This window comes from Astatotilapia calliptera, chromosome 20 (genome assembly GCF_964374335.1).
Source record: "Astatotilapia calliptera chromosome 20, fAstCal68.1, whole genome shotgun sequence".
In the NCBI taxonomy this organism is placed as follows: Eukaryota; Metazoa; Chordata; class Actinopteri; order Cichliformes; family Cichlidae; genus Astatotilapia; species Astatotilapia calliptera.
The window spans coordinates 12,005,411-12,149,589 of record NC_137441.1 but is presented as its reverse complement, the minus strand read 5'-3'; the positions used below and the strand labels follow the sequence as shown (position 1 = coordinate 12,149,589).

At 38.9% G+C, this 144,179-nt stretch overlaps 2 protein-coding genes and 1 long non-coding RNA gene across 3 annotated transcripts; 1 reads left to right on the top strand and 2 right to left on the bottom strand.

The window, feature by feature from the left end:
* Positions 1-83,628: 83,628 nt before the first annotated feature.
* On the bottom strand, positions 83,629-115,882 carry LOC145423189 (uncharacterized). Its single transcript, XR_013904305.1, has 4 exons — positions 115,780-115,882; positions 114,445-114,556; positions 114,274-114,324; positions 83,629-84,462 (listed from the first exon to the last, which is right to left on the bottom strand). It is a non-coding gene; the product is annotated as an uncharacterized LOC145423189 (long non-coding RNA).
* Positions 115,883-122,378: 6,496 nt separating this feature from the next.
* Positions 122,379-126,373, bottom strand: kcnk15 (potassium channel, subfamily K, member 15). The gene is made up of 2 exons (XM_080294973.1): positions 124,925-126,373; positions 122,379-124,679 (listed from the first exon to the last, which is right to left on the bottom strand). Exons 1-2 carry the CDS (start codon positions 125,214-125,216, stop codon positions 123,679-123,681), a joined length of 1,293 nt encoding a protein of 430 aa, XP_080151099.1. The 5' UTR covers positions 125,217-126,373; the 3' UTR covers positions 122,379-123,678.
* A 6,712-nt stretch (positions 126,374-133,085) lies between these two features.
* Positions 133,086-139,594, top strand: ogfr (opioid growth factor receptor). Its single transcript, XM_080295613.1, has 7 exons — positions 133,086-133,391; positions 133,914-133,979; positions 134,068-134,149; positions 134,249-134,327; positions 136,833-136,899; positions 137,864-138,012; positions 138,102-139,594. The coding sequence occupies exons 1-7, from the start codon at positions 133,266-133,268 to the stop codon at positions 139,207-139,209; spliced, it is 1,677 nt and encodes a 558-aa protein (XP_080151739.1). The 5' UTR covers positions 133,086-133,265; the 3' UTR covers positions 139,210-139,594.
* The last annotated feature ends 4,585 nt before the right edge of the window (positions 139,595-144,179 follow it).

Here is a 144,179-nt window from a genome sequence, read left to right as displayed (position 1 = left end):
TAGGATTTTTTCCCTTTTTGGTATGGTAAAACACTTAGCATGTGTGAATCATTCAAGCATAAAAAAAGCAACCTACCTCAAAGAGTGACCCATCCGGTCTTCACATATTGGAAATCTTAGCAAAACAATTTCAAATTGTATTTTAGGCACTGTTATAAGCAGTGTGTCACAAAAACATATCATTTGTTCCAATTTCTTTGGTTGAATCTGTCTGCCTAAGCACAGTTTTTTTTTTTTTAAAAATAGATTTTTGCTCCAACAAAGTAGTTCCCAAAAAGCTACTAGCCAAAATTTGGCATATCTTGGCATATTGTGTAGTGTTCTTGAAAAAATTGGGGAAACTAAACAAGTGGAGGATGAAAGAAGAAGTGGCAGGCAGAGAAAAAAGAGATGGATGGATGCAGCAGATGAAAAGAAAAAAGAATCGTTGATAAACCTACCACAAAAAGTAAGGAAGTTGTGTGTAATCAGTCATTTCTTTGTTGTAACTATTCTTCTTGGCAATAACTCTTATACCACTGGAATGCCTGTTTATTTCCCCTTTAGTGGAGCCACATTTGTAAGGACTATGCATTTGTGGACTGAGCAGTTGAGCATGTAGTTACGCCCATTAAAGATTTTCTCTGCCTGTGACAAAAAGCTTGGTATTGTTTTGGGGATAATGGACACAACCAAATACTCAACTCTGCTGCTCAATCCACAACTACATTTTCTATACAAATGTGTAACGATTTAAGGGGAAATAAACAGGCTTCCCAACAACATAAGATTTTTGCTAAGAAGCATTGTTGCAACAATGAAATCATTTACCAAACATACATTTCCATTATTTACATACAGAGGAGGTCAAAAGAGAGATACGTTGCTTCTGCAGCCATCGATAAAACACTGTAGAAGCTCTGTCATGGTTTGGTTTTTCAAAATTGATGGAATTATAAACTAAGGAAAGTGCTGTTGGATTTTGATCCACCGTGTAATACCATCTAGAAAGCATCTGATTGGCAATGGCTTCATTTTTCAGCATGACAATGATCCCAAACACAGTATCAGCTCAGTAAAAGCATACCTAGAAAGACAGACAATGGAACACTATTAGTCATTAGAATTAGACTCTGCAGAGCTTGCACCTCAACATTATTGTAGCAGTGTGAAATCATCTTCATAGAGAACAGAAGAAAAGGCTGCCAACATAAAAAATAGAACTATAATGTCCTTCAGCAAGCCTGGAAAGCTATTCCTGAAGACTACTTAAAGAAATGACAAGAAAGCTTGCCTCAGAGAATTCAGGCTATGTTGACGAATAAAGGTGGTCAAATATTGATATGTTGAAATATTGACTTGCATGCTTGTTAGAACCATACAAACTCTGTTCTGCCTTATATTCTGCATTTCCATGTATGTTTTCCCACTTTTCAGTAAATCGCTACATCTATTTCTGATTTTCCTAGTCAAATATAAATAAATGAGAGGTTGCTCAGAAGTTTTGAACAGCACTGTTGCCTATGTATTTTTCATTATTAGATATTGCTAACTTAACAAATACATTTAAATAAGAGATATGACTTACCATGACTTACCGTTTCTATAAAACCTGCAAACTGCTTCTCAAAGTTTTTCATCTTTATTAAATTAATTGAAAACAGACAAAGCTGCCATTATGTTACTGTCATTCTTGCAGTGAATGTTTAACATCATGTACTATTCAACTAAGCTAATGTCTGAGAAATCAATTGCTGTATGCTCTCTCACACATGCCCAGATATTAAAGTTTCAGAGCCCCGTGAATTAATGTTTAATCCTGGAAGTGTTATGCAGGAAGAGCAATATGTTTCTTGTCCTCCCCTAGGCTAGTTGGCAGCCATGAAGCTCAGTGTAGCTTGAGTCAGAGCCTGTTTACCGGAGGGGGAAATGAGGGAGGAAGTGGAAAAAAAATCACAACAACACAGACGTCAAATGTCTTCTACGATAAGTTTTGTTACCTCGAAGGCAGATTATATCCTGAGACAGTGGCTTCTAAAAATATTTGTAACGCCTTTGGGTTTACTGTCTTGGAAGTTACATACAGTAAGTTAGACGTACCTGCAAACGTATACTCAAGCTTTCTTTCAGCCAAAAAAGGAATGAAGGCTGAATGGATTCAGTATTAGGTATTTTAATATTAGGAGTTTGCCAGACTTTTAAATCCTCTGAGTTTACTGATGTGTCTGCCGTCTTGACACAAGGTTTCTCAGTTAGAAAACAGTTGGTCCAATGAGCACTACAGCACAAATAAAAATCAGACAATCAGCACCATGGCTGGGATTAATGCCATTGTCAAGCTGTGCGCCACCGCAGGGATGTTTTAAATGGCCGGTGCTTGCTTGTTTTCAGCACTTAGAAGCACTACTAGTGAAAGACAAATGGAGAAACCTGGGCAACTGTTTTTAGTTGAGTCCACTCTCCCAGCAAAACCAGTACACTGGCACGACTTCGCACAAGTCTCAACTTAAAATAACATTAGATGCTAGCAGATATGTGATATTTCTTAGCCAGTTGGCTAGAAAGAATTCAAATCTCCTTCTCCATGAAAATCAGTTAAGCGTGAGGGCAGTCAGACTAAAGATGGAAACAGAGTGTAACGAGTTGACAATTCTATCTGATATCAGGCTATGTTAGGATGATATGCTCCACTAGACTCACTGAGACTGATTAGATCTGACATGCACAGACAAAGACAAACTGACAGAGACTGATGTCAAGCAAAGTACAATAACAAAGACAGGTAGGACAAAATGACAAAGGCGGGGTTCTAGAGCAGTTGAATGAAGTTGGGCTTTCAAACTCTATTTTCTTTTCTTTATGTTTCCTTTCTGTTTTTATTCCTCTGGATTTCTCCACCTTCATTTCCTGCAAGGTTAGCATGACCTCAAAAGCCAGAGGAGGGTGATTATTCCAGGTTAAAGTAAACCTTTAGCCAAAGAAAACAACGAGGGAATTCTTGTACTTTCAGAAATATAACCTCCAAATGCACATGTTCCAAAGTACCTACAGATATAAATATATCGATAAACAAAAGAAAAATACTGCAAACGAAATGCTCCAGGTGCTCATGAGTCCTCTAGAGAATTAGTGACATTACTATATGTGTGTGGGGGTTTCTGTTTTTTTCTGTTGTTTTTAAAAATATATATATATTGTTGGAGCCAAACTGTTTTAGGTTATGAATACCAGTCATGGTTGATTACGCAGAAATACCATCTCTACAGTAAAGCATGGTGGTGGCAGAATCATGTTGTGGGGATGTTTTTTCATTATCAGGAATTGGGAGACTAGTCAGGGTTGAGGGAAAGATAAATCAGACATCCCTGATTAGGATCTGCTCCAGAGCTCTCTGGATCTCAGACTGGAGCTTAGGTTCATCTTCCAACAGGATAATTGATTGATTGATTGATAATACTTTATTAATCCAGAGGGAAATTGTTTTAAAGGCTGCCAGACGATCTGGCGCCATATGACGTTAAGCACAATGCCAAGATAACTAAGAAGAGGCATCAAGATTACTCGTGAATGTCTCTCAGTGGCCTTGCCTGAGCCCAGAGTTGAAGCTGATTGAACATCTCTGGAGAGATCTAAAAATGGCTGTGCAGTGATGCTACCCATCCAACCTGAGAGGTTCTGCAAAGCAGAATGGAGAAACTAGCCAAAAGTAGGTGTGCCAAGATTTTAGAGGTTTACTCAAAAAGATATGAGGCTGTAATTGCTGCTAAAGGTGCTGTAGCAAAGTAGGGCGCTATATTTTGAGCTATATTTGGGCAATATGGGGTACTGTGAGTAGAATTTTGAAGTGAAAAATGAATTTAATCCATTTTTGAATAACAAAATGTGGAACAGGTGAAGCGCTGTGAATACTTTGTGGATGTACTGTAAGAATACAGGGAGTGCAGAATTATTAGGCAAATTAGTATTTTGTCCACATCATCCTCTTCATGTTGTCTTACTCCAAGCTGTATAGGCTCGAAAGCCTACTACCAATTAAGCATATTAGGTGATGTATCTCTGTAATGAGAAGGGGTGTGGTCTAATGACATCAACACCCTATATCAGGTGTGCATAATTATTAGGCAACGTCCTTTCCTTTGGCAAAATGGGTCAAAAGAAGGACTTGACAGGCTCAGAAAAGTCAAAAATAGTGAGATATCTTGCAGAGGGATGCAGCAGTCTCAAAATTGCAAAGCTTCTGAAGCGTGATCATCGAACAATCAAGCGTTTCATTCAAAATAGTCAACAGGGTCGCAAGAAGCGTGTGGAAAAACCAAGGCGCCAAATAACTGCCCATGAACTGAGAAAAGTCAAGCGTGCAGCTGCCAAGATGCCACTTGCCACCAGTTTGGCCATATTTCAGAGCTGCAACATCACTGGAGTGCCCAAAAGCACAAGGTGTGCAATACTCAGAGACATGGCCAAGGTAAGAAAGGCTGAAAGACGACCACCACTGAACAAGACACACAAGCTGAAACATCAAGACTGGGCCAAGAAATGTCTCAAGACTGGTTTTTCTAAGGTTTTATGGACTGATGAAATGAGAGTGAGTCTTGATGGGCCAGATGGATGGGCCCGTGGCTGGATTGGTAAAGGGCAGAGAGCTCCAGTCCGACTCAGACAAGGTGGAGGTGGAGTACTGGTTTGGGCTGGTATCATCAAAGATGAGCTTGTGGGGCCTTTTTGGGTTGAGGATGGAGTCAAGCTCAACTCCCAGTCCTACTGCCAGTTTCTGGAAGACACCTTCTTCAAGCAGTGGTACAGGAAGAAGTCTGCATCCTTCAAGAAAAACATGATTTTCATGCAGGACAATGCTCCATCACACGCGTCCAAGTACTCCACAGCGTGGCTGGCAAGAAAGGGTATAAAAGAAGAAAAACTAATGACATGGCCTCCTTGTTCACCTGATCTGAACCCCATTGAGAACCTGTGGTCCATCATCAAATGTGAGATTTACAAGGAGGGAAAACAGTACACCTCTCTGAACAGTGTCTGGGAGGCTGTGGTTGCTGCTGCACGCAATGTTGATGGTGAACAGATCAAAACACTGACAGAATCCATGGATGGCAGGCTTTTGAGTGTCCTTGCAAAGAAAGGTGGCTATATTGGTCGCTGATTTGTTTTTGTTTTGTTTTTGAATGTCAGAAATGTATATTTGTGAATGTGGAGATGTTATATTGGTGTCACTGGTAAAAATAAATAATTGAAATGGGTATATATTTGTTTTTTGTTAAGTTGCCTAATAATTGTGCACAGTAATAGTCACCTGCACACACAGATATCCCCCTAAAATAGCTAAAACTAAAAACAAACTAAAAACTACTTCCAAAAACATTCAGCTTTGATATTAATGAGTTTTTTGGGTTCATTGAGAACATGGTTGTTGTTCAATAATAAAATTATTCCTCAAAAATACAACATGCCTAATAATTCTGCACTCCCTGTATGTTGTCTACTTCTTTGAATCATGTAAGGCTCGCAAAGTGGTCCACCATCTATACTGAAATCCAGTGCCAGGTGAGCACAGCTGGGCTCAACGATGCCAAGCTCTCCATCTTTGTCTCCCCCTGCTCTCCCTTTGCCCCAACACTCACACAGACTGGCCTGCCCCCTCTTGCCATCAGATGTCACTGAAGATGCATTTTAATCAGAATCTCAGTGATGGATTCTTTCCAAAAAGATAGATATATCAAGCAGGAGAGAGAGAAGCCTTAACTTTGGTAAACTTTTCTTTCAGTCAGTTATTGTTTTTGTAATATTTTCTCTCTCTTGTATCTCAAAAAGTAGAGGAGGATCAGCTTCCTCTGCCTCAGTGGACAAGAAGCCTCTCACAGATACCAAGACCCACTGTACAAGTTTATCACATGTTTTTACATTTCTTTTATTTTCCCTTGTTGTGTATAATATCTACTTCTACTTTGTTGTGGTTATGTTTAAGGATGGATTCTATCAAGGTTAAGTTTAGGGAATGGTCTTGGTTCCAGGGGCTGTGCCAAAAAAACAAGTGGTATGGGAAGAGTTTACTATTGATTAACAAAATCAAAACATCTACCTTTTCCAAACACCACTTAAGAACTTACGTCTCAGCATGTGAATTCATGTCTTCGTGAGAAAAATTAAATAGATAAAGCATAGTATTGCAATATTGCCAGTATTGTGATATTACATTAAATGGAATCAACTGAAAAACCATCCAGCACTGGACCCCCCAGGGCTGGAGGGGGGTTGCACACTCACGACCACTTTAGACTGCAAAGCGACTGAAAATAATTACTGCCTAATTTATAAATGCGGGCAGATTGTGAACATGTTGCCATCAGTCTGAATGAGTCTTTGTCAATGAGCACAACTTGAGGGGACTTGACTCAGCTGGCTGCCAGCTGGCTGTATTCTGGTTATTTTCCTATAGAACATGAAAGTTGCTATGTGCAAATATAATATATTATACAAATATAATGTGAATTGCTCTGTGCATAGGCAAGAACACTTATGTGATTTGTTGCAGCTAATTTTTCTATTATCTGAAACAGATTGCATGTAATTGCCAATTTGACCACATTCAATTGCAGACTGATATTTGGACTGTCTCCTCTTTTGTTTTGTTAATGGGCAAGCCAATCCAACAAAACTTCATATCATCACAGCAATTATTAGAATCTACAAAAACATTTATTACAAATCCAAATTCTATTGATTTTCCTATATATACTATATACTACTATATACTATAAAGTTCATTTCATCATCCTCGACATTAAGTAGCGTAGGAAGAATTTGAACAAGCACTACAGTTCTGGCTTTTGCTGGCCAGTATACTACTGGCATTATTCAGAGAAGTGTACGTCTTTCTTGCAGAAGAGGTTCGTGACAGAATTTAGTTGATCATATATTCCGATAAAATTCGCAAACTATGAGCCAGACAGACTTTTAAAACTATGCCAACTATTCAAAATCAGAACAATTATGGAAAATGCTACAGCCAAACAGGATGACTGGAACTGAGGCAATTCCCAGACTGCAATGTCAACTCAAACCCTTGATCCCTGTAGCTACAGGGATGTAAAAGATGGATTTGGAACAAGGAAATATTGATTTGGCTCCACTTCCCCTGTTGGTAGCTCAGGATTAAAGAAATAAGCCAACGTGGACACTCTGACCACTTGACAAACTTCAAAACCTATGAATTTGTATGTGTCCCCATTAAAATACATATTGGTTAATGTGTGATTCATGTATGTAAATGTGCAAGTATGTGTACAACAATATTTTTGTCAGCTGGTCATTAAACATTAAATCTTTTTGATGGTGCTTTCAACCCCTCACATGCAGGTCCTATGTGTTTACGTGGCACAGTCAGTGTAAGCGCCTCACTTGCAGACACCTCTCTGTTGAGTTGAGCCTGGCAACGCGTGCGCTCCCTCTGTCTCAGACCACCTCTCTGTTCAGCTAGAGTGCTCTTTGTATAAAAGACACCCCTCTGTGTCCCTGGAATGGTTCTTATTTACAGTCCATCTCTTGTTTTTTTGGTTTTTTTGTCATACTTTTTTCTTCCTGAATCTAATTTTCTCTTTGCAGTCAATTTTGGTATTCCCAAGAAAACATTAAACAATGGAATTGAAATGACATGATTTATTTTTTATTGAAATCCAATCAAGCTTTTAATGAGTTCTTGTTCTCTATTTCATTGCCATTTTTCACCACTTTTGCCACTATCCATTGGTACAGATCCCAGGTTTAAAAAAATAATTTCAAACATTGAGGGTGTACTTTTAAAGTTCCCAATCTGTTTGACCTCAGACTGCTATTTATAACACACAATACCTCATTCCTACAGCCTGACAGAGATTTAGACTAAGAATTTCCCTGTTAAAATCAGTACTTCACAAGCGATATTGAGAGCCTTTAAGAGGATTACATCAATGATGCACCATTTCGTTAAAGAGTGTAACATTAGGGTTACTCTATTAAAGATAGTGCTTAAAATGTGTTAGCCAGGCTTTTTGTCCTGCTTCCCCTTGATTAAATTAAGAACAAAATCAGTGAAAGAAAAGTGTGCGTTTCTCCTTGCAGTGTGAAGAATAGGTGTGGAGATGTGATTTAGAAACATGGCTGTCAGATTACTGTCTCCAGCTGTGGAGGAGAAGAGGCCATGCATCTGCTGGGTTTTCTCCTGAGGCTTATTGTCATACTGCACAGTAAACGGCTGTGTGCTGTCGCACAGCAGGGCCACGGAGGTCAGGACATGTGGTCTCTTCTTAAAGGTAGGGAAAGTACACCATAGTCCAGGCGTATTTTGTGTTCTGGCTCCCTTTCCACCTGGATAACCTCAACTCACCAGCCTTAGGGTTTCAAGAACAATCCTGAGAGGTTGCAGCAGACTTTAGCATGGCAACAGACATAGCTACCCAAACTCCGAGGACTACAGTAGCTAAATAAAAGTAACATTCATCTAAAAGTTGCCACTATCCAACTGTTATCTTGAAATCAGGAAACAAGGAAAGCTTATGCAATCTTGCATCTATCATTCAAATCTTCTCTTGTTTGAAAATTTGAAGAGATGGCAGTCAAATTAATGAGCCGTTTTATCGTTTGCCACCTTTCGTTGGTCTTGCTCGGGAGTTAATAAAACTGTCAATAATAAAAATCCGTCTCAGCGTGGAGGAAATTTATTTCTCTGTTTATTACATGGTTATTTTCCATGTGTTATAGCTCAATTTTTATATACAGTCATATAAGAAAAGAGTCCAGAAATGTGGATGTCTGTGAAACAATCACTGTGTTAAAGCAATAATGGCGCATTGGAGTTATGCTCTCACCCACTACCTCTTACACACACACAAACTCACACACATGCACATCCCCCCCATCTCTTCCCAGCATTACCTACACTCTCCACCATCTGTGCCACATCTCGCTCTGGGCAGGTCTGCAGCACCTTTCTGTCTCATTTGCCATTTCCCTGTTTGCCTCCCTACAGTTTTCCTCTCCATCTCCTTCACACTTGTGTTCAATTTTTGGATCAGCATCAGGACATTAACCATTAAGAGGTTACAAACGGGTTTATATTAAGTTGCCTTTGGCTAAACAGACCTCTCAGAGTGTCTTTAGATCATCTTTTCAATTAGATACAACAGATTAATACTTATCTCTCTGTCCAAGCTACATTGCGTGTGTGAGGGGGAGAATTTTGCCAAATTAACACATTTTTTACAGTGTGTTGTTGTTAAATGGATTGTGTTTCTGGTGTTCGCTCAAAGGACATAATGGAACAACTCGCAATTGATGGATGTTACTGCAGAAAATGAATATGAATGCATTACATCAGCAATATTTTTCCCCAGTCGTTATTAATTCTAGATTTAGTTTGGCAAATAGATTTGTTTTTTTGGATTGATGCCCAAGTACTGTATCATGAAGGATTCATTATTCAAAAATAAAACTGAAACTAGGGCATTCCTGTTGTAAACTGTTTGAGATAAATAATGCTGAATGGTTTCAAAAAACCTTTTCATCTTCACTTTACATTAATTTTTTGTTTGTTTGTTTTTTGGCACAAGGGGGGGTTGTTTATTTTTTCTTTACTACAAAAGGAGTTCAAGACTGTATCTTATAGCAGCTCATTTTATTGCTATGGATTTCATAGTATATCTCAAATGTGTCCGATTCAAAAATGCAAAAAAAGGGAAGCTCTATAATGTCTATGTGATAGTCAGAGAGCCCTTTGAGAAGGAAATCTGTGGTTTGCTTCACCCAAACAACAGATGCTGTATATAAATTATGTACAAAAGTCATTAGAAAATAATTTCCTGAATTGTGAATTTATGGAGAAATCCGTTTTTTGTGATGAAAAGCCTTTGAAGAGAGCGTCTCTCTCGCTCTCTTTCTCTCTTCTGCTCTGGTTAAAACATTAATATGCTTTAACCAGAGCAAATACCTGAGTATTCAAGTTCAAGAAAACAATTTTTATTAACTTTTTTTCATTTCATGCTCCTCAGTCGCTGTCCCTCTAAGAAGGCTAAGTCTTTGGTGTTTGTTGATGGTAACATGCTCTGCATTTCTGATTATATTTCAAAGTTGATGACTGAAGACACGATTCTCATCTTGACTGATGTCGTATAATTGGGCTCGGTATCTGCTGTTAGTGTCTGATGAAAGATCTCCTCTTATCCACAGCTGGTCTGCTACCTTTGATGGCACTTGGTTTAATCTTTGTGGCGCATTTCCAAAACCGATTTTAAAGTTTTTATATACAGATGAAGCACCACGAGATGCGAAATGGATTTGTTTTTATTTGTTCGACGGTACACACTTCTAACTGACAAACAAGTTTGTAGCTTAGAGTTGAACAATGATTTGTGTGGGCAGGTAACTCTGGAGAGGTCAAGTGAGTCTAATGTCTTCAGACAGCTGAAGATGCAGTTTCTTCATTAAGACAGCTCGTGTCAGCATGATTCTGGCTCCATGTGGTGGGCAAATAATTAAAGAGAGGCCCAAGAAAAACGTCAAAGGGACGGACGGGTTACCTCTTCTGATGACCTTATCTCATCCAGGCAGCAAATTTTAATCACAGAGTTAAAAACTTACAGCATAATGAGGGGAAGTGCATGGTTGTCCATCACACCTGTCCATTACGGGTGAATTACAATCAGCTGTCCTATCGCTTATAGGAAGCAGGTATAGATAGATTTATATCCCTACTAATTAAAATAGGCATTTTTCCCCAAGTGGGAAAACAGTTGAGCCAATAAGAAAAGTGCACAGCAACAAAAAAAATAAAATAAATAAAATTCCAAGGCATAAATTTTTGTCTGTCTCACTCCTCAGTGACTTCTCCCAGCAACCTCTTAGACAATCAAGCATTTAGTGTAAATAAAATTGCATAGCAAAGTTTTTTTTTCACCAAAAAATAGAAAAAGTTGGAATCTTGTTTGACATCTTTATTTTTTGCCTGAATTTTCAGTTTTAGTGAATGTTTTAATAAACATAGGTGCACGGTGTACTTTTTGAAACTGTTTGAGGCGACGTTTTGAATGTGTGCTTAAAAAAAGAACTTTAACATCTATGATGTAACCTTTATATAATCATTAGTCATTTTAACTACGTTAGTGACCGAAATTGAACACTAATCTCTTCAATCTCTTCATTTAAAATCTTAAATTATAAATTAAGAGACTGAGAATCTTAATTTATAATTTAAGATTCCCAGTCTCTCATCTTTGTTTTTTCCTCTTGGAGGCACAGGAGATATGTTTTAATATAAAACAAAAGGTTTTTTAAAGGTGTTTTAACATATCACACTTGAATCCCCATTTTACATAGCACCAGGGGTACCAGTCCTCTTAAAATACACACATGCTCTCAGAAAAATAAGTTAGTAAAGGAAAAGTATAGGACTTAGGTGACTGAAGTTCAAATCTGTGACTATCTTTCCACCTTTACCCATATCTCTGGAATCCCCTGATAACAGGGAAGTGAACGACCCCCATTTTACAGCATCACAGAGTTTAATGTCTAACTTGTGGTTTATCCAGTGACAAATGGTCAAGCTAGGTTTGATGTTTTCACACTGAAGTGTGGCCGCTCCTTTGCATCAGCTCATCATAGTAACTGCATCAGTTGCAATGCAAACAAGCCATGGTTGCCCTGTATATCAAGGCCTTCTAGCAAGATGATGCATTTAGCAACCCCAGTGCATGACTGTAATTTATCAAGTTGAAATAAGAGGGTGCTCATCTCACCTTCCGAATTCTGATGTCGATTGTCAAGCGTGTGTTTGACCATGACATTCGGTATAATAATAGTTCTAGAGTTTTTTTGTTTTTTGAGACTTGTAAATACGAAAAATATGATTTTCTCATGGTTTTAAACATTTTATCTACTTAGTGGTAAGTGGTTTTAATGCTGAACCACCTTATTCATGATAGGTAACTGAAAAGCTGTGGATGGATCAAGGTGGATTTGAAAAAGGACCAGGATCATCCCACTGATGTGTCATCAATTCTATTGTCACAGAAACATAAGTGCCAACATCAAAAATCCATTTCTGTTCACTGTCTCAAGTTGCAGTGCTCAAAAGTCCCTTAGTGTGCTGCACTGGAGTGGATAGAAAGAGAGAGCATATTTCTCCTATATTGGCTTCCCTTCATTGGCTCCCTGTTAAATCTAGAATTGAATTCAAAATCCTGCATTCAAGGTCTTAAATAATCAGGCCCCATCTTATCTTAATGACCTTGTAGTACCATATCACCCTATTAGAGCACTTCGCTCTCACACTGCAGGCTTACTTGTTGTTCCTAGAGTATTTAAAAGTAGAATGGGAGGGAGAGCCTTCAGTTTTCAGGTCCCTCTTCCATGGAACCAGCTTCCAGTTTGGATTCGAGAGACAGACACTATCTCTACTTTTAAGATTAGGCTTAAAACTTTCCTTTTTGATAAAGCATATAGTAAAGGCTGGATTAGGTGACCCTGAATCCTCCCTTAGTTATGCTGCAATAGGTGTAGGGTGCTGGGAGATTCCCATGATGCACTGAGTATTTCTTCTTCAGTCACCTTTCTCACTCACAATAGACTTCTCTGCACTGAATCGTATTTGTTATTAATCTCTGGCTCTCTCTTTGGCAGATGGCCGCCCCTCCCTGAGCCTGGTTCTGCTGGAGGTTTCTTCCTATTAAAAGGGAGTTTTTCCTTCCCACTGTCGCCAAGTGCTTGGGAGTCATATAATTGTTGCCTTTTTCTCTGCATGTATTATTGTAGGGTCTACCTTACAATATAAAGTGCTTTGAGATGACTGTTGTTGTGATTTGGCGCTGTATAAATAAAATTGAATTGATTTTGTCCTTACCAGGGATAAAAATGACTCCCCCCATCCTAGTCCAATCCCGCAGCAAGTTTCACTAACCACATCCCTTTACCGAGCCTCATGTCAAAAGAAACCTCTTTACTGTAAACCTTTAACAACAGGTGATTTTATTTTTTGACTGCCCATTTTGCTGTGATTGGCATGCTTTGGCTTACATTCTGGAACATTATGTAAAAAATAAAATGCATTTAAGAGAATAAAGATACTGCAACAAAGAAAACTGCACTGAATGTCTCGAAATGTACCTTTTTGTAAAAAAAATTCATGCATTTCATTGGGTGAGCGAGCATCCTTACATCTGGAGGAGGTTTGTTTAGACATTTGTTGCATCTGACGTTGCTAGCCGCCGTTGTCATCTTCTGGTTAAATGATGCGTGAAAGTGAATATCCATCTTCCGTGATCAAAAGCGTTATGTGATGACAGTACGACACATGCATTATAAACAACCTGGTTGGTTGTGGAAGTGAAAATACCAGACTGGGCTCTGTCCCTCAAAGAGAGGAGTACACAACTGCCATTATGTTCAATAACAACATTTTAAAAGCTCTTCTATATCCATTTGTCCAAACCATCAAGCATTTCAAACACCCACCACTGTTTTCCCTTAAAAATAAACCTAAACTTGCATTGTAACCCCTGGACTCACTTGTGAGACCCACGCAAGCAATTAAAAAAAAATCTGTGAAATCTTGCTCAGTAGTTTGATTCAAGAATAAATGGCCCGCTGTGTAAAGGTAGGGGAGCATTATGTGATGTAACAAGCTTATTTGTGAAAACACAAGGGAGAATCAGAGGAGGGTTTACAGCATTAAAGTGCACAGCAAGAAATCACTCAGCCTACGTGAATAAGCCTCCAGGCGGTCAACTCAGCTGATGGGGAAGAAATACCACTGCCATTAAAGCCCTCTCAACACCTGTGTGGATTTCTTAAATTGAAACTGTCCGACTTTGGAGAGTGAAAGAGCAGTGGGGGAACGTGAAGCTGCCGTACAGACAAATGCCAAGTAAAAGGTGGGATGAAGAGGAGAGAGATGGACAGAGCAGCCAACAAGAAGTGAGAGAAAAACAGCGAAATGTCCACTCCTGCTTCCTGTGATTACAGTGCTATTATTTAAATGTCAGTGCCTGTCTGTCCATATGTCAGTCTCGTACAGGGGAAATTTATGTGAGCTCTGAACAATGTGTTAATGTCATCTTTATTTCTATTAATTTAAATGGGAGAAAAGCGTGTGCAAGACAGAGAGAGAGAGCATGTGCGCGCATGTGTATTTTATTAGAGAGAAAGGGGAAGAGAAATGGAGAGCAGAAAGAGGGAGAGAGAAAGCTAGCACTCTTGTCTCAGTCCCTCTGTTGATGCACATGGAACAAGGTTAATTACTTTTCTGACCTTCTCCGGAAGCTTAAAGAAATATTCCAGCCATAGCCTGAATAGATAGCACCTCTAGAGATGCTGAGTCAATGGCCAAACAGTGAAAAATGAAACACCGCTGAATCTTTTAAGTGTAACCTTATTTACCTTCACCATTACTTATCAAATGTTTCAATAAAACTGCCTGCATCACTGATTTAATGTCACAGACAGAGCGGGATTGCATGTTTTCTACCTGTAGCTGCTCGCTAACATTGATTTAAAAAATTTTTTTTTTAATGTATGCAAAGCATTCAACTTTTTTACACATGTGAGATATGCTTAAGTGGATTATTCTGGATATAAAACATCAGTCTACAAGGCTGCAAAAACACTTAACCTTATGCATATGAAATATGTCCATAAATACTGTACTTACTGTACAGGGCTGTTTCAAGACACCAAACATAAACCATGAAATAAATGTGATTAGAATTTTTATTTAATTTGTTTTAGTTTTTTATTTTTAATTCTTATATCTGCTTAGGTTTTCTGTACCCTGCAGTGCGCTTTCTATTATGTATGACTTCCAAAACCCTACTGAAAAGAAAAAGCATTAGTAAAAACCTTATTTAGATTCACATCAGAGTTGCAAGGTTAAGCTAGATTTTTAATCTAAAAATGAAAATAATCACTACAATCATTTTACTACAAGCAGTTTTCAGAGAAGTGACCAATTCTACCAATGTTTTAAAAGTACATCAGAGTATAGTATCAAGTCAGTTCAACCTCTTGGATATTGATCTGGTTGATTAGGTAGCAGAGGGGGTTGTTAATCAGTTTTATCTGTTGATAAAAATTAACAGCAGGTGTACTAGAGGGGCAACAATGAGGCTATCTCCAGTATGGAGGAGATTCCAGTAGACAGGCAGGTACTCTAGGAGAGATGGGCAGTGTTGTAGAACAGCGGTCCCCAACCTTTTTTGCGCCACGGTTTATGCCCAACAATATTTTCACGGACCGGCCTTTAAGGTGTCGCGGATAAATACAACAAAATAAAACTAGTAAAGATACCGGAAAAAAGAAAATTGACTCATAACACACCTGTAAAGACCCAGGAAAACCGAGTAAACGATAAAAACGATAACAAAATAACGCTGAAAACCGATACAAACCCTGAAAACTATACATTTCACACCTGAGCCTCAACTCTCGCGGCCCGGTACCAAACGACTCACGGACCGGTACCGGTCCGAGGCCCGGGGGTTGGGGACCGCTGTTGTAGAATGTCCTTAAACCATCAGCAGGACTGGTATCTGCTGTTTCGTGTAAGAAAGAACAGGAAGGGCACCACAAGAGCTAAAAAATGACCACTGTGATTGTCCCTAACCAAACAATCGAAAACAGACCTTATAAGGGTGACCTGCATGCCCAACATCCTCTAGTAGGCCTGTGCTCACTGTCCAGCATTGTGGAGCCTGATTCGCATTTGCTATAGAATACCAGAATTGGTAAGTCCACCACTGGCTCTCTATGGTTTTGACAGATGAGAGCAGATTCACCCTGAGCACAAGTGACAGATGTGAAAGTGTCTGGAGAAGCCGTGAAGACTGTTAATGTTGCCTGTAACATTTTTCGGCATGAGTGGTTGGGTGGTGGGTGTGTGATGGTCTGGGGAGGCATATTCAGGACATCAAAGACCTCTACAGGCATGGACCCGCTGTCAGACCCTACGCCGGTGCTGTGGTCCTGAGTTCTTCACGTACAACAATGCCTTGCCTCAATTGGCAAGAGTATGTAAGTAGTTTCTGGAGGATAAAGGAATTGATACCACTGACTGCCCCCACGCTCCCCTGACCTAAATCCAGTATCACATCTTATGTTTGGGTTTTCCAGGTTCCACCTCAAACTGTCTAGGAGCTCAGTGATAATCTGGGGATTTCCTTCCACATCCAGATCTAGGATCCTCCAGGACACCGTCCATTGTCTCATTAAAGGAGCATGACCCGATGTTGTCAGGCATGTATAGAAGCACGTGGGCATCTTAAAAACTACTGAGTATCATTTTTTCCCTCTTTTGCCCTCTGTAGTTTGACCATTTTCATTTTCAGACCTAAAGAAACTGTCTACAATGGATGAATGGTATCTGAAAGTTATGCCCTTTCCAGAAATCCAGCAAAGACCTGACACAGGACCCGCGATATGAGTCTGGCGCTTCCATCTACTGTTTGCTAAAGCCTCATCAAAAATGGTCTCAGTGGAAGGGTGGTGTCAGGAAGCCATTCTTAAGGAAGGGAAACAGGGAGAAAAGGTTGAGATATGCCGAATGACACTAGAACTAGACTGAAAATCAGTGCCAGCAGGTCTTATGGAGAGATGAATCCAAGTTTGAAATTTTTGGTTAAAATCCACATAGAGGAAGTAAGGAGAGCTGCCTTATTCACTCTCTTCTTCTTCTCCTCCTGTATAACACAGTGGAGGCTCTGTCCTGGTTTGCGGCTGCATTTCAACAGTGTCACAAGGATCTTGTCAAAACTGATGGAATTTTTAATGCAGAATTGAACCACCAGATTTTTAAACACATATCAGGAAAGCATCTGATTGGTTTAATCTTCAGCACAATAATGATCCCAATTTATTGAAACGTGTTTTCATACGTTTCAATAAATTACTGCATTAAATTCTCCTTTTCGTAGCAAAATATGAGACTTTTGCACAATACTAAGCGAACGAGAGCTACAAACAGGATTCTGAACTGCACAATAGCATATACATGTTAGTAGGGCCATTCCTACTTTAACAGAAATACCATAATCACGACTCCATTCCCAACTTAAAATAGAAACCTAACTCAGTAGCACAATTACAGCCCTGAATGCAAGCTTCATTTACATTTAAACTTATAATAGTTGGCACCATACTTTCCTTAAAAGAATGTTCTTGGCTGTCAGATAGAAGAGAATAATTTTGCACCCAGTTCATTTTACTTGCCCTTACAGAAATAACAGTTTTATAGCCTGCAGCACTTTAAGCTTTAAAATGTAATGTAAGGCAGATAGTGGCTGCTCTTGATGAGCAGCTGTGTTATCGTTTCTGCATGTCTAAAACTTGTATAAAAGCTGTTAAATAGGGCTATATTCGGTGCATAAATGGGATCACACCATCCATACATCCATTAAAGTCAGTAATACTGTCAGTGTGTCTCACAGTGGCTTCCATTGTCAGGCTGTTTGATATGCATTCATCTGTCTTCCCGGCTGATCTGTGTTGGCAGCCACCCTCAATCTCCCCAAGCTCAATTTGATCTCCAGGATAAACAAACTCACAACAATTAAAAGAGATATGAGGGTTGACAAAATAATTAACATGGGGCCAGTGTGACTCTAGGGGGGAGGGGTGGGGGATAGCGTGCAGTCAACAAAAACAAATAAACAAATAATAATTTGGGTGGCTGAGCAATGAACATATTAATTGTGCGTACAGCTGAAAACCTTGGAGAAAATAATAATCTCAGAAATAGATGACTACAATCTTCTTGCTTCCTCCCCAAACACACATATCTTGTAAAAATAAACAGCGATTCCCAGTTCATTCACTTATTCACTTATCTCCCACAATAAAACAGAGATAGTGACTGTTCAGTTAAAACAACCAATCTCAGTAGTCTGGTCTTTAGTTCATAGCATGCAGAGATTATCATTGCTGAAGGCATCTCTTGATTTAGAAGTCAAGCCGACGGCTACAGATTCCTCAGGTGAACACAGTACGCGCCGGCTTTGAAACGTCACTTATTTGCCTCAAATTGCTTCAGGCTTTGAATAACAATGATAATCCTGACTGGTGGAGGGTTTTTTTTAAAGCACAAATCTTCTGCGATTAATTATAATAGTCATAAGTGTTAAAAGCAGGCCAGCATTGCCCTTAAAATGCTAATATTTTTCAGCTCTAATGGTAACATGTATATTAACATCAGATGTTACCATTAAATAAAAGAGAAGATATCATCTTGCACAATGGTTGTACTATTAGATGTACACGCAAACATACTTAGATACTCAATTATTTCCCACTGAGACTAAAGCTGGCTATTTATCTGTGTTACCCAGAGGTGAGAGTCAATGGGGGGCAGCTTTTAGCAGCTGCATGTGTAAGTGCCATGCTGTCCTTCTGCAGCATCTGGGTAAAAGCACTGAAGAGAAATTGAGGGTGCAATCACTCTGCCTATTATGGAGGAGACATGCTGCTGGTTATCATTAGGAGGTCAAGAAAATAACCCTAGACTCTCAGACAAATTTCATATTCACACAAATGGACCGCATATTGTGTAGGTTGCAAAACACATACATAAATTTAGATTTTCAAGTGCATGTGTGTACATCACACTGACAATTTAAGGCAGCACTAATCAATATTTCTGTAGTATCAAGGGGTCAACTCGTGATGTATAATGTGAAAGTCAATGATAATAGACAGGCATACAGAATATAATACACATTTAAAGAATGTGTGCAGATGCTGTGGACTCGTATAACGTAATTTCTTCAATATGCTGATTATAACAGTGTAAAATTCACAGAACTGGGGATGAAGCCTGAATTTTAATTAAAATTGTTATTACATTTTTTATATTTATGAAAGTTTATATGTACAGAAATAACATTTATGTGAATATTATGATGATCCTACAATTCATTCAAAAATTATTACAGTTAAAAATCATAAATGAACAAAAAATAAATGGCAATGGCAGCGGTCTAAACAGACTTCTGACTTCACAATCAACACCTACATTTCTTTTCTCTCGTGTCATTTTAGTTACTAACCACAGACCATGGTTATAAGTGATAGTTGACATCTAGAATACAGCATCATCATTCCTGCAGATGCTTCTTTAATCTGTCTGTGAATGTCGAGAAAACTGATTAAAGGAATCATTAAGAAGGTTCAGTACAAAGAGATAATATGCACACATTATATAATAAAGTCACGGTGCAGAAAAATACTCATAAAACTCAAGAGTAAGATTACAAGTACAGGGTTGAATAGAAAATGTGGGAAAATATGCCAGCTGTAGGAAAAATTGCCGTAAAAGGATATTTAAACACAAATAAACAGTTATAGAATTTGCTTAGCGAACTTGCACAACCTGTATAATCAGATCATCTGAAAACTACTTACTACTGGGATTTTCTTTTTTGTCCACTCCTCAGATTGAAAGTGAGTATAGTGCTTCTGGGAACGTTTGGCTCATTATATAACTCTCTTGCTACTCTGTTTCCTACCAGACTTGCCTGGGTCTCGATAGTGTAGCAGTGATTAGTCGATTAGTCTCCCCTCTTATCTCCAGGAATGTAAGAATTGCTCATGGAAGTGGTTCCCTGTAGCGCCCAGCCTGCTACTCATCTGGCTCTGTCCATGGTCTTGATTTTCTCTGTGCGAGCCTGCTGGCTGTTGTGTTATACCCTCACACACACAGAACACAAACATACTCTTACTATATCACTCTCATAGACCAACAGGATAACAACACAGCCCTTGGGACAAGGACTGAATAGCCTTTCCTTGTGCTGATAAAGAGAAAATGCCGGGCTGATTATGAGGAGCAGTGATTATCGCCTATAAAATAAAAAACACTGATCCCTCAGAGCACAAAGCTTCACATCATTATCAATAGCACAGATTAAACTCCAAAGTGCCCACTAACTCCTGACTCTTTCATTTCAAAGTTTATAGCACAGCCAGCAAAGGTTTGCCATCCCTTGTCTCAGCCTCTATAAAGTTAGTTTGCGGTGTCTTTAAGCAGAAACAAAAGATTAGTGTTTAAATTTTTCTCCATGTTTACAATGCACAGTGCCCTTGTACACAGCAGGGCACTGTGCACATCTCTTTCATATCCCATAAAGAAACAAGCACTGCAAACATTAAATACTTGCAGGAAGCTGAAACCAAGCATCACAGTGGTTCTAATACTCACACAGTGCCTTTGCTAACTCTGCCACTCTGTATATATTTTTTTCTTTCTTTAATTACTGGAAAAAGTTATGATAAAAAGTTCACCGTTACTGTAAATAAATGGTGTGGTTATATTTAAAAATGATTAATAATAATAAATACACATTTTATTGGTGAGAATTAAACTTCCGAATGCATTTTTGCATATTCACTTTAAATCCACATATACACATGTGGGTTTTTTTATGGATCAGTAGAGGTTACCGTGACATGTGCGTGCTTGTGTGCACATAACACTTAGGTCCTGAGGTCCTCCTGACAGAGTCTGGAGCTTTTCACACTGCTGTTGTCTGGGAGCTGAGTTGCCACCCCTTGTCTGTGCTCAACCTTCCCCCTCATCCCCTGAGGGTGTCAGCCCCAGCTGGAGCACCGGAGATCAGACTAAGGCACGAGAAATGCCCCTGAGGAGCTGTGAGGTGGGCGAGGGTTCAGCTGGGGCAAACACTGCTAAGTACCCTGGGATGGTTCCAATCCGACAGGTTGGGTCAGGGGAGGAAACGAGGTGAGGAATCCGTGCGTGTTTGGAGAACAGGCTGTAGGAAGCCTTGTAGTAGCATGTCATTCCAATGTAGGTCATCTATGAGTGACCAGATGGAAGTATACTGATGTGTTTTTGGGATAAATGCACCATGTTTACGCGGATATTCCCGCAAATCTAAGAATAAATGATTACACTACATACTTCCTCAGCTGATCAGCATTAGTAGTGTGTTTGTAAGAGCTGTCAGAAAAAGTACAAACGTGAAAATGAAGTGACCGAGACAAAGACAGATCCCTGTGTGCAGCAACACAGCAGGGAATGAATCTGGTCAAAATTTCAAAGTGTGAATATTTTCTTACCATCCCATTACCTTAAGGTAATGTAAGTACGATTGAAATAAAGTACCATCAGTACAGATTTTATTTCCCCAAATTTACACTTTGATCTCTAAACACTCTGCTCCCACAAATGAGATGAAACTATTCAATTTCACACATTTTAACTGCTCACTATTGACTTGCTCATGAAGAAACCTTATTTGTGGGAACAGGCCAAGTACGAAAACTTGAGCACACTGTGTAATTGAAAACATGACAAGATTAATTTAAATCTCTTCATCAGCCAATATTTTGTAAACAAGTTTGTGATAGGCTGCAGTTATAAACGAATACTTCTAATTCGTATTCTGAAAACTTACCTCTCGTTTCTAGAAAACACAATGCACTGAAGATGATGCATTCAATCATATGTGAAGCTTGCAGCCAGTAAAGCTTTTCAATAATACATTATGCCATTGGTTGTCAGTGGATTTGCAGTGGCTACAGGAGCTACATTGCTGTATAAGATGGCTTAGTTTGTGACAGAGTTCCTGTAGATATTAAAGATATTGTGCTTCTGCTCACATGAAAGCAGGCATTGAGCAGACTGTGTTAATTTGATTTATAGTTTTCCTTTGCTGCCAGTATGCCTGCCAATGTTTGTTTACTCAAACATAGACTTAAGATGGTAAACTCATGCTAATTTTCAGATCAGTGATTTCATAGGTACATACTGTAGGTTTATCCCGTGATAGTCAAATTGGTCCACTACACTGACTGCTCACAGGAAGATGTTTTAGTAGCTGTAACTATCCAGCTAATTAAATTACCTTCATGAGTTGGTTAAAATAGTATCTCCTCCTTTACTTTTAAAGGTTTCTTTAAGATTTTTTTTTTAAAAGCCTGTGCTAAAAGACTGAAGCAGCCACACAAAAAGAAAAGACTGGTGATCAATTTGGAAGTCACAGAAGCACCACTTTGTTTCTATGTTCAGTGTACAGCTGATATTTAAATGCCATAAGTTATAACTAGTCAAGTTATACAGATAGTAATTTTAATGCATGTTAATATGAACATTGAAGCAATGTGGAACAAAATCCCACCAACATTAAAAAAGGAGCTTGAGTGTCCTTCAAGAAGCCTGGAGAAGGATTTTAAAGAGGTAAGAGTGAAAACAGAGTTCAGGTTTTGTAGGTAGTCATAACAAATATTGACTTTTAAGCTTGTTAAAATTTTGCTTTGTATGTGTCACGGTCCTGGGTCTCCTAACCCAGCGTTTTTTAGTTCTTTGTGATGTTTGTATTATTGTAAGTTATTCTATGGTTTCTAGTTTCGATCCCTTGCCCTTCATGTTTCTCTGTGTCCCCTCTGTTCTGTGTAAGTCTGTGTCTGCATGTTTGAGTTCCCCTCTGTGTCTTTTGGTTCTTAGAGTCCTCTGCCTTATGGGTTATGTCTCTGTGTTTGTGTCTAGTTGCTGTCTCCACTGTGTCAAGTTCGCGTCTCTGTGTGATCCTTCCTGTTTTACTTTGAAGGTCCGTGTCTTATGTGAATGTGTCCTGCTTTGCTTGTCTCGTCAGTCCTGATTTCTCCCAGCTGTGCCCTCCTTCCGTGTCTCATTCCCCTCGTTACTCCCCAGTGTATTTAAACCCTGTGTTTCTCTCAGTCAGTGTTGTGTTGTCCCTCATGCTGTGTGGATCTCCCTGTGTTCTTAGTTTGTTGTTTCTTAGTTTAGTTTGTCCTACCAGCAAATAAAGCTGTGATTTTTGAGTTCATCCCCTGAGTCTGTGAGTCTTGCATTTTGGGTCCAACTTCTGCCTGCCGCATAGCGATTCATGACAGTATGTTGTATTTCCATGTATGTTACCACGTTTCTATAAATCCTTTTTTTCCATTTTCCTTGAGAAATATTTATTTTTTAAAAATCACGTGTAGGCTAAGACTTTTTCACAGTGCAGTAAATTGAAATTGATCAGAAGGTTACACAAAATGTCTCCACTCATTATAGCTGTCAGATGACTTGAATAAAAGCAATCACCACGACCCATGTTATTCCATGCTTTATACTAGTTTTATACTTGTTCGGTCTAGTGCAATCATGTGCTGAGCAACCGTTCCAGTCCCAGCTGGTTATTTGTGTTGCTTAAAAGTTGGATTTTTAGTGACACTGTACCAAATAGAGTCACGGGCACACCGCAGCAATCTGTGTTTGTCTGCCGCAGTCAGAAGTGCCAGGCTCTGGAGGTTATTTTTGAAAGTAAAAGAAATGCAGCTTTGTTTGACTTCTTTTGAGTCACATTACCTTGTCAACCTGCAGTCAGTTGAGAGCTTTGTAATGGTGTTGTCATGTTGTGACAACTGAAGCTGTCCTACTTCTATGAATTCAACTTTTAAAAGCATTTATGAAGTTCTTTTGATTCCCTTAAACTTTTTGCCATTTGATACAAAGTGTGTGTTTTGTCCAAAACGTGTCAGTGCAGAAATACACTTATGGAATTATATATAAAAAACAGGGATAGCTGCCTAAAAACAGGTATGAAATTAGGCCATTTATCAGAAACCGCTAAGGAAGAGTTCCACTGTGGTTTCGGTCTCCAGTGGGGCGAACTGCAGAGTCTGTCAGTGTCCTACCTATATAAATCATTTGCTGTATAACAAAACACAGAGAGGCGAACAAAGACTGACTGATTAAAACTTGTAGCAGGATTTCCACCCTCCTTTTGAACGTGTTGGTGGAGAGCAGGTGAGGCGAAGAAAAACACAAAGCGCTTGACAATTTTTCCTCTCTTTTTTGTTGTAATTGTATTCACAATTATAGCAAAACAACCTGAATTGCTTTGCACATATTATCTTCTCCAACAACAATACGCCACATCATTTTTGACTTCTCTGATTCATGTGTTGATTTACTTTGTTCTTTCTTTGCCATTCGAAATCACTGCTATTCTGTTTAACACAGACACTCTGACCTAGCAACTACTCTAGAATACAACAGGGACATTATAAAAGTAATTTCCATCTTACCTTCAGGCAGTCATTTAGCATGAATTAAAATTACATAAGTCTGCAAAAGACAGAAAGATGTTTAAACAGTTTTGCTACATTTTTTTGATACATCTGTGTTAGAGAAAATGATCTACTTTTGCAGCATGTGGCATTTAAAAGCTACACTTCAGGTATTAGCTGTAGCTCATGGTCAAGGTAGCCATTTGTTTTACTTGAGTCTTTTAATCTGTTCCTTCTTAATTTTGTCCTTCCATCTTTTTTCATACCATCATGCCCTCCTTCATCTCTTCCTCACTCTGTTGTTGGGACTGCTATCCCTCTTCTTGCACGTCTACATTGCTAATTGTAAGGGATAGTTACTAGTCGTTGCTGGTACTGTACTACTGTTGACAGTGCAGCTGCTAACATGTCGGCTCATTTGACACTTTTTCCTGCACCTATTTCTAGTTTCTTTTTCTTCTTCTCTCTTAGCGTTTCGATTCCATCTCCACCAGGGAAGGTAGTGAGCATTTGTGAGAGATTTGATTGGGAAATCCAGTGTCAGCAACGGTGCAGATGTTAAGTTGTGGTAGCGGTACCACCTGGTCATCTAGCTAGTAAGATGACCAGAACGGCAAGAGGAACGTCAATAAATGGAGTAACAGTTTTTAGGCAGTAATTTCAAAGACAACTTTTTAAACAGATACAGGTACGCTATCTGTTTCTGCACAGTTTGCCACAAATTTGTCTATGAGTTAAAAGTACAGTTGCTGCATTTCCAGGGAGAGGAAAACATGGAGAAAGATGTAAGAAGGAGAGGAAAGGAAAACGGAGTGAGAGATTATTTTCAAAGGCAAGGACTGTTACGCAAGTGTAATTTTATAGAATGGAAATTTAAATCTTACATCTAAAGTTCACATTCATTTTAAAGTTTTGAAATTAGACATTTTGCTGAATCATGTTTCTTTTTCTTTTTTTGTGAAATGTCTAACAAAACAAGTTGACATATACAGATTTTTTTTTGCAGTTTAGTGAAGGTTATGGTTAGTTTGCAGTATTGTGGTAAAGTTAACACTGAAGTACTGTGATGGACTTGTTACATCCAGAATACTGTTACTATGTTACATCAAGGGTAGCAAATTTATCATTAATTTGAGGTGATAGCTTTAGTGTATAGTGTTGAATTCACTTGGGTAAGTCCACTTGGGTAAAAAAAAACAGTGAATACCAGCACAAATCAGCTGATCACAGCCTGTACACAAAAGAAAAATCTGCTAGAGCTCACAAACAAATTATTATGTGGCATATTTCTAAGTAACTATTTTCCCCATGCTACACTGATACCAGATGCAATGGTTCACCTGTCACTTTAAACCCTGATAACAGGTATTATAACACCAGTTATCAAGTTTCTCTGTTAAGTCCAGCTTCTTGCTTGAGGCTCTTTACACACTCATATAAAAAGGGGCGTTTTATGCGTGCCACCTACTCCAATCCCAGATATTATCAGATGACGATAGAATGTGGATAAAGAACATGAATAATATAACACTAAAATGTAAGACTGCTGCAAATAACATGAGAGATTAATCCAGCAGAAAATCATTAATCTTGTGATGTAGCGCAGAGTCCTAAAACAAACATTTTAATTCAAGTTAATTATTTTTAACACTGAGTGCGTGCTTAGTGCCGCTGCTGTTTATTTTTGTGATGGCTGCACATTAGCGCTCTGAAACCTTAAGCTCGATACATTTAAACATTCAAGGTTGGTGTCCAATAAACTATTACACTAATAAAGGGGACTGCAAATAATTTCAATTCATTAGCAGATCAAAGTGAAATTAACTGAACAGGTATTCTCGGTGTGTTTATTCTTTTAGTATCTGCAATTTCAGCTGTGTAAAAAAGACTTTTCAGCATATTAGAATAAAGCATAAACACATTTATACAGTTTGCATTCTGCATCAGCTGAATACATACAGTGTGATGTAGTTTACACTGCTGTAGCTTTACAGCTGGGCTTCCTCTGTGATCTTAATAAGTTATAGCTTAAAAATTTGCACATATATTCCCTCAGCAGACAATCTCTTTTGCACTTAAACCATGTTTTAAATTAAAAGAATGGTGAAAATATAGCATTTCTAGGCCATTTTAAACTAAAATTCTAACCAGCTCTCAAAGTGTGTTTAGCATAAGTTACTGTGATGATTTACCAAGTAGAAAGGAGAGCTACTTCTGTGACACAGAAGAGACTTCATGGTCAGCATAGCTCGCTACCCGATTGATCTTGCATTGTGGTACACCCTTCTGTTTTTTTTTTTTTTTACTGTGTCTTTTTTCTCCATCCATCCATTCACTTCCGCTCATCCTTTTCAGGGTCGCTGGAGCCTATCCTAGCTTTCATAAGGCAAGAGGCAGGGTACACCCTGGCAGGTCTAACACACACAGAGACAGACAACCATTTGCGCTCACAATCACTCCCACATTCACACCAATTGGCAGTTTAGATTAATCAATTAACCTATCTCCACAAACTGCATGTCTTTGGACAGTGGGAGGAAGCCAGAGTACGTGGAGGGAGCCCACGCAAACACAGGGAGAACATGCAAACTCCACGCAGAAAGACCCCGGCCTGATGGTGGAATTGAACTGAGGACCTTCTTGCTGTGCGGCAACAGTGCTAACCACAGTGCTACCCGTGTTTTCTCTTGCAGTTTTTATTTTTTGTAGCAGTGTTAGTTCTCCATGTTTCTTTCACTGAGTGCCTTATATGTTTTTTCTTTCTGTGTTTAGTATTTCACTCAAAGACAAAGTTAATGAACACTTGTTGTGCTGTATTCTGTTTACTTCCTGTTTTACTTCATAGGCTAGTTTTATGTTGTATAGCTCTCTAATTTTATTAGTTTTATTTTCTGACCTTGTTCTTTCTTCATGATTGTAAGCCTCGTGTTGTCTAGTGTTTTTCTGGTCCTCTCTTTGTCATTTTTTAAGATGCCTGTTAATTCTCCCCTTTCTTCCACCTGGTTCTCTGACCTTTGTTACTCTTCTTGTTTATTTCTGGATTTCTGTTCTGCTATGATTTTGGACTCGGCCTTTGTTGATTTTTGGTTTGCCTGAGTGTGCTAATGCAAAATAAATGTAAGATTAATCTAAAAAAACAGGAGATAATAATAAAATACCATGCTGCTTCCTTTGACAAGTTACATGCACAGCAGGATATCATATCAAAACAATTATGCAACATTTTCATTAAATACCAGTAATATCGTTTAATAAATGCTATTAATCAATATTGCAGAAACTATAAAATTTAGTTCAGTATTATTGACTAATAAGGAGAATGTCTGTTGAGATAATGGTTGCAGGCACTACTGTACTACAGTGTCTTTCTTCTGCATAGATTGCCAATTAATCTGATTCAGTCTTGGTATTTTCCCGTGCTGTCTTAATGAGCACTTTGATTCACTGGGAAGAAGCTTCCTCTTTCTGTAGTAATCACTTTTTAGGTATCAGGAAAAAAATGTATGCCGTTACTGTTCTTTCGGAACATTCTCTCTCTAGATGTGACATTATGTCAGGCGATTGATGCTTTCAAACGTCAAGCGGGTCCTCACCTCCTCTTCCCACAATGACACAGAACAGAGCACTTAGCCCAGGGACATGCAGCCATCACAAGTTGACCTTGTAGCAGCCAACCGCAGCGCCTCCGAGGGACAGTCCTTGAAAGGGAGTCAGCCCTTCTCTAACCTACCGCCCCCCAGATGCTCTTTCAGACTCACAAGGCTGTTCCCCTTGCAAGAACCTGTGACAGTGCTAAAAGTCAGGCCCTGACTGGGGGTCATCGTGAGTAGGAGTCTAAAATACATTTTTAAAACATCTCAGTGTTAGGAAAAGAAACCACGTTACTGCACAGTGACTAACTGGTTAAGATAGCTGGACTATAGTGAAGTTGAACACTTTCTCAACTGCAGTAAAACTGTTGTGTTATTTTGGTTTGCTTGTTAAGTGTATGCGCTCCATTGATTGTTTTTCAGAATCCAAAAGCCCAAATTTGTGTTGGGTCAGTCTTTTTGTTGGTGTGCTGGTGCCTTTTTAGACTTTCTACTACTCCACATGTGTGAAAGTATGATGCACATGTGCTTTAGCTTAAGTCTTAATCTCCTTTCCTGTCTTTACTGTTAGCCTGGCTCATTGCATTATGTTCATAATAATGCAATGTGTGGATGGAGTGATTAGCAGTTCTGTTATTATTTGGCAGTACTGGTATTGTTTGAAGTGGATTTTCTTTCATTATTATTATTGCTTACACTAGTTATGCCTTTAAGCCCAATCATTACATGCCATATTAACAAAAATTAAGAGCATGAACAAGACCATCTTACATTTGGAAATAACTAATTAGCATTACAACAAGCACAAGAAAAGAAAAACAAAACAACTGTAAGCTCCATAATTTAGTATCATCACTGTAACATAATTGACAGTTAAAATATATATATATTTATATATAAATGCTCTACTTGTAAAATTAACTCATTTTAAATGATGAGGAAAGTTTGATCCGTTAATAGTTTCCCTTATCTTGTTATACATGTTGTTTCGGTTCTATAATAAAAAGGAGCTACGATGATATAAACAGCCTATATGTTTATATAGGCTATGAATTTAAAAATGTTGGAAAATCTGCATGACCGTTCCATGAAACGGCGCTCGCTAAGGAGGCATTTATGTATATTAACCCTGTAAAGTAGCCTTTTTAAATTCATGAGAATCAGCAAGTTTACCCTCCCTTTCCTTCCCACCCCGACCCAATCCGAACTCTCTGCTCAACAAATAATTTCATCCCATCCTTCACTAGCCCTACAGATTCACTTTCAGTTCAGTACTTGAAATTGAAAAGTTTCCCACTCCTCTACCAACTTTCTGTTTATGTACCTGTATTATAGATAATGTGCCTTTGGAAAGATTGGAAGTAAGTCTTATCATAAGTGGAAAATTTCACAGTCTACAAGTACTCCTATAATCAACCTTTTTACAGACATTTCCACTTTCTTTTATTTATTTATTTATTTTTGTAATGCTCTTACAGTAGTCCTGGCTATAGCAGTCTTCCAAATATAGTTAGCCAGTGGGTGTGTGATACTGTATGCTTTATTGCTGATGCTGACTTCTTGCCATGGTCATTTTTGTTTCTGGACAAGAAATAATGAGACACAACAACAACAAAAACAAACATACATATTGTCCTGGCATCTCCATTGACTTTAACAATGAGCACTGCCAGAGGCTGTTTCTCTTGCAGCTAATTACAGTTGTGTGACATCCGTGTAGGCAGTGGAGTTGCTAATGCTAAGAGACCTAGGGTGCTGTTTTCTTTCCCAGCGGAGTGATGTGCTAATGATACAAGCAAACAAACACTCAAGCAAAGGACAACTTTTCAAGAGGACTCAAGGTCGCATATATGAATAATGCATGGCACCCAACAATCAAGCCATGCAAAACATAACACGCTAAGTGGATATTGTGTAGGAGAGCTCAGGCTCTGTGCGTTTTCAGCAGTAGTCCAGGTGCTGTGGAAGGAGCAAATAAAACCTGAAGCTTTCCAGGGAAGGTATGAGCTTTTATGTATGTTTTTGTGTGTATTGTAAATGTGTCTGTTTTGAGACAGGCTTTGTTGACCTTCAGGGAACAGCTGTTGGTCTCAGCATTTATTCAGTTATGGCACATGACGGCATATAGAGCAACACGGTACAAACACATGAGAATAAAAGAAGGTGGGAATGGGAATGCAAGATATAAAATGTTTATGAGAGAAAGAAATGCTGCCTTAGAAAACTCATAATGAAAGTCAAGATTTTAGCCTTCTGAACATGTATTAAATGCTCTTCTTTTCTATTTTTATGTTAGTACAAGATATATGATGAGCCAAACTTAAGGGTTATATACATGAATTGTATCGCTAAGCCGGATAAAATTACCACCTCCACAAAAATGATGATTGCATTGACCAGATTGGACCCTCTATGCCAACAATAAAAAAATAAATACAGTTTTAAAAAGTAACTAATAGTCAGAATAAGTCCAGAATATCAAGGCTCTTACATGTAGTGCTCTGGTACGGGCTATTCCCTGTGTGGAGAAGTCATTCAAGCTGCAGGTGGATGCCAGTCACCTAAGGGGAGGGGCCATATTGATGGGGTCTGTCAGTCGAGGGTCGGATAAGCCAGTAAGTTTAACAAAACATCAGCTTAACTAATCTGTAATAATAATAAATAAAGTATGAATCATCACTGGCAAGGAAGGTTCGGCTAATTATTTGATGTTTATGTGGGTTCAGTAGTTGTTTTAATTGAGTGTTTATTTATGTTCTGTTGTCACTGCTCCTGTTGGCTTTCAGCTGCTGGGATGGCAGGCTGTCTTTGTCTGTAGATGTAGATGTAGACAGAAGACAAAACACATACAGGAAGTACTGTAATGCTATATTGCTCATACATACCAAACAGACAAGCAATCTGGCAATTGGAAACAAGGTTTATCATAGCAGCACATTACTGGCTGTTCAATAACGTAGTCATGTCGTAGGCTCACGTGATGAAAGTGCACAAGTTCAGTGTGTCTGCTGTTGCTCCTCTGTTTTTGGTGCTCTGCTCTTTATTTTTGCTTTACCTGTGTCTCCTCCTCCCCCTCTTGCACATGGAAGTTGGTGACAGCTGGTACGTGCAACAACTGTATGTGTTAATTAGTCTATATGATTTGAGATGACAGTTTTTATTTTTAATGCTTACATCTTAAGATCCCCAATGGCTGTGGGGTTTTTTCATCCATTCTTTGAGTTTATGTATCCTAGTACCTGTAAGAATGTCAATCTCTGTGTTCCTGGACCTTCTGATGAAATAATAATAATTAAAATAATAAATGAATAAGCATTTGGTTTTATTCCTCTGCTAAATCCACCTGATTTTGACTGACACTGTTCCTCGTTTCAATACGAGAAGAAAATTATGAGTAATTTGGGCTTGCAGATTCAGAGTAAGGGGAAATATATTCAATTTTTGAATGCACTTGAAGAGAATCACTTTTTTGAAACCCAAAATTGCTAAATTCTGCAAAGTCTTCCCTTCTATTTTTGAAGAATCAAAGGTCATAATAAAACTTGAAAATGAAAAGTGAAACTTTTTTTCTCTTTCTGTCCTTTTTTTTCTCACTTTTTCTTTTTACCTCTCCCATTAAAATGATCACAAGTCCTCAAATTTATTTAGCAGGTTTTCAGGGCATTCAAGCACCAACGCTGGGAATTAATTCATTAGCTACACCCACCTCAAGCTCCTACAGACTACAATAATAATATATAATATGTGTGTGTGTATAATAATAATACACACACACACAGTCCCTAGACTGTGAGACGTGTATCTATAGCTATTATGAGAAACACAAACACATTCTAAGGCTGAAAATACAGAAACTGCTATTTTGTGTTTAGACTTTAAAAGGCCTCAGAAAAAGTGCTGCGCAACAGTGCACTGGCTTATTTACTGCAATTATCTTCAATTGTAGCAAACAGTCGATTCTATTCGGAAACTTTTCCATTTCATGTAACAATGGAAATTAAATTGTCATATTTAAGTTTTCTTTTTTAAAAGTATGTTTTTCTAATACACACTGATTCACTTTCAGGTACACTGTAAGCAAGTGAAAACACGAGGGAAGCATAGACACAGCACACAGTGTACCAAAAGTCCTTGAATATAGATTAGCAGGTAATAGAATTGCCATTCATGTCCTCATTATTTAGGGGGTTGGTGAGAAGGAATGTTTTACAGTCACTGCGCAGGTGGTTTATGGGCTGAAGGTGCAGAGCATCTGTTTAAACTGCATCAAGAATCAGGCACCATGTTGTGTCAGACTCAATTGCTTTTCATTTTCACCATGAAAACATTCATCTGGACTATTATAACAGGCAGATCAATATGGGTAAATAAAGACCATGTGATATAATTCCATTCAGCCTCTGATTATCCCTCACACAAGCAGAACCCATGGTATTTCCAGAATGCACCTGTTCAACACATCTCTGTTCTGAAAAAGAAAAATGATTTAATCTTTACTTAAATTAAGCTTTGTGTCTTTTCCACATGAGTGGATGTGAACATACATCCTGCCTGTGAATGCAAACAGTGCAGTGTACATTTGTGTGTCGGTGCAGTGTTTCACACAACACAGCAGCCTCTGCACTGAGAGCGTAATGAGATTTCTGGTTCTGCTAATCACTTCTTCTGCTTCTTCTTCTTTTTTTTCATCCCATTGTCAACACAGGGAAACACACACTCGCACAAATCTGTGTTTAAGAACAGATCAAAAGTGTCTGTAATCTCTGGCTTAGGATGCAGATCTTGGGAAAAACTGGTGTGCTTTTTCATGTGAGATGCACTCATTTCCCAAGTTAATTATTGCTGCTCCTAAAACAATGAAAAGCCTTAAGCAAGCGTGCAAGAGCGAAAGAAGAATTCGATGCTGCAGGACATTTGAGTTGAGTAACTTTAGGTAAAAAAAAAAAAAAAATTAATAAATAAAAGTACTCCAATTAAATAAGTTTGAATTTGGAACAACTCCATTGTTTCTAAGAGCATAAACTGTGTTAATCCTGCAAAAAAAAAGAAAGAAAAGAAGAGAAAAGAAAATGTTTCAAGATGTACAGTAGGAGCATGACACATTTTTCTTTGTTTTGCATTGGTGCTGTTGTACAGTGCATTTTGGATTAACTGAGAGGTTGGGAAAATGTGTTACCATCCCAAATCACAAAATATGTACTGCCCCAATCCTATATACACGTTTTCCTCTCTGATGCCGCTATCAGCCACACAATATGCCTTCAAAAATTGCTATGAATCACTGTCCAAAATTACATCCGTCATTTTAAACAACATATGTTTCAGTCAAAGAAGCTAGCTTTGTTTACATGAAAACTCCCCATTTTCAGTAACTTGTCCAAATACCGTGGGTCTCTTTAAATCAGAAAACTATGCATAAAAGGAACTGCAGCAGATTGCAGTGGACCATGAACACCATGAAATGGAATAAGAACAGGAGTGCTTTTCATTTCAAATGCTATGTACACACACACAACAATATGTCACTGTCTTACAGGAACCCGTGCAGCTGTTTAAATTAAAAACTTTTGTAGATCTCAAGCAGACTCTGTTTGATTTTCATGTCAGGTAAAATGTTTGCTGCAGAACCTCATGAATCAACATCAGCTCAGTGAAGCATTTAAAGGATAAGTGTGAGGAAATGAATATGTAGATCAGTTATGATTGCACATCTATAACTTGAAATTTGTTACTGCTCAAAGGATGGAATAAAGAGAACCCTCTGAGTTATGAGTCTAATTGAAATTCTAATTATTTTTATGAATAGGCGAAGAATTTAACTACAGAAGCGTATGCATGCGAGGCTCGGGGTTGATAGTGTTAATGTGCGTCGCAGTGTTTCTGAATGAGGCTTTTCATCATGATGGAATAACACCTTTTGCAGAGCCAGTACCAATACCAGCATCTGATTTTGAGTTATACATCCAAAGAAAAAAATAACACTCCATATATTCATTGTTACAATCACACTACATTGTGTGGGTGCGCACTGAATAGTAAAAGCAAAACAATGCATGAGGAAAAAAGATGAAAGCTTTGACAAGTTTCTGAAACTGTTTTAGTTTTTCCTCTTTCCTCTCTTGTTTTTCCTCTGCTGTATTTTTTCAGGAGAACATGAGATTCAGCAAACAACTGCTGTCAGCAAACAAAGCAAACAAATTACACAGTCAGTCCTCATTGTAACATAGCGGTGATGGATGATGATGTGCCCTGAAAACACTGTAAGAAATACTCTCGGTTAGTCTGTGCTGTTCTTGCAAACTATTTTTAAGTTGCTCCCGCTCGAAACAAGCTGCAGACTATTTATCAAATGTCACACATGGCGTTATATTCCATCTTACATGTTGTTCGTTATCTGGAAAGAGATGACTTGTCACAGAGGAGTCCAATTAATAATTAAAACAGTATTTTTTCCTATGTCTATAAAGCGAAGGGCATCTTTTGATGGATGTACTTAAAATGTAGCCAGTGTTCAGATAATTAGCTCCTACTTCAGTCAGAAAAATCCAATTAAGCAAATCTATAACTCCTGGTCAGTGCAGTTTCCCACTTTCTTCTTCATCAATAGCAATAGAAAGGATTGTAAGGTATGTGTAATCCAAATGGTTCCTTTAGATAAAGAGAGAATTAAATTAAACCGTTTGTGAAATATGTTCATTAAGGATTAAAACCCTTTGGCATCCTCAGTCAATAGAAGCCCCGACAATAACCTCAGCCATATGTTTCCAAACAGACATCTGTACTCAGAGTCCACGGCGTCTGATTTCATGTGTTTGGATTACCCGGCATTAAACATCAGTGTCCCCTAAATGCCACTGTTTGTTGCCTCTGAAGTGTCTCAATTACCGCTGATGCTATCGGAGCCTAAGTGGGCCCACACAGCGTAGGTTGCGGGGCATTTGTTAAGTGGGCCTTTGTCGTCGAGTTTCAGGGTTAATGTGAAGTGTGAGCTAATCCACTGGCCACTCAATAGCTTTAACAGCGCATGAAATCTCTTTTGTTAGTAAACCCTGTGCTTCAGGGCATATCTGAAATTGATCACTGTTCCCTCTCCCTTTCTCTCGTCACGGGGCTTTGGTGAAGGAGTATCGACAGACGTCCCTCTTGAGGGGAAAGAGAAGCGGGACTGATAGAGGGTGCTGAATTAATAAAGGTAGGGTGGGAACAGAGCAAAGACTCTCTGATGTATCTATCCATCTATCTATCTATCTATCTATCTATCTATCTATCTATCTAATAACCAGCATTAAACATGAATGAGCTTGATTCAATAAATAGATTTCAAACTTTCTGGCATTCTACATTAGCATTATTATTATTAATACATTCATTTTGGAAGATAGTTTGGGAGACAGGTTAAAAAAATAATGAATTCAGCAGAAGCTAAGATCCCGCAGGTCTTGCTTTCAGTATGGCACTAATGCATCAGCTCATCATGCAGCCTGATAGCATCTTTCATTAGACTCGTGTTTCTCTCACTGGTTGGGCATGACGCCATTGCAGGTGTGACATGGATGATCGAGGGGAAAATACTGAGCGAAAATAAGATTTTTGTAGGTACAAAAGAAAGAAAGAAAATCTAAAAAAGAATCAAATATGTATCAGCACATGGTATTGTGCTATTTCCCAAAAATTACATTTGGACCCCTTTTTATAGTTGGGAAGGGAAGCATGCCAGAAGAAATTTGGAAACTACTGCATTAGAACGTCCCTAATATGACAAATGTCCACTTATTTGAAACTTTCTGCAACCAATTTCTATGACGCCCATTTTTTAAAAATGAGCTGTCTCCAAATTCAAGTCAGTACATCACTGGGAATATTTCCCTACAATTTAGATCTCATTCAGAGCCACAAAAAGGGCCCTTTACAGCTATAACAGCAGTGGCTCATGACAGCAAATATTCTTCCAACATGCTGCTGGTTAAAAAAGGAAAAGTATTATGCATTCAACAGATTTACAAATAAACTGACCTTAATGTGTAAAATTGGGGGGGAAATAATGGACACTTTAAATTAACACCATAATACTCACTGCTCTACTTAACATCTCATTAAGATTTTATTGGAAGAACACAGTTAGTGTCGGTACAAAGTATCTTTTATTTTATCCAAAACAGCCGAGTATTATACGCATGTACCCTACGGTCAGAGCAAATAACGAAACAAATATTCACATGTTTCATGCTGCTAACATGTGCAGGAGCTTGTTTTCATATAAGTGAATGACAATGAACATTTTAGTTGCTTTTGCTAAAGCAGTTTTATCCGACTGCTTAGGAAGTCAACACTTCTTAAATGATTCTGAGCATATGTAGAGTTCAGCAGCAGTATGCAGTGTTTTTTAACCTTTCCTTGAATAATAAGTGTAGAAGGGGGCTTTTTTCTCTTAAAATAGCAGCAAAAGTATGAGAGTGAAGCGGTGGGTTTTGTATTGTCTGTTTTTTCTATTGGGAGGTCACTCTTCCTATCATGATGTTTAGATTGTAAAAGGATAGAGACTGAACAAGGAGAACTAACTGGAGGTGTTTTACATCCACTTATTTAAACTCTCCAGCTGGAGAGCAATTGACAAACTGTATCAAAAACCAAAATAACAAATGGAAAGCTGTATATTTCCAACCCAGTACAGCAAAACATTAATGGCTCTGTTTAGGACATTTAGAAGGCTGAACTATTGATTTGTTTTTCCAGCGGTATAGTGCTTCCATCAAGCCAGAAATGAAGCAAGAAAAAGTTGAACCAAAATCTGTATATTGTGCACCACATTAAAAGGCCTATTTTGTTCCCAGATCACAGCTTTTATTTTTTTCCTCCCTTTTTTCCTTCTCATATCCTATTTGATATTTTTCCAGTGTCCACGGAGGCAAATCCAACAGATGTTCCCATGGTCGGTGGAGTGAAACAAGCAAACGCTCATTTGATTGTTTTTCTTATTTTTTTGGCATCAATCAAGACTTTTCATGCCCTCTGTTTGAAGGAGCACCATGGGAAAACTTTTCTCTCCTAAAGTGATAGGAGGAAAATTAAAGTTCTAGTGCTGTCATGCATTCCCCTTCTATGTGTTCAACCTCTCAGAAACCTGAGCGAAAAAGTCAAAAATATGTGAGCTGTGAAAATCCGTGTGACTGACGGCTGATGGCTCTACATCAGATTTTTAAATCTGCAGCATTTCTGGGTGTGTGCATCTGTCCTCTCATCTCCAATTGGCCATTTTTCTGAGTATGATCAATAAGCATCAGAGTCTTTAGCTGGAGCCACACTCCACGCCCGCCCCCACCATATCTCTACACTGCTCCCCTCCATACAGCATCTTCTGATCAGCGGCATCCTCTGAGCTGCTGGTATATGTGGGGGGAGCAGCTGCATGGCTCTGTGACACATGACAAGTGCTTCAGCTCTGATCCGTTTTCTGTAAAGAATCATTAGCTGCAGAAAACGCAGCTGTGTCGCACAGGTTCACAGCTCAATCGCTACAATCTCTCTCCCTCGCTGGATTCTTCCTCAGAATGGGAGGAGACAGAAACTTCTCCCTTCACTGTCTGCTCTCTCACATTTTCCATTACCAGTTTATTTATTTCATTCTTTAATGAGCTGACCTTAACGAGCGCTGACAGCATGTCTGGCGTCTGGGCCTCCTCATCACTGTCACCGCGACGACCTCCTCCCAAGTGACAAACTTGTGTCTAAATGGGGATGTGAGAGGATGCTGGGCTATGTTTAACTACCAGGGCACCTACAGAGGCAGTCTTATCTAAGAAACTGGCTTCACATTTTTAATACCTCTCAATTGTTCTTTTTTTTTTTTCCCTGGTGGTTGATTGTGGAGAGATTTGGGGTATGAGATGCAAGCTATGTTGTCAAGCTGTCGGTATCGCTGCTTGACACACACTTGGAAGTTGGGTGCGTGCAATGGGGAGGGAGCTCTGTGAAGTTCTAAACAATTGCACTGTTCTAGTTCCCCGTGTCATCTATCCTGTGGTTTATAAAAGACAGCATGACCTGCCTCGGCTTCCTCTGAAAGACGCAGGACTTGATGTGCATAGCTCCACCTTGTACACAGTCAATAACCATTTAAAAATGCACACTGAAGAAAACTATTTTAATTTTGTAAGTGGAGAGGAATTGTCAAAATAGATGCCTGCAAATTCTCAAGCCTCCACATCTCACTGTGCGCTAACAGACGAGGATGATATGGCTGCGGACTAGTGATTGACTGTACCTGTCAGAGTTACCTTACAGCAGAGGAATAATGATGCCTCCTGGTAGAATTAAACTGATGAAACCATTAATTCTGTAAACACAAATTGCACTGAACTTTTCAAATCCCCAACAAACTACGATGGCAAACACTAATGAACAATTTATCTCAGTGAATTCATTTGTTTCTCATTAGTCAGCACTGCAGCCGGTGTTTGGGTTTTGCATGTGTATTGTGTGAATCCCTCTCCTGAGTACTTACAGAAACTGGCCACATTTTCTTCCTATGCTTTTATCAGCAGTTCTGTTTGCTGAAGTGTGAGTGCTGCTCAACACAGTCTCCGAATAACTAAGAAGGACCATGTTGCAGGAATATGAATATTTTGTCAGATCTTGTCTTTACCGCAGAAGCATATTTTAATGTTTAAAATTTGCATTTAAAACATTAACAACAGCATTAATAGATCATAGGAAAAGCTGCAAAATTAGATTTTTATCTGCAATATATTTTTAAAAAGACAATCGATGTGCAGAAAGGCACACTTTATATCTGTCATAGATTTATATGTATATCTATATATATATAGATAGATATACATAGGTCACATACACTATATTTTATACACTGTTTATGTTTATTTTGCCAAAGTGTGTTTTAAATTATGGTGGCCTGTTAGAAAGAATTGTTTGGCATATTTAGGTACACAATGCTACCAGGTTGGGCTCTCTTTTGTCTTCAGATATTCTTCATGTTATATATGCAACAAGGTCCTTGAAATATTCCTCAGAGATTTTAGTCCATGCTGACATGATAGCGTGACACAGTTTGCTGCAGATTTGTCAGCTGCACATCCACATCCATATCCACTCCATCTCAAAGTACATTGGACTGAATCTGGTCCATTTATGTACAGTCAACTTATTGTTGTGTTCAAGAAACCAGTTTGAGATGACATGAGCTGTCTGATATTACGTGTTGTCATGCTTGAAGCATTCAGTGGTCATAAAAGCACGGAAATGGAGATGGTCAGCAAGAGTATTTAGATGTTCAGTTGTTATTAAGGAGCTCAAAGCGTGCCAAGAAAATATCTCCCACACCATTATACCATCAGCAGCCTGATCCATTGATATAAATCAGGATGGATTTATGATCTAATGTTGTTTATGTCAAATTGTGCCAAATTCTTCTGCATATCTTGGTTGTAATGTGCTTATTTGCATTACTGTTGCCTTCCTATCCACTTGAAGCAGTCAGGCCCTCCTCCTCTGACCTTTGGCATCAAAAAGGCAATGTCACCCACAGAAATGCCACAGTAATTATATTAATTATTCATAATTTATTTGTTTGTTTTTATTGTATTAATTTTTAACCCTCCTCTAACCACATTTCCACTGGATGGCAAATATGGCAGACATTTCAGATAGCAAAAAATCCAAAAAAAAACCCAGACAAATCCAATTTATTCCCTTGATTTTTTTATTTTATCCTATTGTATTTTGTGTGTGTGTGTGTGTGTGTGTGTGTGTGTGTGTGTGTGTGTGTGTGTGTGTGTGTGTGTGTGTGTGTGTGTGTGTGTGTGTGTAAAGCAAAAAGCATAGGAACACAAAGTTGGAAAGTTTGCAGAACTTTATATAAAGGGCTATTTATTAGATGCGCTAAGTGACTGGATAAAGATTTGAGGGTTTGTTATCAACACTGAAATTTCCAGGTTGCAGTAAAGTATCTCCTCCAAAACATAATTGGAATCTAAAAAAATTATGTTATGTCCTTCCAAGTAGCCCTCTTTTAGTTTAATGAGAGGTTTGTACACTCTTCTCTCCCTTGGCACGCTCAACAAGCCCAAGCAGTTGTCTTCTGATTATTGGCCTCCCTCAGTATTAGTTTCTTTGTAACAATGTGATCGTGAAGGCCTGAATCAACTCAGTTTCTTGTGAGCAGCTGATGCTGAGATGCGCCTTCCACTTGAACTCTGGGAAGCACTGATATAGTAATAAGAGGTGTCATTAATTGGTGATTTCTGAGGCTGGTAACTTCAGTGAACTTATCCTCTGCAGCAAATGGAACTTATGGTGTATCTTTCATGGGGTTAATTTCGTGGTCCACGCAAGAGCCAGCTTCACCAGAAAGTTAGATTTTTTTTGCAAAAGCTTTTTTCATTTTATTTCAAATGACATTTTTTTCTAATGCTTTCTCTATTGGTCTACAATGTAGAAAATTGTAAAAGCAAAGACTATTTGATTGAAACAAATTCCAAACACACACACAGCATCCCTGTCTTTTAACAAGTCTTCCTTTTAATATGATCATTGTCCTGCAGAAATTTTCCTGCAGAGGTTTTGAAGTGAGTTTTGAAGCGCACAATGCACCTGTATTGTTCTATATTCACCCTGTTGCTTCTGTCAGCAGTGAAATTATTAATAAATGTCAATGTGTCAGTTCCACTGGCAGCCTTATATGTCCAAGCCATAACAGAACCAGCACCATGTTTGACAGATGAAGTCTTATGCTGTTCCTTTTTTCCCCTCCACATCAGTTTGATGGAGGCTGATTCTTGTTTCACCAGTCAATGGATCTTTCTTCCACGGCTCAGCTTCTTTTTTTTTTCTTTTTTTGGGGGGGAATTGCAACCTAATGTTTAGGTTATCAAGTTTAGTCTGTGGTGAATTCTGTAGATAATGAGACCTGTACTATGAAGCTTGATTTGGGGATTTTGTAGTAGATTCAACATTAACCATCTGTTTTCAGTCTCACATAGATGTTTTACTTCGCACCATTTTTTTTATCATGTACTCTTGAAATTGCATGTCTTTTTTCTAATATAATGATATCTGAGGGATTCTGTGTGTAGTGAAACCTTTTTTACACAGACAGAAAAGGGAGGTCCATTTGAGGTCAAACTGGACTGCATGTGGACTGCAATGTAAAAGAAGTCTGGCATCCTCAGTCTATAGTTTTTAAAGCTTGTCAACACCTGTGGTCTGAAGTGCATGAATGAAAGATAACGAATGAGGGAACTTTGTTTCCTTAAATGTTTTTTTTAAAGGTTAAAAATCGACATTTTTCGATACAAAAAAAATGTTCATGCCTTTTTAATTTGTCATTTATTAAAATTATAAATATATATTGTAACTCAAAAGTACAGTTTTTAAATTTAATGTTGCTGAAACAACAAAGTAATAAAAAATAAATCTATCTGATCAAGAAATCACTCATCTTTGGAAAAGAGAGTTTATTACAGAGAAATGTCTCTTTCCAAAATAAAAGCTATACTATCCGCTTCTTCTGGGCTATATTCTCAGCAGCATATTAAACATATCAGGTCCCCATAAGGAGAATCATGTGCTAACGGCTGTCTAAATGACTCGGGTAAAGTTTGTAGCATGCGTGCTTGCTGTTTTTGTCTGCTTCCACTTGTCTTTGCACTAGGATGATGTCGGCATAAATGTGCAGTCATATTCGTTGTGTTCCCACTAGTGCTGTCAGCGTTAATCTGAAATGACGTTAACGCCACAACACGGCAAATCTCCGTTAACGAGCTACCGCGGATCGCCCCGTGCGTGGGGCTGGACGGCCAACACGTTAACGAGCTAACTGTGCTAACGCAGTAGTTCCCACCCATGTAATTGAGCATTGCGTGGCACATCCAACATACTGTTTTACTTCAGTCCATGACGCGCTTACCTTCAGGGTCATACGTCACATGAAAACCAAAATAATTCCAAACGCCAGATCTGAATGAGGGTGGGGGAGGTTCAATTTGCCATCTATCTATTTACCTATCTATCTACACACACACACACACATATATATATATATATATATATATATATATATATATGGTGTGATGAGCTGCAGGACCAAAAAATTGAGCAGAAGATGAAATGACTACTGCAAACATGTTTGCTTTTACATCTGCACTAATCAGCAAACTTCCTCCCTTCTAATTCCCTGCCATTGTGGCCACAGCAGTTTTATTAAGCAACTTGCAACAAAATACATTTGCTTCTTAATGATATGCCAGGACAGTGCACTGAAGAATAACCAAAGTGAGAAGGGGACATTTGGAATGGCTTACCCCAATAATATTTTGGACTAAGTTTCTTATGGCACCGGATTAATATAGAAAGAGGAAGCGGTTTTATTCGGTGGGGAATTATTAAAGATTAATTCAAATTCAAACAAAAGTAATTGCACAGATAGAGACAATAAGTAAATAAATCATCTAAAAATGGCTAGTACCCGTAAGAGCATTAAAGCTTTGGTGCATCCATGAATATCCAAGATAACAGACTTATTTGCCAAAGTCATAGTCAGTGTCCAGCTGTAATCACACAATTCATGGGTGTTATCCGCAAAACCATTAAGATATTAGAGCATTTCCATTTTTCCCAATGCTTTGGCATAAATTCTCAAGACACTTTTTAAAGCTTTTGAGTCCATTCTTTCATCAAAAACTGTAGTTGAACATGCTAAAGCCAATAACTTCAAATACTAGGTGGACTTTGTCATTCCCAGCAAAACAGAAAGTTCCTCTGATGATGATGGTGTGAGCAAGGCGGTCAAATTGTTTGGATAGTTTCAGAGAATCACAGTCGATTCTACAAGCGTCTCCTTTATCCTCTAATTTTTAGTCTTGTCCTACAGTGTATCTTTAGACTGACATTGACTGCTTGTTGTAGCAGGCTATTATTTCTTTTTTGAGGATAACTCACCGCTGTTGTGTATGAAAGTAAACACTCATCAGGCCGTGATTATTATTATTTTTTTTTTTTAATCAATTCAATTCAATTTTATTTATATAGCGCCAAATCACAACAAAAGTCGCCTCAAGGAGCTTCATAGATACAGAGAAAAACCCAACAATCATATGACCCCCTATGAGCAAGCACTTTGGCCACAGTGGGAAGGAAAAACTCCCTTTTAACAGGAAGAAACCTCCGGCAGAACCAGGCTCAGGGAGGGGCGGGGCCATCTGCTGCGACCGGTTGGGGTGAGAGAAGGAAGACAGGATAAAAGACATGCTGTGGAAGAGAGACAGAGGTTAATAACAGATATGATTCAATGCAGAGAGGTCTGTTAATACATAGTGAGTGAGAAAGGTGACTGCAAAGGAAAAACTCAATGCATCATGGGAATCCCCTGGCAGCCTACGTCTATTGCAGCATAACTAAGGGAGGATTCAGGGTCACCTGGTCCAGCCCTAACTATATGCTTTAGCTAAAAGGAACGTTTTAAGCCTAATCTTAAAAGTAGAGATAGTGTCTGTCTCCCGAATTCAAACTGGAAGCTGGTTCCACAGAAGAGGGGCCTGAAAACTGAAGGCTCTCCCTCCCATTCTACTTTTAAATACTCTAGGAACAACAAGTAAGCCTGCAGAGCGAGAGCGAAGTGCTCTAATAGGGTGATATGGTACTACAAGGTCATTAAGATAAGATGGGGCCTGATTATTTAAGACCTTGTATGTGAGGAGCAGGATTTTGACTTCAATTCTGGATTAAACAGGAAGCCAATGAAGGGAAGCCAAAACAGGAGAAATATGCTCTCTCTCTTTCTAGTCCCTGCAGGACTCTTGCTGCAGCATTTTGGATTAACTGAAGGCTTTTCAGTGAGTTTTTTGGACATCCTGATAATAATGAATTACAGTAGTCCAGCCTGGAAGTAATAAATGCATGAACTAGTTTTTCAGCGTCACTCTGAGACAGGATATTTCTAATTTTAGAGATGTTGCGCAAATGGAAGAACGCAGTCTTACATATTTGTTTAATATGTGCGTTGAAGGACATGTCCTGGTCAAAAATGACTCCAAGGTTCCTCACAGCGTTACTGGAGGCCAAGGTAATGCCATCCAGGGTAAGAATCTGGTTAGATACCATATTTCTAAGCTTTTCAGGGCCGAGTACAATAACCTCAGTTTTATCTGAATTAAGAAGCAGAAAGTTAGTGGCCATCCAGGTCTTTATGTATAATCAAGGTTATACATTTTGTAAAGCAGAGCAGCACCCTGATGCATCTAATCTGTGGGCCTTTTTCTTTTTCGTTCAGTAGTCACAGAGTAAAATACAAATTTATGCAATACTGCACGGAACCAAAAAAAAAGCAGACTAATAAAGAAAGCATTTGCTGTGGAATGAAAACTGAGGTCCACTAAGTACAATCGTTTACTACAGTAACACAATGGTGCTGGAGACACTGAACGTCTTGTTTCTCTTGCTTGTTTAGCTACAAATTCTCAGACACTTAAAATCTAATGCATGTTCCTCAGTGCTCACAAACTGAATGCACTGTTTTGCAAGTGTCGACCTACACAAGGATCCTACGCAATGATATAATGAATAATCAATATTTTGAAGAGTAATCTATTTAGCTGAGAGAACGCGTAACCTATTTTCAACACATATAAAGAAAACATACACAACCAATAACCATTTACAACTTAGGCATTGTGTGTGTGTGTGTGTGTGTGTGTGTGTGTGTGTGTGTGTGTGTGTGTGTGTGTGTGTGTGTGTGTGTGTGTGTGTGTGTGTGTGTGTGTGTGTGTGTGTGTGTGTTCAAATGAGCTTTTTGTGTCAGGGTTACAATTAGGCAATGGTTAGGTTTTATTCTAAGGGTTAGGCATTCATTTTTGATGGTTCGGATAAGCATCTAGGGAAAGTATTATGTTAGGTAGATCAGTGTTTCCCAGCCACTGAAATGATCATATGTGCTGTGGAAGATTATCTGGTTCCACCTGATTAGTACACTGGTTGCTATGCCTGGTGCGCGGGGAAAAATTATCAGCATGCTTTCTGTTTTGTTTGGTGGTGTGCCATGTGATTTTTCTAATGTCAAATATGTGCAGTGGTTCCAAAAAGTTGGGAAACACTGAATTAGATGTCCTCACTAACAACAAGGCTCTAGAAAAAGCCAATACAGTCTCAAATTTTCAGTTCATCCATGGCACCAACAGCTGAGCTCACCAAAAGCCTCCAGCATGAAAAAATAAACACAGCAGAAAAGGCAGTGTGAAAAGAAAAGAAACAGTTACAGCATAGTATATAGTAACATCTCTAAGGTATATAGACAGCATCGCCTCGACTCTATGCGCTCAGAAGTAAAAATCACGTAGCATGGCATTAAAGATGTATGGGTGCCATGGGTACCATCTTGGAGTTTGAAATTTAGCATTCAGACAAGAGATTGATATCACACTTACTGTTGGAAGCTCAAAGGAAATGTGCTTATTTTTCAAAATGTTTACCTATGTGATGTATACAAAAAGAAAGACGAGTGTATAGGGTGAAGCAATAATGCTTTTTCTTGTTTTTTTCTAACCACTGCACAGATAACATGGATCTGTTTATGTCGTCCTTCATATTAAACTTTCATATTCCATTTCATATTTCACAGTCAGAACAAGACTATTTTCCACAAAATGAGAGGAGGTGTTTCTCTTGAGAAAATGCAACTCCTCAGTTACTCATCAACTTGGGCCTGTTGCCTGTTGTACTTCATATATTAATTAGAAGCCAAAGTGAAACCGTGTGGTATTTTTCACTCTGTCAGATCAATATGCTGCATTTAAATATACACCTCAATATGTTCTATAATTCAAACAGTGCAGAAAACAAAAGGGTCTGCATTATTCATTTGTTAATATTACAACACACATTACGTGGAGGGGGAAAAAAAAACCTCACTATGCAAGTAAATGCACATATGGCAGAATTACAGCAGGCTCCCTTTCCTCTTTGATTCTCCATATTCTGCCAGTTTGTTTTTGGAGAAACTGGAAATGAAGCAGAGTGAGGTACTTATTTTCTTTTTCTAGCAGCACATTTGTGTTCCACTTGCAAAAATGTGCTGGTCTTGTGAAGAGGCATTCAGCTATTGTCACTTCCCCAGCTGCCATATATAGAGCTCAGTGTGACACAGTCTTACTGTACAGTCGGCACAATTTCAATCCTGTGCAACCCTGAGAATTAAAATAAAAAATTAAATACTGAATATGTAAAGTTGAGCTATGAAAGGCTGACAATATGGAAAGAATGTGAAACTTATTCACTCTTTAATGTCGTTTGATCAATATTCCGAAGGAAGACACAGAATAGCATCACGTGATCTGGCAAATGGCAGGAATCAGTCCCGGCTTATCTTCACACTGCTCGTTGTTACATTAATGAGATCAAGGTGCAGAGCAAAAAGTTTGTGTTTATTTAAAACGCTTTGTCTTTACTCTCATCTCAGGACTTTCCTGTTGAAAGGGTAAAACGAATGTTCTTAAACAAAGGCGATGTACCTTGCAGTGTGTCCACAGAGGGATTTTAATCTTGAGATTTATAACTGTGACAAGGTAGCAAGAAGCATGAGTCAGTCTTAACTTGGCCTCATCTCCCACTCAGCTCTCAAGGTCAAAATTAATTGAATCAGAGTGGGAGTCTATGGGACAAGTTGCCTTGCCGCTTGTGTTAAACTACAACACAGTTTTCTGTATAAGCCTGTGTTGCTAGCTAGTTCCCAATTACTTTTTAGGGGAGATATCAAGAAGCAATACACTGGATTTAAGGACTAAATTAGATGTAAGGGCAAACAAAGAATCTTCTGGGTCTCAATAATTGACAGATCATTCATTATAGGCACTGAACTAAGCTTAGGTATTCACTTGAATGCTCAAGAAATCTCCTAAATGACAAAGCATTTGACAGCTCACTTGTAGTCATTGCACTGCTGTAGAGCAGAGGAAAATTACAGTGACACACATATACAAAAACACACCGAGACCCTTAAATCTCTAATCAGAACATCCATTCTTGCTTTATTACACCAGAGATTCTCTAACAGTTTAGCCTGAGGGCCACTCATGGAAACTGACAAGAAGACCAGGGGCCAGTTAATATAATTGTCTGTTTTGGCTGTCAACCTTTCAACATTTTACTGTAATCACTGCTTTCAAAAAGGCAGCGAATGTCAGCTCCGGGTGTGATGCTGACAAAAATCCAAGAAATCATACACATACCATTCCTGCTACCATAGCAGCAGCATTTTTTTTTCAAGTGATTTATGTTTCACTGTGTAAGAGAAAGTAAAATGCAAGACACCATAATATTCATAATTTAAGGAAATGAAACAGCAATGTATTCAGATTTCAGCCCAGTATAATTTTAATTTTACAATCGTCCCCAAATACTTTCGCACTTCGCCATTAAGGTTAAAAATGTCAGTGTTTTACATTTGCTCGACAACAAACAACTCTTTCTGTCAAAAGTTGTTTGTAGTCTGCATGATTGCAAGATTTTGCATTAAAATATGCTTTTACTTGATGCATTAAAGCAGATACAGTGTTTTTAGCATCTGCACAAGGTGCACAAAGATACACTGAAGGTCAAATAAACAGTAATAGTATTATATCAGTTACAGCCACTTAACATTAGATGACAAGCTGGCATTACATGACTAGTGACGTATACAACTTGCTTCGGTAACACCAGTTAAAACATAATATTGGTGACAAACAAAAAATATGGCAGCCGCATGTTATACAGTAAAAAATTGCGCATAATAGGGAGAAATTTGCATTGAAATCTACACTTTTGCACAGATTATTTTGAGTTTATTTAGAAAGAAACATTTTAAACTGTCAAAATAGCTAGTTAGTTGGGTTTTTTTGTTTTTGTTTTTATTCCTGCACCTACCCAAACACCTTAACTGTGTTACTAATCATATATCACATTTGTTCAACCTATTAGATTCTACTTACCCACACAAACAAAAAGGATTTCTAACTTTTTCTTTTTGGACATTTTCTTGAATAAAGATTTTGTTTCACTTTTTTGTCTTTAAGTTTCCACTACATGAAAAAGAACAAGAAAAAGGGGGAACAAAATAAAAACAGTATCAACATATCAAGTTTTCTCTGAAGGTGGTATCCAGCCGACAAGCTGTGTGTAAGACATGGATGGACAGGCACATGCTGGGAAACTCTAAAGGCTTCCGTTGTGAAGCATGCTGTGTGCTTTGTCCCTCTGCAGAGAGTCCCATTGTTTGCCCTTGATACAAACAGATCAGCGTGAGACTCCTGGGATTATATTTTGATAAAGAAAAGACATATAGCAAGAACTGTCTGAGACAGATTCTCTTAATCCTAACCTTTGGCACTTCTTTCGCTTCTATGAGTCTATACTAGCATGGAAAAAGTACGTCCAGCACACGTAAAAAGTAGTGAAAAGTGGTCTTGTGCTGGTTTGATAATGCTCTGTGCTGTGAATTCACATACGGTACAAATAAATTCACATCTAGTGATTAGAGTGGCCATGGACGCTATTTGATGTGATCTTGAGTGGTGATAAAAGCGTACTTGGAATTGTTTGGCAGGATGTATTGCGACATTATCATCAACAGTTGCTTGTGTAAAATAGCCCAATAATCCTTGGCCGTTATTGGACCGGTGTAATTATCAGATCTAATGACTCCCAGGAGATCAGTGCTCATATCATTACAGTACAGGCCATCATGTGAAATAGCTGGCAACAGCCAAAATGGGTTGAAGGCTCTATTTAGCATTCTCTTAAGGTAAGTCTGCTCTCATTAGACTATACTACTTTGCACCATTGCTGCAGGGTTAAGGTTTTGTAGTTGCATTTCTGAATGGCAGCTCGGCACTTAAATTATATCTTTAACACTAGGAAGGCCCAGAGCCCAGCCATTTGGCTTTTCTACCTTTAAAACCCGGAGAGCAGCCAAATGGCTGGTAGGCTTTTAGCTAAGCTTTAGCTTCAGGCAAGTGGAAGCTAAATTGGCTAGTCATTCATATGTAAATTGGGTTGTTACCTGGGAATTCTGGAGGGAGGGGAGTGGGGGTGTGTGGATGAGGGGGTGGGGGAGCTGCTAAAAGCGGTGAGCTTCCTTTTGTTTCATCTTGATGCATTCTCAATCATCCAGGGAAACAAATCTCCAAAAGTCACCAACTTGGAGTGTTTCAGTTTGCCATCTTAGGGAGAAATCAACACACATGGGTGTATGTCCTTTGTTGCTGAGATTTATTGATAAAAACAGTACAAAAAATCAACCATTTGTACACATTTTTACAAATAATTATAAAAAGTGAGTGAGTACATTTCAACATTTTCAGCAATCACTCACAATCCTGGCACTGCCATGGTATCTGTAGTCTGCATTTACCACATGTGTATCTGTTGCAGTGAACACATCGCACAGTGGCATGATTGTTCTTGCAATTGTGTTTGACCTGACACATGGCTCTTTTTCCAGGGCTCGGTGTGGAGGGTTGTGTCAAAGGCAACTGTTCTTTTCTTGCCTTCTTCGCAGCTACATGAGAGTGAGCTAACTCCCTTGCAAGCTCCACCAGGAAGTCCACCCGTCTTTCCTTCGTCCCGGAGCATGCTTGATACAGCACATGTGCATTCAGTGCTGCCATGTCAATCATGTTATAAAACACGGCAACTGGCCAGCGCCGTGTTCCTCTGCGGACAGTGTACTCCCGAACCATCTGGTCCATCACATCCACGCCACACTTTGTTTTGTTGTAAAGGGTGACAGTGTTTGGCTTCCTTTTGGTAGTGTTATCAGTCTGAACCACGCCGTGCATGCTGCTAAGAATATAGACTGTCTTCTTCCGTTTGGCCGCATACGCCGTCAGCGTGGCAGCAGAGGTTGAAGGAATGGAGAGTTTAAATGTTAGTTGTAAACAGCTATATCATATAATAACTGCAGCTGTAGCTGTGATCAGACATCCCCCTGCAGGCCCTGAAGCTGAGCTCTGAGGTCCTCACAAACCTGCTGGAGCCAGCTTCCATCCTGGGGAGCACGTTTTTGTGTTTCAGCGCGGGGCGAGGCACAAAACCCAGATGGTCCAGATGGACCAGATGGTTCGGGAGTACACTGTCCGCAGAGGAACACGGCGCTGGCCAGTTGCCGTGTTTTATAACATGATTGACATGGCAGCACTGAATGCACATGTGCTGTATCAAGCATGCTCCGGGACGAAGGAAAGACGGGTGGACTTCCTGGTGGAGCTTGCAAGGGAGTTAGCTCACTCTCATGTAGCTGCGAAGAAGGCAAGAAAAGAACAGTTGCCTTTGACACAACCCTCCACACCGAGCCCTGGAAAAAGAGCCATGTGTCAGGTCAAACACAATTGCAAGAACAATCATGCCACTGTGCGATGTGTTCACTGCAACAGATACACATGTGGTAAATGCAGACTACAGATACCATGGCAGTGCCAGGATTGTGAGTGATTGCTGAAAATGTTGAAATGTACTCACTCACTTTTTATAATTATTTGTAAAAATGTGTACAAATGGTTGATTTTTTGTACTGTTTTTATCAATAAATCTCAGCAACAAAGGACATACACCCATGTGTGTTGATTTCTCCCTAAGATGGCAAACTGAAACACTCCAAGTTGGTGACTTTTGGAGATTTGTTTCCCTGGATGATTGAGAATGCATCAAGATGAAACAAAAGGAAGCTCACCGCTTTTAGCAGCTCCCCCACCCCCTCATCCACACACCCCCACTCCCCTCCCTCCAGAATTCCCAGGTAACAACCCAATTTACATATGAATGACTAGCCAATTTAGCTTCCACTTGCCTGAAGCTAAAGCTTAGCTAAAAGCCTACCAGCCATTTGGCTGGTGGCGGGTTTTAAAGGTAGAAAGGTAGAAGCCTGGGACTGCCAGTGTTAATGTGACACTATGTGATTTTCACTAAGTTCCCAACAAGTCTACATTTGACATCTGCAAAGTAATAGTAAACACTCGAATGTCTTATAACCACTAAAAGCTGTAGCATTAGGTCTGTTGAGTGTGTTCAGGGGTTTGTTTGATTGCCCAATATTTCAACTTTCTATTTGTAAAAGGAAGATTGTTTTATTAATTCTTTGAAGTGACACATATTCTTACCTTCAAAAATAAATATTGATATTCTTGGGGCAGGTAAGTGCTTCAAATAAATCACAATCCTAAACAATAATACCATCATGATATCCTACAGTTAAATGTAAAGTCATTCCGATTAGTTTAGCCTAGACAGTGGAGCTATATTATCTGAAGGTTAAAAAAAAATCTACCTACCAATATGCCCAAAGCTTGCTTTTGAATACAGCGTTTTTAAAAACATGTGTACTCAGTTCTTTTTTGTGGGTTAGAAGCTGAGTTGTTTCTTGGGTAGGAGACGTGATTTCCTGAAAATGTTGTTGCTGTGAGGCAGGACGAGCAACAAAAAAGAGATGAAATGCTCTAATTAGTAAGCTTTGTGCATTCAAAGCACAAAGACAGAATAGAGAAAACAGGAAAGTTTCCACACTGTTTAAACTCTGAAGTGCTTCTTCCAATTTGGTAACTTCAACCCAAAACGTCACACTAGGCCCAGCAGCTTAAAATAGATTTGTGTGGGGTTTTGTGTTTGTTTGTTTGTTCTTCCATTTCTCTTTTTCTTTATTACTTTAGAACAGAGCCAGACAGTTTTCTTCTGCTTTCAGTCTTTATGCTTCGCTTAGCCACCCAGCTGCTCATTGTAGCTTTATATTAAACAGACAGCTATGAGAGTGACATTGATCTTCTAATCTGACTCACAGCAAGAGAGCGAATAAATGTATTTTCTGGAATGTCAAATTTTTGCTTTATTACTGTGTCCATGAGATCTTGATATATGTAACCGTGGTTTAACAACTAAATATCAAATTCTCTCTTCAGTTTATTTTCCAGGTTGTTTTTTTTTTACTGATGTTCCCTGACTATATGGATTTACTATTTGGCCACGTTACTTACTTATAGTGAAAGCTGTTATACTACAAGCTTTAAACCTCATTGGTGGTAAAGTTATCTCATGACTCTGCAGATGTTTGACAAACTTTAAGTAACTATAGCTCCCATAATCTTGAAATTAATCACCAAAAACCAAAGCATAAGCCCATGAAGCAGATTGTAGAAATCTTACCCTGTAACTTATCCTGCAGTTGTATAAGAGATGTTTTTCACCGAGTTTGGGCTTTCCTTTGCGCTGTGTGACTAGCCTCCGTCACAGTCTGTTGCTCTGTGTCTTGCAATTAAATCAAGCTCATCCTCGTTTACCGTGGGCAATTCAGGGTAAGGATGAAAATCAAACTCATCCTGCTGCTATGCCAACTGCACTCACACATCTAGCCTCAAAACCTGGAACACGCTCCTTCAGAGTTCCCCAGTCTGTTAGCATGACAATAGTGCAGTCAAATCTCTCAGCACAAGAAACAAGCAGCCACTAACAAAACCGGGGTTTCATGAGACCTTCAGTTCACTGAGTCGGGTTTCAGAAACATCAAGCTCAGCCCCAGAGTCTCAAAATATCTGTCCTAAAGCCCCAAACTCATCACAAGGAGACGATAAGAGGTTTTACTCTGCACCTACTGGCCTAAGATCTTACTGGCTTACTGGCTCTTGGATCTATGATTATGATTCAGAAAGTGACATCACACCAATACTGATACCAGTCCCTGTGCCGCTACACTTTATTTTATTTATTCATACATCTAAATTGCTGCCATATTGATGCTATTTTCTCCCCTCATGTGGCCTCCAGTGGAAGCTAAAGTCACGCTTTTAATTTTCCAAACCAAGAAACATACGTTCTCTACAGGTATTTGTTGAAGGGAGCATGATAGCCACAGCTTTTTCTTTCTTTATACAAGTAGAACATGAATATTGGGTTGTTATAAGATCTGTATGCAAATCAAGTAAATATTAATTTTGGCTCATAATTTATTTTCCACAAAAACGACTCCCTTGGCATATCTAAAGTGAACATTTGTTACAGAGTATACTTGCTTTGTTAGTGTAAGTTGCAGGATCCATCTGGCAGTGCTGGAGGAATTAGTCACAGACAGAAGAACTGGGGATCAGTGGAGAGGATGTAGGCAACCTGAAGAGCTCACTGAAGCAATAGTTTGACATTTTGGGACATTTTTGAAAGCTGCTGATGTTTCCATATAAGCAAGTATAATGACAGATCAGATTAACTGAGTGGAACTGAAATGCAGTTTTGTTTTTTGTTTGTTTGCTCTCTTGCCAAATGTTATAACTGTGGGGAAAATATGGAACTACCGTGAAAAGACGATTTTTCTAAACATTGCAAAACCCCAAAGTGGTGCTCCTTTTAAGAAACAGTCCATCACATTGATCTTTTTCTTTTAGTATGACTGAAAAAATTGACAGCAAACAACATTGTATAATATTCACCATGTGTTTTACGCACCTGTTCCCACAGCTTTTTTCCTCAATTTATTTATAACTAACTTCTCTATCCGGTCATAGTGATTCTTCATCAAGTTGTGCGACATGCAATGATTTACCAAATACAATTCGAGGAATATTCTTCTAGGACATTATTATGCCAGAATATGATATAAACCAAAGAAATCTGTGCTGTAATGAGAGCTATAAACCTCTTTATCTCCACAACAGTGGCCATAAATCCCAAGAACTTGCTGTTTTTCCATGCAGTTGGGTTTTAAATTTAAAATTAAATGGGGAACGAGCCAATGGGTGGATGAGATGACAGAAACTGCAGACACTTAACTCTTTGGCATAGACATCACTAACAATCTGCCAGATATCAGTAATTAATTACCATGAGCAAGTGGCATGATTTTATCAGTGATGGAAAAAATGGAATTAGAATGGGTTTATCAACTTCCATTAATGCATTGTCAGGAACTTCTAATGGGCTGGTGATTATATTATTATTTTTTATTTGGATGGATCGATGGTGCATTCAGTGGCTTAAAAATGCAAAAAAAAAAAAAAAAAGATCCCCAAAAACTGTTAACTAACTATTGGTGTAGGATAAAAATCATTCAGCTTGGCTGACAAAATCAATTTTGCTGTCTTTTTCTAAAACTATCACAGTTGGGTTCTTTGAAAAAATGCTAATGACTTCTCCATTAAAAGCATGAATGTTATTATCTTTATAATTATTTCTTATTCTTGAAACATTAGAGTTGACCTTAACACTTTCCCTTGTTTTTTACTGAAATCCATTAGGTAATTAACATCAATTTTCAGGCACAATTTGGGAAAAGGTACTAATTTATATCAAAATGTCTCTCTAATGTTCCCTTTATTTCTTCTGTTTAGTACCCTGAGAGTTTATAAACAAATAAATTCTTAGAATAATTCAGAAAGGAGGAGAATAATTAACCACCAGGAGATTCAAGCTGAATACATAATATTGGCTGATATATACCACTGTAAAACAGAGCAATTCAGAAAAAGGTTTTTGTGTCAGAGATGCAATTTTATTTTTAAAATCTACTCCACTCTCAAACAAAACCTATACAGTAGCCACATACTATTAATATCTCACATTCATTTTCACATAGTGTACATTTTAACCCCTGAAGGAATTTGCAAATGAAAAAACATACATTTTTCTTTAGTGATGTCAGAAATAGAAATTGCTTTTCAAGCTGTCTTAAGATCTAAACTTGATTTGTTTATCAGTTTCAGTTTATTCTTCTGAGTGCCAAAAACCTTCAACTTCCTATCTGCTGTGATGTGTTTACAAAGCACATAATGCTCCTTTGGATGACTTGTGCTGTATCTCCAGTAATTGTGTATGGGGGGAACACAAATAGCCCTCTCTGTGCTCTGTGCATCTTCAAACTGAATCTTAAAGCTCAAATCGAGATGGGATGCATATGGCGTGCTTGCATACTTATTACCTTGAAGGTTTAACTTGATAATAGTCATCTATTTCCATCTATAGCAAACCACTGGGGTGAGAAAGCTCCCCCATACTGACATCTGCTGCAGTTATCACTCACGCAAAAGCATGAAAAACTGAATTATTTAGAGGGATATGAGAAATCTTCTCATGGATTCATTTTATTGTGTTAGCCATCGACGGTCAGCAATCTGTGACAAAAGTCTGTAAATATATGAGCCAATCCGGTTTTATGAGTCAGATTTATTCTCCGATAGGGCGACTTTCATCAAAATGTCAATGTCAAGAGACCCTGACAGTGCCAAGTATTCAGTGGGATTTATTGTTCTGTAAAGTTTTTCTATGCTTTCTTTTATAACTTGAGATCATCGCAAACACTTACGTGTCATGACTCATTCTCTGTAAGATGCTATAAGAGAGTAGCTTATTTGAAACAAAATACACAAAACTTGTCAAGTACTCTATACTGGATCTACAATAAGCAAATTAAAAACTATTGCAATCTGCTATGATCTCTATATGCATGAACGTGCCTTCAGAGCATTTATTGTGACTACAGAACACTACCTCACCCTCCCTGAGCTGTATGTACTGTGCATTCTGTCTTGTGGTGGCAATGGGTCACCTTGCAGGTGCAGCTGAGGTATTAAGAGATTAGGGGCAGCAGCTCACCCTGTGGAAGGTTTGGGTCTGCAGTGTGTAGCTGCCTGCCTGGACCATAATTGGCTCTGGTGGCAGTGAGTGCCCTGCCGTTACTGAGCTGAGTGGTGGTCATGGGTCAGCCCCTAACAGCTCCTTGCTGTCATCCTTCCTGTCAGCCTGAAGGTCAGTGCCGTAGGCCAGCATGGCAGGAAGACCGGGTCTCAGCCACTTACCACGTCGCGTGGACAGGTGTACCGCAGCGAGACAGAAAGGTTCAAGGTGGAGGAGAAAAGCCGTAGGAATGAAGTTGAAAAGTTTATGTTTATGGTCGTACGCTGCTTCGAACCTCGCCAACCTCCATCTAAGTTCTTCAAGTCCACAACTGCTGTCTAGCCTGACCGATGTGTTTTTAGGTTAGTATTGCAAAGCTATTACTGCCAACTAACTTTATGGATCTGAGAGCTGAGAGGGAGAGCTCACTATGAACCGAGCTGCAGCACACTGATGGATGTGGACAGAAATGAGAACCAGGAGACTTAACAATTAAAACACAGAGAGAAAAATGTGACTAAATCCATGATAGAGCTTGAGCCTGGGGCTAGGACAGAAGAAGGAGAAGAGGGAGAAAAAAGAAAACTCAGATCAGATGATTCACAGTTTTCTGTGCAAGAGACCTCTGTGTAATAACACAGAAACAGAACTTGGAAGAACAAAACAGAGAGAAAGTGAGAAACAGCGCTCTGGGGTGGAAAAGCTTTCCCAAAAGGACAGCACATCACAAAATGCTGCTGAATAAAATTGTGCATCTAATAAGGAAAAGTAATTAAATTTTCCTCTAAGACTTCTTGTGTCACAGACAAAATTCATCCTGCTGTTCTCTACTCCAGAAAGAGGTGCGCAGTGAAGCTAGAAGGCTTGAATAAGATCTAGTTTTTTCGTTTTGCCTTTTTTGTTTAAGATGAAGCCTTTTCAAACTGTGTTGATTAAAATGCTGTATCAATATGCTGTGCTGGCATTCCTCACATCTTTACAACATCGTTGATTTGGAAACAAAGGCGAACATAGCTGTTACAAATTCGATTTTTTTTTTCCTTCTATATCACACCTTTGCATTTAACTTTCCGTGCCAAAAGTTAATATGCTGCCGGTCCCTTCATTTCACTTTGATTTGCTCAGAAAGCTCTTCTCACATTTGCACAGCTAATACCAAAGAAACTGTGTTTTCATTCAAGCAGGACTTACTTAGGACATTTTCACTGGATGAAGACATTTATTGAAAATTTGGAATGAATAAGGTCACTAACAATGGAAATGTTTGCAAAGTGAGAATAACAGATCTTTATGTGTATCAAAACATAAATCAAGAAAACATTTCAAACAAAGGCAAATAGCACACGAAGAAGAAGAACAAGTAAAACCTAAATTCAAACAGCTGGTCAGTACCAAACATTACTGGTACCAATGAAGGCAAGCTGCAAATTCTACCATTTTTTATTATTCTTCTTTTCGAAGGATTAGTGTTCAGCTTGCTTTGAGATGAGAAGATTAATGCCGTTTTCATTTCTTTCCGTTAAATATCGAGCTGGACACTTTGAGCCACTAACCTACATCTTCACATAAAGAAAAAGAAAAGAGTTGGACTCTGTCTAAAGAAAAAAATATATTTAAAAGAGCAACTTATAAGTCTGCCCAGAAATTTCATGTAAAATCCTTTGACCTATAATCTTGGCTGGCCAGCGATTAATTAGGTACACTGAGTTCAATCCAAGCATCAGAATGGGGAAGAAAGTTGAGTTAAGTGACTTTAAACTTGACATGGTTGTTGGTGCCAGACAGGTTGAGTATTTCACAAACATCTTTACGGTTTGCCTAGTTGATTCTCTCAATCTCTGAAAGCACCACACATTGAACCTTGAAGCAGATGTGTTACAGAAGCAGAAGACCACACCAGATGTCACTCCTGTCAGCTAACAACAGCAAACTGAGGTTAAATTTCTAATAGGCTCACCAAAATTGGACCGAGTGGACTGGTGGTCATGGGTCAATCCCAAACAGCTCCTCGCTGTCATCCTCATGTCAGCTTAAAAGTCAGTTAGGTAAACCGCCATGGCAGGAAGGGTCTCAGCCACTTGGACATATGTACCAGAGTAACCTGTGAATGAGACAGAAGGGTTCAAGGTGAAAAAGAAAAGCCACATCTATGGTTGCACACTGCTTCAAACCCCACCAATCTCCATCCAAGATTCCTGTTGAATCTGACTGATGTGTTTTGAGGTTAGCAGAGATTTGGAAAAATGTTACATCAACTAACGAGGCTATTCAGATGGAAGGATCAAAACTTAGAGGAAAAAACATAAAAGCATGCATACATCCTGCTTTGCAACAACAGTTCAGACTTGAGTAGTGGTGTAGTGATGCGAGGGATATTTTCTTGGCACACTTTGTCCACCTTAGTACCAACTGACCATTGTTTAAACTCCACAGCTTTTTGGAGTATTGTTGCCAAACATGTCCGTCCCTTTATGACCACAATGTGCCCACATGGCTGAGATAACACGACATGTCACAAAGCTCAAATCGTCTCATGTTTCATGAACATGAGTTCACTGTACTCAAATTTCCTCCCCAGTCGTCAGATCAGAATCCGATAGAGCACCTTTGGGATGTACAGGGTGGTCCATTTATATGTATACACCGCAATAACATGGGAATGGTTGGTGATATTAAAGTCCTGTTTGTGGCACATTAGTATATGTGAGGGGGCAAACTCCTCAAGATGGTTGGTGACCATGGTGGTCATTTAGAAGTCGGCCATCTTGGATACAACTTTTGTTTTTTCAATAGGAAGAGGGCCATGTGACAGATCAAACTTATTGGTAATGTCACAAGAAAAACAATGGTGTGCTTGGTTTCAACTTTATTCTTTCATTAGTTATTTAAAAGTTTATAACCACTTATAAAATGTGTTCAATGGGCTGCCCATTGTGTTGGATTGTCAATGCAACCCTCTTCTCCCACTCTTCACACACTGATAGCAACACCGAGAAATACCAGCACGGGCATCCAGTATCTGTAGTTTCAGGTGCTGCACATCTCGTATCTTCACACCATAGACAATTGCCTTCAGATGACCCCAAAGATAAAAGTCTAAGGGGTCAGATCGGGAGACCTTGGGGGTCATTCAACTGGCCCATGACGACCAATCCACTTTCCAGGAAATGCTCGGACCTGGCACCCATAATGTGGTGGTGCACCATCTTACTGGAAAAACTCAGGGAACATGCCAGCTTCAGTGCATAAAGAGGGAAACACATCATCATGTAGCAATTTCAAATATCCAGTGGCCTTGAGGTTTCCATTGATGAAGAATGGACCCACTATCGTTGTACCCCATATACCACACCAAACCATCACTTTGTTGTTCCAACAGTCTTGGAGGGATCCATCCAATGTGGGTTAGTGTCAGACCAATAGCGGTGGTTTTGTTTGTTAACTTCACCATTCACATAAAAGTTTGCCTCATCACTGAACAAAATCTTCTGCGTGAACTGAGGGTCCTGCTCCAAATTTTGTTTTGCCCATTCTGCAAATTCTGTGCGCCGATCTGGGTCATCCTCGTTGAGATGTTGCAGTAGCTAGAGTTTGTAAGGGTGCCAATTGTGAGTAGCTAATATCCGCCGAAGGGACGTTCGACTAATGCCACTCTCCAGTGACATGCAGCGAGTGCTATACTGTGGGCTCTTGCTGAATGAAGCTAGGACAGCCACTGATGTTTCTTCATTAGTGACAATTTTCTTGCGTCCACATTTTGGCAAATCCAACACTGAACCAGTTTCACGAAACTTAGCAAACAGTTTGCTAACTGTAGCATGGGAGATGGGTGGTCTCGTAGGGTCTCTTGCATTGAAATCTGCTGCAATGACCCGGTTACTGCATTCACCAGATATCAACACAATTTTGATCCACTCCTCACGTGTTAACCTCTTCGACATGTCAATGGCTGTGAACAAAGGGAACTTGTAAATAACTCATGAACGAATAAAGTTACGTTGAAACCAAGCACACCATTGTTTTTCTTGTGACATTACCAATAAGTTTGATCTGTCACATGGCCCTCTTCCTTTTGGAAAAACAAAAGTTGTATCCAAGATGGCCGACTTCTAAATGGCCACCACCCATCTTGAGGAGTTTGCCCCCCTCACATATACTAATGTGCCACAAACAGGACTTTAATATCACCAACCATTCCCATGTTATTGCGGTGTATACATATAAATGGACCACCCTGTAGATCCACATCATGGAGCTGACAAATCTGCAGCAACTGTGTGATGCTATCAGGTCAACATGAAGGAAAATCTCTGAGGAATGTTTCCAGCACCTCGTTGAATCTATGCCACAGCTCTGAAGGCAAAAGTCCAACCCACTATTAGCACATTGTATCTACAGTAATGAAGCATAACAATGACAGTTGTGTCAGATTATTATTTTTAAACGTCTAAATATTTAGCAATTACTTTGCTTCTGGTTTTTTCTGTATTTTATCTCTGTTAAAATTATGCCTGTTATAGTCAAATCCTATCAGTTGTGTACTGTGATTAGTTTTACCTCCTCTTCGTCAGTGTCTCGCCATTGATTAGTTTCAGCTGTACCTTGTTTTCTCCAGCTGTGTCACATTCCCCTGATTAGCCCTCAGCATGTTTGTGTACATAAAGGCCTGCCCTTGTCTTCATTCTTTGTCTGAGCATCTGCGATCCTCCTCTGTGTTCTTGTGGATTTCGTTTTGGCTTGCTTTTTGAATTTTGGGTTTCATGTACTTTGTAAATGGCCTCAATAAACAGCATTGTGGGTTTTTTACTTCCAATACGTGGCAGTTATTTATCCCTAATTCAGTCTTGGGTTTGTTCAGTTCAGATTTTTATTTGCCTGGTGTACTAGAGGAAATTAAAAATGTCCAGATCAGTCCTAATTAATTCACATAACAACTCAGGACATATTTAGATAAATGTTGTGACCTGTTTCTGCTGCATCCACAAATATCAGATATCTGCTCACAGCACAGTTGCATCTCTTGTGACCAGATCAGACACATGTTACACAATAAAATAAAATAAAAAAACTGAAGAGGAAGATTAAAGTAATTATACGTATCATGGTTCTAGCATATCTTTTCTAGTCTCACATTACATATAGCGAGCAATCATCATTTGTGAGTGGCTCCCTATATACAGGAAATGTTAATATATGGCACTCAGCTCAGACATAACTTAGTTCTTACACCCACACCAGCCAAAGTGCAGTACGAGCTCTTTTTACTGCCTCACACACACGCAGACCTGCACGCCAGACAAACTCAGATATATGCATACGTACACACATGTGAGTGTGATTTGTTCTGAAACTCTTCATTGTTCTGTGCATATATCTGCATTCGTACTGAGCGATGACAATTTGGAAATGCTGGAAAACAATTTTGCAGATTCATAGATATGAATGGAACCAGTCCTTAAAAGAATGGATGTTAGAGAATTTTTACAAGGCTTTTTGTTCTCCTTGTATCATAAAATCTCAGCTAACAGGCCTCTCCTTCATGATCTACTTCTCCTCAGCCACTTAACCTGTAAAATAATGATGCAGGTTTCCCAACTCTCGCTTTCCATCTCGCAAGTTTCAAAGTTTTCCAAATGCTGTCAAGTACATAGGCGTCTATCACATCCTCCATCAACAGTTTAGGTACTGAATTAAACATTAACCTGTTGAAGCTGCCTGTTTTTCACATAATATAAATTATCGTAATTGGAGATGACATCCTGTGTGCTCTTAACCGCAGCTGCACATAAACAACCTGTTTCACTTTGGATTTTATGCCAGGGTATAAACCTTATACTACCTCTGTAACTTTTGGGGGAAATAAACAAGCTGAAATAAACAATATGTGTTTACGACTTCACCGTGAACATGCAAATGTGAGATTTGACCTGAGAAGCTAACAACCCACCTTAAACCCAAGAGCAACTAAATAAAATGTGAATGTACCTAAATGCTAGGCTATGTGTGTCTGTTTCACGGCTAGACAAGAGACAAATAATGCATATTTTAGGATATTGTTATCTAAATTATGAAAGAGCAAAGTAAAATATTTTACAAAAACAGGGATTTGTTGGCAGAAGGTCAGAGTAAGACTACAGTAAAAGAATTGTTTCTTACACGAGCAAGAACTCTATTACACTTTGTCCTTGTCGCTAATCAGCTCTGCTTTACTTTTTAAGCACCTCGTGTTGCCCTTCACAAACAAATTGTTTGGTATTATTATCTTTTGTTCTCATGAGCAGCAAAATTTAATTAATGTTTTTGAAACAACTACAAAATTGAGAACTCGCCCTCCAACCCTCTAATCTGCTTACTAAGTGGTTTCATACATTTCAGACCCTAAATCACCTCCTCTAAGAGTTATGATTATACCTGATTTAAACACACACTGCCCTGCGCTGATCTGATGCACACAGTCAAAAGCCACACTCTCGTCTTATTACCTCTTTCGCTCTCACAGCTCTACTCTTTTGATCAAACTATAATTTGGTCCGTCCATCACTTTGGTCCATGCAGAAATCTCTCAAAAACTATTAAATGGATTGCCATGAAATTTGCTAGAGACATTCAAGGTCCTTTTTTGAGGACATTTATGCTAGAATAAACTCACTGATAAAAAAAAAAGTGTAATTATTCAGTGTAATTATTCTGATAGCTACCTGATATTTTTGCACAAAATGTGACACTCGTAGTTCCCAGACAAAGCACTCCAATGGTTTTAATAGTCCCCAAACTTTGCCTCTGGCATCAACACATTAATATTTTTTGCAGATGCGTTATCTCATCCCCCCCAAAAAATGCCGACAGCTTGTAAAAGTACTACCTTATACTATGCAAATGGGGAAATAAGCTGATAGAAAACCATTGCTAATTTCTACTACTGATTCCACTACACAGTTTGTGCATATCTGTAAAATGTCAGTGGCTTTGACAGAACAGCAGTATTTGATGCTAAGGGAATGAAAAGGTCTGTTGAGACTCCCTGAAAGATAAACCTTTTTCCAGGAGATTTCATGTTAGCATTCTTTCACACACAGTTAGGCATTCTAGGGTGATGACATGTCTCCCATTGTGCTGGAGGTGCAGGCAAATAAGCAATTGTCATTGAGTCTGCAGGATCAACTGTGTACCACTATTGAAATTTGATTCAATGCCGGTTCATAGTTATAGTTAAATGGTTCAGTGGAATGACCTACAAGAACTACTATTTCAACATAATTTTTAATGTGTATATGATCGACTGCCAGATACTGTCATATACAACTGTAGACAAGTCTTTTGGTAGCAATTACTTCAGCTTTGTGTCAGCCTTTCATGGCTTAGAAATCTGAAAAGCTGGTTTTTGGCGCTCCTGTCTTCATTTTTCATGATATCATGTTTCTTGTTATTACATCACTTCACCATTTACTGTATGCACCAAGTTACGAAAAACTGATATACAGTTAGTTTTGCAATCTCAATCGCAACGGCCATCACACTGCACCTCCAACATAATGGTGGACTTAGCTGTGTAATAGAGCTTCATAAAGCCTTTATAGACTAGTTACTTTTCTTGCATCAACACCTAAGTTAAGCCACCAACAAACACTGATGTCCTTCATTATTTTCATGAATAACTATCTATATAAAGACTGTAGAGGTTAACACTGCCTGCAGGTATAACTGACACTTTGGTCTTTTCTCAGTCCTTAAGAAGACCTCTTCACAGGAAGAAGTGAGACAGGTAATTCAAAACTACATGTGCTTGAAAGAGACTGAGATATCACCTAGCTCAGTACCCCCTAGTGAGGGTGAATTCATTAGCTAACAGATCAGTGCATTACTCTGCAGAATACCAAGTCGAAAGTGCGTAAGTCATGAGTTTGTTTTTTCATTTAACATTATCCAAATATAACAAGGACGTTCATATGCAATTATACTACATAGCCTGGCACTTGCATATTCATTTTTAAAAATAATTTTAAAAAATAAATAGTGAAAGAGAAGTGTGGCAACTGCAAACCTTTTTTTAAACATTAAGTGGAACTATCCTCCCTCTGGCAAAAATGAATAAAAACATTTTAAGGACAGACCCAGGCTGTACGGGATGGATTGGTTTTACCCATCTTACAGGAATTACCAATGAGCTTTCATCCAACTTCCTGTGGCTTAATCGCATTACCGAAGTTTTCTCACATTTAAAATGGCCCAAAAAGTTCAGAATAGTTAAGTTATTTGCACTTAATTTGTTTTGCTTTAAAGATCTTGGAACATATTTTTCCAGTCAGTTTCTTAATTATGAGTGATGGCGAACATGCAAGGTAACAGATTTTTTTCCAAGGTCTTTTTTGTCTGTACCTTTCCTAGTGGCTTGTATTGAACATAGTGAAATGGGAAAAGGCATTTTTGTGAATTAATCAGTGTGTGGATTTGAAATTTTCAAGTCATTATCAAGTCAAACTACTCACAGGTTAATGTATTAGAACTTGTGAAGAAAATATACTGTAACATTTAATAATGTTACAGTATATTTGGACATTTGGATGTCTGAAAACGACAGCTGAAACTCAAGGAAAGCTCAAGCAAAAAGGTATAAATGTTCCCCTCTGTTGCTGGGCTAAAAGAGGATAAAATGCATTATTAGACAGAATTTAAGAGGCTGCTTGTTTCCAAGGTTATTCTCCTGATCCTATAACCCAGCACTGCGTTTTTCTGACTGGTAGACAACAACAAACAACACTGACATTTATGTACACTATGTTCAGAGTCTGCTTCTTTAATTGTGTTCAGTTATAATGAGAAAGCAATGTAACATTTCAATCAGAGCCCCAGCTTGCGATTCCGATTGTTGGTGGTGTGATTTATTTGTTTTACCTCACCACATTAATATATCTTGCTACATCAATAAATCTGATTTATCACAGGCAGATATTTTAGGTGCAATAATTATTTGCATAAGAACAAACCAAAAAAATTGAGAATCCTTTGCAGCTATGAGAGTTACCCAAAACTTTTACCAAAAAAAAGAAAAAATAACAAAGGTTTCGAGGTCTTTAATTAGTTTCTGGCGTTTTCCAAGTTATCAGGTAGTTGTTGCTTAGCTTTTGTGTCTACACTGCGCTTTACACAACACGCATTTTGTTCACTTTTCAGCCATTTACAAAACTAATTAAAGTTTCCTGTCCCACAAAATTTGCTGCAAGTTTCAGACTTTTTTGGTTTGTTAAAGCTGCATGAAGGTTGTTACCTTAATTTAAAAGTTTAAGAAACAAACCAGAACTACAGTCGCTAATCTGCATTAAGTTGATTAAACAACACGGCGTTCATTCTTCATGCACTTGGATGTTTGGCATACTCGTCGTGTTCTCCGAGCTGCCTTAAAAAAACAGAAGAAAGGAAAGAGTGAGAGGAACAAGCATTAGTCCGGACGGGACGAGAGTTTCCAATTTGCATCTATCATCCAGATGAATCTGCTGTTTCTGCAGATTTAACTGATAGCATGCACAAGAACAGGTGCTGGGTTCACTTTTCAACCTCTAATGTAATTTTCCTAATTAGCTAATTCATGGTTTATGCATAACAAGCCAATCTATCCCTATATATTAATGAGAGACCCAAGTTTGATTTTGTTATCGTCTCTCACTGTGTCATAATATGATATTAATGAATGAAAGCTATTAGCCCTGCATTTTAAATCATTGCTTGACAGAGTGAAATGAATGTTTTCCCAAAGAAAATACATTTTCATACCATCATGATCTGAAAATTCGCATTCAGCCTTGCAGCTGCTGAGGAAGAGGATATCTCCTGCCCTCCCCATTTTTTGTGTTTCATTTCAAGATTATGTTTGGGGTGCATAATTATGACACTCATTAAAAGCTCCTATACCGAAACAGCGTCAAATGGGGGGGAAATATTCTTGGCTGCAGTCCAACTCATTAGAATCCCTGATGACGCTTTATGGGATCAGCTTTTCTTTTTTTTTATTAGCAGTCACTATTTACTACGCAGCAGAATGGAAATATTACTGTAATAACTTATAATTATGTGAGTCCAACTGTTAATTTGAGTCGGGAAGGAGAGGCAGATTGAGAAGTGTGGTTTGTTGTGCCAACAGTCACAGAGGTGAATGGGAATTGTGACAGCTCCAGCCTCGTCAACATGGTCATCTGTTATTTTGGCCCAAACATCAGAGTGCTCACTGTGAATGTAACAATACACATGGCTCACAGCTTGGCTAAAAACACAGCTGAGCAGAGTTTCTCAACTTTGGCGTCAGGGACCTTTATGGGGTTATAGATGGGGTAACAAAAGATTTCTGTGACGCCTATATTTTTAAATAAAAATTAGAGCTTCTAAACATTTCCTGAAAATCCTGACATCACTACACAAAAAGTTGTAATGCTGCTAAACTCCCTGGAAGACTGGAGGCTGAAAAATGTGATAATGGTCCATAAAAGCTGTTGAAACCCGCTAATAGGAGTCATGATTTCAGTAATATGAAGAAATATAAGCTCTGGTCCAAAACCTCAAATCAGCAGTTTGGCAAAGGCATATAGTAAAAAGGCTGTAATTGTAGTTTTAATAGGCAACTACTGAAGCTGTACTTTATATGGCCTGTCTTCTCAGTTTATCCCATTCTGTGAAATTTGATCATAATTAGTGTATTGGCTATGTTTTAAACAAAACATATATTTACAGTTATGGTGATGCTGACCTTTGAGTATGCTTTCTAAGACCAAGTGAGCATTTGTCCAAAACAAGTTCCCCAGAGGTTCCTGTTAAATGTATTAAAAACTTTAATTTTATTTTGTTGAGCCTCATTAAGAAAGGTTTGTGTGTATGCACATCCAGCAACTTAAGCAACTACACTTTACTTAGATGGTTTGGGATGTTATTATATGTGCTGTTTTAATGTGATAAGTATTTTTATATTTTTAATTCCTTAAATCCTGAGGACGGTGAGTTATACCGATACATCGTGAATCAATAAAACATTGCAAACATTTTTTTCCTTTTCTGATGCACCTGTCATTTATTCAGGTGTGCAGAGACTTTGAACAAGTTGTTAAATACCACTGTTATCATTAGTACCACTTGTTGTGACACCCCTAGCTTGCAGCATACAATGCAACCTTTGTAGCACTAAAAACACAGAAATAGTCCTGAAGTTACCTCCCTCATCCTCCAATCCTCCTTCAAAGTGCAGGCTGCAGGGGGCACAGTATGTTTATTGTTTGCAATTAAGTTTGTTTTGTTCACAATGTTGTGATTATAACTATGATATTGAAGAGCCAGGGTGTGCGCCACAGGCACAGGCAGAGCAAACAGAGCTTTCAGAAGGTGAAAACAGCAGAAATACGAGGGATAAAAGAGAGGTGCCGCCCGGACTGTGACAAACACTTTTTTATGGTTCAAGCACCTCAAAGGATTGTGTCTAAGGAATAGTTTAACATTTGAGAAAAAAAAACTTATTTGCTTGGTTAGATGAAAAAAACGAGCCATGCTTTTAGTTTGATAAAGTGGCTCAAAGCAGAGGAAGCGGCTAGCCTGAATTTGCCTGAAAAGCCCACTTTTTAACACGTTTAATCTTGCTTGTTAATTCCATACAAACACTGACATCCAAACAGAACAAGTTGAGGTTTTATGGGGGATTATGTTCCAGATGATTTCTTGCAGCTTCACATTTCGAGTCCTGAAACAAGTGTTGTATTTCTAATCTAACACTCAGTCAGAAAGAAAATAAGCTTATTCCCCCACATATCAATCCTTCCTGCGGTAGCAATTATGCCTATTTTTGCACACAAAAACATCTATATATCTATATAACTCTTAATAGCTTGTTTTGTTGTTGTGAATTGTTCATAAACTGAAATCACTTCCTGCCATTATGATTCATCAGTCACATTAAAACTTTGTGGATTTCCATCTTTGTGGAAAAACTCACTAAAACCCAAATTTGTATGAAGCAGACTTAATAAAATAAAAAAACAACAACAACTGTGGATTCAGGTGAAGCCTGTTGTTTTAATTAAAAAGCTTTGTTCCCTGATGTATCTTCAGCTTTTTGCCAATTTTTATTGACAGCACTTCCTGACTTGGGAAAAAAAGTATTACTATTAAAAGGATCTATTTTGTCCATAGATTTTCGTAATTGTTTATCAAGGTCATGGTTTCATAATTGAAATCGTGTATTTCAAAGGAAATAATCAAACGGAAGAATAATAATACCTTTCCACGTAAATAGCCAGAGATAACTGTTTTGACAAAAAGTAATTTAAATATAAGGTCCTCTGCTGCAATTCTAAGGAAAGACTACGAAGAGATTAACACACCTCCACCTCTGAGTGACATATTACCAATTTTGATCATGTCTCTTTAAAGCAACACAGACTGAAGGTCGCTTTCCACATAAGTATCATTTAATCTTAGCAGACAAAAGAGGAAGGCTGCGTTTCGATTGTGTGCAGGTGCCTGCAGGCCTGAAGTATTGTGCCATCTTGATTATCCACCCGATGCTTAAATATTCTCTCCTCTTGTGCAGGCAAATTAAATCCACTGCAGGTGAACTCTATCTCACTACTAATTAAGAGTGTTTGTCCATGTGTGATATTGTTTCTCATTTCATACCCCCCAATCTACTCTGAACAGCAAGGAGACTTAGAAATGTTTTTTTCCTTTTGTGTGTGTCTGCTTTTTCACTTAGATTTGTGTGTGGTTTCTCGAAGAGTTTGTGCACACACACAACACGTTTAAATCGTCTTAATAAACAATGGACGTATTTTTCCCTGCAATTCTTTTTCCCCTGCATATCCTTTCATACAATTCTCAGAGCTTTAATTTTGTTGCACTTACAAAATAAAGCAGCCTTAAATGTCCGTTCTGTTCTGTGTCCACTGTGAATTCTCTCCGGTTTCTTTTGTTACTTGCACAACTGCTTAGAGGTCAAAGATCCATGACATGGGATCTTTTGCAGTGTCCTTACTTGCAGGGACAAGTTTCAACAAAAGCAAACAGAACTCATAATCTACACCAGATCTCTGCTGGTTTCATTTAAAATGTGTTTGTGCCCCTGTCTAGGACTGCTTTCTTTTATCTGTGCAACACTGTCAAAATTAGGAACATCCTGTCTCTGAGTTAAATGAGTTCATGCGTTTGTTACTTCAAATCTAGACTATTCTAATTCCTTATTATCCCGTTGTCCCAAAAGCTCCCTGAAAAAACCTTAGTTGATCTAGCTTTCCTCACCAAGAGTACTAACAAGCACTAGAAAGAGAGATCACATCTCTCCCATATTAGCTACTTTTTTCATCAGCCCCTTGTTAAATCCAGACTTGAATATGAAATCCTTCGTCTCTCATACAAGTCCAGAATTATCCATCATATCTAAAAACCTAGGAGTTCCATTTTATCCCAACAGAGCACTGCACGGCCAGCGCAGGCTTACTTGTGGTTTCTTATTATTTTTTATTTTATTAGTCCTTTATTTATCCAGGTAAAAAATCTCATTGAGATTAAAAATCTCATTTTCAAGAGAAACCTGGCATCATGGCAGATTTTACAAAAGTAAAAGTAAAGTTGTAGGCAGAGGCTTCAGTTTTTTGTGGAATAGCTCCCAGTTTGGGTTTAGGATACAGACAGTCTCTCTGTTTCTAATATTAGGTGTAAAACCTTTCTTTTTAATAACGCTTAGATTCAGGGCTGGATCAAGTGACCCTGAACCATCCCTTAGTAATGCCGCTATAGGTGTTGTTCCACTTCCCTTTCACTGCTCCTTTGTTCTCCTTTTTCTATTTCTATTTCATAATTCCCTTAATTTGAACTCACCAACTAGACACAAGAGTTGGCTGAGCCCAGTTCTTGCCTGCCAGGAGTTTCTTTTTGTTAAAAGGGAGTTCTTCCTCCCAACCATCACCAAGTGCTATTCATACAGGATTTGATTTGATTTCTTGTTGTCTTTTGAGTTTTCTCATTAATATTATGTTTTAGCTGGCTGTTATGAACTGGTGCTATGTGAATAAAATTGAACTGAATTCACTTGAATTGTTGTAAATAAGTAAAATTATAAATAATAAAACAAAATATCGAACAAAGCCTGAAAAACATTTGTTGTCATCAGTCTGTGTGTTTACCCAGAATCAGCTAAAACACATTACATGTAAGGTAATGGCTAAGTAATGCCAATCTGATTTTTTCTTTGGCTACAGATGAAAAATAGTTTTACCATCAGTTGTCTCTGGAACACACGCATGCACACACACAAACACACACAGAATTCATATCAGTAGACAGGGAGAAATGCATAAGCAAATTCTTTTGTCTCCCTGGTGATGTGATTTTGAGCATTGGTTGATAGACTGTGCAGAGATGAGGATTGGCAGCATCTCAAGATGTCTTTGAGGCTTCTCTCACAGCCATGCTTTATGGTTAAGCAGCCAGCAAATTGGGAAAGTGGCTTTATCTAATTAGAAAATACATTCCTTTAGTAACAGTCCCCCAGGCAGAATCATCATTATTTAAGCTGGCTGGCCTTGAGAGAGGCACAAACGGCATTCAGATACATATCTAATGCTCACCATGGAAATGACTATGTGCAGTGGATATGCTCATGGTACAATCATTACATTTTTCATTCTTTTGCCTTTTTCCCTCTAAATATAATTCTCTCTTTCTCTATCACAGTTCTTAGTCTCCCAAATCTCTACTGTGTATTAAAAGGCTAAGAAATAATTATCTTAGTGCCTTTTCATTAGACAGTTTTCATGCTGTGGTGAAAATCATCTTGCAGATTGTCTCAGTGTGCTGTTACTCCACATTAATGTATTATGATTGGTGCAGTGGGTGCAGCAATCACAAGAGGAAATTGGTCTAAAATCCTTTAGGCTGTGCAGCCAAACATATACCGGTATAATAGACGTGATATCTTGAACTGTAATTATGTGATATTTTCCACAACATATTGGTATCAAATGGTCAGCGCAACACAAAAGCAGTAGACTTTAATGTAGGCCATGGATGCCAAAGGCACGGAGGGATTAAAAGGAAACCTAATGTACAGATGCTAGCTCAGACTGCAGGCTATGCCGCAACAACTTAACTAAACAACATGATACCCACCATAATGAGCTTTCACCATCCATGTACAATGCACATGGGTGTACTTTCACTACATTTTGTGATTTTTGGTGGGTGTGTGTGTGTGTGTGTGTGTGTGTGTGTGTGTGTGTGTGTGTGTGTGTGTGTGTGTGTGTAACACTCACTTTGAAGCTTTTGTTTGTACAGTGAACAGTCTCTGAGTATCTTAGGCTACTATGAGCCCTTCTTTTGCCCAGCACTGTTAATGAGGCCTCTGGGAATGGACATGGAGGTGTGTGTCAACACATAAAGCCTTTAAAGTTTTACACGTCTGCGAGCGTGCATGCAAGCGTGCGTGCATGTGTGAGAAAGGGAGAGAGAGAGAGCATGTGAGGGAGAGAGATCACAAATCACAAGCTCATTTTATTTATACTTTTGGATTAGTGCCCCTCTAGAACTGGTGTAATTTTCAGCAGTCACATCTGCAGATTGATTTCTTCGTGTTGTGCAATCATATATAAATATGTCTGGATTTGTTCTCACCTCTTCCTTTCATATGCTTTAAATATGTTTTTAGAACGATTGAAGTCTATAGTCAGAGCCCCCTGAGGCTGTAGACCTCATTACACACCATGAAACAAAACATTTATAGATAGATTAAACACAAAGAAACTACAATTGTAGGTCAGGACTGGTTCTTCCTATTGGGAATACAGGCATATTTTAGTTGTTGGTTATTTTCCTGGCAAAATCATTAATCAATGGGTCATTCAAGGACGGTTGGAAAATTGTAAATCAAATCGTTTCTGTCTTAAGAGGGTTATTAGCGGTCTCATACATTGATTCATTGATCAATACTACTAGGATATATAGCAATGACATGTTGGAAGAAAAGTGTAGTTGGATGGTTGCAAAGAGAGGAAAGGTTGTCAGAACTAAGGCACTACCAGAAGGCAACATTGCAGACACTGAGGATAGCTGCAAGTACCTTGGAATCCCACAGGTAAATGAGAACCATGAAGCTGCAACCACCAAATACCTGCAGAGGGTTAGGCAAGTCCTGACTCTGGTAGAGGACCCAAACTTGAAGGATAAAGGCCACCAACAGGTGGACTAAAGGCTGGATAATTAAGTGATAGTAAAAGGAAATAACCTGAGGAAGATTTTGCCACTAACAGGTTAAGTAGCAACAAATCAGTAACATGATTGTGTATAAAAAGAGCATGTTAGAGAGGCCGAGTTTCTAAGAAGTTCAGTTCAGTTTTATCCATCCAGTCTCTTCTGCTTATCCTTATCAGGGTCGCAGGGAGCCCCAGCTACCACAGGGCGAGAGGAGGGGTACACACTGGACAGGTCGACAATCTGATGCAGGGCCAACACAGAGAGACAGATAACCATTCGCATCTTTTGTAACCAGTTGGATGTGAAAGGAATAAAGATAAGCAGAGATTCACGAATGTGCAGAAAAATGTATCTATAAATTGTGCAGCGATTTCAGAAAAATCTTCCTCCACATAAAATTGTGAAGATTTTATCTTCATCTGGTTATCTCCAGTGCATAAAATCATTAAAAAAAAATTGGGAATCTTGAGAAATTTCTGTGTGCAAGGGATAAGGCTGGAAATCAATATTGGATTCCTGTGATGTCCAGCCCCTCAGAGGGCACTGAATTAAAAACAGGTATGAATCAATCATGAAAAATAATCTTTGCATGGACAGAAATCAGTGACTACAAGCATTGTGTGAGCCATCAACAAACACATGATCCAGAAAGCAATCATGGACTGGGCAAAGTGGAAAACTGTTCTCTGGTCAACAATCAAATCTTAATTTAAGGTTTAGGTTAAAGGTTAATAAAATGACCTTGTTTGTTTTTTCCTTTAATATGTGTGTAATGCTTGCATTGGTTTCTACAGCCTGACAAGGAAATTTATAGTCCAAGAAATTTTAAACTCTTTTAACATTTTTAAATGATATCATTATAACATTTTTAAATTTATATTTATTTATAATTATGTGTCATAACAGGTACCACTGTACAGCATATAGATACTAATGCACTGTCTATGGCATTATTCTGTTCTGCCTTATCTCTTGTCATTGTGCACTGCAATATGCTATGAGTCATTAATATAATGAAACACAATAGTTGTAGGTATTTTACAGTTCACTTATCGTTACAGATGCACTTTTGAAATATGCATTAGCAAACACTGAAGTTTTCCTCCTGAAATAGTCCTATTGTTTAAGGTCAGTAACGTTTCAATTTGGATTTGATGCAAATTAAAGTTTAGTATGATGAAAAGTACCGAACATTTCCTTCTATTTTACTTACCACTGAGATGAGCAGGTTTTCTAGATATCACTAAGCTTCTTTATAAACAAGTGAAAATATTGGTCTTTTATATACGAGCTTTCAAGGGGGAGGACACAACATGTTTTTACAATTAATACCTTTCCACAACTTTAATAAGTGGAAAGTTAATTAAAAGAAGCGGATTAGTGTATTCACTGAAAAAACTCTCTTTAAGTTTTTGTTGCAAACCCTTCTCTTTATAAAGCATTCATTTGATACATGGACGCATGGCTTTCTGGAATAAAGCAACAACTCTGCTGAGTTCCAGTGAAAGTAGTTCTGATCAGGTAAAGGTCAAGTGAAGTATGAGTAGAAGAATATGGGTCGATGCTCAAGGATGGCAAACCCACTGACAAACAAGAGATGGCCCTACTTAAGGATGAAAAGAGGAAATGGAGAGCAGCGCTACTACATTTGATTGCCATTGTGCAATCCTGGTAGGAATATGGAACTCGGAGTTGACACAAAAAAGCTGTATTATCCCTAAAATTCAAACTTTCTGAAACAGTTAGAGCTTTCAGCACAGTCTGTAAGGCTCTAAGTATCCATAGAATTCAAAGTGAGTCCTCTGGCCTGAGCTACTTAGACAGACATGTGTTAGCTAAGCAGGCTAATGCCCAAATTGATCATTGTTTCCTGTTTTGTTTTCTTTTTAAGGTTCCCTAGTAAAAAACAGGTTGTATGTATCCTTGTTGATTTTCTATGAATTTAAAATGAATTTTTGTAGGTTAGTAATGATGCAAATAGATTTCACACCCTTACGTATGCATGACCATACCGAGATTTTCTGGACGAAGATTTGGGGCAAAACAGTGCACTGTTAATTTGCAGTTGTTGCATCAGAAACTGCTCAATACAGTTTTCTGACATAGTTTTCAGAGATATTTGGATACAGAGAAATTAAAAGAACAAACATTGGAAATGTTTGCCTGTCTGGTTGTTCTTGATTGCGTCATTGCTTGCCTGCTTTTGTTCACAGCTGGGATTCTCAGTCCACATCCGTCTTGACCAGCTTTTGCAGTGCTGCTTCACATTTACTTCACATTTAAGTTCATTGTAGCATTTTTTATTTATTTTTTATTTTTACTGGTGCAGATGAGACAATCCAAGTAGTTTCTGGTTATTATTGCTCCCTAGATGCGAGCCATCCAAACAACCAGAGACCTAGATGAGGCGCAGCTCCTGGCAGGTGTTCTCTTTAAGACTTTTCACTGTGTAAAATTATCTTGAGTGAAACATATGAGGAAAATCATCCAGTCAAAAATGCTAGTGGATAGAGAATCAGGCCTGCTGTAAAGAGCTGAAGCTGCTCTTTAAAACAACAGCTATAGCTACAGCTCACACATGTTATTAGCTATAAGGCTGTGAAAGACCACAGAAGGTGAATGTGTGCATGTTCTCTCTCTCTCTCTCTCTGTGTCTCTTCTACTTATCTAGCAATTTGAAACAGAGTCTATAGTATATATATAGTCTAAATATCAGCATGCTGTAGAACAGCCAATTTTTACTGTGAATGATATATTCCTCACGTTGCCTTCTCAATCTTTTCATTACCATCTGTACAACTGTTGGCTTGTTTTATGGTTTCATCGCTACAGGAGGCATTTTACAGAAGCAGGTCCTTTAGACGTAGCCAGCATCTTTCTCTGACTCCAATGCAGTGAGTCACTGACGTGATGTGCCGCAAAGAAGGAGAGGTGGACACGTGTATTCGTACTCTGTGTATCAGTACAGGGAAAATCTGCAGAAAAAGTAAAATCAAATGACAGCGAGAACAAAGTACGAACAAATAAGTGGCCAGCTGGTAAATCATCAGAATTCAAGGAATGAAAGGAAGCAATAAAGAAAGCATCTTTTATTTGTCAACATATGGTGATAGGTAAAAAAAAGTACAAGAGCACTACCGACAAGATAAATTAAGTAGCAATTAACTATAGCATAACATTCTTCACAATCTACTGCTATTACTGTCAACTTCCATTTAAATTATTATCAAAATACTGCATATCCTCATTAGTACTGTAAAACTATTATCATTGTCATTATTGTTCTTGTTCTTATATTTCAGTGTATTTGTTGAGAAATTTCTCTCTAGAGTCTAATAGTCCTCTGATTCGTTTTCCCTTATAGTGGCTGTAAACTTTGATAATTTCAGCAAAAAAAAGTTTCACTTCCCATCAAACAGCCTCAGTTCCAAGGGAAAGAAATTAGGCCAGTGATGGTTTTGTATCATCTCCCACCCTAGATTCAGCCGTTACAGCAAGCCGGGGCAGCCAACTTAGATCAGTAGACCACCGGCCTAATAAATGCATGCTGCAGTGAAAGCGTACCCAAATGGTACAATTTACTCAATTTACCCACCTCTGCTGCAAATGCAGTGTATGCTTGATGTTTGATGTGTTTCTTAAACATGCAACAAATGACAACTTGATCCTTTTCAAGTCTGTTTGAACTGTTGGAAATTTTTCCTTGTTGATGTTTCAAACTTTGACTCGGACCTCCCCAAAGAGGCACAGGAGAGTTGACTGGGCTTGTCTGGGGAGGGAGAGATGTTAGACAAAGATGCTGCATGATGTGAGAAGGATCAGAGCAGCAGAAAGTCTAAAGGGCTATAACCTTCCCACTCTTAAGCTCCTCGCAGTGGTAGATCTGTTCAGGCCAAATTCCTAGGGTTCCTGATTTCTTGTGCTTAATTAGTGTTTCTCTCTGTAACTTAAATATCTCCACAGTGGCTTCGAGAGCACGCCACTCCTGGGACTCCACCATCCCCACTCTGCCCACTTCCTCTCCAGCGCTTGCAAACCCCCCCCCCCCCCCCCTCCCCCTCCAAACCCCTCAACCCCTCTAACGACTGCATCTCCAGAGAGAGCCATCAGCTTTCTCAGTCCCCTCTATTCAAGCGGTGATTCCCTCATCAACTTACAACCAGCTTCAATATCTAAGTGTGCAATAAACTCTTATTCTATTCTAAGAGTCTGAGTGTTGCATTTCAGTCCACTAGCTTTTGTTTCTTAAAAAGATTTAGTGGCGCTTCCAGTCTCTCAGGATATTGGTATTCCTCAGCAGATGTCCAATAAATTTGCTTCGAAAACATAGGAGGGGGGGGGGAGCCTATAACTCCAGAACTTGCAAAAACATCTCAGTTTGTTTTTGTTTTCAAAGCTGCTCATCTAAGGGAGCGATGAAAATGTTTATAGTTGAAGCACTAACGTTCTTTTGGGTCTGTGTTTGCAACAAAGCCCAAAGACAAAAAGCTCGACAATGAAGTTAAAAGCATCACATAAAATATTTCATTATAAAAGCCTGGGGCCATGAAATGGCACAGATATGGAAATGGTTGGGAAGGGAAAGTGGACGAGTTGGGTATTTATCTAAATACCTAGAAATGGTATCAGTGGACCTCCTTGTGCTGTGGGACACAATATCAGAGTGCTCTTAGCTCGGGTTTCCATGATGACATATATTACCTAGGCTCAGAGAGCCTGTGTACAATGAGCTATAATTTAATGAAAATGAACTGCGTGAAAGCCTGCTGCCTAGATGGTCGAAAGTCACTGTTTTTTAAATCCAAATTTTCTGAAAATGATTAAAATCATTCTTGTCTTGTCCATAATAGAATTAACATGCAAGGAAAATTAATTATGCAGCACCATGATTGAGTTTTTGCTTTTAATCATGACAATTTCAGGCTTGACGAAGCTTAGATTGGCCAATTTAAGATGAGGTTAATGGGTTCCCATTATGGTTAGATTTCTCATTGCACAGTGAGTGTGCCAGAACAACATCAAGGGCCCCAGTGACCATCTACTGATACAAAGGCTATTGTGAAGCCAATCGTCATTGTGAGGCACTCTTCTTCCTGAAAATTAAAAAAAGAAAAAAGAAAAGAAAAAGGAAAGAAATTATCCAAAACTGTTAAGGTTAATGGATAACATTTAAGACAGCATGCTGCCTCCCTCTGAGGAATCCTAGTACGTTTAAGTGCAGCCGTTACACTGAAAAACAACACCAGAGCTTTGAATCTTAAATTAATGTCAAGGCTGCATATTGAAAACATCCAAAGCTTGCAGTACAAACCAAATAGGTGTTTACTCTGAAAGTCACTTAAAAAGACTACAACAATAAGGTTCAGATATTTCTGAACAGAAACAGCACAGGATGTCATCATTCAGCGCATATGCTGAAGTTTATTTAAATGTTCATATGTCTGCAGAATGCAAACTAATATTTGCTGTGTGGTTATATAAATAAACGCAAGACAGGAAGGAGGGAGGGGAAGGGGGGAAAGGACAGTGAGACAGCTAATGCATCTTCTTCATTTTAAATAAAGATATGCATTCTCCAGTAATTAGCTGCTTTTTGGTGTTCATATGTATTAGTCATTATAAATACTGTGCATTACTTTTATACTAAAGTATATTCAATAACCATTTAGATATTAAGCAAGGGTTTTCTCCAAACCCTTAGGAGTAAGGAAGTTGTTGTGCAGTACACGAACCCTCAAAGTTTGCTTTGTAGAATGGACCCTATAAGTAAAGTAGGAGTACCATAACCCCAAAAATACACCAGCTGTGTGTCCGTGACCTTGCGTCCCACTCATACTGGGAGAGTTTCACAAGAAGCGCGTGTAGACTTTTAATTTGAAATATGAATGCTTTTTTTTTTTAAATAATATGCAATTTAAGAAAATTAAGGTATAATTATATTTTTATGTAGCAAAACACAAGCCTGAAAGTTGTATATACAACTCTAAAACGTATCTCTAATTCTTCAAGTCTAAATTGAGGAATTACTCATAACTAATTCACTAGTAGTTTGACACTTATTAACCTACACAGTTCCCTATTCTTGAGTTGCTTTCTCTTCGCACTTAGTGAATCCATTATAGTGCACAAGTACAGCAATTAACAGCCTCTTTTCTTAAGTGATGGTTACAGCACGAAAAACGAAGTGTATTTACATGCATAGGTTGCACTGCTACTCAGTGTCAGAACAACTAGAACTTTTTCTTTTATAATGATCCACTTTGGAGATTTTCAAACATTTCAGCTTGTTTCTTTAAGGCAGAGAACAAATGCACTTCCTACTTAACAAAGGTTTTTGATTTGTAAAAGGGTCACATAGAATTTCAGCTTCCCAAATATGTAGTACTCACAGTTTTAGCGTTGGTGCAAGATGAGTTGTACAATATAAATTCAAAAAAACATCTTTATGAGTTATTAAGCACCAATACACCTTTATTTTTTCCAGTTATCAGCTAATGAATGATTCATGTCTTAAAATATTAAAATAGTATTACTCTAATGTGAAGTTACATGATATTAATGCATTCTTAAAATATCAGGTGTTTTGCAAAATAATATTAAGACAACTTATAGTCGTGTTATTATTGTGTTATTGTTGTGTTGTAGTTAATTAAAATGTTGACTGTTGACTTACTGTCATTTTCAGACATGACTTAAGATGAAATAACACGACCAGTCAGTGAGGATAATGAGCAAAGATGCTCAAGACTTTTACAACACAGGTTTGCATCTTAACGCACTAAAATGTGTTTGATTCACTGGGGAATGACTCACTATCCACTGATGTAGAGACTGGTTTGAGGCACCCTGGAAATCCCAACAGTACTAATGGCTACTACCGGCAGTGCTGTTCCTATCATCCCAAGACACTAAAGTGGTTTGAACTGACCAACCAGCAGATTTACACATGAAACTGGAACTGTGTCCTCGTGGGGATAATTATTTGATATGATCTAAAATGTTTTCTTGAAAAATTGTGTAGATTCGCTTGTAAATACACCAAATGCCTGCAGTGACACAACATCTTTTACAGTTTAAATGTCTGTGAGTCGGGAAATGCTTTGTGCTGTTTTCAATTTAGTCTCTTCCTGTCGTTTCTATTTTCTGTACTTTAAATGGCATCTGCTGACTTTTTGTATCAAATTTAAACAATGTTGTGTTGAAGGGGCTTTGTTCTGTGTACTTTGTTCGCCCTCAGTAATCATAAATCTTTCACTAAGTGTCCCTGACTAAACTGTGTAACTTTTGTTGCTATTTTTTTGGTTAACACACACACACACACATACACACACGGGCATAAATACAATAGGGAGACCCTTTATTTATTTATTTTACTAACACTATAATGACAGTCAAATAATTGCTTTTTCAAACTTTCTCCTGATTAGTCAAACAGCCCACACATAAAAAACATCCTCCTACATGGGGTCAACCATGTGGAGGTTACTCCACTCAAGTTATCAGTCTATTCAGTAGTTTAATAAATAATACTTAGCAAATTGAAACTACAATAGCAAAGAGTAAATCATTCAAATCTAGAAACAAATCAGTGCTATTCTTACTTCATCTGTAACTTCAGAACATAAACGTCTACAGCTTGTAGAAAGCAAATTAGTCAAAATTTTACCTTTAACACATTTTTTACTTTTAAGGTCTTTAAACTCTTACTTTCAATTTGACTGAGGTCAGTACTATGAAGAGAGATTAATGAGTTAGTGAGCCATGTTGAGCTTAGAGTCAGAGATTACTGTATCACAAAGGTGGCTCTTTAACCTGGCTAAATCACCATAGTAACGTATGCTGAGCACATAATCTTGTCCAGAGGAGTTTATGTTCAGAGTTTTGGTTTAATATTGGCTGGAAGCACCACCTGTTCAACAATCCTTTTATTTAAAATATGCTTGAATATAAAAATGCTCTGCTTAAAGAGTATATTTTATATGTGCAACCTGTTGAACTTTATCTTACTGACATGTGAAAATGAAACGTCACATTGTGACTAGAATTTGCATACATTCAGCTGGTGATGCAGAAAATGTGTGAATGTTTTTATGTATGGTCCTGATCTGACACTAGAATGTTTCTCACTAAGAGGGCCATACAATCAATAAAATTAATTTCACTTTGACTAGTAAGCAGGGATTTCCATGTTTCCTTTATTAGGCTGTGAGAGAGTTTCAGACCTGAACACTCGGAGTAACATCCATCAGGGCTGGTTGGTTGGATCCATTCAGCCAGCGAGCCATCCATTTTCTTCCGCTTATTTGATTCAGGGTCACAGGGGGGGTGAGTAACATTCAATGTATCAAAAGTTTCAGAGTTCAAAACAGCAGCGCCAGGCACTTAAATAAATATAACTTGAGATAATATTCTTTTCTCCCGCTCATTATGCTTGAGATGATCACGAGTTTGCAAGATTAACAAATTTCTGCAGCATTACTCGTTCTATTTGGAAGGAAAAGAGTCAAATGGTCCATTAAACGCCCCCTTCTATGTGAGCATGCCCACAAAAAAATGCTCCTTAAGCAGAAAGACAGTGAACAACCACCATCTCTGCCTGGGGTTTTAAGTTTTGTTAAGTTAGCTGAACTTAGTTAGCTTAGCTTAGCAAAGAAAGCCTAGTTATGTTGAATTTTCTTCATAGCACATGCCTCAGCTTTCCTATTATTACTGAGGTCATCAGCTTAGGATTTTGAATTAGATCCCAGCTGGGTCGAGGCTACTGCTCATATCATAGTTTCATTTATTCTTTTTAAACATGAAAATTGTTAGCTTTCACCACATATTTTAATTAACATTTTCTCCTTAATAGTCATGTGGTTTTGAACAAGTCTGGAATCTCACAGATGCACACAAGGTGTCCTTTGATGTCGGCACCATGAGACACTTTATGGCGGTAGTGAGAGGGGGCCTTGCTACCAAGTCATTACATATGGGCACTTGTAAAAGGATCCCTTGGCATCAGACCACCAGTGCCAAAGGACACCTTGTGAGTATGTCTTTGACGCAGCATGAGACAACACAGTATTTAACAGCCTGAGTTTCTGAATAATGACGGTAATTTACAGGTGTTTCATCACCAATTATGTTTTAAGCTGTATTGGTGCTCAAACACCTAATTCTATCAAGTTTAGGCATCTACTGTGCAGTGAATTTCCCTGTATAAGGTTGTTTTTAAGTTCCATGCTTAGCTGTCTTTAATTCCCTACTGACATTAAATCGCTTTATGTCTTAATGTCTATTAATGTCTGTTAATTGTGAAATTGAGCGAGCTGCTGGCAGGGGCCGATGCCTTCTCTATGCTTTAATCACCCTGTGTAATCAGCATATTCTTTGAGGAGGACAGGCTCTAAGAAGTGTGGAGAAAGACTGACTGCGAAGAGGAACGTCACGATGGATTGTTCTAGTCAGGGTTCATGTTGATCATCTTGCACTGGGACCTCGTGCTGACGTGTTAAACTACTCAATGTGAGAGACAAATTAGCTCAAGCTAAGAGGCCTCCAGCCACACACCTCTCACCTGTGCAACTAAAACTTAACTGAAAATGTCAGTTTGCCATCTGACTAGGGATCAGAATCAAGAATCGGTGCTTGCAGAAAACCGGTTGCCAGTAGTCCAATTCCTTGGAATTGTTAGTCTGCCTGCCTATCGATCCTGCTTATCAGTTGTTGCACTGGAACTACAATCAGCTGATTTCAGTTTGCGTGTCAAAGGAGGAAGCATAGAGCTTCTAGAGTGTAAACATGGACATTTATTTTTATTGCACAAAAAGACAAGATTAATAGTAAAGTGGAAAACTGCATCCAGGACAGAAAACAGACAACATTGGTTCTTTGCAAGCATCTGCCAAGACAGCATGCTAACGCTAAGCTAGCCAAGATCACAGAGCAAAAGCTGAGTGAGTGCCGACCCCAGCAGCCAGACCCTTAACTATAACAGGTAACATGCAGATGAGCAGTCAGGATCCAGCCTCCCCTTCTACCTGTGCATGTTTCTACTGCAGAATCATTGTGGGAGTCATGTTTTTGTGCTGTTCTTCCTTCTTTGCTTTGAATGCCGCCCATCAGCTAACAGTCATGAGCAGTTTTATGTTAGATGATTTTTTTTATTTGTTCTTGTGCAGGAAAATAAAAGAAGGATTTAGATTTTAAAATTAAACTAAAACAATAAGATTATGCATTTTAGTATAGAACAAAAAAAAAAAATCACAAGATTACACAAGATTGGAAATTGAAATGAAATTTCTATTCAACAGTGTCATTAAATGTATTTTAGTGATGCTTGAATTTAGATGACAAGTAGATTGTTATCATCACGAATTTCACACTTCCAGCTATTTTTGAGTGTCACAGTTAGTGCTAATTGTTTTGAGTTTTCAATCACAATTTACCTAAAACACTTGACAGTAAAAGGATTTCCATGTTATTTCCCCTCAGAAGATGCTCCTTTTTCCGGCTGTACAAGGATACTTTTTGCTTCTTTTTTAAATGAGGATTCTCTCAATGCAGCTCTTCCCCCACTAAACAGCTGAAATGGGAAATGATAAAACCCTGAAGATAGAAAAAGAGAATTTATGGTTTCAGTTACAAAGGTTGTGACTGGAAAGAGCTCCAGAGAAACCCTCATGTCAGGACACACAAACAAGATAACAAGAAGTAGGATAGCAGCTAAAAGCTTCATTTCAAGGTTCATTATTGTTGCTTAGACATGAACACGGTATAGCACTTTAAAACTTGTAGGTGCAGTCATGGTCTAATTGGTAGTAAAGTATTTTGTTTTTTATTTATCTATTTATTTGCTGGCTTAGACTTTAGGGGTCAGTGAAGCACAAAATTGCTGTGCAAATACATATTATTCACTACATGGCAGATTTATCGTCTCCATAGAAACTCCTCTCTGTTTTCTGCCTTGAAAGCAATTACTAAACAATAAGGTCAAGAGAAAATGGGTAAAATTGTCATGTTTAAATGAAATGATCCCGAGTGAGACTGTGGATGGAAAAGAATGAAACAAAAATTTTGTGTTTACAGGAAAAGAAACAGTTAATTTGTCTCACAAATGATTTGCAAAGACAATCACTATACTCCAGCACACAGAGTCAACAAGTACACCCTGACCTGTACTGACAATTCAGTGCTTTAAACTGAATGGTCAGCTAAGCAATAAGGTAATGGGCAGCCTGCATAACTTAAACTCAGGTGACATTTCAGCTCCACTTGTTTTTCTATTATCGCAGTGCAGTGTGGGACAGGTGTGCACAATTTATTTCAGATTGAGATTGTCAGCACAGTGACCTGAATGCAATTTTTTTTTTAAATAGTAAGGCCTGTTTTACTGGTAATGTTTTTGTTTGTTTTTTAATAGTAAGAAGACAGTGTTGTTATTTCCATCCATTCATCAGCTTATAATTTATAACTGGTAAGTATGGAGCTCTTTTCTGGGACCTCCCCTCTCTTCCATAGGCGAATGTTAGAAGGCTACAGAGAACAGTAGTAAGATAGAATAGAATTCAACTTCATTGTCATTGCACATGTCACAAGTACAACGCAACGAAATGCAGTTCCCTACATGCAAGATCCATGTAGGGAACAAAACAGACAGGACACTTACACAAATGAGGAAGACTGCAGGTTGAGGCGGGTTGCAAAATGGCTTGCAGATGAGTTGAAATTCGTGATGATGAGTGGCAGGTAAAAGTAGAGTATTGCCAGGTGGAACAGCAGAATTATCACCTGATGTTGGCTGGCTTTGAAAGCCTCTAAATTACCAGATTGCAGCTCAGCTTGACTTCCCTGCCTGCACTAAAGTCATGCTCGATTTTATTTTCTTCAGACCTAAATGGCAGTAGTAACACTACTGATTTCCTTGAATGTTTGCATAGATATTTGTGGTCTCATTGGGATTTACAGATGAAGCCTTTGTGTATTTGGTGATATAATGACTTTTCTTCAAGCAGTGTGATGAGGTTGTCTTTTGTTTTTCAGTAAAAAAGACTTGACTATTAATTGGATTGCTTTGAAATTTGATGCGCACGTTCCCATTTCCCTCAGGATGATGAGCTCTTATTTTCTCCTCCAGCAGCTGTTCAGTGCTTTGGTTTATGACTACATATCTGCAGAACTAATTGCATTCTCATTAGCCTCACCTGTACTTTATGTTTTGAAAGTTTTGATATGCCACCTCACTTGGGCACATTAAGCATAAACAGTACACTTGCTAAGAATAACATGTTAAATATATGATGTTATTGCGATTCCAAAGAAAAAGTTTATTCCATCACTAGAAATCTTAATCATTAGTGAAATAACACAATACAGTAGTAATATTTTACATACAAATACTTCATGAGTCAATCACGTGGCACCAAATTAGTGCAATTAGTGTAGGCATGGTCATGGAAATCTGCTGAAGATAACCAACCAAGCATCACACTGGGGAAGAAAGATGATTTGAGTGCCTTTGAATGTGACATGGTTGTTGGTGCCAGACAGGCTGGTTTGAGTATTTCAGAAACTTCTACATGACCACCTCTCAGGTTTACAGATAATGGTCCAAAGAGAAAATATCTGATGAGCAGAAGTTCTCTGGCTAAAAAAGGTTTGTCAGAAAAGAATAACCAGACTGCTTTGAGCTGAAAGGAAGGCAACTGTAACTCAAATAACCGTTTATTGCGACTGGCATTTGCAGAAGAGAATCTCTGAAGGCACAAGTTATCGAACATTGAAGCAAGTGGGCAACAGTAGCAGAAGACCACATGTCACTCCTGTCAGCTAAGAACAGGAAACTGATGTTACAGTTCCCACAGGTTGACCAAAATTGGACTGAGCTGAGTGGTGGTTATGGGTCAGCTCCTTGCTTCCATTCTTTCTCTCAGTGTGAAGGTCAGTGCTGTAGATCAGCATGGCAGGAAGACTGGGTCTACGTTCCTTACCACCAGATATACCACAGGACCTGTGGATAAGACAAAAGTTCAAGATGGAGGAGAAAAGCGATAGGAATGAACGTTTATGGTACGTTTGTACACACATTTACACAGAAATTTGACAATATGAATACTAGAAAAACATTGCCTTCTCTAATAAATCTTGATTTGTGCTCCGACATGCAGCACATACTCAAATGGCCTCCACAGTCACCAGGTCTCAGTCTAATAGAGCACCTATGGCATGTGGTGGAACAGGAGATAAGATCTGATAAATCTGCAGTAACTGTGTTTCTATCATGTCAATATGAACTAAAATCTCTGAGGAATTTTTCCAGCATGATGATGAGTTTATGCCACAAAGAAATACAGTGTTTTGAAGGCAAAAGGGTGTCCAACCCCCTACCTAATGAAGTGGCTGTTGAGTGTGTATATTGCTGTAATGGAGTGAGTTAGGCTCACACTGTTTAAATGTTTACCCAATAAAAGAAGCTCTATCACTCTTCTTTCAATTTTATTTTTTCGTTTAATCCTGACAGAAATTTATCATGAAGAGTTTGTATCTAGCCAACATTGCTGTTTCATAGTTTTAATAAATTAGACAATTTTTGATGTCTTTCAGAAAACTATATCACATTAGCCATCCAGATTAGGGTAGACTTTGACAATGGAACGATACATACTATTAGATTACATTGTTAGGTAAAATTATATAACACTGGTGTTTGTGGTTAGATTCTTCTGAGCGTTGTCTTGCATCACAAGCCAACAACATCTCATTTAAATGCAGAGCAATATTACAAACAGACAGCTAGAGTGTATTTCATTATGGGAAACACAATTTTCAGAAAATCTGCAAACTAAATTTTGAATTAATATGGGTTTGCAGTCAGCACTGTTGCTCTGAATATAATATTTGATAAACAGCTCATGGCTCTCATGTTTCAGTCGCTGTTATTAAACCACTGCAGAAGAAGAGGCTTCATGAGGGGATACAATTAAAAGAGCATCAGACATATCTTAGACTATGAAAAAACTATGTGATGAAAATATTGCACTTTTATTCGTTTCATTTGTCAATTTTTCATTACTTCACTGAAGCTGGAGTCTTAGTTTATTCAATAAGCCAAGTTTTTAATGCCCTTTGTTGCATAGACATGCCCTATATATATATATATATATATATATATATATATATATATATATATATATATATATATATATATATATATATATATATATATATATATATATATATAGTCACCATCAAGTGCGGGATCTACCAAGGAGATGCTCTGTCCCCACTGCTGTTCTGCATAGGCCTGAACCCCCTCAGTGAGATCATTAACAAGACTGGCTACGGATACCGACTACGGAACGGAGCAGTTGTCAGCCACCTCCTGTACATGGATGATATCAAGCTGTATGCCAAGAGTGAACGAGACATCGATTCACTGATCCACACACCAGGATATACAGCAATGACATCGGGATGTCAGTGGGTAGTCAGAACTGAGGGGATCGAGCTACCAGAAGGCAACATTGCAGACATAGAGGACAGTTACAAGTACCTGGGGATTCCGCAGGGAAATGGGAACCATGAAGAGGCCGCTAGAAAAGCTGCAACCACCAAGTACCTGCAGAGGGTCAGGCAAGTCCTGAGTCAGCTGAACGGTAAGAACAAGATCCGGGCTATCAAAACGTACGCCCTGCCCGTGAACAGGTACCCAGCTGGTATAATAAGTTGGCCAAAGGAGGAGATAGAAGCCACTGACATCAAGACAAGAAAGCTCCTTACCATGCATAGAGGGTTTCACCCCAAGTCCAGCACCCTGAGGCTGTACGCTAAGCGGAAGGAAGGGGGCCGGGGACTGGTGAGTGTCAGCACCACAGTCCAGGATGAGACAACAAACATCCAAGAATACATTGGGAAGATGTGCTCAGTGAATACCTCAGGCAGCAGAAACCCAAGAAAGAGGAGGGAGACGAGGAACCATCATGGAAGGACAGGCACCTGCACGGTATGTACCACCGGCAGATAGAGAAGGTGGCTGATATCCAGAAATCCTACCAGTGGCTGGACAAAGCTGGACTGAAAGACAGCACAGAGGCACTAATCATGGCAGCACAAGAACAAGCTCTGAGCACAAGATCCATAGAGGCTGGGGTCTATCACACCAGGCAAGACCCCAGGTGCAGGCTGTGTAAAGATGCCCCAGAGACAATCCAGCACATAACAGCAGGGTGCAAGATGCTAGCAGGCAAGGCATACATGGAACGCCATAACCAAGTGGCCGGCATAGTGTACAGGAACATCTGTGCCGAGTATAACCTGGAAGTCCCGAGGTCAAAATGGGAGATGCCCCCAAGGGTGGTGGAGAATGACCGAGCTAAGATCCTGTGGGACTTCCAGATACAGACGGACAAAATGGTGGTGGCTAACCAACCGGAGATAGTGGTGGTAGACAAACAGAAGAAGACGGCCGTAGTGATCGATGTAGCGGTTCCGAATGACAGCAATATCAGGAAGAAGGAACACGAGAAGCTGGAGAAATACCAAGGGCTCAGAGAAGAGCTCGAGAGGATGTGGAGGGTGAAGGTAACGGTGGTCCCCGTGGTAATCGGAGCACTAGGTGCGGTGACTCCCAAGCTAGGCGAGTGGCTCCAGCAGATCCCGGGAACAACATCGGAGATCTCTGTCCAGAAGAGCGCAGTCCTGGGAACAGCTAAGATACTGCGCAGGACCCTCAAGCTCCCAGGCCTCTGGTAGAGGACCCGAGCTTGAAGGATAAACCGACCGCAGGGGTGTGCTGGGTGTGTGTGTGTATATATATATATATATATATATATATATATATATATATATATATATATATATACACACTGGTCTACATGCCCATATATAAAATACAACCTGAATCTGTTTGTTTAATTGTTTGTTTGTTGCCTGTGGTAGCACTTTCATAAAGGCACCATTTGATGTGCTTAATTTCTGTTGTTTCAAATTCGGCACACATGAGGAATAGTAAACAGGATCATTAAAATTATTATTTATCACTGTTATCACTGTTGGCTAATTTGCAGTTTTGATCAGGCATTATTAATTTGTGTTTAAGTTTTTAAAACCTCACTGACTGGAAGTACACTCAAAGACTTGCAGGTGTTATTTAGAGCAAAGTGTTGTTTTGGCCTTAGACTTAAGGAGCTTTTAAATTTGGGAATTTTTCAAGTGGAAAAAAAAATAGCCTGAGGCTCACGGGGTTGACTGTGTGACAGATTGAGGAATGAATGAGTTGTGGAACTCTAAACCTTGCAGATTGCAAAAGCAAGCAGAAAACGCAAAAGAGTTAACTCTCAAATTTAGATGAGAGTTCAAACACATGCTGTGAAGCTTAGATGGAGTCTTAGACTTTTAACACAGATGCCCCTCGATGTGGGATATTTTTGTCTGCTTTATGTTTTGCATAACTTCTAACAGATTAGTCGATGGGCCTTCATTTGTCTTGGACTCGGACAAGCAATAAAATGTATATGAATGCCAGTAAACTAGTGAGGGAACCAGAGACAGGCAGACTGTTGGAAAGAAGAAAAAAAAAGAAAACGGATAAAATAGTGAATAAGGACTGATGATGAAGACTGGTCAGGGAAATGTATCTGCTCACAAGCCATTCATTTCCAATCCCCCATCCTTCGCATCTGCTCAATCTTTCTCTATTACAGGCCAGATGTATTCCCCAGTGTGTGCAGCACCGGTGTCATTTCCATTCGACACTTTGCTCTTAGCTTCGGTGCCACTGGAAAATGACAAAACTGGAACCACAGCAGAACTTTCTGTTCCACACACCACAGGCAGAAAATTGCCCTCTTTTCACTCTTCTTGCTCCATTTCATCCAGTTGTAGCAGGGCTGCAGTATATGCTTATTCATTTACTGAGATCCATGCCAGACCGTGTCACTTCTTTTCTGTACACATATACAATTGTGCAATTCCTTCTGAATGCATAAGAAATGTAGAAATATGAGGGACCGTGGTGTGCATTGCTTTTTAAATGTATGTAAATCAGCTTGTCTCTGTGTGATTGACATCTAATGCAAGCTGTGTTTTTGCTTTGAATGTAAATGATTTGTGGCAGACAAGGATTACAAATTATTCGCTGACTTTATTTAAACGTCTCTAATCCCACTTAATTACGTACTGGCTTCCACACTGACTGCTATCCTCGAGTTGTTTACTTAAGTCTAGTTTATTCAGATATGGCTCCTGCCATCCCATCACACCCCCACAAATAAACCAAGCAACCACCTTCGGAAATACTTTCTCCTGCTATCTCTTTCATGCAAGTGCTACTATTTATGGGCTTTGTCTCTCTCTGACTGGATTTGTGTGCATGTGTGTATAGTTGTGTGTCTGTGCACATCATTTTATGCCTGTGTGCACAGTGAGTCTATATATAAGCCATTATGTAGAGTGCAAATGAGAGAGTATTATAACCTGAGTGTCACCTTACTTGGAAATTTCTAAATGAACTGCAGCTTTTTTTCTTTTAAAGAAAGAGGGAAACATTTACAGAAAACATTTCAACTTCCACTGAGTCCTGCACTGAGTCTGAAAGTAACTTAATTACTACAAATCATTTTGCAAAAGGCCTAAGCTGCATAATTTATCAATATCTCTTTGCTGTTCATGTGACATAAACCTGGGCTAGGGGTTTTTTATCAAGTTTTAATATAGCCACTATTAGCCACAATAGCTGCTGGCCTGATCAATGGATTGCAAAATAATTCCAATATTTGTAGTTTAAAGTGTATTTGTATTTGTTAGAAAATATATTTGCTCATTTTTTACACATTTAAAACATTTGAAGGGGAAAATAATCTCCTCCTAAAATGTCACTGATGAAATGTCACCAAAACAACCTTTGCACAACAAATGTCTATGATTCATGATCTCTATGGGAGGTCCTTGCTTCTGTCAGGAGCTCATGACAGTGTGTAGTAAAAGACAAACTAAAGTAAAGTTTATTTTAGACCACTGTAATCATCAAAACACCAAATTAGTGACTATAGTTATAGTAGAAAAATACATTTCCTCCAGTACAGTCCACAAACTTGTACAAGTTGCGCTGAAGCTGTTGTGGTGTAAGATGGTGGTGCAAAAACATTTTTTCCTTTAACCTGTCCTTAAATACTCTCTAGACTGATCCTGGCTTATCTTAGTCAGTACCATAAACCACGGAAACATTATAGTTTCATTCATTCTTTCTAATGCTGCCAATTATACGTGTCAGTCTTTCAAGTTCAAAGTAATTTTCTCCTTTTCACTTTCCCTGTTGTGATTTCACAAATGTTTGATCCTGCACTACAGCATTTCTCTAGTAGGAATTAAAATAGTTTGTGACGCTGCAGGACACTTGCAAAGTTTTGAGATGCTGTAGGTGACAACTGTGACCCACTGTTCTCCTGACAGTATCACTCAGTAAGGCCTTTTAACCCCCTCTTGGACCCTCCACCAGTATACATGTATCATCATCAGTGCTGCCAAGGATAGCATGTTTCATCATCACACTGGCATTCTCTCTACCCTGGGACAGAATTCAAACATGTTGTCCAGACTTTCCATTGTACTCACAAAAAATAAATAAATAAAAACATGTTAAAAATCTATATCTCAAGAAACATCTAAACCTGACTCCTTGTGTACCCCCTCAAATCAAATAACATCCTGCTGCACTAAGCCCAAAGGACCTTAGGACCTTACTCCAGCTGTGGAACAAATTAACTGGAGGAGACGTTAGTTCATAATCATTTTAAAAATCTATACATACAGAATCCTTTTGCTATGAAAATATTGAACTTGGGGATAACTGGAGCATCACAATGGTGAAAAAAGGGTGAAAAACATTCACTACTCCCGTGTGTAGTAGCATCACATTTTAGCTAACATATAATTGGCAACCAGGAACAAAAATCAACAAGGCTTCAAAGAAGACAGAGAGAAGGTGACATTTCTGAGTAACTAGAAATCAAAGATTTCCAGAAACACAAACCACCAGGGAGAAAACTGCAGAAAAAAGGTGATTTTTGGCTTCAAAATTCTTAACAGACGTCACCAAAAATGATGCAGCTATCTGGCAAATTAGAGCTGTGTTGTGGATTCGTTATTGTATTACATTTATGCATATTTTTATATTCATCAAATCATTTCCAACCCCCTCATGCTCTATAGGTGGTGTGATTATCATCATTAAAGGGCACAACTCCAATTATGACAGAAAGGTGATCAGTCAGATCAACTTTAAAAAGATATGTAGTACATGAACCATCAGCCTCCACTTCAAATGCATCCTAAGCAGTTTCCAGTCCTGGGCGTTTTTTCCTTGTATTGTTGCAAGTTAGGAATGATAAAATCTTCTGGCTGTGCCTAAATGGCAAAGTTGAGCTGCGGTTGATCAGTCTAACCTTTTGATCTATGTGGAACATGTGTGTTAAGCAAAGCGCTTCAGTTCTCCATTTTCATCATGCACTCCATGCTCTGCTGTGCTCCCTGCACTAGAAAAAAATACCAACAGAGAATATTAACTAAACAAGATTATTTCTAAAATAGTTATGATCTTACTGTAAGAAAACATCTGAAATTCATGATAAATGATGAAACCTGGATGTCAGTATTTCAGAAAAAGTTCACATCCCAATCTGGGGCTGCATCTGAAGTGCATCACATGTTGTTGCATTACACTTCTGCAAAGCTATTTTTAACTGAAGTATTGCCACCCTCTGATGATGTACATCTTGCTGCTGGTGAGCTCACCTGGAGCTATGGGGTCTTATCTGCCTCTGCTCCGATTTAAACCCACAAAAGTGAGAGTGCTGCTCAGAAGTGCCTCGGCAAAGCGTGCAGTTTTGAGTTACGGGTAGGTCGGTAATGGAAACTCAGCCTTCAGGTTATATGAGTTTTCTCATCAAACCAGAGAGCATGGTAATATGGTTGGTACAGACAAACCTTGAAGGGTTGTGGTGACTGTGGAGAATCAGGGTGTGGGTGCTCAGGTCACTTAAGGTTTGAGATGATGATGTAAGCAGTGAGAGAAAACATTATGCTGCGGGATGAAGCCTGGTATTGCTGAGTCCTGAGTGGACGGCTGAAAAAGCAAGTCAGGAGGTGATGTGTTGGATGTTTTCGTGTGAATTAGGTGTTGTAGATTTTCCAATTTCCTTTTAGAAGAATGTTGTTTTGAGAAATACTCAGCACGATGTGTTCTGTAAACGCATTCTTTTAAAAATGGAATTCTTACAAAGAGCGGAAATTCTAAACAATCGCATAGCAAGAATATTGTGGAAATGGGCTTGAAGCACATCATGGCAAAAATGCGATAGTACTCAGCAGACTGTTCGTTACTGCAGCACAAGTAAAGTTTCTTAAAAAGGTGGTCATTTCTCGGTCTATGTGAAATATATCTTGAATATCTTTTTTAAAGTCTGTATCATTACAGGCCATTTTCTCCTTTAACCAACAACATTCGGTTTAATGTGGCAAAGAGACACTTTGAGTGATCTGAAAAAGGAGTTCAGAGAAAAACGACTGCAGCCTCACCAAGTGTATCAGCCAGCCAAGCGTTGATAGCATTATCAGAACACTCCACAGAGAGCCAAACAGCCAAACTTTTCACATCAATGTGCTGCTTCTGTTGTTTTTGTGTGCAGCTGAGAGACAGAAAGTGTGTATGTGTCTGTGTAGAAGAGCGCGAGAGACAGAGATAGATACTCTATAATGAGTTTCCATAAAGCACTCAGTGTGCTATCATTGTCGTGATTTTATGAATTCATCATAAAAGAGTGAGTAAATGTCACAGTTGAAGGTAATGGAATGGGATGCTGGGTCGAAAATGAAAGGCAGAAGAGTAAGAGAACAAAAGGGGGGGGGGGGGGGGAGGAAATTGTGGGGACTCCTGTGATGATTCGGCTGATAACAAAAGCCACGACTGCTGTTGCTCGTGTGTGCTGTCTTTACCCGGGGAGATGTGGGGGAGGGGGGGTTCACTGGGCGAGAGCTGGCCATGTCTCTAAATAAAACACGACATTGATTTATGAGTGTGAGCCTGCTACGAGTGTAGCAGGACTCTGCAATCACCCGCACAAGTGCGCACACACAAATACACACACACGCAAAATCACAGTGCAGTTAAACCACTGAGTACAGTCTTGCACTGTACATCTCAGCAATTCTACTTTGCTTCCAACAGAGCACAGCTTTCGGCACTGCTCTTTTTTTTTTTCTAAGAAAGGAAAAAGAAACTTTTTAGGTATTATTCATTCCACAGCTACTTTTCTTTGAGACACCATAATGCGCTCTTCAGCCTTCATCATCACAATGAAAAGGACTTCAAAGCGGGGAAATTAATTAATTAATGAAAACCAATCACTGTGCATTTGAGTTTGGAAATGAAAGTCGCTGGCCTGTTTGTGTAAAATGATTGATATGGTGGCGTTTCGGGCCCGTCACAATGAAGTTTGAACACAGAAGTGGCGAGCTACTTCCGTGCCAAGCTGACGGCAAACAAACGCTGCAAAAGCAATAAATTCTCCCTTGAAGTGCCTGTTTGTAAAGTTGTGAATCTTTGATGCCGTATTAAAACTACTGCTGTTATCTGGCTGTGCTGCTTGGTGATATGCGTTTGTATCATTTATGTGTCCTTTTAAAAAAGCGCACCCAAGGATGACAAGGTTTTACCAATCGAATGTATAATGTGTATAAATAAAAATGAGCAGGAACCACAAGGGTACAGCAAATATAACCAAAAGTTATCAACTGTAAACTTAAAGTTTAGGCTGTAGGTCATGAATGATCCAAGGAGAGAAACAATGGTCAAATGGGCTTCAGAACAGGTTTAAATTAGTTGAAGCAAGAAAACTAAAGAGAAGAATGTTGCACTAAATGTTTGATTGAATCACAAAAAGCTGATGATCAAGCAGTGAAAGTTTCATGGTGTCCCATTTACCTCCATGGTAAATAAACAGCTGGCAAGTTAAGCTTTAATCGTGTCATTTTGGTTTTAATTCAAATCCTGTTAATGTCAAGTTCACCTTTGCTCAGTTTTGTCCTGCTGCACTGCACTTGGCATAAAATATTCTCTCATATTTCAGATATTTATCCCATTACCAGACAACACTGGCTAAATTAGTATAAATGCCAAAATATAAACACCTTAATTAGAATAAACAGGACCAAACCAATGAAGGGTGGAATAAAACTTTTCATAATCCGATAAGAATAATTGCAAATGATTTAATCTGATTATTGTCTGGAGGTGTTCTTTCTTTGCATGATCTCAATATTGCATCTGCGAGGGTAAATGTCACCCCTCTTTCTACAAAAACACTGAAATTGTTCTCTGCTGTGAGTTTGTGTTTAATAAAAACTCTCAAACAATTAAGTGCAACACATTAACGGCAACTGCTGTGCTGACCAACAGATACTTTTCTTCTGGGAGCTGATCAAAAACAAGCAACAGAGAAAAGACGTCCACCTGGGAGGATGAGCTCATGACGTATATTGAACTTTTGCACCTGATGGTAAAAGTGTGGCCGCATGCAAACTCCAGTCCCAGCTGATCCAAACGCTTTAATCTGAATGACTTCAATCTGGATGAAAGGACCAGATGTACAAGTATTTTCAGTATCTTTAGGATACTGTATTAATATAACAATGTACCATTTTTTTATTATTTAAACATCCTGAACTAATGTAGCACATAACAAGCTGAAACAGCAGAGGTTTGTGCAGTCGTTCCACTCTGTCGGCCTCGCTTGAATGCAGCATCAGGTCCAAATAAACTGGAACAGTTTGCCAGCAGCTGAGGAGTAATCAGGACAATGAGAGGCAGCTGAGTGAAGTCAATCAAGGAAGATTTAGTACCTGTAATGGGATGTAGAGGACTCGGCCATGACAGAAATGACACCTTTTAAGTTTGTTTGAACTTCAGTCTGCTTGTAATGTGCTCAAATGTCATCCTGAAGCGGAACCAATTTAAAGAAAAGCAAGTATTTTTAGATTAATGATGTATGATTACTCTTTGTAATTTCTATACCCAGCAGTACTTTGAAAAGCTCACTCCACGATCCGTTAAATTAACCAAAGACCTTTTAAATGAAGCAAATCAAAGAGCGAGCTAACAATTAATATAGCTCTGAGAATAGCACCAGCTGAGCTGACACAAAATCCCAGGCACAGTAAAGAGAAGTGGACCACTTCAACTTGAAAACTTTTCAGAAGAAAACTGAACGTGGGAGCTTTATTGCCGTGTAATTAGTGGACAATGTACAAGTTTGATAATGACTGCAAGGGTTCCTGTAGTTTCACGAGGATGTGAAGTAAAGACTTTTCAGGGAAAGTATTTTATATTTTTGTATCTCTTTTGATTTCAGTTTAGGTTTTGTTGTTGAATTCTCAGAGCTTGTCTGCTCACATCTATCAGTAGCACATACATGCTGTTCAGTGCCATTGCACAGTCTGTATTTATGACTTTTTTGATCCTTTGATAAGACACAACAAAAGAAAACACAATCCCAAAACGAATGTAAGGTGTTTGATTCTCCAGCCTTTGTTTAAAAAAGGGGGGGGAAAGAAATGTGGCTTAGATAGATGTGAGGTAAGAAAATGCAAAATAGTTGAGCTGACAATCAGCGTGAACATTATGGAAAATTAGCTGGTGCTGTAAGAAGGTTGCTCTGTTCTTTTATTGTTCTGAAGCCTGAAAAAATAATTGTGCTTTTACTCTTTTTTCCAGCTCCTTGATTTTTCTTTTTTCTTTTGGTTGAAGGTTGAATCTATGTATCTCCGCTTCCGTGCGTTTTAACGAATATTATCTCTCCATGCAACGTTTATCACAATTTATTCATACTTAACAGCAACCGCACTTCTAAAATGGCATCCATTAATGTGTGATATTTCAAAGCCACATCCAACAAAGGCTGCTATTATCCAGCCTTTTTCTCTTTTTTTCTTTTTTCTCCTTTTTTTTTTTTTTTTGATGGAAGAACTTTGAGGGATTCGCAGCAGAAAACAATGGGACAGTAGAACGAAAGGTCTACACAGCTGCGGACAGACAAAATGAATAGACCTGGAAAAAGTCACCAGCATCACCTTTGTACCTGAGCCTCCCACTGCTACTTCACTTCAGATAAATCAAAATGCAGTCATTTTCTGTTTCCCAGTTCTAACCACGACTTTGTCTACACATTTCACATCATATTTTTCTCTTAAATGAAACATCATCACTTGCAAATTAGCAGATAGCACGGCAGGTATCATAAGAAATCACTTGGTAGCTTTTGTCACGACTGATTCTCAGCGAGAGATATTTCAACTGAAAGATATTTAAAGGAGCTTGAGTTGTTTACCTAACCTCCGCACAAAAACTAGAAACACAGGGTTACGCAAGGTGACGCTAAGCTTGACACCTTTGGTGACATTTGTTTGGTCATAAAATCAGACATTTCTGTTTTATCTTCAAGAACACTTTTAGACAGTAAACAAGTCAGTCCCACGGGCAGCTCTAAGACGTCGACCTTATACGTATGGACAAAAGAAGCTTTAACAAAGAAACTGAGACCTATCATGTGACAAACTTTCCTTTTTTTCACAGAAGTATAGCTGCAAGGTGAAAATTTTTACAGAGAAAGTGCTTTTTTTACTCTGATATCCAGTTTTTTGTGGTAAAATAGCAGATGTTAATCAATATTTTTAAAACTTACACTGAACTTTTTTGTAATGATTTTCTACCCATTTTTTCATCCTCTTTCTGTATCCTGTGGGTATCATATAGGGTAGAAGTGGAGTCATGCACATCAAGAAAAGTAAGCATCCACATTATTGCCTCCTGTGATTTTACTCAGATCCCAGTTTTTTCTCCTTGTTGACTTTGTATGTCCTGTTTTTAAACCTATATATTAGTTACATATATCAGTGCTTCATTTCATAACTTGGTTCTCAGTTTTTTAAACTACATTTGCTATGGCAAGAAAGTTACAAAGAGAAAGAAACTCTGAAACTGCACAAAAATTCTCTTTCCCTTCACTTTTTTGGGTTAATCTGTTCTTTGGCAAACTAAGCTTTATTTAGTTAAAACACTTAATGCGCATTTCGTGTGACTCATGTTGAGTGTGAGAACTGCAACACTGGCATCTCTCCTTCTTTCAAGTGATGTAGTTTTGCTATGCATATTTAAATAGTGGAAGCTTGTGAAAGATGTTCTTATACCAGAACCAAAAATGATAAACAGAAGGATCTTGTATGTTGTCAGAATGTGTGCTGCAGCAAGTGTGATTTTTAAAGTTTCATGAGAAAGGCGAGGGTTTAAATCTTCCTGCCTGAATATTGGATCAGACAAGCATAAGTAACAATCACTAAGGGAAAAACAGAAAAATCGTAATGTGTCAAAATCAACAAGTTCATCCTTTTTACATAATCTCTTGGTTGCACCAGTAAACACAATATACCACTTATAGACCATTTCAGCAGGTTCAGTGCATCCTCTGACTCAGGCTACAGCAGAAATCAGTCATTTGAACATGATGCTTATTCACAGCTCTTTGATGCCAACATTGCTCTGTCATGCAAAGTGGTGCCATCCTCCATGAAGTATTCAGAATCTGTTGGTGTACTGTCAAAATCAGGGGAATGAACCTGTGTTCAATCATGCAAAAACTTCTTAAAATGGAAATTAATAGAGGGCCTAAAGGTGGGAGAGAATGCAGAAATATACAAGATGCAATAAAACATGCATAAATCGCCTTTGCCCCTTGACTCGCAAAATTGAATATGGAAAATGCATTTGCATGTTTTGGGCACTGGCAAAAACTGCAGGCCCGGAAAGATGAGCTGACTGTTCTGTCTTAAAGTGTGGGCAGAGTTTATGTATGAGGATACATATAGTAGTTTTATTATCTGTCTATATGCCACAAACACCACCTCTCACACCACCTCCTCTGTGTTCGTCTCCTTGTTTCCTGTGCACCTACTCGCATTTGAGTGACGCTCTGAAGGTTCACTGAAGATCACATCTGAAAGCGAAGACACTGGTGCATACACCATCAAGCTGCTGCATGTGTGTGGAGATGTGGCATTTGAAAAAAGATGAGCGTGCATGTTTAAAAAAAGACAAGGTGGAGGATGTGGGGGATGCAGGGGAGGGGCAGTCGAGCGACAAAAGTGCGCCAGCGTACCGCACACCGACAAAGTGCCTTGCGCCTGCCTGCTGCCTGGTGTGGGGAAGGGAGATGCGACCTGTCAGTATGAGGGGGCTGGCTGAATGACTTCACATCACCCTTTCAGCTCCAGCAACTTCCCATTTATATTGTAATGCAAATCCACGGCCTGTCCCAGATGGTGCTTTTCCAGCATCGTGGGTGCATAGAAATATGATTATTTATCCCAAGCACTTCTCAAGTCTTTAATGCACCCTCCTCCGTCTGTTTCTATCCCTTCTTTCTTCTGGCAGCAGTTTAAAGTCTGTGCAGTGTAATGTGTCTCTCCCTAATGGCAAAGGAGAAAAAGAATGGATGATAAATTTGCTGAGAATTTGACAAGGGACTACCTAAGAGATTACAGAAAAGCTGGAGAGAAACAAACCTGAGTGCATAGGTCTAAGGAAGGAAAAGGGAAAAAAATCTCAGGTAGATCATTTTCTTGGCTGAGCATTAGGGTGAGAGGCATACGCGGTAATTCTCGTGACTCAAAAGGCTTTTAATCACCACCGCTGAACAAAATATAGCCCACAAGCCCACATCAGTGCTGAACATCATATTGCTGAAAGCACATTCAGAATTTTCCCTGAATCAATTTGCCCATCTCTGCCTGTGTGGCACATGGAGGCAGGCTTAATGTTTCCCGCTTACACCGGCTCATGCTTTGGTTTTGTACCATCAGTAGCATCTACTAAACAACTTATAGATTTCACTGGATTAAACTTTAATGAAGTGTTAAATAAGCAGTAGATTTAAAAAAAAAAAAAACATTATAATGGATCTATTTTACAGATATTAGATACAGATAAGGACAATGGAAGTGGAAGGCAAATAATATCGACCCATACTCGGAGTTTTGATTATCCTGCTTTTGCAAATATTTTTTTATCCCACCTAAAAGTCAATTTTCAGACTGCTTTGACAGCGCTTTGTAGTCATTCTTGATGGGATCATCTGTGTGAGGTCATGCACAATAGCATAAACAGCATAGCTGTGTGAGGTTAGCACATCCTGAGGGAATGTGTGTGCTGAAATCAACTGTGTACTATAAGTCGCTCTGTTATACTGTCAGCATTTCTATACTTTCATCATAACACCTTCAACAGATCTGCCGCCTGCCTCAGAAGCATTTAGGTAGCACTTGACACCTCCTATGCAGAGTAATTAAAATCACGCTCTAGTGTCAGAACAACTCATCCTACCCCCCCTCACCTCATTATACCATATGTTCTGACGAGTATTTGTACCTCTAACATCAGTTGCCTTGACACTAAGTTTGAGTGAAGCGAGGAAAAGCGTCACTCAATTATGAACATTACTTGAAGATGATGGCTAACGACAAAACAAGGTGCCTACAAACGTACAGAAGCATGAATCTCAACTATTTCCATTTTAAAAAGGAATGAATATAATTTTGTCCGTTTTTGCCGATGGCTTAAAGGGCGGCGCTGTCTGTGGGGGTGTAACACAAAGCCACTGTCTGTATCCATGTATGCCACAAATATATCTGCTTGTGTATGTGTTCCGATTATACCTGAAGTGAGTTATTTTTTTGAATTGTTCGAGCATAAAAAGGGGCCTAATTCAAAGCAGGGGCAAGTGCTGTGTCTACACATAAAAGACAAAGAACCAGTTTTACATTTTGTCCTCAGGCACTTCATTACCAGCACCATATCACAAAAACACATAATTTGTTCTCATTTCTTTAGTTGAATCTATGAAAAATGCCAATCATGACACAGTTTGACAGTCATAGAGTAGAATTTTTGTATCAACAAGCAGCTGTTAGCTGAAAACTTGGCTTATCTAGGCATGGTGTGCAGTGTGGCCATACAAATGTTTGACGGGACTGGACAAGCGGCAAAAGACGAATTTGCAGGTCTAAAAATCTATCTACAGTAGATCAATAGTATCTGAAAGCCAAGTCCTTAAGAAATAGGAGGCAAAATCCAGCAAAGACCTAATGCAGGACTTGAGAGGTTGATCCATTTACTGTTCACTGAACCCTCATCACACTTTGTCTCAATGGAAAGCAAATGTGGAGAAAAGGCTAAGGTATGTCAAATGACATAAGAGTATCAATATGCAACACCCTCATTTTTCAGCATGACATATAATGTGGATTTTAAAAAATACATGCATCGTGGAACATTGTCAGTTATGGATTGGCCTCCCCGGACCCTGGACCTCAACGTTATTGAAGTAGTGCTGACAAAGAATGGAACAAAAGACAGCCAACATGCAAAGAAGATCTTTTAATGTCTCAGAGGAAGACTAGAGAATAATTTCTGCAGAGAAATTACATCAAAGCTTCCCTAGGAGAGTTCAAGCTTTGCTGAAGAATAAAGGCGATCATGACTTCCAAGCTTGTTGTCAATAAATGCCAATAAATTAATAAATCACTTTACCAATTTATCATTTTTCAAACAAAATATAAAGAAGTGAGGCATGACTTTGTAACCACAGTACAGTTTGTAAAGGCTTACAAAAAAGCACATTTGAGGGGAATTTTAAGCAAAGAGAAACTTTCCCAAACTTCCAAGAGTTTGCGTTTCAGGCTTGGGGAGTATTAAAATGATAATCAAATGCACTTTATGAATACAGCTTGTTAAACAAGCTTACCTGTTAACTTAGAAGTGCATCCTCTCTGAAAATAAAAAAAATGGTGGCAGTGGTCAAGCTGACTATGTCTATCCTTTATAAACAGTCTATGCTTTTGGTCTCAAACTTGAAACTTCATCACTTCCTACTGTCAGCTCAGACAGGGTGCAGGCTTCAACATCATATCATAACGTAAAAAAACACAAATCCAAAGCTATTTTCCATTGCATAACAAATCCAGCTTTAGTGAGGATGAACCTCACAAAATGTCTAAATATTACACATAAACCACCTCGGTGTTATTTGCCTGTGGTCTGTTTGTTTATTTTATGGCGAATCATGGAAAGTCATGGTCCTTTCATGCTTCTGCACAGAGCGCATTATCTGCTCATATCCAATAAATTCGCATTTGTTTACATTCCTAGTACTGCGGTTTTCAAATGATTGTTGCTGAAACATCTGAGATGACCCCAACATGATGGAGGGAAAACTTCAATTTAAAAAAGAATCCATAGCAAAACAATATCCCGATAAGTAAGGGATATCCACAAACACCATCAACAGTTTTCTTTGTGGTAGATTCGAGCGGGAAGTATCTATAACTGTAACTATACTTTATTTATATGGAAACAACCTCAAATAAGCTTTATGAATAACATATTAGAGCTGCTTCAGCATTTACCATATGAACTATATGAGTGATAACAGCTTGTTATTCACATGCGAGCATACAGTACAGCAAACATGTGGACACTAGAGAGATTTTTTTTAAACATCTACATGCAGATGGGTAATTTCCATAATATGCATGCCTTTATTTTTGTCAAGTTTTCCAAATAGAGTAAATTAAAGGCAATCTAACTTTGAGCAAATGTAAATGGCTTAATGGAGCTATCCCCTGTAATTGCTCCACTCAGTCAAGCATTCATTAAGTGCTGGGGAGGTTGGCTACCCTGTACTTTTTATAAACAAGTACAACGAATTTTCTCCTTGAGCAACTTTCACTTCAGATTTTCACCAATTTTACTTCTCAGATCTTTTCTAAGAGCCATAGAATGATAATATATGGAAGGATTCATTCTTATAAACAGGTCTTTGAAATGCATATGAAATTTTTTACATGCTTCCTCACTGAATGTCAACATAGATTTTATATATACTGTTTTTACTGCCTGTGGACGGCTGTGTTCAGACCAGCTTCATGTTGCGACGTATAGATAATACAGCAATTTTCTTAAGTTAAGTTAAGTGTGTCATTTGAAATATGTAAAATATGTAATTAACTTTTCATGTTTATGGTATGTGGAGTATTGACACCCTAATAGCATCCATCCATGTGTGGGTCTGGGTCATGCAGGCAGCAGACAAACTAGGGAAACCTACACCTCCCGCTCCCAGACCACCTACTTGAGTTCATTCAGGGAGGATACTGGAGGTAACACATCCCCAGAATACCCCATCTAGGAGGGCTCCTTACTAGATGCCTGACCCATTTCAACTAGCTCCTTTTGATGTGGATGAGTAGCAGCTTTACTTTGGGCCCTCCTGATTGACCAGCCTCGTCATCCTATCTCTAAGGGAGAGCCCACCCAATCATTAGTGAATTGCCACCTTCTCTAGTGGAGGGGTTTGTTTGCCCTAGTGATTCCAGGAGCTGTGTGGACTTCCAAGGCAAACTGATGAGGGGCCAGATTTTACAGCTTGAGAAATAACAGCATGCTGTTTATATGCAATTTCATGATGTCACTGTTCTGACCCTTTAGGAGACTTAGTGGGAGTTAACAGGAGAAGTACCATAAGAACTAATGCTGGTATGTTGGTAATAGTGTCAGACACATTGTTGTTTTGTCTGTGCAATATGCATTACAAATAAACCTTACTTAATTTACTTTATTTTACTGTCCAGAAAATGTATACCAGCTCATACCGCTAGTTCTCTTAGAGGCGGTTAGGTGGATGTTGCTTTATTGAACTTAGCTGGAACTGGCGTCACACAGATATTCAAGCAAGGTTGTGATGCACTTCAGTATGTACCACTCATCCCAGAGAAGCCAAACTAACGGTCACAATAACCTAATGTCATCGGATGTGTTGTGAATCATTTCATCACTTCTAAAAGCACAAGCAATCAAATCCATTTCGGCCCCTTTTCACATCCCTGAATACAATAAAAACTGCAGAGCAAACACTGCAGACTGCTCCAACTGAAATTACAAGCTCTCCATCCGATTAGTTCTCTTTTTTAACTTTCTAAAACAATTGCTTGTTTACTGCAAGAGCCAAGATGACAGCATCTTTATTCAATGATCCAGCCATCAGGAAATTATTGTGTTCATCGTGTCTGGCCTCTTGTCATTTCACATCACTCAGCAAACAGTTTACCTGCCCACACAAAGAAAAGCATTTGGCCAAAAGCCTGAATGGTCCCCATAGTTTGATGTCATTCACCATCTGTGCTGAAGGCAGAACCTCACTACAGCCTTATAGTGAAGAGACAATGAAAGAGGTGAACCTGGGAGGTTAATGTATACTAATACTTTACACTACACCATCAGAAAGGAACATTGGATAAAAAGGACAAAATTAATGGGGCGTTTTTTTTCTGTAGGTAGCAATAGACAAGCCTTTTAACCCATAAATAATTTTTGGTTAAATAGTTTTGAAAGAAAAGGGGTCTTCAACTTCAGAGCAAGTTACAGAAAACAATACTTTTATATCTAGCCAGCAACTTTGGATTGTGTCAGCTGATTGATGCTTCTTTTCCACATTACTCAACATTTTCAGCTAATTAATGTTTAAAATGTAAAATGGTAGCTGCATACGTGCAGTCTGGCTTTAACATGCTTTGACAGAGAAAGAATTTTTAATTGTTTCTGCTCTTTATGGCTCCGTATTAGATTCAAATTATGGGGGTGGGGGGGTACTGAGTAATTACAGCCATGTTTATTCACAGTTACATTCTGCAGTTTGAATGCAGTTGGAAAAATGAACATAGTCATAATTAAAGTGGAGCTTTTTTTAATACTTTGCAAAAAAAACACTTTAGAGGAAATTCCTGCCTGAAGTCTGAAACCCAGAGAACCCTGAAGGATGTTTTTCTTTCTTTTGTTTTTCAGGCCTTTCATTCAGCTATCTTCAGTTGTTTATTCTGTGGGTCGTCCAGCCTTTGGCTTTGTCTTCGGAAATTAAAATGCACGCTGAACTGGGTTGAGATTCGGTCCATTGCGCAGTAGTCCACTTCTTTACCTTCACAAGGTAAAGGTGAGGTAAGGTGAGTCAGTAAACAAATCCAAATTAATATTTTAGGTGAACAGAATCCAGCGAACTCTATCCTATCACTACTTTAGAAAAGTTTCCCCCACATCATAAGCACTGTGTTCTTCCCGTAGGCCATTTGGCTAATCAGAAGACAGTTGGTTTTGAGGCTGGTGGGCATTAAAGAGCTGAGAGCTGATATTGCCTCCTTCAGCACACAGAGGCTCAACCACTGGGCCAAATAACATGTAGTATGATACAAATAAAGATTTTTTTTTTTTTTTTAAAACCTTTGAATAAAGTAAAGCTCTGGTAGAATCCCAGAATGAAAATATAGAGGTAGAAATGAGCATGACCTTTCTCTAGCAATATACTGGTGTATACTTGGAAACAGTGTTTGTAATTTCAGGCAGTGTGCTTCACTTTCATACAAGAAAAAGATATGAGAGTTAGAAATACCAGATACTTGAAAATATTAAATTATGAAACACAAATTCAGCTCCAGTTGCAAAAGTATAATTTGGAGGAGGTGTTTTAGTTGCATGAAGCTGTTAGATGTTGCTTTTAAAAATAACAATAGGTGTTGTTGTCATGGTCCACCCATCCTTCAGGTGAGGACCTGCCTTCTAGCATTCTTGTGTCCTTTTACTCTCTCTTGCTCTCCTCTCTCTGTGTAGCTGTGTGTGTGGCTGGCACTAAGCACTCTCTTAGAGGAGTGGGTGTGGTCCAGGGAGGACTCATCACAAAACTTGCTCTTCTCTCCACTTATTGCAACTTTGTCATTGTACTCATGTTGTAGTATAACTCAGGCCAAATACTTCTGCTTTGCTGCGCTCACCTTTTGTCCTTACCTGAGCTTACCTTCTCCATCCTGTGGTACCACAATAATAACCTGCCTGACCCACTCTCGCATTCCTTCAGTTGGAGACCTGTCTATCTCTGGTCTATGGAAAACTGGAAGCTTGAACCTGTGCTGGAAAAGTAAAAATACCCACATGAATACCTACCTAAGGGCATTTACCTAATTGAAGTCTTTGCTTCTAGAAAAACTGATCTTGAGCATAATCTGTTGCACTTAGCTGAAACTTGTTAAAATCATTCATCTGTGTCCTGCATTTGAGTTCCTCAGGTTGCACTTTAACAGTTGTTCTTAATGAGCCAAATTAGCATGGCCTGCTAATTTTAGCAACTTGAATAAAAAATAGAAAACAGTGTTCTGTTTTTTTTTGTTTTTTGTTTGTGAAAGAAAAGAAAGAGTCCATGCTGCAAAGTCTTAAAATACAGAATATCACTCTTACAACAGTCTGATGCACACCTGTTAAAGATGTCCACTGAACGTTTGCTAGCTAATTAGTCACTGGTCAGTTTGAGGAAACGGTTACAGGTACTGTGTGAGAGCAATGCTAAAAGAATGAGCAGCAGTATGAAGTTGGAGGCAGAGAACAGTAAAATAAACCATGATAATCTGATAATCCCCAAACACAACATAGCAAATCTGAATCTATATGGCATGGGCATCTGCTGTTTTTGACCACAGCTGTCTCTTTGTTTGAGGAGGGATGATCACTTAAAGCCCCAAGCAAAGTCAGATCGAGGCTTATTTTGAGAACAGCAGGAAGTGCAGCATCACCATCTATAGGCTGGTACGGCAACGACACTCTTGAGCCTTAACAACAGCTGCTTTTTACACAGTGCCTGCTCACCCTGCAGACACACATTGTGCCCACAAACACTGCTTTCAGAATCAATTACTCACACACCACAGGTCACATAACAGTTCATTACTGTTCAACTACCAGTGATTGTTCAATAGTGAGCCTATTACAGAGATAAACCTCTGCCAAGACAAGAGGAGAACAATTAAGACATTTTAATGATGCTTTTAATGTAGATGAAGAGATGAGTAAAAATAAGTAAATAAAAACAGATGAAGTGGTTGAGAAAGAATAGGTGAAAAAGGTAGGAGAAAGATTGTAATCTGTTTAATAGAGAAGCTGGATTCTAAATTGTTATTGATCAGCTGTATTATATTAAACTTCCTGACCTTTAATCTCAGTATCTCTAATATTCTAATGATCAGTGCTGTTTCCTTTGTAGCAGAACAACATTTTTAAAACTCCTAAATGAAAGAAGCTGCATGTTTTTCTCCACTGACTCATACAGGTAGTTCAGTTCAGCAATCTCTTCGATGGCAATTCACTTGAGAGACAGTCTGCAGCGTTAAAGTCTCTGCTGTAGCTAATTAGGTCACACTTGACACACCTTTTCATATCTTTCTCCGTGGCAATTATTCTAGCAGAACACACTCGTGGTAAACAGAAAGTTTACTCTTCGACTTCCTCCAGTTTTTAAATGTACTTTTTCGTTCCTTCACTTTCTTTTTCCATTCAGGTCTCCAGATTCCAAAGTCTGCCTCCTCGGTGGAAAACCACCACACTTACTTTAGGTTTCATCAGATGAAAATTGAGTTGTTGGAAAGAACATGAAAGAAAACAACAAAATTGCAACAACACAAAAAAAAGCTTCCGAACCAAAGAATCACCATGCCCTCATATAGATAACATCCATGCAAATGTTGACCTCCTGCAGCATTTTTACAGAAATACAGAACGGTGGGTCATGAAATCATTTAATTTTCTTCCAGCCTGAATGCAGCATTGAAAGAAAAGGTCTCCGTTGCCTCTCTGAGATTTGCGCTTGACATTTGAGAAACATATTGCATTCTGTTTTTTATGGTTTCTGCAGTCAACAGACACGAGCTGTCTCTGACAGTTACACTTTTTGTTTAATAAAAAAAACATCACATGCAGGCTGTCTGTGGAAGGATAGAGAGGTAAATCTGTATCCAAATAAGTGCAATGGCATTACTATTAGGATCCTTTCCTGAATGAAAAGTGCCAGTGCAATAAAACATTTGAAATGTGTTATGGTATGTGCTTTAGGTATCAAAGGTAAAGGACTATCTGATGTGATTATTCTAATCGGTTATTCCGAAGTACCAAATCAGCAGAAAGTAAAGCATAAAGTCGGCTAGCTTAGTCCACCGATTTCCAACCTGATTGTAAGTCCCCTCTAAGGGTCACAAGTAAATGTGGGAGGTCACAAGATGATTAATGGGAAAGGAAACAAGGGAACATAAACTGTTGCCGTACACATTTGTATTAATTTTTGAGAGTTTTTCTTACTGTCTACCACTGATTACCTTCATAATAGAAACACAGCTATGAAAGAACGCATTGTCACTTTCATAAAGTTCACTTTTGCTATACGCACATATACATCATCTTTCACAAGGCCCCATTAAGCACTGACCTGGTGACTAAGATGATATATCATCTATCTGATATTGGTATTGTACTTTTCCATCATGTGAATGACACACAGGCTTTGCTGCCAACGTGAATGGATCCATTCATTCTTTTGTCATATTTGAAAAATGACCACTCATCATAAAGACTTACTGAAACCTTGGGCTGCACTTAATGACCACTGAATGGTTCTCGGTGTGTCTGATAATTTGCAGCAGTATTCAAATTGACATGCACAACTTACTGCAACATGTTCGCCATTAATGATGACCAAGAGCTGTGCTTACTCTCTGCTAGGTGAACCTGAGTTCCAGTTGACATAATAGAAATCACTACAAAAAATGCACAGATAAGTGGAGAAAAGAGCAATATTTAGACTCATTGGTTAACAAAGTCCTGCTGGGAACCCTCAAGCTGATGGTTTTTGCCTCCACCAGAAAGCGAAGGACAAGCGCACTCATACACTAGCATTAGTCACCTGGTAAAGCATAATCATTTATCCTCCTTTGGGACTCTAATGGCGACCATAATTTATTAAATCAACACCATATATTACTTCAAATTTAAAATTAACATACACTCATCAGGAAAAAATGTTGTATGGTTAAAGGCTAAGGAGAAACAAGTTCTGTTTAAGTACAGACAAATGGACGTCTTCTCGTAATCATCAGAGTCGCCTCCTGATGGTCATTAGAAATAATACAGGTACTTCTGCATTAGCTTTACTTGTCAGACCCTAACGTTAGCAGTCTTTTAGGTGCAGTCTATGGGAGAAACCTAGGGCAGAGAAGTCTAGCTAGACAGCACCAAGGATGTAATAAGGAAGGTAAAATATGTTTTGTAATTTAAATGTTGAACCTATAGAGGCTGGACACAGTTGTGGGCATTGATAGTTATTTGTCTTTCTGAAGTAACCCCGTGATGGACCGGTGGCCTGTCCAGGGTGTATCTCGAGCTCTTTCAAAGCTAGGATAGACTCCATGAGTATGGATGGATGGATGTATTCCTTTAATATTTAGGGGAGCTCAAATGTGTGCTCATAAACCAGACCGAATGGCTAATGATTACTGGTATCATGTCTTTATCTTTTATCTTTGCTGCTGTGCAGTGTGTAGCGCCCAGATTGTGAAAAATCCAAGTATTGACAGAGCTGAATTATCAGACAGACATTATCTACATTTATGTGAATGCTGAATTCTTCTGACAGGTGTAATTAGCGTCTATTGTTGCAGTGAAGAGAAGGCTGACAGATGATACTCGCGATAACACTGTTATCAGAGCTGTTAATGCAGTCATTATGTAAAAATGATAATGGCTTTTATTTGTCATTGCAGAAATCATTCAAAGAGGTTTTTCTTGCTAGAAGCTTGCTCATTAAGATGTTTTGCATTAAAGAGTTAAATAATGTGTATAAACACAATCATATTTCAGAGAACTGTAAAAAAAGACTGAAACATGAATATGTTATGAGCCTGAGAGCCATAAATCAAGCAAAAGACAATGTAAGTGTCATAATGTTGAATTATTTCAGAGAACTCTGTATGTTTGATCAATGCTTTGAATCTACCATGAAAACGCATTTCCCTCTTCAAATGCTCCCCGCAGAGCGTGGTCTCGCAGTGAAAAATAAGAGAGAAAGAGCGACAAGAGAAAGTTGGCTGGCAAGTACTGGCTCCCCTGGCGTCTTTTCCAGAACACAGCCAAGATGGCCATATTGTGTCTCTAAACAAATCGAATGGTTGGCACTGTGACAAGTCTGCCTCTGTGGTGTTCAGATTTACAGAGTCAGCACGACTGTGCTCCTTCATTCCCAGGTCACCACATGCAGCAGCCAGCAGGGAGTCTTGGTCGTGTTTACTCTACTGCTGGATGGCAACTGTCATTAGTCTTTTGGCTGCAACGTAAAAAAAATAATAAAAAAAGAAGGATTGATTACTTTGTTCAAAGTTTATAAACTAAATGCATCTCCGCTTCTTTCCAATTCATTAAGCTATATTGTGACAAAAGGTTCCTGCTGGGTTGAGGCTGAGCTGTTTCTATATAATCGCATTTGTCCCCAAGCTTGAAGGTTTCACCGAACTCTTTCTGTGTCTGCACAGAAGACTTACAAACACTTTTCAGTGTGTAGTTTTGTTGCTTGCATTCACCAAATTCATTCATAAAATGAAAAAAATATTCTGCTAGAAAAAAAAAGCATGAATGGTTTGGTTGATAAAATGTCAGAAAACTCAAACAAATCACAAGATTTGTCCGGCCAGCATAGAGAGCCACAACACTGAATTAAAGCTCATATTAATTGCTTTACATTTTATAAAATGCTTACATTTTACAGTCTGCAGCTATTTAACAGTAAATTGTACTGGATCAAAGAAAAGAATAATTGATTCTAAAAGTAGTATTTTACATTTACTCATCAGTTAAACTACAAATCCTTTCACAGGTTTGGTTAGATTTAGACTACAGAAGGACTGGACTGAAAGAGCAACAATCTGAAACAATAAACCACTCTGAAAAAATCATATGTATATGGACCTTTGAGGACCTCTTATATATTGCCATTTTTTCCCGCAGAGGATAGTTTCATAATCATGAACAACTTGTTAGGTAATGACCAGGGTCACAGCTGAGATAAACTAAAAATCTTTAGTCTCCTGTGGCAAACAGCCCGTGCATCCACCCTTACTCTCTCCCCTGCAGACTTCATAGCTCTGTGAGTCACCACCAATAAAGTGACTGATGCTAAAAATGACTGGTGCTGTCATTTGTCTTGGGATGTCTCTATACAGCTTCTATAGATGGACCATAGAGGTTGTATCTTATTGCTGTACTGATTTATATTAGATTGCTTATAATTGTTCATATTATTTTATGAGCGCAGCTTTCATATACGCTGTGAACCCAAAACATGAGAAAATACTTGTCAAAGTCATCCAGTACAAGACCATAAACTTCCAGCTTATGTGAGCACAGAGCTGAATCAGCAGCTCTCTGACACTGCGTGAACAAAAACGAAGCATTAAACTTTTATTTGGTATTTATTACAGAACTGTTATGTTGGGGGTTCTGCTTTTGTGGTCACTCAGTGTATATTCTATAGTGAATAAATACAATTTGCCCACTTTCATAAGGAGACCATATAAAGAAGCTCATGCTGTCAGAGACAATTACTGCTATATATTCCCATATAAAGCTGTTATCTCTAAAGAGTCCAGAAACCTTTTTGTCTATGAAACAGAAATGGCTTCTCTCTCTGGGGCAGTGAATGTCTATTTTTTACGACAGCTCTGCAAAAGAAATGTCTCTGCAACACACACCTACACAAACAACATACACACACACCACACATTCCTATACACACACACACGGCAAGGATTTGACAGCCTTAGACGCATACATCCATTACCGACTTCCCAACAACAGCCCTTTACAGGCAAATAAAGGGTATTTGTGTAAAAGCTGTAAAAACCTGTCACACCTCCAGTTATGTGTGTCAAGCTCTGAGCAAAAAGAAAGAAAGAAACATGTCCAGCGGGAGATAAAAGAATCGATAAAGGAAAGAGAGATAGTGAAGAGAGAGAGAGAGATTAGCCACATATGTGCTGTGTACTGACTGGGATGCAAGCAGGCTAATTGCTCGGAGACCAACATGAGGCACTGGGATGAGAGGATGAGGAGCGTCAGCCTGTTGGATCGATTGTGCTGGTGATATATGTGTGTGTGTGTGTGTGTGTGTGTGTGTGTGTGTGTGTGTGTGTGTGTGTGTGTGTGTGTGTGTGTGTGTGTAGGAGAATAATGATCAGTTACTAAGCACATGTACACAAATATGGAAACAGTATTCTGATCATTCACTTGCTTTAGTTACATCAAAGTAAAATTACCACAATGTATTTACATTTAATTTAATGCAGCCACTGCTGGTTGTTTGTCTGTCTATCTCAGCCAGGGCACACTTAAAATATATATATTTTTAATTTTGCTGTTTAAATAAAGAATAAAGGTGTTTTTTTTAAACTCTCTATTGAAATATCTGAAAAAATATATATTTTTCTGTTGTCTATTAATTATATTAACTATAAATTTAGCCAGTGCAGAGCTACCTTGAGCTTGCATTATTCCTAATGGTCAGCAGGGGGCAAGTGTTCTGGTTTCAGCTCCCTTACCTGACTAGTGATGTGTCGGTCACGAACGGAATGGCTCTTAGAGCCGGATCTTTGACGTGAACGACGCGAACCGGCTCCTTATCGCGAGCCATGGGGTTTTTTTTCTTTCTCTCACCCTCTCTCTCGCACTTGTGCTTTACGCTGGGCAGGGGGCGGTAGTTACACTCAGTAGCACAGGAACAGAGCAGGAGGGAGAGACAGAGAAAGAGCCAGGGACAGCAACGTCACATTAGAAAGGTATAGTAATCATCCACAACTAGTATTTTCAGTTGCAGATGATAAAGGATTCAGAAAGTTTATTCATGCAGGCCCATATGACAGAGAATATGCATGTTCTTTTTGTTTTCACATTATAATTTATATTTAATTGTGTTGTGGTTTGCAGTGTTTTGTGTTGTTTCACTTTAAATTTGTAAAAGGAAAAAGCTGAAAATTTAAATAGTTAAAAGTTGAATTGTGAATAGTTGATTTTTGTATTATTTGATTTATTTATTACATTTTATGTGTTGAGCTTTTGTTACCTAGTGGCTGTCACGGTCCGCTGTGACGGACCGAGTGGAGAATGCGTGTAATGGACCCAGGTGCGTACACAAGTGAGCAGACGGGAGTGAGTTTTAACAAAAGGCGAGCCTTTAATATGGCTGAAAACAAGGTGTGCAAATACAGCAGGGATGGCGTGGCTAAACAAAAACCTAAACTGGGAACAAACTATGGTGAGGCTATGGCTTGGAAGACAACAGACCAGGCATGGAAACACGGAGGGTGGGAACACAGACGACGCGACACAGACTGTACAAAACACAGAGACTAAATACACATGAGGGATGATCAGGGGAAGTGGATGCACACGGGGAACACAGGTGACACTGATAATCATAACAAGACACGGCAGGAGAGAACGTAACACTGATGGGAGATGGGCAAAGTAAAGCAGGAAGTACGCAGAGGTTCAAACAGGAGGAGAGAAAGCACGGGGAGAACGCAGACATAACGGGCTGGGGAAAACATAGAATAAAGCACAAAGAGAGACGAGGGCTTATAAATACACAGAGGGGCACACAGGGGGTAAGAGTCATGAAGGGAAAACACATAAGGAACAACGTAACAGATCAACCCAGGAAGCATGGCCTAAATAAAGAACAAAATACAAAAATACATGAAAACTAAGAATACTGGGCCCACATGGCCCAGGACCATGACAGTGGCTACATAAGCCATCAAGTACCAACGACCGGATTTGGTGTGTGGTAATAACAGGTAAATGAACTTTTTTTTTTTTTTAAGGATTTGACTATATATGAATGCTTGTGTATAAATACACAAACAATACACATGTGCTTTCATGCTTTCAATTGTGTAATTTAAGTGATCTAGGTAGCACTGTTTTGGAAGTTCAGTTCATGCTAGAAATGTGTTTTGGAGTTTGTATGTGCTTTTTGGAGTTTGTACGTGTTTTGTCTCTAGGCACCGCATATATTTATATATAAACATATATAAATAAAACCACTTTTTTTTTACATTAGTAATTCCTTTTGTGCATAATTTTATATTATTGATAATAATAAATTAATTAAAGCAACAAAACAACCTGAAGAGCCGGTTCGGAGTCGAAGGAGCCAGATCTTTTTAGTGAGCCAAACCGAAAGAGCCGGTTCTCTAAAAAGAGCTGGAAATCCCATCACTATACCTGACCCCGGTAAACGCTTTTCTCAGGATTTCAGTTTCGAACGCTACTTTCAAGACTTATTTACAGCATTATGTTAATTTTGTAAACTATACGGCCTCATATAGAGTGGAAAATGATAAAGAATCACTTGCACATGAACTTTGGGAGTTCTTTCATTTTGCTGGTAACATACAGCCTGCTCTGAGAGATTGCTCTTCATCATAGAGGGCCCACAGCTAGAGACATGTGGTTCGCTTGTACATGGGAATTCCGGCTCTTTTTAGAGAACCGACTCACTAAAAAGAGCCGGCTCTTTCGGCTCCCAACCGGCTCTTCAGGTTGTTTTGTTGCTTTAGTTAATTTATTATCAACAACAATATAAAATTATGCACAAAACGAATTACTAATTAAAAAAAAACAAACGTGGTTTTATTTATATATGTTTATTAATAAATATAATAAACTTTTATTTATTCAATACACATAAAATGTAATAAATAAATTATAAACAGAAAATCCAACTATTTACATTTAAATTTTTAAATATTTAAATTTTCAGCTTTTTCCTTTTAAACAAATTTAAAGTGAAACAACAGAAAACACTGCAAACCACAGCACAATAAAATATGTGCAAAAAATATGCAAAACAAAAAGAAGATGCACTTTCTCTGTCATATAGGCCTGGGATGATTTTTTGGGAGAGTGTTTTCCTCCTTGGAATTGCATACATAAGATTCACTGCATGAATAAACTTTCTGAATCCTTTATCATCTGCTACTGAAAATAGTTGTGGATGATTACTATACCTTTCTAAAGTGATGATGTTGTCTCTTGATGTTGTCCCTAGGTCTCTTTCTCTGCTACCTCGAGTGTAACTACCGCCCCTTCCCCTCTGCTCAGCGCAAGCACAAGGCTCATGTGCAGAGTGAAGCAGAAAAAATGTGCGGCTCGCATCGTTCACTTCAAAGAGTCGTCTCTAAGAGCCATTTCGTTCATGACCAACACATCACTATTGTACACCCACTGCAACTGGATGTATGTACTTTGATTTCATCCGACGCAGTGTGTGCTCATGAGTTCATAATAATCCAAGAGATTTTTGGCTACACCCGTAAGCTAAGAAAATGGTGAAAGAATAATGGAAATTCCGAAAAAGTTGACATGTGGGAGTCCAGGCGGATCAGTCAAGGCCCAGTGTTTCTGACATCCAAATATTTGCATTGATGAATTCTTTCTGTTGTCACACAAAGGTCCTTACAGAGTTCACTTGTACATTTTCAATCAGACTAGCTTGCTTTTTAAAGGCTTATGGTGGACTCTTGTTGTTTATGTTTAACTGTATTGACATGTTGTAATAGTATTTTAATTTCATAACAGTGACAAGCAAGGGTGTATCTGGGCTAAATGCTACCATCGCCTTATTGTCATAAAAGCAGGTCAGACACATAATGCTGCGCCTTACGACTTTTCTTGTGCATACCTGGTTACGATGACAATGAATTGCCAAAGAGGTTTTTAAGCTTTTAATTAGGAACTGATGCCACGGACCAAAAGTAAAATTATAAAATAGAAATTGAGGGAAAAAACTCTTGAAAAAATTGAACTTACCAAGTGAAAAAGACCAGAAGGGCTGGTGCTTGAGCACCACCTGGGGTCCATCTGAAGATTTTCATTGGGAGTGACCAGAAGAGAAAGGACTAGAATTAGTATATCACAGGGACACAGAGAGGCAAGGCTGAGATGGATTGGGCATGTGCAGAGGAGGGATAGTGCATATACTGGATGAAGGATGTTGAAGACGGAGCTGCCAGGCAGAAGAAAAACAGGAAGGCCACAAAGAAGATTCATGGATGTAGTGAAGAAGGACTTGCAGAGGATGCTATGGCAAACCCTGAAAGGACCAACAAAAAGAAGAAAAATGTTTTAAAAAATCTATTTTTTAACCCTAAAGTCTCAAGTATTTAAAATGAAAGTTTAATACAGTAACTGGTAACATGGTGATGTGACTGTTTTGCTTGTAAAGAGTGGACCGTGCAAAACTACAGATTGAACGTAATTGCAGGTAAAGGTCAGGCACGTAGAAATGTATTTAAAAACATATAAAAGAATATAAGTAAAATGAACATATAAAAAGTAAAAGTACTCTTAATGGCCCTTTTTTCAGATGGTTTCACTTATGTGCACAATTTGTGGGAATGCATTTTATGTAAAACCACAGTTTTTACAGTAACCCGTGAGAAGCTGAAAGTGGAATAAAAAAATATTTATTTTCCTTCAAATGTAGTGGAGCAAAAGTACAAGATTGCAAATGGCCTCTGATCACACATTGGCACACAAATGGTGACAGAATTGCTATGCAAGACGCCGACCTTCCCAGTGGGAGGATCTCGGGGTTCAATTTCTTGCTCAAGGACACTTTGACAGGAGGAGGTGTTGTCTCCTCAAGTACTCCAACCCTGTGATTAATAGACAACCTCCAGAGCCGAGGTTTCCCCACAAAGTAACAAGTTTGGTTGGATTATATTGGACGGCTTTACCTCCTTCACCTGTGACAAGTGACCGGCACCACCTCTGTCAGATGACAATGGAGATTTAAAAGTCATGTGATGAAGATGACTCTTGAATATTTGTCAAAGACAAGTAAAATGTGAGCTGTCAGTGTCATTTGTTAACCACCAAGCAGTAGGCCTAGACAAAAAAGCATCATTTACACTGCCACCATGAGCAATGAGAATTGGCTATAAAATATTCCACTTGTCATCCTCATCCACTTAACTCCATTTCACACATGGATCAGTTCTATCAGTGGCAGCTCGTCCTCATTTAAAACCATTAATGACTTTCCTGCAGAGAATTTAGCAGGATGGATGAGATTACTTTGTCATTTTTGCACGTGTGTATGCGTGTTGGTGTCCTATTCATTTGCTCACATATCTATTTGAAGTAAGTGTTTAATTATTGTGGTGTTTGAGCCCCTGCTACAATGTGCTCTGTCAACATTTGTATTGAAATGAATGATGAAAGATTTAGCACATTAAAAAAAATCACATTAATATTGGCTTTTCCTTTTGTATCCGTTTAGGAAGACCCTGATTGTTATTCATCATCACTTACCTTCATCTCATGCTTAGCTCAGTAGTGGCAATAGTAAAGAGGATGGGGAGATTGGGAGTTTGGGGGGAAGTGGGGCGGTTGGGGTAATGACAGCACACAAGCTACAGCTGGGCAAACATAGGAGGTGCATTGTGTAAGCTATCTAGTGTGTCACTGCCTCTTAGTGGTGGCTACGAAAGCTGCATGACTGATTCATCTTTATTAAAAGCTCATCCCCTTCCTAGTTTCTGCGACTACGTGTGCTTCTGTTAATTAAAAGACCATCAAAAGGGTCCTTTGGATTCCTAATAGAAAAAAATAGAGCATATGCTTGAGCTCTGGTCCTGTAACCATCAAACTCCCAAAAATAATACATATGTTGTTTATATGTACACCACAGCATTTGTAATGCCTGTCTCTCTCTATATATATACATAACAATACTCTTAAACAGGGGTGTCAAAGTCATTTTAGTTCATGGACCTCGTAAATACATTAAAAGCTTGGGCGCGGCTCCTTGGCTAAACAGTCTTACTGCATCGTGATTTCTCAGGCAATTGAAAACGTCTTTGTCAATAAGAAGGCTATAAAGCTCACAATGACTTAAACCTCTGGTTATTAACAGCTCAGGCCACCATTCTCATGGCTTGATCCACGGATAACACCTTGAAAAATGATGCTTTCTAATATAAGAGGATGGGAAGATCAAAATTTAGGCCTTAGTTCTCTGCAGTTTCACACGTTGGCAAGCGGTCCAACAGACCAGTTCTATCACATGGACTATATGTTGATTGATTGATTGATTGATTGATTGATTGATTGATTGATTGATTGATTGATTGATTGATTGATCATACTTTATTCATCCCGAGGGAAATCGGGTTAAGGCTGCCAGCCGTGCCAGCGCCATCTTACCCTTCCAACCATACATACATTACACAAACATCACATGGGGAAGACAGGTCAGAGAGGTATAACAATGGAAAATACACAACATGAGGAAAGACGAGGAGAAAAAAGATCTCCCCCCAGACTGAGCTCCAACAGGGAGATCAGTTTGAGAACAGAAAAAAAACACCTCAGCGCATACAAAAAGCACATGACTATCAATACACCATAGAAACACAAGACAAGCAACAGGGGCGGGTCCGGTCCTGCAGCATATCTGCGCTGGTCCAGTCAACCGCCATCTTCCCCGGGAGGGGACAAGCATCAAAGGCATTTGGAAAGGGAGGGGGGATGGGTGTATATCAGTGTTGCACTCTCCTGCTCTAAATAAACAACATAAGAATAAATTCAAACTTTAGTAATGCAATAATCCTTGCAGGAAAATCCAGAAGGAAAAGTTAGAAAGTTAGAATGAGTCTAGAAGAAACCAAAATGTGCATGTGTATGATTTTGAATTTCATTATAATTTAATATATTGGAAATACAAACAGACATATAATTATAAAGGAAAATGGATAACACTGTAACAAAAACAAACTGGAACAGGAACCGTTGCCTGCGACCCATGCATGTAAAGAAAGTTGCGTTAATCCTATCAAATTATCAAACCAATAATCCATCAAAATATGGAGTGTGCTCCCTGTTTCTGTACTGCAGTCCTCTAGGATACGTCTATAGTTTGATTTATAGAGGCCCTGGGCTGTATGCGGCACATGTTCCTCATCATCAGTGTCACATCTCACATTAAAGAGATCAAGCAAGCGAGAAAGCGTTATTTATTTTTATAGCGCTTTTCACAGACAGGAGTCACAAAAATGCTTTACATCAGGCAGGAGTTTGCTGAGTGATGGAAGGAGAGATTCGGCTTTAAAGTCTTTGATGCATGTTTTCTTGCCATCATCAGCTGCTAAAGAGAACAGATGCTTTAAAGCAGCCCCATTATCCACGTGAGCTTAGATTGAAGACAGAACAATAAAGTGACCAAAACTTTTTTTGCATGGTGAATGCTAATTATGTATTCACTTCCTAGAACGGGGGGGGTCTTAGACCTAAGGCGCCGGCCTCCCGTTACATTTCAAAAGACTCAAATTTTCAATTAATTTGCAGTGACCATCACAAAAGTATAATAAGCTTTTCAAATGCTACCAGCACCATCTCCTATTTTGATGAGTCTCTATTTGATTATCCCTTTCAAGATCATTCATTTTAGCAGGAGATGTAGCACCTTACTTTGATCCATGTCCTCAGGCACAAGAAACCTTGTAAAACCCAAAATTGTTTGGGCGGATCATAAAATAGGATGAAGGGATTCTCCTGTCACCGCGGGGAGTTTTCTTGGGTTTATGTAACACTGATGTGTTAGGAGAGAAATATCACTCTCTCTGTTTCAGCCCACTTCAGCCGGGATTAATTTTACCTTTCGGATAGAATGGAAAATGTACAGTACAAAAAAAAATTTAATTAGCAGTACGCTTAATCTGAGGTTATTTAAATTCATTTAATTCAACTGAAACCTCTTATCCAGAGACATCCAAATGAGACGTGTGAAGTGGCCATCCATAGCACACCCTGTCATATTTCTAGCTGTTTTATGTTCCATGTTCTAAAAGTTTGGCCATCTTGGCTTTGTTCCATCATCGTAAAATTAATCATGTCCTGGTTTAAAGCCAATACTTTCTTTGTACTACTCATGCAGTTCATTTGATAACTGGTTCCTGGAAAATTGATATTTAAATCGATGGATTCAGTAAGAACTGTGCAGTGGATTAGAAACGATAGCTACAGATGTTGATCCGACAGATATTGATAATCAAATGTAATTATGGCAACGTGGCCAGTCAAAGAGAAAGTATATACATGTGTACAGTACAGCAGCACGTTCAGCAATATCACCTTACATCTGTACATTTCTATACGTCTCTGTGTAACACTCACACTTGACAGTTAAAGGGATGTGGGGGAGTGTCTGTTCCTGGGGGCATGTGAGATGACATTTGAGGCAACATTCCTGTGGCTGAAAATGGGTTTAATTTATCTTGTCAAAAGTATCAATAAAACCAATATATAACATTGTTCTGAGTTTCGTTATCACTGTCAGTATTAGCAGAGCTAACTCGCCACATGGTAAGAAACACTACAGGCACTGCTACTGAACGCAGGCATGCATGGAGCAATCATATCCTCAGTTTCATTACATTTTTTCATTGGGTATTTGTTTAGAATACCTTATCTGTAACATACACATATGTTACATACATGTTCAGTGAAGTAACTGAGACTCGATAGTAAAAAGAAGAGCTACGTCTACGTGTCGTAATGGTGACATTGGAAGAACCTTCAGCTTTCAGGCCCTTCTCCCAGAACCAGCTCCCAGTATGGATTTGGGGATGAGACATCCTCTCTGCTTTTTAAAACCTTCGTTTTTGGTAAAGCTTATAGTTGGGACTGGATCAGGCGACCCTGTATTCACTCTTAGTTGCTGCAGTAGGCCTAGATGGCTTGAGCCCTCCCATGATGCCCTGACTGTTTCTTCTTCACTCACCTCTTTCACCATGTGTTCATACACCACTCTGCATTTAATCACTAGTTATTTTTAATCTCTGGCTAGCTACCACAGTATGTTTTTTTATCCTCTACCCCTCTCCTCACCCCCAGATGGCTGCCCCTTCCTGAGCCTGCTGCTGCCCTAGGTTTCTTCCTGTTAAAAGAGAAGTTTTCCTTCCCACTGTTGCCAAGTGCTTGTTCAAAGGAAGTTGTTTGATCGTCAGGGGTTTTTTCTGTGTTATTGTAAGGTCTTTACTTTACAATATAAAGCCCGCTGAGGCAACTGCTGTTGTGATTTGGCGCTGTATTAATAAAACTGAATAGAATTCAAAAGGAAATAATGTAACCTTTTAAAATACTGACATGTAGCAGGTTATTATTTTTGATCATTGTTTCGATACAAAGTAATAAAACTCACATCTTTGCCTCTCCTTTGTTTGTCTCTCAGCTCTCAGTTCCTCAGGGTGTATCTTTTCTTTTCCCATAAGTGTGAAAGGTATATTTCTGTACATTCTTTTTTTATATCCTTTTTGGATCAGGTATACCCGTACTTGGCATACCTGTTAAGCAAGAGCTGGAAGTCGTTTGTCCTCCTGGATCCATATTTTCCATCGTTTCACAATTCATCAATAATATTGTCATCTTGTATTCCGTGTATACTATCAATAAATTCTGTTCGTGTGACCTCTGCTGCATGTCTGAAGGATCCATCCTCTTTCCCCATTTTCTTCCAAAGATTCCTTCCGATTCTTTCCTACTGGAACTCTCCTGGGAATCCTTTGGGTTTCCATGATTTTTTCCTCAACCGAATTGGGGGTCAGATTATAGACCGTGTCATTTTCTGTACAGATTGTCGAGCTCTAGGGGGTAACAGTAGGAGGTGTGATTCCTGATGTCGGTGTACTGACTAACAAGCTGCTTGTGCTGCATTTTTTTAATGTCTTTGATAGTGCAAACCCAAACACACTTAAGTTTTTAGATTGCTAGACTCTTGATTTATATAGTTCAACCCTATAGATATCAGATAAAAACACAATTTTCATAAAAATGACAAAATAATGACATGTCTGTACGTGTCATGGGGGGGGGGGGGGGGGGGGGGGGTTGGAGTGCATGATCCTGTTCAGTATATCTGAGTTTACTCAAGCTACACTTTAACAGATGAAAACATCAGGGGGTTCACTGCCTTTTAAAAGACATACACTGCCCCCCAGTGGCTAAAGGTTTTTTATGACTTTACTTACTTCAAATAGCTCCAAAAACTGTTACCACCTTTAGAGGGCCCCCTTGTCAAAGGTATTGTAGCAGATTTCCCCTCCGTTTTCTCTGCCATACAGAAAGATCAAAATACTTCATATTCTAAAGTATGAGACAAACAAATTGTGTGATTGGGCTTGTTGTACTCAGCGAAGAAAGGATGAGATTTAGTGATGTGACAATATAAGAAAGAGCGTAAATGCCATTGTGTGCATTCACAAGCAGCAGGAGCAGATGGCATTTCAGAACCAATCACCATTTCAGATTCTATTGCCCAATCAGTTTTACATTTATATGTAAAGTAGCTTTCTGTTCCAGCAGACCAACAGATGGCTTGAAATGTAAGCTCAGGGACACTTATGTAAAGACTTTATGACTTCTGGTTTCCCATTCCAAACCAAAAACAGGTTTTAAAAATAGCAAATGGAGGCAATGGGCAGACATTACGACACGTAATGTGATTTTATCTCATGACAGTGGAGAAGACGTAGTGTTTAATGGCTTGAAATATTGGGTGCTCCACTCGAGAATGTAGTTTTATTTATTATTTTTGTTGTTTATTGCCACTTTTGATTTACTCCATATCTCAAATAGACAGGGGTACTCAGGAGAGTTAGAAGTATAAATAACATAAAAGGGCTCCTGGGCTGGATTTAATGCAATAGTCTCAAGGGAACTACATATGAATAGTTCATATGTATTTAAGTCCACAGGTAGTTATTAACTTGCTTTTGGGGGTGGTGTTTTAATATAATATGTATGTAATTTAAACTTTTTTACAGTGTATATATAAGTGTATGTGTGCGTGTGTGTGTCACACATGGTGACATGATGAAGAGAGCATTCAGAAACTATTTTTGTTTTATTTGTTTTTTTAATATATTTCTATTTATTAGGTAGTTTATTATCTAACAGCAGAACGGTGCAGTTTAATAATACATCTTAATTTTCTTAATGTAATGTAATGTAAAATCTATGCAGTACACAAAGTAAACAATGTGTAAAGTGCATTCACTGAATCAGAATTTCAGTGGCTCAGTGTAATTCCAGTAACTGGATCAAGTAAGTTACAAAGCATAAATATAGGCTTACTTTTATTAAATTCCACCACAGTATGCTGTTGATTTGCACTGTTGCCTCATGTTGGGTAAATTGGCCATAGATTTCCATTTGTCAGCAGCCTGCAGTTGGTAGTTTATCCACCTTGGACAGACAGCTGACCTGTCCAGAGTGAACACTGCCTCACACCCTATGGTAGTTTAGATGGATGGATGATATTGTGAAATACCTTCAAATTTTTAACACAACTGGGCAACCGTTTCATGAGTTGCAGAACAAACAAATGGTGAAGGTACAGTTAAACTGGATACAGATTAACAAAAATATTTATGTTACCAGTGCTTTAACAGCTGTAATTGAGTGTAAAGCATGCACTTGATATATTGAAGCTGACATAACACAGAGAACTAAAAAATCTTGATATTTCAAATAAATTTGTCTAATTTTAATCTTGTCTACTGACCTAAAATAAATAAGCCAATGGACTAGGTTGTTTTTTTCTTTATGTAAACCCTATACCATCTTAACAAATGATGAAGTATCACCACAGTAAGTGCCTTCATTAAGGCACCTTTTTATATGCCTTTGCTCAGATATGTTTCTGCAGATAAAGGGAAGTCAACAAAGAGAAAACTGCTTCTTTCCTGCTTATTTTTTTCTTTTCTTCTTACCACATATTGAGATGTTCCAGTAGATTAAAAACTGATCAGTGGAAGACAAGTGAAGGAAAATAACTGCATACAAAGAGGAGCGATTTTGTTTGATGAACAATAAGTTTGAAAAAAGTAAAGAAAAAGAAGCCACTCATTTAATGGCCCTTTTCTTTGGTTTAATAAAACAATAAAACAGACATTCACATTGAATACAAATCAAGTCTACAAAGAAACAGCACTTCCTTTGCTAAAAAAAAAAGTTTTCCAGTTTCACTAAAAACCTGCTACATATACGTTTCTGTTGTGTGCTACATTCAGATTAGTCCTCTAACAAGCGTAATTTCTTTATATCAGAGTGCAGCAGTGCATCCCACTTCACACCTGCAATGCTCGATGAGTAAAAAGCCACATTTGTCATGTGCTTGGTCAAAGTTCCTTAAGGCATTTATATGTGTATATATATATATATATATATATATATATATATTATAACCTGGATGTCCCAGGGTCAAAATGGGAGATGCCCCCAAGGGTGGTGGAGAATGACCAAGCTAAGATCCTGTGGGACTTCCAGATACAGACGGACAAAATGGTGGTGGCTAACCAACCGGACATAGTGGTGGCAGACAAACATGAGAAGACGGCCGTAATGATCGATGTAGCGGTTCCGAATGACAGCAAGTCAGGAAGAAGGAACACGAGAAGCTCGAGAAATACCAAGGGCTCAGAGAAGAGCTCGAGAAGATGTGGAGGGTGAAGGTAACGGTGGTCCCCGTGGTAATCGGAGCACTAGGTGCAGTGACTCCCAAGCTAGGCGAGTGGCTCCAGCAGATCCCGGGAATAACATCGGAGATCTCTGTCCAGAAGAGCGCAGTCCTGGGAACAGCTAAGATACTGCGCAGGACCCTCAAGCTCCCAGGCCTCTGGTAGAGGACCCGAGCTTGAAGGATAAACCGCCCACAGGGGCAAGTGGGGAATTTTATTTTATTTTTTTATGACATCTTCCATCTATGGCACGAAAAATTTAATTCTCTCCAAACCAGGAGCAAATTCCACTGAGGATTGTTCACATATCTTCACCAAACAGTTATACAGTCATAACCCTCATAGCCAAAATACTTTTGATTAAAAGTGTAGATTAAAAAGGCTGACTTTTTACATCTTTACATGGCACTCGTGCAGTCACCTTTTGTGCTATACATTCTCTTTTGCATGCACTGCACTGTGCCTAACATGCATGCAAAACAGCAGAATCACCAACAGAAAAAAAAACAGTGAAAGTAAAGAAAAAAAGAAAAAAAATCCTTCTCGCTTTAGAAATAAAATTATTTTCAATAGCCACAACAGACAACTTATTTACTAAACAGAACTATTGTCTTCATGCACAAAGGAGAAGTAACACAAAATACAGTGTCTCTGAAAATACTGTTTACAGTTTGTGCAAACACAATAATGCTCCTTATACTGACTTTCTTCGTAAATGAGGGAACTCCCGGAAACTATGGCCAAGTGAGATCCTGCTTCCTGGCGAAGTTAGTCCAGTGTTGTCCCTGGAACTTGGTGAACAGCCCTGAATCCTGTAGGAAACTGAGTTGTAATAAACAGAATTAACGTGGCAGCCACGATGTTCACTGTGGGACATAAGAGGGCTATCGCAAATCTCTAAACGGTAGCACATGCAGGAACAGAGGGAGCTAAGGCTCGACTCCTGTCTGCTTCTGCCTGCCTTTATCTGGAAATGCAACCTGTGCCTGCAGGGGCTTTTTCGTCTTTCCTGATCCACCGGAGAAGAGATGAGGTTGGTGCGACTGGTTCCTTCCTCCATCGGGAGGAAAAGTGTGCTATGGCTGTGCACCATGTTGCTCCTGTTCCTCTCACTGTGGCTATCTCTGCTTTGTTCCCCTAAAACACCAAGGCCCAGGGTCCCATCCAAAAAGCCTCTGTCTCTCTTCATTGAAGCCCTTTCTTGTGCATCCCGTCGCTCATCCTCAGTGTTCATGGTGAGAAAACGGAGCACCACTAAATTAAGAAATGCCCCGATAACAGTTAATCCCACCAGAATGTACATAAAGCTGAAAGCGACATAGGGCGTTTTCTCCTGGAGGTCCTCTTTTTTCTGCAAAGCCACAAAGTCCCCAAAGCCAATTGTGGTGAGTGTGATGAAGCAGTAGTAGTAAGCATGGAAGAAGCTCCATCCCTCAAAGTGGGAAAAGGCTGCGGCGCCCACACACAGTGTTCCGATGCAGGACAAAAAGCCCACCAGGACCATGTTCTCCATGGACACCTCAGTGCGTCGAAAGCCCAGGCATTGTTTCAGCTTATGTAAGAGATAGCGGACAAATGTGTTCATCCTCTCTCCCAGGCTCTGGAACATAACCAAAGTGAGAGGAATGCCGAGTACAGCATAGAACATGCAGAAGATCTTTCCAGCATCTGTTCCAGGGGCTGCATGTCCATAACCTTAATGCAAAGAGATGGAAAATGTAATGACACTGTGACGCATCATGAAGCAACGCTTAGTTGGTAAAACATGGAGCAACTGTCTATTTTTAATCAACACGTCATTAAAACCAAGCCTCAAATATTGCATTCTTGCAGAAAAAATAATGTTGTGCTGTGAATTACGAAGCAAGCAAAGTGACACATCACCCGTCATTTCCAAAAACATAAAATAAAAAAGCAGAAGAAGCCTTACATTGACTTACCAATGGTAGTGATTACTGTTATGGCAAAGTAAAAAGAGCCAGCAAATTTCCACTGTCTCCCGGCGCGATGGGGCTCAGCTTGCAGCACTACTCTCTCGATTTCGCGGTAGTCGTCCTCGGAGAAGCGGTACTTCTTCTTCATTTCGTTGCGCTTCTGCTCCAAGATGCGCCGACGGGAGCTCTCCGACTCAGACTCCAGCGCGTCAAACACCGCGGCGCCCACCAGCAAGTAGGAGAACATGCAGAGGATGAGCGACAAGGTCCGGACGTTTTGCTTCTTCATTCTCGGCATCGGCACGAAAGTCGGAAGCACGGGCACGGTGTTACAGGTAGTACTGTTCTTCAGCTTAGACTCCACATTGGTTTTGCAGCCTGTTGCGTGAAATGTAATTTCACGAGGGGCGGGTGGGAAAATAACGCCTTTAACTCTTGACTGTGTTATGGTTCAGACGTCTTCTTTGTTTTTAAAACGCGCATATTTTCCTGTGCGTACCGAGAGCTATCGGCTCTCTGCGCCGTTATCTGTTTTAGTGGCCTCAGCTTGCCTTTTCGCATGCGCAAAACAATCACCAATAAAGAAGAAGAAGAAGAAGAAGAAGAAGGAAAAATGTTTGTGTATATCTATATAACATAGATATATAAGACATAGCACAAAGTACAAATATTTTTCGCGGATGTTCAGTTATGTTATGTGCAGCAATTTCTATGCCTATTTAATATGAAGAGGTTTGCTCAGCACCATGGACAGCAACCAGTGGGATTTCACATTTGACCTGGCACTGTGACTGCACATACTAAGTGGAGGCTCAAGAGGCTGTGAAGCAGGGAAAAGGTTCAGGTGCGTTTAATATGACTGAAAATCTTTGCAGACACCAAATCTGGGGAACAACATAACCATTAAAAAAGTTAAAAAAAAAAAAAGAAAAAAAAAAAAAAAAAGCTCAAAGTTCTAACATCTGGTCGTGAAGTAAGTAATCCCCAGGTTAAACGAAAGTTAATTAAAATCCATTCAACTGTACTAACATTAAAATGAAAGCCTAATTTAAGCCTTAAATAATAAAAAATAAACATGTAAAGGTCCTCGTGAGCTAAAGACATGGAAACAAATAAAATATCAGGTAAGACAGTGTTTAGAAATCTGGCGTATTGGATTTGTTCTATAAAATAGATCAGTAATAAAACAGCGAGAAAAATGAAGTAATAAAGATATCAACAACAAAAAAATTAAGGAATCAAGTTAACAGTAAAAATTAAATAAGACTGAAGGAATAAAGTAAATATATACATATATATAGTTTATCCCAAATTACAATGTGGTCAAAAAATACAAACGGAAGTTAATACAATCTTAATTCCTTTTTTAAATCAGTTTCCTTAGAGCGTTACTTATGTGAGAGAGCTCTTGCGTTCATGTGCAGTGGCTAAAGAGAAAAAAAAAGCACTGCTATTGTAGACGCTTCTAGAAATTTTTCTGTAGGTGATGCTGGTTGCTATGGTTACTTGTACCAGTGGCACAGACTTGGACTATCAGTGAGGTTGACACTAATAAGTTAACAGTAATGAAGCCGGTTTCGTTAATAACGTTGTCACAGCATCACAACATAAATTATCCTTATTTAGACCTTTTTTTAAGTTAAGCAAGAAGAATCCTCTGTATGTCAGTACAGGGCAGCAGCAGGTGGATTATTGTGTGTGCTTTTGTTCCTGTCAAACAGAGCAACCTGCTCTCCGTGGTCCTGTTTTTGTGGCAAAATCAGCGCACTTACATCCCTGTTTTGATTCAAACCAGCGCTCCATAAATCAATTACATCTCAGCTGATAAGAGAGGAACACAAAGCCCCAACAGCCACCCATCAATCCAGACAGCTTGTATTCACATCGTTTTCAAAGCCCAAGGACCTGGAACAAAGCGAGAAGGCCCATCAATCCCCACAGAGTTGAAGGATAAGTGTTTAGACTTAAACAGAAGCTTCATTAATCGAGTTATACCTGTTGTCTGTTTTCTCTAAGGTGTATTTTATTATAACCCCGCAGACCTACAAATTAATATGTCAGGAAAATATTAAGTAGACTATAGTGAGGTCATATTTATACACATTCAGCAGGATGCATTAAAGGCAGTGTTTTCCTTTGTTCCCTAAACAGTACTTGTGTTTTGCTTTTTTCAATCTAATATTTATGATACTACAGTATGACACATCACAATGAAAACTTGAAATCAAGTAGTACATGTTCAAGGGCTGGATTATACTGTGTTTGCGTCCATATTCATTACATTAATATTAACTTTCTGACAGCTGCCACATGACAGCTGGTAAGTTTATAAGGCTAAATTATTTGTGGAGAAAAATGTGAACATAAACAGCTATGCTATGCAGAGCTGTGCACTGTCCACGCACAGCATTTGCTATTTTTGTTTTGTTTTTGTTTTTGTTTTTATCTCACAAATTCAGTTACACCCACAGTGCATGTGGTAGTTGGTAAGTGTATGCAGATTTTGCAAAACCTTGTTAAAGCTGCACATGGCATGCAGTGAAAAGAGAACCTCATGCCTGAAGGCCCATTTTTTTCCACTAAATAAAACCCATCTGTCAGCTCTACAACAACAAAAATGCAAATCTGTCAAAATCCTGGAGGAGAGATTGTAAAAATTAATCTCCTCTACAAAAAAAGAAAAAGAAAAAAAAACTTTCAGGGTCTTTTTGTTTAACAGGCTGCAAGGACAGAAGAAAGAAAATTATCTAGGGACAATACGTGTGATGCAAGAAGCAGCTAGACACAAAGACACGGACAGCTGTGGGTTTTTGAATCGAGATAATGAATTTCTTGTTTCTATAGCGTGGCGATTTAGGACAGCAAATAAGAAATTGTAGCAAAAAATCTAAATCAGATTGCTTGACAGCCTGGACATGTCATACTCTAATTTCTTTATGTCTTATTAAATATTTAAATTATGACCCTTAAAAAAAAAAAGAGATGCTGACATAACCTTCTTATATAAATTCTATATGTGAGAGCTGTGTCACAATGAATTGATTGAGCAGAAGTCACATCGGTTAAATCAGTGTCAGCACAGTATAACATACTGTCTTTATCAATAAAGAAAATACACTGCAAGAATAAAACAGTGTGTTGATCTATATGTATATATTTAAAAAAAAAACACCCAGCACGCCCCTGCGGGCGGTTTATCCTTCAAGCTCGGGTCCTCTACCAGAGGCCTGGGAGCTTGAGGGTCCTGCGCAGTGTCTTAGCTGTTCCCAGGACTGCGCTCTTCTGGACAGAGATCTCCGATGTTGTTCCCGAAATCTGCTGGAGCCACTCGCCTAGCTTGGGAGTCACCGCACCTAGTGCTCCGATTACCACGGGGACCACCGTCACCTTCAACCTCCACATCCTCTCGAGCTCTTCTCTGAGCCCTTGGTATTTCTCCAGCTTCTCGTGTTCCTTCTTCCTGATATTGCTGTCATTCGGAACCGCTACATCGATCACTACGGCCGTCTTCTCATGTTTGTCTACCACCACTATGTCCGGTTGGTTAGCCACCACCATTTTGTCCGTCTGTATCTGGAAGTCCCACAGGATCTTAGCTTGGTCATTCTCCACCACCCTTGGGGGCATCTCCCATTTTGACCTCGGGACTTCTAGGTTATACTCGGCACAGATGTTCCTGTACACTATGCCGGCCACTTGGTTATGGCGTTCCATGTATGCCTTGCCTGCTAGCATCTTGCACCCTGCTGTTATGTGCTGGATTGTCTCTGGGGCATCTTTACACAGCCTGCACCTATATATATATATATATATATATATATATATATATATATATATATATATATATATATATATAGTAGTGTAAGTCTATATTAAAGTTTTTATTGCAACAGCAGGGCCAAAATAGACACACATAGCCCAGGTATGGAAATAATCTGCAGAGTGATCTGAAATTAAATTCTTCAACACTTGCTGAAAACTTGACTGAAAGAATTTTATCACAGGATAACAATCAAAATATAAGCTTTTATTCAGGGTACTCTGCACACATATTTACAAAATGTTACGGGAGCTGCTTTCTTCCTGGAGGTAAGCTGAATCTCCTAAAAATACTTGCATTCCACAAAGTGACACAAGACCAGCATTAAAAATATTTGACCTTTATCTCAAGAGAGGAACACAGCCGGTAAGAAGGCAATAGTACGGATTATCCCCCTGGATATGTCTCTAATTTACAGTTATAACAACTGCTGGGGTGTAGCAGACACACAGGCCTGTCATCTTTGTGCTGTACACAAGGGAGACCAAGGGTTAAATGCATAACACAGACTATTTGATCATACCTGATTTCATCAGTTCTCTTACTTAATTAATTCCAAAGGGAAATTGCACATGAAGTCACAGTCTATGCAGCTCTCCAAGAATAGTTTTGAATGTTCATCCTTCAGTCTGTGACTTCTGTCTGATATGAGAATTGATCTTTTTTGGCAGCTCTCTTTTTTCCTGTTCTTACTCTTCGCTTAAAATGAATAACTTTTCTTTCCTCCGTGTGCTTTATCAGCAATTAAACCATTTTTGTGAATTCTGTACCGCAGGTGTAAATGCATACTATTGATTCCCATTTTCCCAGTTCCCTGAAATAAAAGCACCCAGATATGATGAGACTGAAAAAAAAATATGACTCATGGTAATACCTCTGCAAGGCTTTCCCTGTTAAACAGCTGAGGGAGATATGGATTCTCTTTTTCCACAGAGTCAGGCACCAAGAACTAAAGATGTTCAATAAAGGTTGAGCTAAATCTTCATTTCCTTTGTGAAAACCTAAAAGGCATCAAACATTTGTATTACTCTTGATGGACACTTTATAAAGTGTGCCCTTTGACACTTGAAGCACAGAGTTCTTAAATGGCCAGCGAAAGCATATTTTGCACGTAATTAGGATTTTGATTTATTCTGATAATATGCAGTCGATACATTTTAACACACAAAGTCTGCACATCATTTGGTGACCACATTTAATGTCAGAATTATTATAACAGCAAGGTCATTATTAAAGTTAATGCACTCAAACTTAATCTTTCAGTGCTCCATTAACATGTGTAGAATACAGTGCATAAATGAGTATGTAAATGCTAAATATAATTATATTTAGATGCCATAAATAAATTAAATACTACATTTTAAAATGCTGGGACTGGGTTTTTATCAGAGATACAGGGTTTGTGCATAAAGGCACACATTTTTCAACATTTACATTATTTGTATGAGGAAGGAAAGGAAACAGAAACAGCTGTGTATTAATGATATCAACTTGTCCATAAGGCACATTATCTTCTCCTCATTGTAAGACTTATAATGCCTGGCTAACCATAGTAAAGTCAACAACTGGCAATTAAAATAAATACATACACCATGATTGTGCCCATTTGAAACTTTAATTGCTGTAAACCATCCACACAAACGTCATAGAGCCACTAGGTCCTTATTAGTAGGTTTTCAGATGGGTTTTCAGAAGTGACTGTGTGCATTTGTCCTATGCTTTATAAGATGTAAGATCATTAAATAGCCACTGGTGAACAAACTATGAGCCATGCAGGGATCAAGAGAAACACATAAATGTCAGTGGTATGGCAGCCGGGCCATGAGCTGTGTGCCTGCTTATGTTGGACATGTTGGATTACCTTGGGAGAGTTTAAGTCTGTCTTAAAGGAACGAGAGAACAGCTCTTTTACTCAGTGTGATTGTTTTTAATGTACTCTTAATTTGATCTGTTATTGTATATTTTACACATGTTTGTATGGGATATTGTATTTGTTTTAAATGTTATATACCTATGTGGTATGTGACTTTTGTTGCTATGATGCCAGGTCTCTCTTGGAAATGAGATTTTTAATCTCAATGAGATTTTTTACCTGAATAAATAAAGGATTAATAAAAAAAAAAGGGAGCAAATTAGCTAAAAGAAGTTTCTATGCAAACTTTGCTCCACTCTACTTTCCACCAGGTTTCATGAATTTCAGCTTCATTTTGCATAATCTTGCTGAAAAACAGACATGTCAGGACTAATTATGTACCTCCAGCTGCTAAGCACCTGAATTACTACCTAAAGTTACCAAACAGGAGTATTGCAACACAAAAAAAGAAGAACTTGCAGATCAATCACAAATGGAAATATGACCATATATACTACTGGTAAAAGTGCTGTTGCCCAAGAAAATCTGTGTACTTACTGTGAAAAGAAAGTCTTGCATGCATGCCTTTATGTTTCTGGATGGCAGTGCAACAGATTTATTGAATTTGTGTTTTTTGTGGGGGTTTTTTTTAATCATTTCTAGTTAAGTAAATTAGTTTAAAATTGGCTTAAACATATGGTGCTTTTTGCAGAAGTAGCCACAAATGTTCAGCCGGTCCAGGTGTCTTCTTGTTCTGTTGCAGATGATCCTTAATTCCAACCACCAGCCTGTTGCCGGAAGCTCATAGTCAGAAGGGGTGGCAAGGGTTAGGCATTATATTACTATCAAATCTCTGACAAACACAGCTAGATGGGCTTACATGCTTTTTCTAATCTCTGTGTAGAGCTTCTCATCTGTACTGAACTTGCTGGGGGGGAAAAGGCGACAGAGAATCTGTTTTATGAGGCAGAGGTACTAAATAGCAACAGCAAATACTGGATGCCTGCAGAGCCCTCTGGTTTCCACAGTAACTGAGACCAAAAATAGTAACCCACACCAGCGGCTATTCAACACTGAATCCCCTGTGATAACACATGATTCTATTTATACCTTCTAATGCTGAAATACTGGCGTCTCGTATAAATAACTCTGTCCAATTACTGTCAAAAAATGATATAATGGTCCAATTATATGTTATCACCTCTTAATCCTTGTTTATGCTGCAGGTTCTTATTGTATGAAACCTAAATGCAAGTTATTAGACCGTTATGCTGAAGATATTGCACGAAAGAAAATACACAATCACATAACTTGTCAGTGTGCATTTTCTGGCATCAATTAAATAACTAGTTAGTAGACAAAAAATGTCATGATCTAATTGATAATGTCATTTTTTTAAGCTGAAATAATAAAACAAAGTTGCACTGTTTAATAACTAGTAAAAGATTAACTTGGGATTTTAGGCTGTTGGTCAGACAAATAGTAATAGTAGTAAGTGATATCATCTCACCATAAGAAGGTTCCCAGTTTTCAAACTTCCTGGTTTGCTGAGGGATTTTTGAGTGGGTTCTCATGCCTGCAAGGGTTTCCTCCTACGGTCCAAAGACATGCTTGTTGTTATGTTAATTGGTGGTTCTAAATTGGCTGGACTGTTGTGTGAGTGTGTGTGTGGTTGTCTGGCTTGTTGTGTGATATACTGCCCCCCTGCCCCAATGACAACAGGAAAAGTGTGCATCCTTATAGACAGAATAACTCCCTCCTGACCCAGAAGTAGATGGCTTTGTGAGTGAGTAGGAAATTGAAAGATTGCCCTTTTTGTTGCTATTGCTCAAAAATATATATAATAATCAAGATTGCAAATAACTGCTCATTTTAAGCAAACCTTCACATTTATAAAAGTTGCCAGATCACTATTGTTGGATTTTTGACCTTCCTTTAATATCTGAGACATTCAGCTACCAGACAGGAGGGGCATTAGATTCACATGTCATCTACAAATTAAATGAGATAAATTAGTAAGACACATTTTAGGTTTATTGGTCTGGTTAGTTTTCCTATTTTTATATCGTTTTTCTTTATGTAGAGCTGTTTCTTTTTTCTTTTTCATTAATGCGTTAATCAGTCCTCATCTCTCATTCCTGCCCTGTTGCTTCGTTATTATATAACAGTAAAGTGAAAGTTTTTTCTGCATTTAAGATATGCTGTCTGACTCAGCTGGTTTGCGGGTTTTAACACCGCCAACCAGCTCAGTAAGCTGATGTCTTCGGGGTGTATCGGAAAAGCGCGTTGCTAATGAGTATATTTAAAAACCCAAACGATTGCAAATAACACCAAAATGGAGTTAGATTTATATGATAACAATTACTAAGAGAGGGTTTTTAGCAATGCATAGCTTCCAGAATTAATAAATATAAAATATAGGTGGATTAAAGTGCTAGTAAACGTAGTTAAGTCACGTGGTTGATTTTTAAATGAAGCTCCTGAAAGCAGCACTAGGACTGCAGCCGCCAGCGAAGCCGCTATCTGATGATGGTAGACCTGAAAGACGGATGGTCAGGGCCGTCCTCGTCTAACCTGAACATGCAAGTGTAGCTTCATTCAGCAACGGTTGCAGCGCTAAACCAGGCTACTCGACAATTTAGCCTTAGCTAGTCGCATTTTTTTTTTATTAAAGCATGGAGGACGATTGTGTTTGTGAGTACGACTCCACCTGGGACACAGAGAGTGATGGAGACGACCCGGCCGGAGAGAGCCAAACCCGTCGGTCAAATCAAGACAAAAACAAATCGAGCTGGGCTTTAGTACGTGCTTTTATTATTACTCAGCCAGAGGACAAAGGACAAAAAGCCCTACTGTACCTTAGTGTAGCTCGTTTCTTTTACATGCAATGCTACGTTTTCTGTTGCCTGTTGTGGAAAGCTAACGTTAGCTTTACGCATCACTGCTGCGACTTTGCTAACTAGCCTAGCTGGCTGCTAGTTTACTTTTTAGTTGAAAATCGTCGTCAATGTTTACTCTGGCCTGCTCACAGTTAGCAGTAGTCTGTGAGTCATAGTTAGAATGGAGGAGGAATTAATTAACATCTAGACTTAATTCATTGCAACAGTGGGAATTGTATTAACCCGACCTTATATGGCAACTCCTATGACGTTATCAGGAACAGCATAGGTCGTGACACAATTATTAATGACCCCTTGATTTGTAGTATATCAGTTCAGGTTGTTTATACTTTTAATGCAATACAATGCAAGACCTGTATTTAATTTATGTGAGACGCCTGATGCATATCAATGTTTTTTATTATGTATGCTTAATATTTGCAGTGGCACCACACGCCCAGAAACATGAGAGCAGCAAAGGACATGCAAAACTACAGGAGAGGATACCCCGTAAGTTACACCTCAGCTCATCTCTTAAACAAAAAAATCGTGCTCATAGCTGAAAGATGTTAAAGTCTCCTTTATTCTGTTTGGACAGAATCTTGCAGACGAGGAGTGCTCAGAGGACAAAATGAACAATCTGCAGTTTTATCTCAATAAGTTTCCCTCTGCTCCTGATGGTAAAATACTCATATGTTTGCATATAATATAATATTTGCTGTATGCGTGAAAGTCGTGCTTGTGGTGATGATACCAATATTTTGTCTCATTTGTCGCAGATATCTACATTGAATCCTTTCTTAAAGAATGGAAAAACGACTACAAACGGCTGGAGAGAGTTCACTCGTACATCCAGTGGTATGTACTGTTTGACACTTTGAACTTTGTACTTTAGCCATATCCAGCCTAACGGCAACAGAACTGACCACAGCTTACTTTTGCCATCTTGATGAACTTGTAGTCTGAAGCCTGTTACGCATGCACACAAACACATTCACTCGTTTCTCATTTTGTACTTCCTTCATTCCTTGCTTCCCCTCCTCGCAAACAGGAAGAGACATTATTAATTCTCAGTAGGGTTGATTAAATAGGACATGAGCCACACTTGCATTATTTTCTGTTATTGCCCAACTTCTGCTTTATTTTATGATGTCAGATGTAACTGTCTTTTTTTTTTTTTTTTTTTTTTTTTTTTTCACTAAAGCTGGTTACACAGTCTACTGTATTTAAGTAACTAACACTACTCATGAATACTGATTGGACTAGTTGTTTGTAGCATCCTTCCATCTGTGCTGTGCAAAAGTCCTAAGCCACCTGTCATTTCTTTATATTTTGCTTTTAAGGAGACATAGTTAGAGCAGGACATCTATTAATGAGAAGGCTGGTAGTTTGATCCCTGGGTGCTCCAGTCTGCATGGCGAATATCCTTGGCTGGATACTAATCTCCTAGCATCTATCAGAGTTTGAATGTTAGATAAAAAGTACTTAAGCATAGAAAAAGTGTTTGTGCAAATGAGACATTTTGTATAAAGCACTCTGAGTGCTCCGGTAGAGTAGAAATAATATAAGAATCAGTCTATTTGTTAAGCCTAAAAAAGCATCTACTTCAAGGGGTGATCTACTGCTGTCTACACATAGCAGACAACTCAGCAAAGAACCAATTTTGAATTGTATCTGTAAGCACTTTAGTCCTCACAGCCTGTCACAAAAACAGATTTTTTTCCTATTTCTTTTGTTGAATCTAGTGGAAAAGCCAAAAATAACAATTCGAAAGGCATAAAACTGTATTTTTGCAACGAACAAAGAGAGCTATTAGCCAGAAGCCTGGCATATCTTCACTCTCTGTGTGTGTGTGTGTGTGTGTGTGTGTGTGTGTGTGTGTGTGTGTGTGTGTGTGTGTGTGTGTGTGTATTTTTAAAAACAAATTGGAAGAAACTAGATAAGTGAAGGATACAGTAGGAGGTGAACTATATCATAAAAGTATGCCTTTACAAAATATGAAACAAATCTAGCAAAGACCTGGCACAGGAGATGCATCTGGTGCTTTGGTTGGTCAGTCTATTGTTCACTGAAACCTTATCAGAAATGGCCTCAGTGAAAGGGAATTGGGGAGAAAAGGCTGAGGTATGCCAAATTACACAAGAACTGCACTGAAAATCAATGGCAATGGGTCTTAAGGTTCAAATATGTCAATATCTATGGAGGAGTTAAGGAGACAGACTCGATGGTGAGTGTCTACAAAATACAGTGGAGGCTGTGTCATGGTTTGGGGCTGTCTTTTAGTCAGTGCTGTTAGCGATGATTTTAAAATTGATAGGTGGATGATTGCAGAAAAGTACCCTCAGATTTTGATCCACCATAAACTACCATCTGGAAAGAGTCTTATAAGCAACGCTTTCATTTGGCACCATGATCCCAAACTCAGTGCAAATGCACTAAAGGCGTACCTGGATAGGAATTGTAGTGGAGAACTATCAGTCATGTTTTGGCCTTCCCACAGGCTGGACATCATTGAAGCAGTGCAAGATCATCTTTACAGAAAACTGAACAGGCAAGAAAGAAGCCTGGAAAACAATTCCTGAAGACTACTTAAATAAATTACAAGAAAGTTTGTTTATATACCAGATGCTGACTGTCAAAAAACTCAGTTTTTGCTTTTTATATACTGATTTTCCATGCATGTTTGCACATTTCAGTAAATCGCTAACACCTATTTTCCTAAGGGCTGACTCGAGACTTTTGCAAAGTACTGTATATTCCAGCTGCGTGCCTAGGACACACCTGTACAACCTCAGTTATAGCTACATCGATACGCCTCTGTTCTCCTGACACGTTTTAGGATTTGAGATATTTTTGAGCATGGAGTACTGAGATCGATTTCCAGATCACAGGCAGGAGGATTGAGGAGACGGAGAAATGAGAGAAGCCTACGCTCTACATGTGCACAAGATGTCAAGTAGCAAATGCTTTTCCACATCCATTGTACATACCAGAAATAGATGGAGTGTTCACAGTGGGAAAAGAATTGTTACATATACCCTTTCCTTTCGTGGCACGTTAATAGTTTTTACATTTGTTACTGTAAACTGCCAAAAAATAAACGTTAATACACTGAAGGATGTCACGTTTGTTTACACAGTGGTGTTTTGTTTAAAAATGTTTTTAAGAACGAGGCAATTTATGAAATTATAGGATATACATGTTCTTTTAAAGTATTGGATGAAGGCACTAGAATATATTATATTTGGGTCATAAACTGTTCGCAGGGACATCTGGCGTCAGCACCACTGAATTAAAGTGTCGTGTCATTAGAAGTTAATTGGTCTTCTGTTGTTTCTCTCTTGAACTGTCTGCTGTTGCAAGGCTGTTTCCACTGCGAGAACCAGGGGTTAATTACATGGCTTCAGAACTTACCAAGAAGGAAATTGAGGTAAGTGTAAAATGGAAAGCGCTCTCACCAAACAGTAGCAGAGTTGGTCAACAGTGACTTTCTATCACAACACAAAGCAACTGAAAAAGAATTAAGGTTAATGCCATAAAGTTGTCAGAGTCCAAAGTCGGAATGAAATGAAGTCTATTGAATCTGGACTGGAACTGCCAGGTTAAATCAACCAAAAGACTGCTATAGTTTTCCTAAAATTACTGTCTTGGTCAGGTACTCTGACTTCCTCACACAGTCCAAAGACATGCAGTTAGGTGGGTTACGTTAACTGGCGATCCTAAACTGACCGTCGGTGTAACTGTGAGCATAATTAGTTGTCTCTCTGTTAGCCCTGCGACAGACTGGCGACCTGTCCAGAGTGTACCCCGCCTCTCATTCCAGCCCCCCAACCCACTTTGTTTGACCATTAACTGTGAAACAAAGTCAGTTTGTTGGACAGGTTAAATTTCTTATGTTTTCCATAATAAGTTCATCACATAGTAATGTTGGCTGTTTGTTTGGTAACTATTCCTAAAAAAATGTAGCATGAGAACTGTCAGTGTCTACAATATGGCTGCAGGTTGATGCATTGGTTTTATCTCTTGGCTACAGGTCTGTTGGTGTCTCCACAGCCAAATTTATTTAATTCTTTTACATTGTAAGGAAACAAAAGAGCAAATGCAGTGGCTATATGCATGTCACTAGGCAAGTTCTACGATTCTTTCAACAGCATGTTGAAAAAGGAAACAAAATATGTGATGTAACCTCTTTGCAGCATTGTGGCTTTCCTGCCTCTAGGAGCGCCCAATAAAAGGTTACCGTAGAGGTCAAAAGGTCAAATAAGATGCATCACTGAAAATTTTGACAATTTCATTTCATATTTGATACAGTTCTAGCCAGTAAATCTATTTTCCTTTTTCTTTTTTTTTCTTTTTTTTTTTTTCTTTTTAAATGTGCTGTAAATTCTCACCAGGCCTTCAAGAAGAATGAAGATGCCAAAAGGCGACTAGTCGAGTCCTATGAACTCATGTTGGGTTTTTATGGAATCCGTTTGGTTAACAAAGAGACGGGTGAAGTGAAACGTGCAGAAAATTGGAAGGAGCGCTTTGGAAATCTGGAGCGGTAAGTATTATTATTCTCATGTCAGTAATTTCCCGCATATGTAGTAGTTGTTTTTGTGATTACAGCTTCAACTGCCTTGTCCTTTGCAGGAATATGCACAACAACCTGCGGATAACTCGCATATTGAAAAGCCTCGGGGAGTTGGGCTTTGAGCACTATCAGGCTCCTCTGGTGCGCTTCTTCCTGGAGGAGACTCTGGTCAAAAAGACTCTGAGCAGTGTTAAACGGAGCGTGCTCGACTACTTTCTGTTTGCTGTGCTGGACAAGCATAAACGTCAGGAGCTTGTGCGCTTTGCTTACCTTCACTTTGAGCCAAAGGATAAGTTTGTGTGGTGTCCCAGAAAGGTTCAGAAGCTATTCAGAAAGGCAGAGAAGAGACCTGACACTATAGGGAATGGTGATGGAAAGGAGGAAGTCTTTTCACGTGTTAAAGGCAAAGATGGAGAAGCAGCCCTGCAACAGAAGGAAGATGGACTGGATAGTGTTGCAAAGGCTCAGAAAGGAACTGTTAAAACTGCAGTTAAGGACAAAAGCAAACCATCCGAGGCATCCCCTGAGCCTAAACCAGAGTCTGAAGTAATCGAAAATGGAAGTGTGGAGACTGAGTGTAATAATGAAATTTTGGGTAATGGAAATGACTCTTCAGATGACGTTAATGAAATGGAACATTCGCCCAGTAACGACACTGTGACAGGGAAAAGCGAGTCCTGTGCAGACAGTGAGCTGAAATCTACAAGTAACTCAAATGACCAGGATGGAGACATCAATATGCAAACGGAAGAGGATGTAGAACCCGAAAAACCACCGAAGAAGAAAAGAGAAGATAACAAGGTGCTGCCAAGCAATGGCCTGGCTGGGGGCTTAGCCGGTGGGCAGATAGAGGAAAAAGCTGTTCCTAGTAAAGCCACTGGTCAAACGAGCCCGTCAGTGCAAACTCCTCATAAGACTTCAAAACACCCGCCCTCTCTGTCTTCAGAAAGGGAGGAAAAAATCCCTAGGACTGATTTTAATCAAGTGTCACATAAAAAAGAAGCAGACGAAACGTTGCAGGACAGTATGTCTGCAACAAACGGGTCACTGATGAAAACCGACAACGGTGTGGATGAACAGACAAATGGGAAGGAACCCGAGGATATTGACATGGAATCGAACCCCACGAGCTCAGACCAGAATGTGGGGAACTCATTAATGAACTGATTCATATTAAATTAAATGGAAAAAATGTAATATAGGGACAAAGTATGGCTTAAAATCTTTCTAGGCCTTATTTCTACTATATTTAATGTTAAGATGTTAACTTTGAAGGACTATACAGCTATCAGCCACAACATTAAAACCACTTTGAGGTTGAAGTAAATAGCACTGATCTTACAGTTTCTGCGGCGAAACATTACGTCCTGGCTTTTATATATTTTGATACATATCACCTACCTAAACATTGTTATAGAACACGTACATGCCTAGTTGATGTACTTCCTCACCCAGCAGGATACGTGACCCAACACACCACAAAAACTGCTCAGGAAAAATGACAAATCACCCATAGTGTTGACCCAATCAACACCAATGTCCCCAGAACCCAATCCAACATGCCAGACGGAGCCCAGACTATGAAGGACCCAACTCTCAATGATCAGGACCCAAACTTCTTTATGTCAGACACCACCAGACTGTGTCCATGCTTTGGATGAGGTTGGTCAGAGCTGTTTGGTGGAATGAGGAGGACCTGCACAGTGTTATGTAGTTAGTTGTAATGTTGTGGCTGATGGGTATATGAATTGATTAATTTGTTAAATGTGGGACCGGATTCGACTCTTATTTCTACATGGCCATCAGACAATATTAAAGGATAAACACGACGTATTGTATATTTTTGACTTTTAAACCAATCCCAAAAAAAAGGACCAAAGCGTCACCAAAGTGTGTGATTAGTTAAGCCTCAGTCACACAGGCCTAGAGACCGATTGGCAACTGCCTGGCAACCAGTGGTTTCTATAGGAAAATTAGTATTGCCTGACCAGTTGCAAGCAGTTGCTGTGAAATTGTTAATGAAAGGCCCACTTTCATGAACAAGGGGGACCTCGAGACCCCCTCTGGTAACCAACGGGTAAATGTGCAACAAGTTGATGGGTGGTTGCAGGAGGTTGCTTGCTGTTGCTCAAGGAAGCTGGTGGCAGAGAGATGTACAGTGCTGCACCAAAGGTTTGTGTGCGGGTGCTTTGGTCACTAGCAGGTTGCTGCAGTCGCTAGTAGTTTGCATGGATGACGCTGGCTTGCAACGCAAAATATAGAACATTCGCCTTTAAAGTAACAGTTGTGCCTTTTGATGCTCAAACCAACAAGATGCAACTTTTACTTTGATACAAACCTTCTCAGTTTCTGGTGTGCTAGCACCCAAAGCAATCACAAGGAGTTCTTTGATGCCACCACGCTCTTTACAACCAATTTCACACAGCAACAGTCAGCAGCTGTTCACCAACCAGTCAGGTAATATATATTTTTCCCTAGAGATCAGGCTGGTCGCCAACTGGTCTCTAGGCCTGTGTGACTGAGGTCTTAGACTCTGAGTAATTTATATACTCTGAGTATACTGTATGTTATGTACAGTAGCAGGAGAGTGTCTGGGAGATTGAAATGGTGGGTCACTGATGCATTTTCAGTAGTTTTAGAATGACAGTGGAGCTCTCTGGCACCTAGAGCCTGACTGCAATATGCAAGTTGGATAAATCTACTGCTATTTTTGGTCTTCTGCTTTTTGTCAACAGTAAAAATATAGAATATGGCCTGTCTTATCCTTTAAAGTCGTTATGACTAAGACTGTCAGCAGCAGATACTTAATAATTTTGCAGAATTCATAAAGTACTATTATTACTGAATATCAATGAAATGAAGTTTTCAGCGTTTTTAACACCTTAATACTTTGAATTTTGAACATTTTTTTTGCACTGAGAAATAATGAATTTGAAGAGCTTTTTTCCCCTCTTTGAGGTGTGTGTGCGTGCGTGCGTGCGTGCGTGCGAGAGAGAGATTCTTGTGTTTCTGCTGGATCCTGCTGTTAAAATGGAATTAATACTCGGTATCATTTAAGTTATATTTCAGTAGTGTTGCACAGTCTGTATGTCTCCATGCGGATTTGGGAGGTAGACTTTTGAACAACTGAAATCCTTGCCAAAAATGTGATAAGACTGGTTGATTGTACAATGTGTAATTCTTTGTGGCAGAATTGATAAAGCTTTGGATATAATTTAAAGTCTGCTGTATGTTAATTTGAAATGGGTACAGTCTGTGAACTTACAAGCCAGGGTGATTATATCGATGCATCTTTTTATATTTGCACTTAATTTCCACTGTTATTGTTCAAGTTACTGTATTTGCAAAATGAAATGGTTATGACTTTATATATTCCTTTTTTTCCCTCCTGACTTACCTGGCCGTTAATGAAGCAGAATAAAGCTGTACTATTTTCTGATTATTTTTTTTGAAATGCATTTCTGATGTCGGAGTCCAGATTTTGTGTTAAAATTGCATTTCTTAAGAACACACCGAGATGGCAGACAGCATTTGCGCCAATTCCCAAGACCCTTGCTTTTTCTGTGAAACTGTTATGTCGACTGAAATATGAGTTGTTTTTAGTATACAAATTTGGCTGTGTGAAAAGATGTGACTCAAAGCAGCGACAAGAAGAAAAAGGATGGATATTGATGCACAACAACTTGTTCAGGACTCAGGAGCAGTGTGGAGTCGAGGGCGTAAGGGAGAGCTAGAGGTACACACTGCTGGAGTTTCAGCATTGTTTTTATGCCCACCCTCAGTCGTTACATATACCCTTCCCCTCTTTGGAATATTAGACATACCTCAATGCAATATTTTACATTTAAATTACACAAAACTTGCAATGTGTCACTAATTTTGTGCTGCTTTAGCTCATCCAGCTGATGGTGTCGGTCCATAATTTACAACAGTCACTACTTCTCTTATGCTACAGGTCAAATCTTTTAGAGAAGGTCACACACAGCGATCGCCAAACAGTTATTCAACCAAATTGCTCTCAAGGTCACATTTTATGATAACCTGTCAAATCTTGGCTGGTTGTGAGTGTTAGCTACTATGTCACTGATGAGATATGATGATGTTCTTTATCTGAAGTGGGGCTGAAACGCCTAATGGCTTAAATGGTTAAATACCAAATATTTACTTGTTCAAGCAACTGAATTCTGAGGATTTAATGCTCTTTCTAAACTGTTGGTCGATGATCATTTGAGTGTCTTTGGGTCTTAACAACATTTACACAACCTTCATTTTAAATAGGTTGTTCATTCTTATTTTTCTGTGCATTTCCTGATGTTCTATATAGCAAAGTGTCCATAGCTTGCGAGAATGTAGTTTATATCCATCGAACTGTTCTCTGCTTCAACAAGTGGTTAACGTGAATAGCTCAACCATGGATGCGCTTTGTTGTGCCCCTGTAAACTGTAATGGCTCAGTCACACTAGAGTAAAAATAGGACAACGGCCTTCTTGCAAATAGTTAAACTGGTTGTCCAGTGACTTCACCGATTTTGCATTTGGCAACTGATTTCAAGTAGTTGTGACAGCCTGCTGGCTAGCTTGCCTGCTGGGCTCCATCCATTGACTCATTTGGTTGTTAACTGGTTGTATTTGAGTACACTTCTATAGAAGAGCAAGGTTGCCTAGTGCTTACATCATTTTGCCTTAAATCGCCATCCTGCAGCCACTATGTCATTGTGAGGTTATGGCTGAACTCTGAAAGTAGCTGATGTTAGTTTCTGTGAATGTAGACCACAATATTGCCATTTCTCCAGCTCATCACAGTTAATTGCTGTATTATCACAGATAATAATACTTTTTTTTCTTCATTTGTCTAAAGAAAAACTCCAGGGAAGCTTTGTTAAGACAAGTAACTCAAGTTGACTTCATTCAGTCGCAGACTGATAGACTGATTCCAACTTAGTGCCATTTTATCACCATGTTGCTGCATTGTTCATGCCACGGTCTTCAACCACTGTTGTCCTTCCAGCTACAGTCACACTAGACAAAACAGTGGTTGGAGACCACTGCCTGACCAAAAATATTGCACCTATGTGCAATCAGCTTGCAGTCTCCTGCCTCTGAAATGACCCTGATCACATGATCTCAGAAACCTGTGGAGGATGGATGGATGAATGCAAAAATACACTGGTGTTTGTCAATGCAGGGATCTAAAGCTCATAAGGAGAATCTTAAGGTGGACTCTGAATTAATAGAGAGGCAGTAAAAATGAATTAGCAATGATGTGACATGTGAGTACTTAGAAGATTTGGTTAGAAGCCTCGCAGGGGCATTCTGAAAAACCTGCAAATGTTTTGTTCACTTCACAACCTCCAAAGAAGTTTTCTTAATTGCACAATGACTTAAAAATAAAACCCAGAGATGAAATAAAGGGAAGTAATAAAAGTAAGAGCAAACCAGAGATTAGAATGAGAACATCCAGAGGGAAAGCAGAGTCAAAACTTATCCCCAATGTTCTTGATAGAAGATTTAGCAAAAGTAGCAAGGGCATCTAGAGTTTCTGTTACCATCAGCGCAAACGAGGATTTCTGTTTTCATTAAGATGGCGAAAATTGTTAGCCATCCAACTTTTGGTAGCACTTCATAATCATGTTAAACTATTAAGCATCATTAAGGTATTAGTAAGTATTTGTATAGCAATACTCCTCCGTAGTATGCCACTTCTACATACAGATACTATTATTATGATGATGATTATGATTATTACTAGCAGTGATAGCTGTACATGGAGTAACAGATGAATAAATGTCTGTATTTATGAATAACATACTGAGGAGTAATGGTATATAAATGATGAATTAAGTACTTGCACCTTACTGATGCTTAGTGTGACATAAAGTGATACCCAAGTTTCAATAGTCTAAGCACCTGTGCAATATCTGTAGTAGGACTTAATAGCTCTATCGATCGATCGATCGATCGTGTGGTATTGATAAGAAATGTCCTTAAAATGTTCAAAATGTGCTACAGAAGATATAACAGAAATGTTAAAGGCCCCAAAACAAAACCATGTGGCAATTTTTGTCAAATTGATGAGAATCACTCCAAAGCAGACCCCAATACACCCACCCAGTATCTCAACCTATCAACCATAGCTTG

Coding starts and splice junctions, on each gene's coding strand:
- ogfr (XM_080295613.1), top strand. CDS start 133,266: ATGGAGGACGATTGTGTTTGTGAGTACGACTCCACCTGGGACACAGAG. Junction 133,980..134,067: donor ACTACAGGAGAGGATACCCC/GTAAGTTACACC, acceptor CTGTTTGGACAG/AATCTTGCAGACGAGGAGTG. Junction 134,328..136,832: donor GTTCACTCGTACATCCAGTG/GTATGTACTGTT, acceptor TGCTGTTGCAAG/GCTGTTTCCACTGCGAGAAC.
- kcnk15 (XM_080294973.1), bottom strand. CDS start 125,216: ATGCCGAGAATGAAGAAGCAAAACGTCCGGACCTTGTCGCTCATCCTC. Junction 124,680..124,924: donor AACAGTAATCACTACCATTG/GTAAGTCAATGT, acceptor CTTTGCATTAAG/GTTATGGACATGCAGCCCCT.